The 144,179-nt window shown below is 43.0% G+C and overlaps 1 protein-coding gene and 1 long non-coding RNA gene across 3 annotated transcripts; both read left to right on the top strand.

The window, feature by feature from the left end:
* The first annotated feature begins 43,222 nt into the window (after nucleotides 1-43,222).
* LOC138068190 (uncharacterized) lies at nucleotides 43,223-143,635 on the top strand. Of its 2 annotated transcripts, none has more exons than XR_011142871.1 (4): nucleotides 43,223-43,326; nucleotides 70,833-70,966; nucleotides 80,973-81,059; nucleotides 143,503-143,635. It is a non-coding gene; the product is annotated as an uncharacterized lncRNA (long non-coding RNA). The 2 variants fall into 2 exon arrangements; XR_011142870.1 differs by lacking the exon at nucleotides 143,503-143,635 and adding an exon at nucleotides 84,110-84,230.
* On the top strand, nucleotides 125,189-127,319 carry FOXL2 (forkhead box L2). The gene has a single exon (XM_068954093.1). The coding sequence runs from the start codon at nucleotides 125,249-125,251 to the stop codon at nucleotides 126,164-126,166; it is 918 nt and encodes a 305-aa protein (XP_068810194.1). The 5' UTR covers nucleotides 125,189-125,248; the 3' UTR covers nucleotides 126,167-127,319.
* Nucleotides 143,636-144,179: the final 544 nt, after the last annotated feature.

Here is a 144,179-nt window from a genome sequence, read left to right as displayed (position 1 = left end):
ACCATAAATGGCTGTAGGTATAAACTAAAATTCATTATTCTGGTATAAAACTCATCTATATAATCATATAGATGAAAACCAAACATGCATATATACGTTCAAAATTTCTGATATTAATTTGACACTCCCCAATTTTATATCAGTTACATCCTATCCATATTCCTGGTACTTAGTTCAGCCACCCACAGTACTGTAGCCAAGCATAGCACATGGTAACTAGCAACCGTAAACCTCAGATAGGAATTTTCTTTTTGCAGTATTTTGGACTATATTCTGGAAGTGCCTTATAACTTGCTAAGACTTCATTATTTTGACTGTTTTTTATAGCCTGTCCTGTTGGCAACTGAAGAAATATTATGGGGCTTCTTTAGGCCAGTGATGACTTCTACTGTATATTCTTATTCCAAAATTTGCACTGAGTCTGAGGGCATCCCTTTTTCATGTTTGACAGCAATGCATGACAAAGAACCCCCAAGCAGTTGTATTTAGTTGTGTCATACATAACAAGCTCTGTGGTGTTGCTTTCTGGTACAGATACAGTTTGCAGCATATACTGCTTAGCTGGTAGGTATCCTTCTACCTCCCTCCGCAGGAAGCAGAAGCAGTTCGGACATTCCTCAAACACTGCTCATGTTAGAGGAACGCTCTTTCTGTGAGAACTCGAAATATCTGTCACCTGGACACCTGCTTAGTTCACGGTGGCTCTAAAATCACAAAATGTTTTGAATTGCAAAACATAGGAAAGTAATTGTTTAAAATAATATATTAAATGGGGCTATAGCTTTAAGATGAAACAGCCTACCCCGCCTCCAAACAAACAGAAAAGGAACTTAACAACTTTGCTCTTTGGAATAAAATCTAATGATCTCTTAGATTTTGCAGTAATCTGATATTATTCAAACTTTTTTTAATCTGACACACTCACCCAGAAACCTATTCTCTCAGTATAGCCTCCTGACACAGAGCTAATTTAGAGAAGATTTGGGAATATGATGCAATATCAGCTGCGTTTGCATAACTCATCACTGTTTTCATTTGAAATCTCTCGTTAAGACTCATATTACTATTTGGAAACTTACTCTGTTCTTTCGTTTTCAGTGACTGGGCTAATCCGGTAAATTTCTAAGCATATTAAAAATGCTGAGCGTAAAAAAGAAGCTTAAGATCATACTAGATATAAAATGATAACATTATTCATAACAAAATGAAGACTTCAGGCAAAGATATTAATTGAAAATTCCAGGTTTACAACTAAACAAACTAAACAGAAATGGTCTTTTATACACAAACAATTAAGAACTTAGAGTGTCCACGTTATTTCCTTGTGATGTAATTTGTTTCAAGGAATCAGTTTTCCTGAATCATTCCTCAACTTTGTTAGAAAATCTGAGCAATTAATTTAAATGTCTTTAAACACCACCTACAAAGGGTTTGGTTATCATTGCTGTATTTAAAAATGTGTATGTTTCACAATATTAGAGAAAACCTGAAAAACTTCATTGGCAAAAGGAAAATTTATTTTTAATTGATTTTAGTGAGTTGTTTATTTTAACAAGCTCCTATACCTGGCATTTCCAGGCTGTCTGCAACAACTTTTGTATTTGAATTTGCTCCCAAACACTATTATGTTAAATTTTATTCTAATTAAAGCATAAACCATCCAATTGTTTTCCATTAAAGCTATTGTAGAAGAAAAAATGTGATGTAAATTAAATTATCCTTTTATACATTTTCTCTTTATTCAAAAAGTCATTTTAAAATCGATGAAAACCTGGAATTCAACAGATATCTTTCAAAATGATATGCTTAAAGTACATTTTCTTAGTGACTACGGTAGTTGAAATGACTCAGTTGTTATACTTAAAATATTTTTAAAAGCTGCCACAGAATTCCATATGAGGTAGTATTCAGAGCTATCAACATTATATATTGATTTCATAAAATACCACTAACCAAAACTGAAAACACCAGGATTACACTTGTTCTCTTTATGTATTAAAAACTTTGTTAAATGACCATCTGTCACAGCGAAAAAAAGAGCTACAGCATATGCAGTTAAGAATTTATTTTAAATAGCAAAGTTGCTGACTGCTAAAGCTGAGTCAATAAGTCAATAAGTCAATAAAGCTGAGTTCCTATTAATTGAAATTTGGCAATGTCTAGGGCAAATGTTAAGTTGAAATAGACAGCATTTTAAATCTGTTTTGCCATTCAGATGCGTATAATCCACGGAGTTCTGACAAACCTGGGCCTTGTAGACCTTACAGACTCAGCCCAGGGTTCGACCAGTCAGGTTGAATTTCCTGACCCACTTCTGCTACGCTGATTGTGACCATTGCCCAGGAAAAAAGAAAAAGGAAAAAAAATACACAGGCCTCAAAGAACATCATCAGGGTAGTTATATTTCTTTAATGAAAATTTATATTCAACTCGTTAATAAAGAAAACCATTAACAAAGAAAACATGAACCATGTCTTCAAGTTTTGGGTTTTTTTTAAATAATAGATGAGAAGTGGTTTTCAGAATGAAAGCCAGCATACTTAAGTAACAGTATCGAATTTTATTTGCATTTAAATAGATTTAATAGTTTTCTTCTTTCCCTAAATACTTGTATTACTTATTCCTGTGAAAAAAGAAAGAAGCAGTGACACAACATGTAGTAAGTATTCAAAGCAGAGAAGTTGTAGAAGTGCAAGTAGAAAAGGGAAGTGAGTGAGAGCATGCACACGTCTGTCGTGAGCAACCTGCTGCGAGAGAGCTGGGTCACTGCAGCAGCTTTTCCGAGCGATTCTCTTTGGGGTACCTGCCGCAGGTTCTTTCCAAACCTCCCTCTGTTTCAACAGGGAAATTATGGTGTGATCTGGGTAACCTTACTTCTTTTAGATTCTGCAGGATAGTTATATCAGCCCAAACAGAAACAAAATCTACTTTCTTCTTTCCGGGGGGTGGGGTGGGGGGGAAACAAGTTAATCTCTATATGAAACTTCCATATTTCTTCACCTGCCTGTTTTAAATACATACAGTGTACATATGGGATACCTTTGTTTGGAACATCTGTTGTGAGATTAAAATAAGATCTTAATTTCTGGTATGCTATTGATGTTCAAAAAATGTAGGATAGAAAGCATTATTAGCTATCTGCTAGTTGACAAGAGGGCAGGATTAGGTTTCTTTAAGGGAATTACACTTCTGATGACCCCGCTACATATAAAACATGTTAGCTAATGGGGGTGCAGAGGGGGCAGATTTAAGTGTTTGATCAGGAAATCCTGCATGAGCATATTGGATGGAAATTTGATTAGTAACCTTAGTGACAAGGGGATCAGATCCACTCTCGACATACAATCAGATCTGGCAGTACATGCTTTTTTGTCTCTTTGAAGGAAGGGAACATTTGTACGGAATCAAGACAGCGTATTGGATAATTTAAAAAGCTGTTACATATTGAAACCTGGAAAATCACCTTTTTTATTTTATTTTGGAAATATGCTTGCAGTTATCTTGGTGTGTTTTCTTAAAAAAAAAAAAAAAGAAAAAAATCTAAGGCTTTAACATTTACAAGAAATTGTTTTCTAAGATAGAGTTTTTGTCTAAAGAATGTTAGAAAAGGAACGGGATGAGGAAAATAGTAAGTTTATCTATATTTACTTCATATTTGCACAACTGTGTCATTATGCTTTTAATATTGGTTGTAAGCATTATATCTGTTGAGGAAGCTGATTTAGTTTTGAAAGCCTGTTTATTTTTTTAGATCATTAAAGAATGCTATCATGCTTTTAAGTCAGGTGTTAAAAATAAATATTTCTCTATGAGGACAGCTAAGCCCTTTTATTTGTATTTGATTTTTAAGGGAAGCTGAAATTGGCTGTAGGAATGAAAAGGCCTCCCTTTTTTTTGGTGAGAAGTGTAAATTGAGGATGATAATGTGGCAACGCAGATTCGCACCAGCCAAGCATCTGGACCCAACTGTTTGTTTTATGAAGAAAGAGGGAAAAACAAACTACCTCCTACTCTTCAGCCACCTTGTGCATGAATGAGACCAACACTGCATGTAGTTGCGTAGTGACTTTTACGCATAGAAAAAAGTATCCTGGTCGTATTTTGCTTACACTGGTGCCTGAGTATGTTTAGAATAAATTGAATCCATTTGGACTCCTTACTTGTGAAGAGCTGAGCATCCTCAGCTTGTAGTGAAAAGGTAGTGAGACCTAACTACCCAACAGGGTGAGGAACTACCTGCTCTACTGCAACTAGAGCACGGGCATGGGAGGCAGGAAATCTTGCTGATAATGTGCTGCCATATGAAGTAGAAGAACCAGGTTCTAATGCTGGCTCTGCTACTGACCTTAAGTAAGTCATTTCCTATCTCTTTGCTCCCCCTTCCGCTGACCCACTCTGTTTTGATATCCAGTTATCGAGGGCTGGGATGAGGATGAGCATCTACCACATGTCAGTACAGCATCAGTGGCTCTCAGGCTGCGGCTGAGTGTCAGGATGCTACTGTAATATAAATAAAAATTAGTTATCACAGGAAACCCTGGCACCTGGCAAGGCAGGCTGTTCCTCTCGTTTAAACTGGGTGTACGCTTCAGCTCTTACTCACTTGAAACTTTCACATTTCTAGGAACAATACTATGGAAAGTCAGGACGTGAAATCAGCCTTTAAGTTTGAAAAGGAAAAGCACGTCAAATTTTCCAGTGTGTTGTGGAAAAAAATACTCAGAGTAACCATTTATATAAAAGTCCACTGCTAGAAGTAATTAAGTAATAACATCTGATGACACAGGGACTGTCATCTGTTTAAACTCAAAAAACTGGAAAGCTCAAGGAGTGTAGATATCAGATAACAGGAGTGCCTGCGTCGTGGAGCTCCTTAGTGACTCCATTCTTGGGGTGGCTGAGAATTAACAATTGAAAATGCTCATTTTTAAAAAGCCATGGATTGAGGAAAAACTAGACAAATGGCATGGAAATGATTCTCCACAGACCCAGATCTTTCATTAGCATTGCTCCTCTGAAGTCAGTGGAACATCTTTTTCTTTAAACATACATTAACTACAGGAGGATCAGGCCCTGTGTATATTATCTGAACCCAGATGTATATACAGTCTTGGGACATACTGAAGAGTTTGCAAGTTATTTGCTAAAAGTGGTTTAATGAGTGTTAGCCTTTCCAATGAGTCTGATAACATTATTTTGCTCTTTGTTTATACAATAGTCTCATGAGAACTGCCAATACTTTCATTGCAATTAATTTATCTAATACTTCAAAAATAGCACACCCAGCAGTTTAAGGCCTCCTACCCTTAGGACACAGTAAACGGTTTTTGGTTTTGTTTTTTTTTTTTCATTTTACTACTTAAAGTCAAAATATTTTAACTGTTTTCTCCTTATTAACTAGTTTTATTTTTTTTTCTCTTTTTTAATATTATGATCCTAATTGTGGAGAGTTATAAAGGAATGACAACATATAGTGGAAAAAAAAAGATTCTGATCAGATTATAAAGGCTAACAACTAACCAGCAAAGTGGAACTTTTTTTTAACACCATCCAATGATGTCACCAGTTTGAGGTTTCTCTGGGACTTTATTAAAATGTTTGTGACAGAGCCAATGTAAACCATCCTAAATCTAACACAGAGCTGAAAGGACTGATTTTAGGGAATGCAAAGATATGGATCATTGGGTCTGTCGAAGCGGCATCTTGAGCCAATTATTGGTGTCATCTTGAGCCAATTTAATCAATCCAAGGGGGACTCAAAGGGGGTGGGGGGGCAGGGTTGCAAGTGTTGGTCAAACATTCTGGCTAAAATGCATTTGTTGTAACAGCAACCAATATCTAGTCTGCTGACTTCGTTCCTATACGTCTTGATTTGTGTATACTGTAAATAACTATCACACGTTTGACCTGCTTTTAGGTTTTTAATTGTTGGATACTTTTTAGATAATACGACTGTATGTATATATGTGCGAGCTTAAATTTATTTAAGGCACTTCTAAGTGGAGGTAATTTAGCGTAAAAGAACCTGAAATACCATCCGCTGTTACTTCAAAATAGTAGAAGAATAAGAATATATTTCTAAAGAGTAACATCTACTGACGTTATCTGAGCCTAATCTTGTACACAAGTAAGCCTGTGAGTTGTAATTCATATAATATGAACTACTCATACAATGTAGAGGCGACTCAGTTGAATAAAGCTAACCTACAATATATGAATGATTATTAGCAAAACAGAAATTAAATGAGGACTGTAGCTCTGTAAGTTTAATAATATAATTTTATTTTATTCTGACAGATCCATAGCAACAATTTACATTTAGAAAATATATATGAAAAATCATCTAATTTGAATTCTACTCAAAGTTTCCTTTAAAAGGTTTTGTTTTGCTTTTGTTTTTAGGATAACATAACATTGCAGTGTGATTAAGATAATTTCATATGAGTTAAAACTCTTGCAAACTCTCCCTCATGGAATAACTTTTACAAAACCAGGGAATCCTCTTCATCATTGGAACTTTTCACGTGGATGAGCATTTGCAGGTCAGAGTGCTATGCATATTCTCTGGAATTATTTGTATACAGTTGTCATTTATAATATGTTGGTGCTTGGATATTATTGAAATCTTAAGGCACAGCTATTTCCTAATGGTTCTGTAATTTGCATTGCTTTAAGATTAGACATATTTAGCCTCTAAATAGTAAGAATTAAGAGAATAAAATGTAAGTTGATGTAGGTAACAGTAAGGACAGACAGACACAGAATACAAATCCGTGCATATTAGGATTAAAAATACATTTCTTATATGTGATACATTTAGTATGTATATTTTAAGCATGTTTCGTAAGGATTATCTATGAATATTCGAACTAAACTAGTCAGAAGAGGATATTTGTTTTGGATAAAATGTCTTGGAAAAGCAATTTACATGTTTTGGAACTGTTAACATTGCAGCAAGTTATGTCACACTGCAGCACAGAAACGACTGAATGCAACGAGATGGAATGCGAGATGAGCTGATAAAATAAAAGCTAAAATTTAAAGAAGTACACACTCAGCTTTACCATCACATGTTTGCTGTTAAAAAAATGGCTGTCTGCTTTAACATATCCCAGCAGATGAGGGAAAGAACACTTAGGTAAGTGTCCACATACAATCTTTTACATTACTGCATTCACACACTGGGCCTTTTTTTTTTCCCTTGAAGTCATCTTTCTTTCCTACTGCTAAATGAACATTGCAAAAATAACAGTGAATGCATTGGACAGGAAAGTTTGTAGTATGTTTACTTAGCTCTACAACTGCGCTATTTCTTTGCAGGCCCAGTACTGTCAGTGCATTTTTCTCTTCAGAATAACCTATGGAAATCTTCACATGGGTAGACAGACAAAGGGCCAGTTACTCTTCAGTGAGTTGAGTGTAGTTCAGGATAGGCACTCAGGTCTCTGCAGCAGCATCACCTCCATATTTGCAAGGAAAAGCTGTGACTGTGCAGCAGCAATGTTAATGTGGGAAGAAAAGTAAGATAAATCAGAAATGCAATACTGAAATTATTTCAGTTTGGATCTTTCAAATAAACATCTCCTTCTGTGAAAGTCCTGGGTGTTTTGACAGTGGATTAGTCCTGTATTTCAGCAACAGAAAGAAACTAATTTTAAATTTAAGATTTAAGGACTTAAATCTTTAAAGATTTCAGATGCAAGGCATGTCAGTTTACAAGCATTGCATATAAATTCCTGCTCTTCTATGCGTTCAGGGCTCAAAAAATACTATTAGTGTTTAAACTATCAGTAGAAAAATATTTTTGTTATATTTATAAACAATATTATACTTTTTATCACTGCTATTCAGTCTACATTTTCACTTAGACTTAGCAACGAATTTATGATGTTTCAACTTCAGCTATAATCTGCTGGCTCTAGGTCTGTAATTTATTATTTGCACTAAGAGATCAGGTCCAGAGTTTAAACGTCCCTAGCTGAAAGTTTATACCAGTCAGGACAGAAAATTATTCTATATGCCTAGGTTGAAGTACATTACTTCTTTATTGAATTAATTATGATAAGGATCATAACTTTAAACTAGGGGTGAGGTGCTGGCTTTCTACTAGGATTGCTTGAAGCAATTTTCATCTGAACATTTTTGTAGAGTTATTGAGTCTGGCAGGTCTGAACTTTATGAGAGAGTAACTTTCTCCACAACTTAAAAGAGGTTGGACATTGATCCAGGCAAAGGTTTACCATATCCCATGTCTGTAGCCAGAAAAATTTGCACTGCATACTGAACAAATAACTACAGAACCAAATTAAACACATCTTATGAGCTTTTAAAATAAAAGCAATGCTAGCCCTTTCCCTGAGGGATCGATCAGGGAACTGAATTAATGTGACAGCTTTACTTCTTCTTTGTTTGTTTGAAGTAGAAGTCTAAAAAGATTTTTGGTCAAGAAAGGATTAGCCTACTAAATATGTATATATGAATCTATTTAAACACAACCACAAATTTTATATCTATCAGATTGGAGAAATCTGGGCTTCAAATGCAGGTAAAGACATTAATCCAACAATGACTATTCCCTCTGATTGGAATAAGAGGGCTATGAAAAATGGAAGGAAATTATAGATCTTTGAAAAATTAAAAAGGCAATTATGAAAAAAGAAAAAGGTTCAGTTTGAAAAAAGTAGATTCCAATAGCTGTTGCCTTGAGTCAAACCCTGCTGCAAGACCATACACAAAAGGCCCTCTGGGAAAACTGTGGTATAAGTGACTTAACCAGCATCACATAAGAATTCTATAGCTCAGGGTGGATTAGGAATAATTTCTTTTCAGTGAAAGGTGATTGTTTATTTGTTCATCTAGTTTGTGTTGCATTACCTATATAACACCTATTTTTTTCAGAGTGAGGGAAGCAACAAGCTCTCATTTAGCAGCGCTAGTCGTAAAAGTGCTCAAAAAAAAAAGTAAAAAATAAGTTGGTATAACATTTTTAAATTTCAGAGCTGTTTTTGTTAAAAGAAAGTTGGAATTGAATTGAACTTTTGGGGGGTTATTTTGTAATTTAAAAACGGAATCTTGCAAATCTTCAGAATTTTCAGTATTTTGTTTCCCCCTCTGTGTTCTTTAAGCCACTGCGTCCAATAACATGAGTGATATCCAAGATATTATTTTCTTCCATTTTTGTTTTACTGCCTTTCCTAATTCTGCTCTGGAAAGTTTAGAGTAGCAAATGGAAAAATAATAATCTGCAACAGAATACGTCTACATTTTCAAAACTTTCTGGCTATGGAAAGGTTCATTTTTGCAGCCTTAATATCTTTATTTTAAAATAGATTTTTGTTTCAGTTCCATAATTCGCTAGTTTGAAAAATGAAAACACCTAATTCTTTTTATTATAAGCAAACAATGAACAATCGACACCCACTTTAACATAATATATTGTATAGGAGTAATTTTGAGAGCTGGGGCACTGAAGTAGCAAGAACCATTACGTTTTTAACTTAAAATACTATTAAAAGGTTTGTCTTGCAACAAGAACAGAGAGGAAGAAAGAGGATAAGATGATTTACTGTAGAGAGGTAGACGACATCTGTTATTACCCAATGGCCTGATACTTATGGGTGTGTGAGACCATCTACAAAATGTTCTTTCCTTACCGAAATGCTGAAATTAGTGGCAAAACTCCCCCTGTCTTCTAGGGGCTTTCTGAGTCTTACATTACATTATAAGTGGAAGACAATTTTATTTGATATGTGGATCTTTTACCTTGGATAAGTCAGATGCTAGTTACATGCATCTAAATATTTTAATGTTCTGCCCCATGTCCCATTATTCACTTCCTGTTATACTTCATGGAAATGTAAATGCAAAACCTGCATGCCATAGCTCGTTGTGTCCTGTAAGCTACGCAGGCGTGAAACAGATGATCTCTTGTCCCGTAACAAAGGAACCAAAAATCTCAGGTGTTTGCTGTGCACACTAGAGAAAAAAGAAAGATAAAAAGAACAGCTATTCATACCTATTTGGGAGTCTTTCTGGCCACTTCTTAACATTTTTAAATCTAACTGAATACTTTGGAAGCATCAGCTCAGTGCTCAGCTGTAATCAGAAAGACAATTGCAATATCAAGTAAGGAACTGATGACAAAACAGAGAACATTTTGCTATTGTGGTATGGTAACTTCTTAAATAGTGCATGCAGGTTTGGTCACCCCAGCTCAAAAATATTTAGTAGATCCAGAAAAGGTGTGGAATAGTGCGGCAATGATAATCACAGATATGAAACATATTCCATCTAGGGAGCTAATCAGAATAAGTTTATTTCTTGACAGAGAGATGATTGGTGGGGAGACACGGAATATGACAGAGATCTGTATAAAATATGAAGTAATATTTAATAAATACTATGAAGAAGGAGAGTTAGAAATGTTTATTCACTGTTGTTCCCAAAATAAAACCTATAGGCTCTCCAGCGAAATTGTCAAGCAGTAGATTCTAAACAAAAGCAACATAATTTTTTTTTCATGAAGTGAATAATTAGACGATGAACTTTGTAGCCATCAGGTGTTTTGGGGATGAATAAGAGTATCAGAAAGAAACTGCACAAGTTCAAAGACGGTAAGTTGTCAGTGGCTATTAAGATAATAAGGATGCAAACTTCACCTCTGGAAGCCTCTCACCCATTGTTTGCTAGAGGCTTTATACCAGAGGAAAGATTGGTCCCAACTTCTGTCATTCTTCAAGACTATACTAGAGGTTACTGTGGAAGAGTATATGTTAGGCAGCCCTTTTTATGCCCCATAGTGGAGGTTCATAGCTCCTGCCATTATTGGAGTAGGCTTTGGCACTATTTTTCCTCTTATCCCAGCTAAACTTTGTGAGGTCTGTTGTGTTTGGTGATTAGATGGTCTTGAATATATTTGCAAGAAATCTACTTTATTCTGTGTCTTCTTCCAGTTGACTGTGCAGCCTGCAAGGATTTTGTGCATGGAAAACCCAGCCTTTAATGTCACGATGTCCAGTACTACACTCAAGGTGTAATATACATGCTGATAATATACAACATAAAATTGAAAATACTTATAACTCCCTAAGAGTATTCATTTAGTCTTTGAGATGCCCTGAGCAATTCTTCAGACAAGAAGTTCTCATTTGAAACATTATCACTACAAGGCTGCAAGTCCTGTTGATCTGGTTGTTTCCTGCCCTCATGCCATGCCCTGTTAGCTCAGCCTGCTCAGTTTGCTTCCTGCCTGAAGCCAGCTAGGCAAAATGCCACCCTTGGTGCCCCTTTTAATCTTCTTTTCCAGGATATATATAGGACATCTTTTCCTCCACAGTATCTGGTCGTCAGGACTAATATATTGATGTGAGCAAACTCTAAGGTAAATGTTGCTGTTTGCAACCAGTTTTTCAGTGTGGGGAGGTAGAACAGCATGTGCAAAAGATGCTAGAAGATCCCAGAATCTCAAACCACGCTACTTTTTTTTTTTTACCACTATGTATGGATTGGTAGTTGTTAGTGAATATGGCATCATTTTCATACATGGTACCATTCTGGTTTTCACTTTTCTGCTAAACAAAGCATGAGCTGCCGACAAGCCATGCTTCAATGTTGTTTTTATAATTTGATAGGACCATATAATTTGATAAGACCATATGCCGTTCAGCATCGAGTATTTGCAGTGCCCTATTTTGGCAGCTAATTATTTTGGCTACCTTTTCCACCAACCCTAGACAAGACAAATGACTGGTCTCACATTTCTATTGCCCTCCTGCCCCGCTGGTTAAAGTGTCACCTATGTCTTAAGAACTTTTCAAATCATAGTATATTTTCAGTGCGTACTGCTGGTGCTGAACATGACCGAAATGACTTTAGGAGGATATGGTGTCTCCCAAAGAGAAGACTGAATGTGCACAAATGTGTGCATTGAGTTTTACTTATTTATCCTTACTTATACTATATAAAAATATATATATCACCTTCTTTATTTTTATATCCTTTATTTAAATTTATTTATACCTGCAGTGTTTCTGTTCTGATGAAGCTTGGCTATGAGCTCCCATATCCAGTTAAGCTGAGATATTGTTTTGCACGCCTTTGGGTTGAGGCCTCAGTCATTGTCTACTGTGATGTCGTCCTTTACTCCAAAACAGCAGTTTTGCTGTTCTCCTTTCTACCTGTGTAGTGCACCCTCTAGTGCTGCTGACAACCCTTTCCGAAGTGATGTAATCCAGTGAATTTCTTCCATCGTTTTCCCTACTGCCAGGCATTGCCTTAGTTTGAATTGGTTGTTACAATGTTGTTGACATGTTTGGGTTAGTTTTGGTGAACTCTGTATGTATTCTGCCTTTTTTCTTACAGTATTTTGAATTCTGTTACGGAGATACTGTATCAGAGCTGGCTGCCTCCATAAACTCCATTCTTGAACAGGGTGAATTTCTTTATCTGGCAAATATTCGTTTCTGAGATTTCTTATATCTCTTTCCAAGTGTTTTGCCCTGAATTCAATAATTATCAGATCTTTTGTCCAGGATTCATCTCTTCCCCATAATTGGCTTCTTAGCTTACAATTAGCAAAGTCTTTTATCACCACCTTTTTCCACTTTGCTTAAAATAATGTTAGTCTTTGGTTTTCTTTGTATCCTTGAGCTCAGGTTTTCTCATGCTTCTTTAATGCAATTAGTTAATAGCTAGCTTTCTCCTCCTGATTAACTCAAGCACCTTAAAACGCTTACTATCAGAGATACAGATCAGTTCTAACTGTTCTCCCTGTGGTTGTAGCCCAGGGTTTGCAGATTTGCAGCATGTCTGCGGGAATGTTTGCGGGCAGACTGCTCTGCCTCTGCTTGACGCTAGTCAGAAGCTGTGTCATGGTGGTAGCATGGAGCTGGACCTGAAGTAGCAGGTCCTGCTGAGACTGAAGCGTATCTTCAGTGCATGCTTCTGGGCCTTCCAAAAGCAATTCTTTTATTCTGTGTCTTGTTCCAGCTAGCTTTGTATAACAAGAGCCAGTTCTGCATCAGACCCTGTCCTAAATCTCCACTTGGGAAGCTCGGCTCCTAAAAACACAGTTCACAAAGAAATCAGGGAATTAGGCTTCCTCCCAGCCCTGCACTGTTCATCTCTAGCTGTCTCTAAATGTCACAGTCAATTGAGTCAATTTAGACTTCCATGGTTTTTACTAGCTTTGGAGAACTTTTGTTTTATGTGAGGGATTTAAAAATCAAAACAAAGACAGTTGTGCTCCATGATCACTTGTCAAGATTTTATTTTCTGTAAACTATTTAGATGAGTAAGGTGACTTTTTTTGGAACCTAAGGAAGCAATTCAATTTATAAAAACAGTGTGTTCAATAGTAATAGCGATAACGATGGGTCCTATGAGGTGTAGCTCTAGTAGCAAATATTTCCCATCAAAGGGCAGTCTGAATCTTCCATTTCCCTGTGCAGTGGTGCATCTGGCCAGATGGAGAAAGCTCAGCTCTCTGCATGCCACTGAACAGTTCTGAACATCTGGCCTGCATGTTTTGATGACAAAAATGGAGTCGGATTCTCTCAAATGTCCAGCCAGGCCTAGCTGCCAATTCGGAGCCTTACTGAAAGCCAAACCCCTTTAATTCCACTGACTAAACACATCCAGAGGTTTCTCCCACAGCTAATTCTCCTCAAGTCATTCTGCTGAGGATTTCCCTGCCTTTATGCCGGGGCAATTTGTCCAGTGTATATACATACACTGAAGGGAGAGAAGATTAAACTCCGGCACTGCCTCTAGCACTCCAGTAGTACTTCTGCTTCTTTAGGCCTTTGAAAAGGGGCAGGAAAATTTTTCTCTCTTGTGAATATTGCCTTAAGGCAATAAATGCGAGATGATAAATAAAGCAGTGAGGTGGAGGGAGCTCATTTCTGTTGTTTTTTTCCCTAGTATAGTAAGAGATTGATTCATCTTTAAGAGAATTTTAATTGCTATTGTTTTATCACAAATACTTTCCATGTACCAAAACATGGATCGTCTTCTAAGGTGGTTGCAATGCCTTTCTCATAGAGAGAAGAGGAGCTCAGTCCTCATGTGCAAGACACTTCGAAACACCAGAATTTTTGCAAGTAGCATTATTGCATCCTAATCTTCTCACATCAAATAAATGAAAGTAATTTTGAAAAGCTTCCTAGCACTTTACATGAAGAGTTTTGGCAGAAGTGCTGCATATGCATTTGCTCTGACAATCAATGTGTTTTTGTGTGAGGCAGTTAGCCTTTGTCTTTATCTTGAACAAGTATCCTTTCCCAATGGCCCATAGTTAACTTTGCCAAAAATATTTTACTCCTAGCACCATAGTATATTTTGTACAGAGTGCAGAAAGCCAGGTTCTTCTTTTAACACATTTGTTTACATACAGTCACTAATACTACATTATTGATATTTGTAAGACTGTTGTTCATGTCTGGAAGCTATCATTGCATTTGATTTTCATATTGCTTTGCTTTTTGCTCTCTATCGTAGATTAATGCAGTGTTTAAAAGAGATGGCAGCCTAGTTTAATGATATTCTCAACTCTCAGGCTAGATTAATTATAGCACAGTAACATTTTCGCCATAGTAACAGCTGAAGTAGATCTGTCAACAAGACTCACTTAGGCTCTAGCACCCATTTTTAGGACTGCATGTAAATAGATAATTGCAGTTACAGAGAACATGTGGACAGTGAGTGTGCATTACTGCGATTTCGGCAGTGGATGAAAAGCATTTGCCTTATTAAGCATCATTTTAGAGACAACCATCCAAGACATGCCATTTGAAATCAGCATTTTTGATTTCTTGCATCAGACAAGGTAGGCATAACCTTAGATTTCCCAAGAAACCATTCTGAGGTGTGATGCTAACAAGAGTGATTGTGAACCTTAGAGACTGGGTATTACGTTGTCTGTTTATAGTATATGCATAAGGTGACCTCTCTAAATTCATAATTTACCATGAGCAGATCAGAGTGCTAGGGCCAGCCATGTTTTTAAATTACTGCTGGAAGCGTGTGGTTTTGGAACTAACTAGGCCTTTAAGAAGGCACTCAGCCTATATGTGATAGCGAGCACTGGGCCTGCCATGAGAGTAATTCATAGAATTTGACCCTAACTATATGCAAGCTGTGGGCTCAAAAGAACCTATTTAGAAACAACAGAAGACTTGATAGAGAGTCTTCTAAAACAGAAGCACCTCTCCATAGGAGCTGAGTATATGAGGAGACAGCTGACGTGGATGCTTTAATTCAAAGAAGTAGACTCAAGTCAGGAATTTCCAACTTTTCTCAAAGGTGCTGTACGTATTTCCTGCAGACACCACCACTTATTGGTGGCTTCACTGTTGTCATGTGCATGCTGTGACTCAGATTTGTTTTTTTAACATGCTTTCCGGTTGTTTACCCAGTTTTTGCTGGCCAGTGCAGGTGAACAAATGAGCTCTGTCTATGCTCTGCCCAAAGCCCTGTACCTGCATTTGTGTGGCATTTATTTGGAAATAATAATCTTTGTCTCTTGGCAAGACTAAGGAAACTGAGGTTCAACGAACACCGTGATGACCTGATTTCTAGTCAGTGCAGAGCATGGTCAGAATGACCTTGCATCTGCTTGTGAAAGTGAATAGAGATGTATTCCACCTTTCACAGCACCTCTCAGTATCATCTGTCAGGTCTTCACTCCCAAGAGACAAAATAGTATTTATTTAGACAAATCCCCAGTGATCAATCTTTAGCCTATAAACAAAGTGATTTTTAGAAGTACTTAGAGGCCAATGAGAAGAATTGAAACACCTCTAACAATTTGTTTAGGTGTGTGTCTGTACCTAGGAATCTGAAAATTGAAAGCATCTTCAACTATTACAGCACTTTTAACCTGTTATGCTAAATGACTTTCTAAAGTATGGTGCTCCAGGCTTGAAGTGGAAGACAGCCTTCCCTTCTTGGTTCTTTGCTCCCGTTTTGATATTAATAATTTTGTAAATTTAAACTTACCACAGTCTAGTCAAACAAAATGCCAGTAAATCTTAACCTTTGAATATTTTTGTTTCTTGGTTTTCTCTAATGGGTAAAAGTAAGACTGAACGTCAGTGACCCTGAAATCCAATTTAAACCAGCTTTCAAAATCAATAATAGGTTTAGTTCAAAATGGCAAAGCATGGTGAGAAAATACTTGTGATTTACCAACGATGTAAATCCCTGACACCTTATCACCATTAACAGAAGATCCTGTTCGAGGACATTGCAAAATGAACCCACTTGTTTACATATCTTATTAAAAACAACTGATAGAATGAATTTGAAATTTATCTTGCATTCTAAGGACAAGCCTCAACAATGTCAGCATGTTCTCGCATTTAAATTCTTGCAAAAAATAGACAGAAAATGATATGAACTTTTAATAAATGAAGTATTTTGGTTTGCATATTCAGATAAAATTCTCTTTGATCCCAACGTAAATGCTTTGCTGGGGTCCAGGTACTCAGCCAGAAGCCTGCTCTGCTGTAGGACTCAGTAGGCAATGAACTTCTGCACCACATTAATTTTATTTTATCTTTTTTATAAAGCTATAGTCCCTTTAGCACTGGCCCAGTTCTCACACTTCACTCTGCAGGTCAGTGCTTCTACTGTGGCATTTCTGATGGCAAAGCATAATATTACTGAGGACGCGAAAATATCTTTAGCTGCTTCCAAGCACAGATTTATAATATTTTAATGGTGAATATTGTCAAGAAACAGAAGTACAAGTTGAAGGTCCTGGCTGAGGGTGTCTTATGAGAAGAGCTGATCCTATGAAATATTTTTACTAACATGGTTCTGAATCTCACGAGAACAGCACATAGTTACGTGCTAAGCTAACGAGGAAGTGCTTCTTCTAAAGATAAGTATACTCTGTTCAGGGCTAGATATTTCCAGATACCTGAAGAGAACAAGTTGTGTTTGTTGCTTGTGGTACCAATTGCAGGGAATGTGTCTGAGCCAGCTCTCTTTAAATCCAAGAATTTAGCAGAAGATAACAGTGACAAGTTCGAAGAGTACATAGATTTCAATGATGTCTAAACGTGCTTAGCTTCTGTGCCAGAGTCACCGACGGCCAAACTCTCTCTCTGAAGGTACAAGCTGGCAAAACTTCATTCAAGTCTCTCTAGCTCTAGTTTAAAATTTGCTTCGGCAGGAGTATTAGAACTGGACTTTTTTGCCAGAGTTGAGAGAACAAGGAAAGAGTTTGTGAATCAGAGAAAAATAGCACTTCTTGTTAAGGCCTCACTTTCTTTTAAATAGAAAAACCCTTTGGGGAGATACAGAAATAAAGGCAGAGCAACAGACCCTTCAGATTCAACGCCCAAAATCTTGCTCTGAGCCACAGGGAAGTTAAGCTGCCTTTGTGTTTGTATTTTCAGTACCAACGTGTGAAACGTTTCAGTGAGGCATATCCAGTGTAACTTACTGAGATACCTGAGAGAGACAGGCCTGAGTTTTCTGCTTGAATTTACGAGTGAGTGACAGGAACACGTGGCTGTAACCCTAAACAGGATTCTGAAGGCCTTCATCCAGAAGCCAAGTTTACAGATTTTGCAAAGACGTTAAACAAACACTGTAACTTTTTAACATAAACACAATTAACTAACATAAATATTTATGCAATTTTCTTTTTATTTCACTCAATACATATACCTCACATAATTCAGAGTTTATGCTTAAATAGTTGGCTTTAGGATATTTCTGTCATTCTTATCAATAATTATACTTTTCTGGAGTCATTAACTTCCTTGCTTAGCACAAAGACATGTCCTGATCCTTGTACCTGCTTCAGAGAATTCCAGGATTTGTTTCAGCTTGTTAGGCTGAGGAGCTGTTAGGTACAGATAGCTGCCTTCAGGATTCAGGTACACAGGATCTTTTTTACTTTTTTCCTGACCATATTGAGCATTCAAGTATTCCAACAGAGAACAGAAACCTTGCAGTGTGAAAGAAAATAAGGACGGAGCAATGGATGTAGAAATTTCTCTCTAAAGATCTTAATCCAGTATATGGTTACTATAATCCTTATTGTACTAGCAGAGGTCCTGCTGTGAGAAGCAATGTAGATATACAGGGTCAGTTAGAGGCATTGTAGAGATACAGAGCCCTTGCAGAGTGACAATAGCTGACTGAGTAGATGCTATTGTCTCAACAACATGGATTCATAAAACCAAATTCTGGCCCCTCTGAATTCAATGACAGCTTTCCAGTTGTGTATCATTCCTGCATGTGACTTACCAAGGTTGCAGAGCTAGGATTGAGCCTCATAAACTGAAGTTCCTGATTAGCATCTCCCTCAGACAATGATATTCCTTATCTGGTGAGCATTATTGAATTTAGTCCAACAAAAAGCACAATGTTTCCTTTACAGATGTGGAAACTAAGCTGTAGACTTTGTACAGCTCAATCAGTCCCATAAAACAACACCAGTTAATAACCACAGTGGCTTTTGTATATACCAGCATGACAAGAAATCTAAAATTCAAGCATATCTGGAATTCCCCTCTTCTGCCCACACCTATCATAAAATTCATTTCTTTGCCTTTTCTGTTTTCCTTAACCTGCCAGACAAAGTGTCTGTTTCATATAATTTTAATATAAAGAGAATCCTCTTTATTTTACACACTGGATGGACCATCTCTGGACACTATAGTATATTATTGCTTTACCTTCTTCAGAAGAAACCTCACTGCTGAGGAATGACAGAGAGAAAACTGTAGTCTTGGACAAAACAAAAGGCAAAGAAGCATCGAACCCAATGTGTCTGGAACCAAAAGCCAATTGTCCTTAAATAGCATTATATATGCAGAGTTTCAAGTGTTTTCCAGCCAGTAGTTAAATAACCCTCAAACTGATCCTGCAGAGATTGCAGGGTCACTCCGCAACAGGTAAATGTGATAATAGTCTTTTCATAGGAGAGTTAAATCAGATAGATAACTTAACTTGTAGGTTTTCTGAACTCAGATCGCTCCAGAAATCAGTGACAAAGCTGGAAATAAAAATTTTAAGTCACTGTTCCTTCATCCAACAGAAACAATATGTCCCTCAACAAAATCTCTAATATTTAGTAGAAAAATTCTCTATTAGTAGATAGTTGGTATCAAGTAGAGAGAAACTCTACTCTCCTTGTGGTAAACTACTAAGCAGATAAACTGCTTAGCTTGAGAATGGGTCATAGGAGGTGACTAACTGCCTTTTGATGACTAGCTTGAGAGGGCTGAAGTTCACTGTATAGTATACTATATATTATAGTAGTGAGGTACAGTCCACTATCCAAAAAATTACATTTTAAGATAAATTTAAAAAGATAGAAAGATTAACTTTTCATCACTATTAATTTGAGCTTGGCCAAACACCAAGAAATGAAAGGTTTAAATATTTAATTGCACAAGGGTCCAGGTTTTGCTGCTCACTCAGCTCAGCCTGTGTAGAAGCCATCAGTGCCCAAGGTGCCATGGGGAGTGGGTACACCTTCCCTGTGGGGCTGATAAGAGGACCGGGCATTCACCTCTTGCAGCTGTTCATAAGATGTCTTTCTTCAGTACATTCTCAACTACCTGCTCTCAAAGAATTGAATATATTTATTAAGCACAAAAAAGCAGAGTTAAAATAATTTTTTGTGTCAGTCTAGCGTTCAAGAGTTAGGAAATTTCAGGATAACTCTGGCACTGTGAGTTTAAATCAACCCTCTGTATATACATCCTTATACTGTTTTAAATTACCTGATTACATGCAGCCTGGACCTGTGTCAGATGACTCAGGCGGATGAATCAGTTGTCTCTAGGCTTCCCTTGTTGCAGCAGTTGGAGGATGTGTAGTGGATAATGCAGAGGTTTGCATGTAAAAGAAATGAGAAAGAAAATCTGGAACTGTTATTATATTTCATCATATTAGCAGCCACAAGGGTCATCAGCAGACTGAAAAATAAATTCAACGGGGCTAAAAATTACTTTTTAATGGAGATCAATATTTAAAGCTAATCTTTACCTCAAGCCATTTTTGTGGCTGCATAAACAACATTAAAACTACTTTCAAACTATGGAAAACTAGCAAATGTTCCAAGCCCTGTAAGCTTTAAAATGCTTGTATGACTCAACCTTATTCACACATGCACACAACAAAAGTCTTTTTGGCCCCAAATGAGGCATATAGTTTTTCACGCTGATAAGAGGATTTGGGGGAGTTTCTTGGAAGTTTGTAGGTTGGATATGCATAGACTTAAGAGTAAGAAACTCTCTCTGATCTTAGGTATGTCTATGGCCTAAATTACAATGATAATGAGTGTTGTACACATCCTTGCAACCCTGAAGAAGGGAACGTCACCCACATTTTACAAAGAACATCAAAAGTCTAAAGATTTTTCCAAGGAAGTGAATGGCAGTCTTCCAATTCATTGGCTGATACCCCAGCCAAGGGAATATCCAGCCTCATTAACTACCAATGTAGTTACAAAACTCCTAAGATATACTGTGGCTTCCTAACAAAGGCTATATTTTAAATGACTTAGAAATACTTTGTAGTATACTATACTATAATACCTCTACATCAATGAGAAAAGAAGTATTGGTGGATTTCAATAAAGATGGCAGGAGGTTAATCTGGTACTGTCATTATAACATTCATGTTCATATTAGTGAAGGTGACAACATTCAGATCACTTGACACATCAGATGATTGCTGAAATTGCATGTCTTTTTTACAGAACGTGCAGTAAGAGCGACCCAGCTAAGGAAAAAAAAACTTATTTATGGACTGCTGCAAAAAATCTGGAAAATTAATAAAGTGTTGCTGTTGTCTAAGGGCCAGGTATCAGAAACTCTTGAGCAGTTACCCTGACTCTGAAATGACAGGTTGACAAGAGCTTGCTTTGTCCAAATCATGTTGTCTGTGCTGTAGTTTCTCCACTCTTCTAAGCTGAATTGGCTTGTTTATTAGCATAAAATATAAGGTGGTCTCTTCCCCCATCTGTTGCTGAAGAGAGTAAAGAGTGGGTGTAGTGCTGAGAACACAGCATAGGCTGTTTACTCAGAACATCAGGGAGAACAAAGTTCACAGAGTTTTCTGCCCTCATTCATGGCTGAACTGCTAGAGGGGTGGGTACAACGGCGCTGTTTAACTCAAAGAAGCAGGGAGATAGCAGTGCCACAAGACCCATTTTTCCAGGATCTGCATTATGGAAAACCTGTGAAAAGCGTCCCCAGATATTTTAACTCGTGCTGGCTGCTTGTGCAGCCTCCCATATGAAACATGAGATAGATTAACTGTATTGAGTAAGACCAGAAGTCCATTTAGCCCAGTGTTTGGTCTTACGTAGACAAATCCTGGAGAAAAGGAAGAGAACACAGCAGGCATATATTGATATTTTGCAGTATTTCCCCAAGATACCTTTCCGGTCAAAGAAATGTGTATCAAGGGGAATGCAGCTGGTTCAACCTCTTCCTCTGATTTGAGCAGATTCTCATTCAGCTGGAGTATATGTCCCAGGTTCACCGATGGATTTAATCACTTGTACATAAAATATTCAGAGCTTATATAAATATTAGAAAAGCCCAAGCCCATCACTTAACTTGATGACATTGGCAGTAGGCAGTGTCAGTGCAGTACAGGCATTTAACATTCATGTACATATTTTATAGCAACGCTCTCCAGGAGTTAAGGCTCTATGAACTTACTCAGGAGGTATCTTATGTCTTACCAAAATTACCAAAATAAATTAAATACTTATTATACACTCAAGATGAAATCAGTAGTCTTATCTGGTTCTGTAATTCTTAATGTGGATGCAAGGACTGAGTAGGAAAAGCACCATCAATGTGGAAGGTATTTTGGAAAAAAAAAAAGAGAGAGAGTAAATGGAAACAACTTTTGCAACTGTACTGATTCTGTTGTTTTTCTGAGAAATGGCCAAATCAAATTTGAAGATATTTGGGGCTTAAAAATGAAAGCCATTAGGAGCTTGTAAAGTCCACCATTTCTTTAGTTACTAAGTGTAGGCCTTAACTTTCTCTTTTAATGTATCTAACTACTTATTCCTTACAGTGAACAATGTGGTAAAAGATTTGAAGAAAACAAGTGTGTTTCTTTTCTATTAATAATATCAAGCAGTGACCTAGTAAAAGCCCGCATACAAAGCTCATTTACATGGTGGAAGTTTTTCTGTTGGTTTCAAATTGTACTAGCTCAGACAAATACTGAAGAAATGAGGAATTATAACAGAACTCAAAATAAATCAGAATATGTGTATTCTACAACAGCTTGTGTACACTCCATGAAGGATGTTTGGAAAACATAGATACAACTAAATTAGCTTTATCCTTGCAACCTGTTACGTTTAAACAGCTTATTTTTGTTGCAGAAGAATATTTGAGTACTTTGTAGAGTACAACTGGAAAAGAAATTATTTAAGAAGCAGATCTGAAATGCTGGAAATCATACAAGATCCCTTGATCATGGTTGTTTTCTGGTGTCTTACTAGAACTTTAAAGATAGCAACTGACTGGATGCATTTTGGCTAGATGCAAATCAGGAAATTAAAGTTTCTGGCCTCGCTTTATGTTTGGGAGTCAAAACATAGATGTGAATTCGATCTACTGATGTGATTATAAACAACTATCTTCACACATTCTACAGTTTATTAATCCATGAAGTAGTGTGTAATACTTAGCTGGACTACAAACCTACCCAAAGAGCTGTATTTATAGTAATTATCATTTGAAGCCACCTTAAACTCCTTGGGTAAACTCTGCCAAGCAAATGTGGATTACTGAACTTCTGCATCCATTTTATGTAGGGCAAAATATCATCTATATTTTCATTCTAAAAATCTTCAGGTCTTATGAAAAATATATGTTTCAATTTCCTTCTGCTATAATTCTTCATTCTTTACATATAGGTCAGATTCAATGTATCCTATCTGTGAATGCTAGATTTCTTATTATTACAGACATATACTCACACTATCAAAAGGTTTTATAATCACCAGGCAGTATGTTTAGAATCAGAGGAGTGATTGAGAAACAATGTAGAGGATGAGGAGAAATATAAGGAATATAAGGAGTATCTATTTTCAATAGATATTTGTATCTAATTTGTATTGTATACAAATATTTGTATGCAATAAAAATGTATTTTGTATACTGTATATATTTGTATTTATATATATTTGTATTTGTATTTAGTATTTGTATCTAATTGCATTGTGTTTCAATCTTGTGCAGTACAGATTCCCTCCAAACATGAAAAGAAACAAGCTGGAGTATATTTAAATGTGGTCATCTGGTGTGAATGTTTTAGGCAACTTACTTCCACCATTATGATTACTTTCCATTCTTACATGCCATTTAATTTTGCAGGAAATAAAATAGTTCTGTGTGGTTGTAGTCTATCCAATATCAATGTGTACTGGGAAGTTGAAAACTCATCTAAGCCAGAAATGTAAATCTGCCAGACCTCCCAAGAATTTTTCTCTCTGTTCTTTAAAGGATGGAAGAGATAATATCATGTCTTTTCTGTCTGGGAGATCAGTCCTTCTGCTTATTCCTAAAATGCTGTCCCTCTTTCAGTGCCATCTTCAACGGAGGACTGCTTTTCTGGACCCTCTTGGTTCCTTGTGGTTTATCCTTTCATAGTGAAATAAAAAATTAAGGTGTGCAGACATAGAAATTATGTAGGGTCGCAGCATTTTATCTGCAGTGTTTTCAAAAACTTTTTGAGGTAGTGACCTTTTAAATTAAGCTTATTACTGAGGAAATGAAAATATCTGAAGATTTTTTTTCTGATTTTAGTAAATATCATATGCACCTCAAGTTACCTGGATGGTGGTATCCTGTTTGGCTTCATAGAGTTAAAATAAGAAAGACTAGGAAGGGGAAACCAGAGAATGGCAATGAAAAGGTCATGTCATAATGTATGCTCAGATGGTTGGGCAGCCTGTGTGTATAAGCTGGCAAGGCTTATAACTCTCAGCCTGGAATCTCTGATCAAAGCAAATGCAAAACTTTAAAGATACTGTTCTGGGAAAGAAAAGGATTGACGAAGTCAGGTAGAGTTTCTCACAGGAACACCAGGGTGATGCTACAGTAATATAGTTTGCATCTTCATAGAAGTTTTAGCATGTGCACTATTGCTTATCAAAGCCTGCAAAGAAAGTTTAAGGTCTAGCTAAGTTTTTTAAAGTTTTTTCTCAGTCATTTTAATAGGCCTCCAATCACAGAGTCCCTTTAGTGCTTACGGCTCTGTGTGTGAAGTGCGTAGAGGCTCCATTCCAGAATAAATGAGCCATTTAGTAATGGCCACAAAAGCCACCTCAGAGGATGCACTTGAGGGAGACTGCAGGAGATCTGAAGTTTACTGTGGTGGCTGTGCTAGGGTTGTCTCTGTAAGGGCCAGCAAAGATTTTCTAAGAAAAATGGTACAACTTCCCAATGATAGATAGTATTTCTTTTTAGCTCTTTAAAGAAAATTTAAACTTGCATAAGGGCAACCACAGTATTAAAGTGTCTGAGTCAAGTACGCGTAGAGAGTTCTTAAGATATTAGGAATAAACAGACCAACTTGCTACCAAGAACCTATGGTATTTTTTTAAATATAATCGGAAGCAAGGCATAAACTGGCTCTGAACATGCAGTGATTCACCACTGCTTCCATTTGGAAGAGCAGACCACACGGGCTTGTGGCTTCCCAGTATAATTGCTGTGTTTAATGCTGTGGTTCTTTTGTGAGCCAGTGGGGCAAATTAATATCTTATGTGATAATTCCATTAAAGACTTATTATTTTGATAAATCACAAGAGGCAAAGGTCATGATCCCTTGGGAACTTTGATTTTGAATCATTTTGCTTTGAACTTCTATATTTAGCTTTGCTCTTGGGTTACTACAGACCTTCTTCATTGCCTCTCTCACAAGTTCAGTTTTTCTGTTACCAATGATTCTTGAAGACATATCTTGAGAACTTATTTAGAAGTATTTCACCTAGTGATTTAATTTCTCTAAGATTTTTTCACTTGAGTAGTATATATTAGGGAGGAAATATGAACTGGAGTAAAAATTGTTTGAGGTCTTCCCATATGTTTTCTGGACTAGGAATATTTAATGTAAAGACTCTACTTTGAGCTGAAGAGTAAGCTCAGTAAATGCCATGGGTAAAAACTTGGAAATTGTGTTTAATTAAATAACTATCTGAGAAATCTGTGTTGGAGGAACATTACCTAAAATTTGGCATTTTAATAATTTGTTCATTGTTCACGAAATACAAGCAACTAATTTTCTTTTACAATGGTGATTTCTGGTCTTCAGAATGCAGGCACTAGCTATTTGTTGAGCGTTTAACTAATTCAGAGATTATTCTTGGAAGTTACCTTTACTTCCAGAAGTTGATCCTTTCCCAAACACCCATTCCATTATGACTGTACAAAGCCTGAGTCTGGCTAGAGGGCACGTGGTTTAAGGTGACATCTCATTATACCATGGTACATATTTGGTGGCTAATCCAACAGGAGAAAACAGGCTTGATGGCAAAGTGATAAGACCCTATTTTGAGGAGAACTTGTTCTGGGTGCATTAAGCTGGGAAAACATCACACCTCTGCTCCACAAAGCAGTGCGTACAACAAGAAGAAAACCTGTTTGTTGGTACTGGTTATTTCATCCACAGCACTGGAAAATTTGTAATAGCAAACAGTTTTTGTAATGGTACTTTTGAACTCCAGGTGTTTTGTGTGGGCCTGGCAGGATGGCAGTGGGGCAGGGCAAGGAGGTGGAAGAACCTTTTCTTTTCCTCTTACCTGAGGAACAAGGGCTTGTGGGTCCCAATCTGAGCAGGATAAGCAGAAGCCCCTCTCGGGGTGGGAGCCGCAGGCAGCACAGCTTTTAGGAGGATGAGAGAGAAACGCAGCAGGGACAGGTTTGGCAATCTGAGACCTGCTTGTAGGAACCGACTGTCATTTTAGCAGGTTAAAACTACATCAGACTACATCCAGCACAGCCTTGTCCCTTGTCCCTGGGGACTGGCCAAAACAGTTTTAGCCCTTTTAAGAATAAAGAAAGCACAGACCTCGCCGCAAGAGCTCGATGCTCCTTCACAGACTTTCTAGCACAGGCATGACTTTTTATTTATTTATTTTATGTCTTCAGCTAAGCTTTGAAGAGAGGTGCCTTAACTCTTCTGTAAAGGCTCTGTTTCCTGTCTGAGATAATATTTAAGATGAGGATTGACTCATTCTCCAGTTTTATTCCTACAGACCGAAAAGACCTTTTCAAAGCGTACAGCCTTGAATCTGGAGGCAAATATAAGTCTAGTTCCTAGCCCCTGTGACTTCTGCAATGACTAGCACTGGCTGCTGCTTGCAGGCAACAGTTTTTTATCTCATTTAAACATTTATACACCCTTCCTTCACTTGTATCATGCCACAGATGAATTAGACCATTTTTATCCTGTGCTTCTGCTTGCATATAATCATGGCATTGTGGATAAGTAAACAGACATTTAAATCAATAAATTAGTATTATTTCTGCAATGCCTTTTTATGCAACTTGGCAACAATCTTACAGCTTGTTCAATTTTAAATGAAAGGGTGTTTCAATACCTGCCTTAGCACATACAGGATCAAATTCTGTACAAATATGTTTTTATTTATTTACAGTTTTATTATTATTTTATTTTTAATACTATTACTACTACTGATAATGATAATGATGTTATTATTTATGTAATGGGAATTTCAAGGTATATGTCAGTAGAGAATTTTTCCACTAAAAAGTCAATCCAACCAGTGGAAAAAATAATAGGCTTCGGAAGACGCTAGGCTTAGCCTTTTGGGGCGTATTCTTTGTATTAACCAACTGTAAAAAACATCTCTAGCATGATTTCTTTGCGAGAGGCTTTATAGTCTGGTGAATAATCATTATCTTCTTGTTTATTGGCCAAATATTGGGATGACAGTACATAATTAAATAAAGACAGAGAGAAAAAAATAGTTTAATGCAGACTAATCTCTCTCCCCCATCTGCATGCTGTTGTTCATTGGGCCATTGATTAGAAAAAACTTTTTTCCTCCCCCATCTGGCTTATAATGTTTCTTTTCCAGTGATTTCTTTGTTTGTCTTAATGTGAAAGCTGAAAGTTTATGAGTTAGTCTCAATGCAAATTATACTTGTCAACTTTGAAATTACTTGGTACATTATTTATATGTTTTAAAAATTGTGCTCCTTCACCTGTAAACTTAAGAAAATTCTCAGATGTTTTGCGTAAGTATATTTTACTGTCTCTTCTGCCCTCTTATGGAACTGCTTATACACATTAAGGACTTAATCCAATTCCGGTTCCATTCAGCAGGACATTTGCTGCTGATTTCAGTAGTGTTTGGATCAGGCTTTTCATTTGTAGGAAATAGATCACAAATGCCTATAGAGAGATGTTCTGAACAAGTGAATAAGGTAGAAACAAATGAATAGAGGAATAGGAGCAGCCAGCTGTCATACTTACATCTGCCTAAGAAGAACAAATCAGTACAATTTACATGTGCATCATCACAGGGATATGCATTAGATTGTTCCAGGGCTGGGGATATTTCTACGTATTCCCAAATATTTTTGACAAGTTGCTGTGTGTCGGTCTGACTGTCTTCATGCATGGAAATAGATTTTCCTTTGTGTCAATTTTATGAGAATTTGGTCATGGAGTTCAGGTCCCACATACCTACCAGGTCTGCAACTGCTAAATGCATCATCAACAGTGTTGTTTCTCTTTGCTTATAGTTTTGTTTCTCTTTGCTTATAGTTGTATGAAATATGCTTCTCTTCCAACCTAAGTCCCAATTTACAGACTGAAAACTGAGCAGCTCTGCTGTTGTTTGAGCAACTGCTTCTGTTCATATTCACCTGCTTGTTAGAAAACGGAGAGTCCCAAATTTATCATTGCTTTCTTCCCAGCCATTTTCTTCTCCATTTTGGAGCTTATCTGGAATAATACAAATATTGTTAATACAAAGCATATGCCCAATAAAGGCTCAGCCCAGCCTCCTCTGAAGTCTGTAATAATTATCCACCTGGCAAATTCATCAGGGTATGCTTTAAGCAGGTAGGGCAAAATTATCTGAGAAACTGCAGTGGAAAATAATGCAGTGCAACTAATAAGCAACATAATTCATGGGGAGTTTATGAAGAATGCTTTTTGTTGGCCTTTTCCTTCATTAATCATACGTATATAAAAATGTTCTCGTGAAATAGGTATTGTGCAGTTAAATCTCTATTTTGAAAATGTTTATTTTATTGGTTTCCCTTAAAGAACTATTCAATTAGAGAGATCCATTTTTTAAAAAAAGTTGTAATGTAATTTTGAGAAAAAAAGTGTCTATCCTTTTTTTGTTTACATTTGTTTGAAAGCTCATTGAACCTTAATGTGTGGGTTGTGTCACTGAAAAACAAAAGAGTAAAATCGTGGCCTGTCCACGCGGGAATAAAATGAATATGTAATGGAAGTGTAGATCAGCATCCCTGCAAAATCCCACAGAAATCAGAGGAGCTACAAATGAAGGCAGGAGACTTGCCCATCTGATTTGAGACTAGGGCTTTAATCAGCCATTAGATATTGTACTCTGAGGCTGATCTACTACAGGTATGGCTCTCAGTCTCCTCCGTGAGAGAATAAAGCTATATGCCTTAGCAAAATGGAGGAAGGAAAGTTTAGTGTTGCTCAGGGGAGGAGGAAATGCTGTAGAATGTAGTAGAGATGAAGCTATAAAAATTGATAGGTACCAATAGAATTTATGCTAAATATTTATGAAATGTAATAGGGAGTTGATACTTTTCCAAAGCGTGCTTCCTTTTAAGTGTCACTTAGAATTCCATTGCAGGATTGGGATAAATTCTTGATGCTATAGAATGGCTTAAAGTAGAATGTTTTCTTCTTAAATTTCACAAGACTAATAGAGAATTGACTGTTGTTAGACATTCATGTTGTACTGTCTGGGACAGAGTGTAGCAGATCATCTTTTTTGGACAGAAATTACAGCCTTACCAATCGTTAGGCAAATGCCTAACAGTAGGTGTGCAACTAGTTTATTGAGTTCAGCAAGACTTTTTACAGTAAGTGCTAAATGAGGCATGTGCATAAGTTTTTGCAAGATCAGCACCTAAGATGTTAAGACTGCCATGCAGAGCCAGATAATCTTACAAAAGGTCAGTAAAAATTAGGTGCATGAATACAGCCATAAATCTGTGGTGGTTTCCTGTATATCATATCACATGATAGTCTTGATTAACCACAAATCCCTGCAATAATATTTCTGTTCTCCCAAATCCTTGTCCCACCCAAACACATACAATCCATTATACCAGGAAAATTTCTGAACTGTGTGCTATTCCTTCTGATCTCTATCTATCTCCCTGGTTTGATGCAACTAGGCCATAGAGCTTATTGGAGTTACAGACATAAAGATTTCTTGAAAAGTAAGGTGTGTTCATTTCTTATACATTCAGAGAGGAGAGATTTTTTTTTTTTTTAATAAATAACATCATTACATCAAGAAGGCAGCTGACCTCTATCACTGATTTCTCGTGCTGATTGTAACAGAGTCATGAAGCCTCAAATACTGGCTATCAATGCAAACTCAAGGGGCACTGGTGTAAATAGGAGCAAGAGGAGTGAATTGTTTCTCTAGTGCAATAAACTGCTGATACTTCTAGACATTTTCATTTGTTTCCTCTGTGCGTGTGATGTAGAAAATGGGAGCATGAAATGAAAATATTCTATTTGGAAATGTTGAGGATTCTATTTGATAAACAGAACTAAAGCATTCATAAGAGTTGAACATTTCCTTTTTGGGTCAACTCCTTGTCGTTTTCTTCCTTGGGCTACAATCTTAATATGTTCTCTGGCATTCAAATCATTGCCTGAACTCACATAGGAAGAATGAGAGGATGAGTTGGGTAGCGTGGCCATTGTTCCTCTATCTACCTGTCTTGTTACGCAGTTGTGTCCTTCACTTCTATACACTTGTCCTTGTAGCAAAAGACTGATACATGAAGTACTTTGCTCACTTTCCTTCTACAGGAGATTGAGGCTAGTCTGTCAAAAACCGCTAAGGTTCAGATTCCAGCCCTAATTCCCATATTTGAAGATGTAGTGGAAGCAAAGAGAGTCAAACATAGATTGTCCTCATCTCTCCTTCCATCCCACTGCCCTCCCTCCTCTTCATACTCCTTCAAAACTTATGGCGGTGGCCCAAATCCACATTTGGAGATCCAGAGAAGAAAGATGGAAAACATTGTCAGTTGTTGCAGGCATTTTATCCCCTGTGGATTTTTGGCTGCAGAATAGCCTGTGAAAAAGAGCCAGGGCTTCAAGTCCAAAGAGGAGGTCAGAGCAGGGCACAGTGTTGTCTCTCCCCTGCTCTGTGCTTCACATGGCACAATGCTGGGGGCTCTTGCCCCCTTTTGTGATGAGGTTAAGCCTCCCACCCTTACAGAATTATCTGCTGAAGAAAGGCCCAGAACTCTAGCAGCAAGTTTATTTCAGATCAGGACTTAGTGCAGTAGCTGAACCTAATACCTATTAGTCTATTGTTTTCATGAGAACCTAATTTACAAGCACTTCATGGAACACACCATTTGGAGGATATTATTTCTGTTGCACATAGGATGGTCAATAGGCCACTCAGACAGTCCAGTTTGGGACCTATCAAACTTGATGGGAAGAACAGTTTGAGCTCTTACTTTGGTTTCTACCACTTCCCTTTGCACTGTTTAGTAAATTACACTGACAACAGTCCTATTGTCTTTTTGGGGGCAATTAATAGAACATGGTCTTGTTCGGCATGACTAGAAAAGAGGCTCAATATTTGACCTTTAGATAATTGGAAGGAAATGGGGTAGAGAGAGAAAGGGGAGAAGTGCACAGGGTATCTATTAATGGATTTGAAAGAAAGATCTCCTCCTCTGAAGTCATTCTGCAGTGTAAAAATAGCAGTGAGAGCCTAAATTGCTGAATACTAGTGACAGGTCTTTAGAAACCCATGGAGCTATCGTCACAGCTAGGCTGACCTGCATGATCTGAATATATAGCTGTGGTATGATTCCAAGGTTTGCAGTAAGCAGATTTCAGCAGTATGGCTTTAATATAGACATTTTATCTAGAGGAAACTAAATTGGTACTTACTGAATATAAACAAGTGCATAACATGAACAGCTTGTAATTTATCCGATTAAAGATTCGTAGTTAGAAACTTAGGTTGATGCACTAACTGTAGTGAAATTGAACTGAATAGTCTCCTAAAATGTACTGAGACACACAAATTTGTTGTCTTTTATAAATATGAAATGATACACATAATGGAATATATTTATATTCATCTCTCCGTGAGGGCTTTCTTTTATTTGCTGCCCCTAGTTAGAAACTTTTTTTACGGTTATATTATGCAGCAGATTAAGCATTCATCCTTACTGCCTGCTTTCAAAGCAGTCTGTCAGTTGCGATCAGACATGCTGTATGCTGCAAAACACAAAACTCGACCTGATGCCTTCTAACCGGGAAAGCAGTCGACAGGAAGTTCCAGCTGAGGTTCACGGTTCCAAAGTCCGCAACCTTCTAATATTTTCAAGGTTTCATGTGTTTTACACAGGTCAACACATGGTCTGCTTCTCTTAAAAGTTCACCAACAGTTTAGTAACATCATGAGCTGCAGGGTTAGGAGAGAGAAAAAAGTACCTTTATGTAAAATATTGTTGTTATAATTTTTATAGCCTAGACATTTAAGTAAAATCCCACGAGGGATCAGATGCTCAGCTGCAAGAAATACACAGAGTTCCATTCAGGTCAGTGAAAGAGTTAATTTACATCAGGTGAGGATCTGACCTAAATTTGTTTTAACTCTGATTCACTAGTGCATATGCTGCATTACTCTCACATATGGAATCCTATCACTGCTATATCAAAGATGTAATTAAAAACCTGCCATAACAAATGTGCACTATGCCCTACCAAGTTCTTGCTCTGACAAACTGCCAGAGGGGAAGAGTTTGATCTTTTACTCAGTGTGGCTTGCCTCTGGTCCTAAAGGTTTTATCAAAGAACTTGAGAGAAGCAAGCCATGATGGAGTAAAGGGGAGAGAAAGCTTCAAGTAATCGGTTGCCAGGCTATCTGGCCTTCCTGAGTACAACTTGCACACTGTTGTAGCACCAAGCAAAAGATAGGCAGAGCAAAACACTGAGCACAGTTTGTTTTATGGTGATAGCAGTCCCTTTCTATTAAGAATGTGAGTAGCAGAGTTCTGCACCAGCTGGTACTTCTGGGTGGTCTTCAAGGCTAACTTCAAATACAGCCCAGTGCAGTAAAACAGCACAGAAGTGTCAAAGACATAAGTAACGCTGGTAAGGTCCTTACCAGCAGACAGGCCTCCATTTTTTGACCAGCTACACACTGAGAAGGCACACAAGAAGCCACCATTTCTGCCTAAAAATCCTGGGGCGAGTGTCACGGGTGTTTCTTTGAATAAATGAGTTCTCAGACGGAGCCCCAAAATGTAATGATCAAATCCTAATAAGTATCTTCCTCTACTTCCCAAATTCATTAATCTTTCATGAAAACATAGCTGATAAAAACATGCTCGATTTGAGTGGTGGCAGGCAGGAGGATGGTCAAAGAAATTGTTTACATATAGGAAACATCTAATTCATTTCTTCAGTTCTTTTTTGTTTGTATTCATGTAAAAGTTTTCAGTCTATCTCTTAATGCCACCACTCAAAATAAATTCCTACGTAACCATTATTCACATTATTTAATAAACAAAACTGAAACCAAACCTAATCAGAGTAAGTATAAAAGAACCCTTGATGTTAACATGCAGAGCAACTTGATTCCCAAATGGCTACTTTAACAAAATTGTAAGAAACAATTTTGCCTAAGGATTCTATCCAGCACCCCCAGAAATCAATGGGAATATTTTTATGATTCAGTAGGACTTACATCAGACCCTAAATGAACAGCATATTTTACAAACCATATCAGTTATTTACAGCAGGCAGAAATCTTTCTTTGCATGGAATTAATATATTGTTTCAAAAGCACGTGGAAGATGGCTGTCTCTTTGTCTAGAAAATGTTTAAAGCTTTAAAGATGTTGTACCTAGTCCCTCATGAATAAAATCTGTAGAAAGCTTCACCACTGATTTAAATAGTCACAAGATCCAAGATCATATTATTGATACATATCTGAAGTGATAACAAAGATAAAATGCTTCCATTCAAAGATAGTACATAAAATCTCAAAGTTTTGTCATTTATTTTGCTGCCACTGCTTCAGAATCATTCAATTTAAAAATAAATGTTGTTTTAAATAATATTGCATTCATCTAATTAAAAGTATTTTATGTTTCTTAACTGCAGAACTTAAAAGGTATAGGGAGGTGTTACCTAGGCCCAGCTATTTATGAGATTTTGTAAGTGAAAAAAAGATATATCTTATTTGAAGACGCTCAAAGTTCAGACCTTCAGTGTAAGAAGCCTAAGTTTTCCATGAGGAAAATAATGTGAGGTCTGTTTATCCACAAGCTCTGGAAGTCCACATTTCTTTCTGCACTAAAGGCTAATACAAAAAAAAAAAAAAAATCACCTGCAAATGTGAAAATTCAAAGACCTAAATGTATCTATGACATATTCCAGCTGTATACAAAATGCACTTAATCCTGTACTGAGAACTTGGCATTCAAACCAACAGCCCTAATAAACAGAGCTACATGTTTTCGTTTGCTATTAGTGCCCTTCGCTTTTGTCTGCGGAGGGAAAGGTTAGTTTCAAGACAAAGCTTTCACTGGGTGGAACAGCAGAGCACACTCTGTCAGTGTTATCAGTGTCTTTAAACGTGGAACATATTTAACTTGACATAGAAGTAAAAAGAAAATAGAAATAGGACTTGTGAACTGAAGTGAAAGTATTGAGATATATTATGTCTCTCGGGAACAGGGAAGTAGAAGAGAGGCAGTAGCACTTTCAGCGTCCCACAACATGGAGGAAAATACTATACTTCTGTTAAAATACACTGGGGAAAGCCTAGATTTTCAAAGGAGCCCGAAAGAGCTGGGTGTCTAGAACCTTTATGCGACTGAAGGTGGCATAACCTAATAAAAATCTTTAGCAGTACCAATGGCTGGCAAGAGAGCAAATCCTGTACTTGACAGCTAGACTCTGATTTTCTTCTGAGACCTATAGTGTATTCTAGCTCCTCAGCAGCAGTTTTACTTGGGCACCATAGCGGTCTCCCAGATTTCCTTGATATTTATAGAGCTTTCCGCATCCAAACCTGCTCACTAGAGACAATGTCTCTTTCTGTTTGCATGCCAGTAGGAAAAACCGCTCCTTACATCTCAGAAACAAAGATGCCTGCAGTTTGCTAGAGAAGCCAGGAGCAGCAGAAGGGGGGCTGCTCCGTAGGGGAGGACACTGGGAGCCGTGGGTAACCATAGCAGAGGCAGTACCTGCCCTGGCCAGGTTGCAGTGTCCTGCTGATAGCAGGATCCTCAGACAGGCCCAGGCAAGGCGAACTGCTGAACCAGGTCCAAGGGGCCAGTCAGGAACAACAGGGGACGGTACCAAAGAAAGGACTGGAAACAGACTACTGTTTAGGTCCAAAGTCCATCCAGTAGACAAGGCCAGAGGCAAGGCTACAACATAAGTCCAGGGTCTGCCTAGGAGCGAGGGATAGAGACAGGACTACAAAGAGGCTCATCTGCAGCGCAGCTCAGAGCAAGTCTGAGGGCCCAGGCCTGAACTTCAGTGGAGCACCTGGACCAGTGGGCTTGGGTGGGGGAGGCCCCAGGTGAGGCTGGTAAGGGTAATTAAGGCCTCTTATGCAGGCAGGGCCCTGACAGAGACTGAAATATGTGTGTCCTGCCTCAGTCTGGTTGGCTGGAAAGCCAGAGGTCCTTAATTAATGGTTGCTGTTTAGCTTAAGATGAATTTAGTAGAAGCTCAGGGAAAGATTCTAATTCTTTCAGTTGATTGTGTTTATGTATCAGAATATCATCCTTTGTTAAACTCAAGAAACTTGAATGTATACAGCAATAGTTTCCCTCCCCCCATCTAATAAGGAAGAAAAAGATATTCTGGACTTCTTTCCAGGTATGAAAAGTTATTTTATTATTGTGTCCATCTGTATGCCTTTCAGTGTTACTAAGATTTTATCTGGTCCTCAGAACAGTACAAAATATTTAATAGTCTGCTTTCTTTCAGTTTACTTGATTATTTTTCAGATGGCCTGGGAGATTTGCATATTTTTTTACAGGCATAACATAGCATGAAGTCCCAAAGACTGGAGCTACTGAAACAAAGCAGGCTGTTACCTTTCTCATCATATCTATCCAGAGAGGGCAGTCGCTAAGAGGATTTTGAAAAATGAACTTCAGATACATTTAGTGTTTAAAGAAGTGTGGGAACTGGATTGTAACATTTTACAAATGGTTATCATAGTCTCTGTAGTAAAGAAGCCATTATTTCAAATTCATACCAGCACCCCTACTCCTGCTACTACACAAAATTGAAAGGGAAAATTAATGCAACTCTTCCAGACAGTGATGGGAATAAGAGTCTTGAATTCTAGCAGTGCAGCTTAAAATAGTTACCATTCACTTCAGCTTTTCCTCTGTTGTATCTTAGGCACAGAAAGGGAACTGTTGATCGAGGAAGGAGAGGCAGAAAGAATCCGAGAATCCTTTTGAAATGTCAAAATGAGTGACTGTGAATCTCGTATGCCATAAAATGCATTAACTTAACTTGCAAGGTATCCAGAGAAGTAGTTTTATGAAATAAGCATCTGTTTGTATATATTCTTTTTATCCATTTTTAAGGTAAGAGGGCATTTGAACAAAGCCCTTAGGCTATAGTATTATCAACCCAAAGTTCTGTCCTCTGCTTCTAGGAACTGTGTGGGCTCACAAAACTAAGCCTCTTCCCCAACCCGTTGTCTCTGTGCAGTGGGAATCTGCCCTACCGCTGCTTTTACAGCGCTGCATTCCTGATGCTAACGGTGCTGCATAGAGACATAAAGAGCAACACACAAGCCAAAATGAGGTCTGAGAGTTGCTGAATCATTTGTGATTTCCCTGAGTAGCAGAAACAGCTTCACCAAATAGTGTCTCAAGCTTATGGATGGCTACCTCTATTTTCCGAAGTAGGAGTGATTAGAATAAGGGATGAAAAGCTGGTTAGCTTGTACTCCTCCACCAGCGGGATCCAAGCGTCTTGTCTTTTGCCCTTCTCTGTAACAGCATAGCAAGGGTCACAAACTGCTGAATTCATTACCAGTCTGTGATACTAGTTTTTACCTTGGAAGCTAATCTCCTAGGACTATGTTAGCATAACTTCAATAAAAGAATCTTAGTATTAGTAAAAGTAAAATAAGAGTAATTTCCTAGCTTTCACAGTCAAAATGGGAAGCTTTAAATTGAGAAAAACTCCATCTTCAGGAACAAGAAAACTCAGTCCCTCATAATATATATATTTTTTTTAACTTTAAGGAAATGCCAGCTGATGAATTCAAGCAAACCTAAAATTTTTAGGCATGAAGTTCATCAAGGCTAGATTTGTTTCTTGAGTTTTAGGGATTAACCATGTGTAAATAACATTTCAGAAGCTTGTGTTTCTGAAACCGCATGGTCCATTTTATCTCTTTAAGTAGGTGTGGTCTGGGGATTATAAAATTCATGCCCAAACAAAAATAATATTTAGATAGTTTGTTTTATTATAGAGAAAATGTCTTTTTGGTCTGAAATTATATGCAGAATAAAGATTTCATGCCTGATTAGTGAATAGCACATCTTTTTAAAACAGCTGCATTCTGTTCCTGCTTTGATTACTAAAAGCACAAATAGCCTATTATTATGATTTAATTATTTATATACTCTGCAAATATGTATTTATGACTGCTATTTCAAACTTGCGCATATACTAATATTTATCAAATTGAAAAAAAAAAAAGCAGGGGAAAAACTTAAGTTGTTAAGCATTACATTATTTTTAAGTGCAAAATAATCTTCCTGAAGGCATGCTTTGATTTAATTAATTAAAATTTAAGAACAGGAGTACTGCTGGATTGGAACCTAAATTTCCTTAACTTAGCTAAAATAAACTATCACCTGCTCATATTTAAAATTCCTGAAATAAAGAACCTCATTTCATGCTTCTCTGGGAGAAGGCAGTCCATCGCACAGACAATAGAGCCTGCTAAAGCTTTAAACCTGCATCGGGCCGTTGCACTTGATGAGGCTACCGGTGAGCCTCAGGTTACTCGGGCACATGACTACTCCTAAGGGCTATGGCCAGGGTTCTGCTATCGTTTCTGACGTCCCACTGTGTTCCTGTCCTCGTCCCAGCATCTCCTGATGGACTTGTAATGTGCTCTTCAGCGTGGTTATAGAAACCTTCCTTTTAGACATTTCAAAAATTGCACTGCAAAACACGTTTCAACAACAAAAAAATGCTTGTTCGCATGTTATGTTTGCAAGTAGCATTTAAATATATTTTATTGTATAAGCAGGAGGCTGTTAATAGCATTTTGGGTAAAAAGGAAGTTTTTGAAACTTGAGAGATAAGCAAATAAAAAGTGGCAAAAATTAAAGTGAGACATTTTTAGTATTTCTGAATCTGTTTCATATTGGCGACTTGGCAGTTGTCATGGACTAGATGTTAAAAACCCTTTGTTTTTACTTGGGCGTCAAATAAATGCATTTGTCATTTGCATGTTTGTGGAGGTTCTCGCGAACAGTGTGGTTCACGCGCTACTGAAAGGCCGAGTGAGCAGCAAACTGCGTTTTACCCCAGGTGCTTGCTTACAGGGTTTGGTGTGTTACATGAAGCTGAAGAAATCCACAGACTGTGTTTTACTGTGGTGATGTCTGTAAGTGACATAAGTATAGAGTAACAATTAGCAGTGGAGAGAGAAGTGTTGACACAATTCCTAGAGGAGATGATTTGCTCTTCATGCTGACCTGTCAGTAAACAATGATAAACTTTGCCAAGAAAAAACAAGTTTTTAACGTTTAAGTGCTTTTGTTCATGAATGCTGCTGAATTTTACTTTCCATCTGGCCCAGGTCCTGGGGGCTTTATGGTTGTGCCTACTGATAAAGGCCAGGTGGTCAAGTTTTGGGAGCTGTCTGTCACTTGTTCAGAAATGGGATGTGGCTGTAGTTGAGAGAAAATAGAGAAACAAAAGGCAGTGGCAGCTGGGGTGGGGAGCGGAGCAGAATTCCTGTCGTTCCCGGCCCCTTCTCCTGCTAAAGCTCAGCAACACCTGGATGTTCCTTTGGTAATGGCTACTCTAGGGATTCACTCAAGGCTGCTCGGAAAAGCAGTGGTCTCTTGTATCAAGCAGTGTCCTGAGAGCGTTTGAATACATTACGCTATTTCCATTGCTCTGTGAGATCTTCTGGCAATTGAGCTATTTTGCCAAGAAAAGGATCTGCTGTTTTCTGTCTTGTAAGCTCCCACTTTTGGAGAACCTTACTCTAATAAAATGATGCATTCTCCCTCTCAGGAAAGGATGTTACTGGCCACATGGTCTTGTTAGTCTCATGTCTGCAGTAACTTCAAGACGTGCATATCACAGCTAGCTTAATGCATTAGCTCACTTTCGTAGAATGCGTGTCCCCATCTTTTTACTTCTACTTAACCGAGAGGAATTGTATAGGACAGAAGGCACCATGTGCTCTTTGTCATACAGCATGCCTATAAAACTTAGAGGAACTGGAATGAATATACAGAGCACAGACCTCTAGTCTTGTACTAACTTTCTCCTGTCCTTATGGCCTTCGCATCAGTGAAATCAATGTCCTCTTGAACAAAGAAAGAACGAAAACATTCTTAAATGTAGTAGTGACATGTATGCAGGCAGTTAACAGAACACAGCTTCAGTATAAACGTTATCAAAACATACATGGTCAGTGCAACCGTGGTACTAGCAAGGTAAATTTTGCGAAGCCAGTCAGGTTAAACCTATTTTACAGGTCTGAAGACAATGTTAATGTAATTGAAGAACGTTAGTCGATACTTAACTTTTTCAGTGTCACTCCAATGAACAGGTGGCTAGTTACAATAGTTTGCTAGAGAGGTACTTAGGATAATATTTACTAAGAGAGCAGTGGAAAGGGAAAGCAATGGATGATGTTTTGGTTACTCTGGAATTCATCCCCTTGTCAGCACGTGAGGGTAATGGCTCTGGAGAGAGCAATGAGACTGCAATTCATTTTCTTCCATCACAGACTTTCCTTCTTCAGCTCCTCCCAGAGAATAAATGCGATCTTTTACTCTGAGTCTAGTGAGTAGATCCTTTGCTAATTAGCTGCGGAGGAAAGCAAAAGATCGTATCTACCTGATAAGATGAAGCATTACTGTGACTTCACTGAGGGCTGAATTGAGCTTAGTTACGTACGGTTTATATATTACAGTGATTCTCTGAGAGGTTGTTGCTAGCAATTTTTCTTTTTTATATCGACTTTTAACCAAAAGAGAAGTATTTTTCAGGTATTGCAGAGGTGTTGGAAGCAAAGCTGTTATCTGTGTGTGCTTATCAATGCTTTATGAAAAGTGCCTTAAGGATCTGAACTGTTGAAAACTTAAGGGATTCTGCTGCAATTTCAATGCCTAAGTGATCCAAGAGAGAACTCCTTCCCCCGCTCCCTGCACTTGTGAAAAGCATTTTGAGACAGTGGTTCGTATTCCTCCACTGGCAGGAGAAGTGATTCATGGACTTATCTCTTGCTGTGGTATCAAATAGTGACTCACCCTAATTTTATCTAGCCTTGAAATCCCATCTATATAGTACTTCTAAGTTAATGTTTCCATTATTTTTCTTCCTGGATAAGTGAAAAACACAACTTTATATTTAATAATTTTTCTGTTTAAATTTTGAATGTTCTAAGAATATACACTTTATTTTATATGTTTTATTAACACTTCATTGTTCCATACATTCCTAGAAACTTAAATGTTTCCTTATAACATGTGGTAAAAGTGGTGCAAAGTTTGACTTTCAGTGTGCACAATTTTGGAGCCTTGTATAGCACCATCAAATTCATAAGAAACTTCCATTGCTTTCTTTCGGGAATTGAATCAGGTCCCTAGTTTGCATCTTTGCTTCCTCTGAACTTAAAGGATTTTCAAATCTTGTTTGGCTAGGGGACTGAACTGAGTAGGAAAATGCTAATTGGGTGTTATTTGGGCAACAAAACCACTGCCTGGAAAAGCCTAAGAGGTGTCAAGATAAAGGAGCTTTGTATCAAGCGCTTCTGAAAAAAAATTGATCTCAATCCTGACCTCTTTGAAATTTGGCCATTTGAGTATTCATTTATTTCTTACACTTTCACAGTGGTTTTTAAGCAACTAGATTTGTTTGCAGAAGGTGTGAAAACAGTCAAAGCATGCAGTCTTGGTAGTGGTATCTGAATAGAGATTTCCCAGCAGCATGTTCAGCAAGCCTAGGAGGGGAAAAAAAAAAAAAAAATACACAACTGTTTTCATTACTGTTTTTGTAAAGCAGGGAGAGTAATTTAGAATGAAGAGCAGAGTCTGGCATTCTCATAAATTTTTTCCTTCACTTTTCTAGCTATGGCTGTCCCATATATTGTACTAGGAATACATAGAACAAAACTGGCACAGCTGCTTCCTTATGAGCTTGATTATTTGAAAGTTTGAATTATTTTACATGATTGTAGCACTTACAATTAACTCTATTCTCTTGGTAAGAAATATGAAAACTTTTGATGGTTATGGGCTGGATATACCAGTTCAAATGTTACATATTGCTTCTACAATATATATTTGTGGCTAATTAAAAAGGAAGATAAATTGATTAAAACCTATGGTTTGAGCATACTTTATAGGCACAGAATGGACTTCTAGAATCAATAGAAATGTTGGATGACACAGGAGCAGCTTAGGAATTGTTTGCCCTCAATTAGTTCATATAATTGGCTAATATCAGAGAAATATTGCAAAACAGTCATAACATGACACCTATGAAACAATAGATCTACCTTCAATCTTAGACACTAATCAAAGCCAAATAAAGCTCATTTTTGAGCAAAAAATAGTGTGAATAAAATTTTATAGTGCAGGTTATGCCTTTTATTTTAATAATTATCTGAACATACCTCTTACTGGCTAGATTCTTGTTTTCCTGGAAAAATAGAATAAGGATAGCGTCTTTTTAAAAATAAACTATTTGGTAATTTTTTTTTTGAGAAGTCTGAAAAGTCTATCTTGCAAAATCTATATGAATGCTGTTAGTTGCACAGTTATTCTTGGCATGAGCTTGATTTCAGTTTTCTGTTTATAGAAAACAAAAAGCAAAGCACAGTGTAGTATGAAGATGTGCAGAATGAGTATGGAATGACTACATGTTGTCCAATGTACTTATTGAGCAATATGATTGTGTCTTTGAGAAGATGCCTAAGTAATCTAGCATAGCAGGTAATACCAGCATTCTGCAGTTAATTCAAGACTTTTCAGTACTCAGTAGAAAATGAGCAGATTTGTGCATAAAGGTAGCTATAAAATAAACATGGAAAACGACTAGTGTACATAATCTCAGTTTGATGAGGAACAAAGGAGTTTAATCAAAAGTAAACAAAAAGAGTTTATTATTGTTTTATATAGTAGCAATTTCTTTAATTTCATATTCCTGAGAGAATGATGATAATATAGATCTCTACAATGCTTACTAGAGGAGCAGAACGTATCTGAAGATTTCAAGACACTGTTCCTCCCGTTGAAGTTTAGGCAAACCTACACTTGACATTGAGAGAGCAAAGCCGGTTTGGAAGCAGAATCCTTACAAGGCTGGGATAAAAACAAGAGACTATTACCAAACGTGAACATGTTGTTGGATTTTGAACTTTTTAAAGAAATGTATTTTGAGATAAATGTGCAATAAAGCCTGGGTTTAATCTAGGAAGAGGAGCAGTATTCTACTGGTAAAAAGCAGAAGGAAAATAAATTGCATCATCTATAACCTTTGCAGTCATAGGCTCAGTGAACAGAACATCAAAACCAAATGTAAGGAAAACAAGCCTCTGTATTCAATTTACCTAGTGATATCTGGCCTTACAAGAAGCTTTAAGTGCATTCATTCTTTTAGCTGCAGTGTGAAAAAACCAGTTCTGAGTTCAGGCTTCAGTGGTTGAATATAGCCAGAAAGAAAAATCATTCAGAGCTTGATCCAAGGTCCATCCAAGTCACTGGAAACAGTCCCACAGACTACAAGGGCTGTGGATCAGGCTCTTCTTCAAAAACACATGTAAACCAAAGTTTGATTGCTTTGGGTGAGCAATATTCCTGTTAATCATCCAACAGAATATATCTGATTATTTGGAACAGCAAATAGTATTTGGTTTCTGACAGAATACAATGTGTGTTTAAGCATATCAAATGTGTTTGGAGTTAGTGAAGGAAGAATCTCAAGATGTTTGGGTTTGGTTTGGATACACATCCAAAATGTGCATGCTTAGCTAAAACTCTTCAATCTGCAGCAAGGTTTTCTTGAAAAATGGGTGCTCTTGCTAGACTTTTTAGTGCTAGTGAGCCAAAAGTGCCAGAGCAGCCAGGCTGTTGCTAACAGCAATGAGAAGTTGGTGGGCAGGGATAGAAATTTTTGAATATTTAGATGCCTTTAAAAGCAGTTCTGCTTTCCAAAGCGTTTGTGTAAAGATAAGTTTGGCACACGTTTTGCAGCTTTCGTGTAGGAGGCTGGCTGAGGAGGTCAGTGTTGTTCTCCGTTTTCCCCTAATGGACATGGCTCTCATGTGCCCTAAGGTTCCTATGGGTCTTTGGACTTTGGCAACAGTGAAGTTTCTTTTTTGGAGTCAGGTATGAAAATCTTATACAGGTATCTTTATCCACAGCTTCCCTTCCTCAGATGTGTGTATGTGCATAGAGGACATGGAAGGTGGAGTGGTGGGAGATGAAATCTGGCATTTTCTTTGCCTTTCAGTCCTGTCTAAATTAGGGTATGCTCTAGTGGTGGCTGAAGTGTGGTTGATCCACCCAAGTAAATAGTACATAGTACAGTACAGAAAAATCTATGGCCTCTCGCTGTACTTCCTCCTTTGAGAAAAAAGGAAGTCAAGTACTGGCACCTCATAACTCAGTTTACTGTCCCTGTTGGGTGCTCGGTTGAGGGGTGGAACAGAAGATGTGTCAGAACTTGAGAGTCTTTGGTGGCCTTCTCCTTTCTTTACAACCTGCACAGGAACTCCCATTACTCATCCAGGACAATCTCAGTATGCTTGGGATGCTGGGTATGGTGAGCCCTAAGTAAGAGGTATGAACAACTGATACAGCTGCAAAAATTTCCATGTTGCGCCTGCTTTTTTTCTTTTTGGGGGGGGGGGGGGGGGGAGGGGAAATTGTGTGTTCTGCTGCTCCTGACTGCTTTTTTCAAGGAAGATTATGAAAAAAGAGAGTATGTGCTTGTGTATATAGCACTGGAATAGTTCAAGTTATGCTTTGTTTTGCTGCCATTTTTCACCACATAGACTGAGGTTTGTGTTCATGTAAAATAATCATATTTTCCTGACCAGGAGATGGCATGTCTCACAGGAGATCATGGCGATCGTACCTGACGTAAGTTGTGTTGAGGAAATGTCTGAACCATTTTCACTAGGACAAAACTGACCAAATGGAAAAATTGAAGTACATTAACTCATGGACTGTGGTTGAAATCCAGTGTTCAAGTGTGTGTTATTACTAAATTTGTCATTTAAAGAGTTGAAATGATGAATCTGACATTTTGGGGAGTGTTCATGGAGTTCGATCATTGTAGCTCATACCTGATTTATAGAATTGTTGCTGTTCAGAGTGTTCCTTTCTTAAACAGAAGCCCCCAAATTCATTCTATGTAATAGCTAAACAGGATTAGAACATAAGCAGGTAAATATGCATGTAACTCATTGGACCACGGATCAACCTGAGTAAATCAAATGACAAATTAGATGCTTGTTTCCTTTTGAAAAGGACCATAAAAAGTATCATTCTGAAGACAGCTGTCATCTTTTAATGGCCTCTGTGTGTGTGTTTTTGTTTGTTGTTTTTTTTAAGGGGAGGAGTAGAAGTCGTCTTTGGCAAGGTTTCCTTTTCTAAGACTCTCCGGTTATGAATGTTGTGCTTTAGCTATTCTTTGTCTCCGGTTCTGTGCCAGGATTTATCAGAATGGAGGATGTTCTCGGTGGTGGTGCACTTTTTGCCATTAGCAATGGTTTTTCCTAATAGGGCAACTTTAAAAGACTCATTACCAAGAAGGGAATAATGAGAAAGGAAGTTTCAATGCGATTTTTGTTTCCCTTTTTTAAAAAAGGAGACGGAGGCAAAGGATGGAGTTAATATAAAATCCTGCTTTTCCAGTTAGCTAAAAGATGACCTGCAGTTTTTGGAATTACGGTATGTTCGAAGATATGTCACTGAAATAATGTAATGCCACAGACATTAGGCCATAATGACCTAAAAAAGTATGTGTTTAGTAGTTTGCAGCTGGAGTCAAGGAAGGAGCAAAACCGCTTGAAGTGAGCCAGACCCACACATTCTGAAAACCATTATTACATTTAGAACACTGGCTAGGAAAAATATTCATAGCTAACAGTTTGCCTTTGGTTTAGATTAAGTGTCACATGATTAGCAGCCTGCAGCAGTGGGGGAAGAGCTTCTAGAGAGGATATCTGAATTTTTATGTAGCTATCAACTGTGATCTGAAAGATCAGAACTGTGGTCCTAATCAATGGCCTGGAATTTTAGGGGACATTCTTTTTGTACCACAGAGATAAGACTTATGGAAAATGATATGGACCACCCAGAACAGGTAAAGGATCTTCTGGGTGACTTGACATCCTTTCTGATGCTCGGAAGCTCCGAATAAGCGAGGTATCTAGGTATGTGCTCAATAGTTTACTGAATTAGGGGCTAACATTTTAAAAGCTTAACTTCCAAGAGTCTAGTAAGGACTTACTAAACTTTGATTTAATCTTGACTGTGCATCTACTAGCCTGGATTCTTCATGGTGCAGGTAGCAACATGAAGGCAGAGGTCAAATGACTGTACATACTGACATAACGAGTTGTCACTGGGCTAAGGCAGAGTTCAGAAGTCTTATTTGCCAGGCTTATGCCTGTCCTGAGAGGACACACTTTCTTTCAGTGTCTAATTCACAAGTGCATGATGGATATATCCAGGATTTAAGCAATAAATTGACAAGGAAGCTCTTAGGTTATCTATTTAGTTACTCTTCCTCAAAATAAATTTAATCGTGTACCTAACTGCTGAAAGACTTATTTTGAGCTGCAGTACTCAATTTTCAAAATCACTGCTCAGTAAAAACAACACCCAGCCACAAATAATGACTGTAAACCTTATCTGAATCTAGAGAACCATGTTCTAGCCATTATCAGATTTGCACATAAGTATGTGTTAGGTTGTTTTTCCATCTCCTAAATGACAAAGGATGATAGTTATTAACTTATCTTTATAAAGCATGCCATAGAACAGTATCAGAGTATCACTTCAAAAACTAAGCAATGATTTTATCAGCATGGGAGAAGTAGTTAATTCTACAACTGTTTTTAAAAAGGAATTTAAAAAGCCCTAACACATCAGACAAACACATTCTGTAGGTAGAATGTCCAGCTTCCCATGTATGCATTTTTACAAGTGAGCAAAATATCATACATACTTGATATTTATGATAAATATTCATTGGAATGTAGAAATAAAACTGCATCAACTGTGCCAACTCTTTCCTATTTGTTTTTCACAAACATCCAAATAAAATTTTTTCAAACAAGCACATATAAGAAACTAATCCTACCAGCATGTGCTGTTAGCTTGGCCTATGCTGGATTTATTTCTATACTGGATGTTACCTAATGCAACCTGGGTTGTCTTTCGACTCCCTTGGCAGAGTCTTAACCTAAGGTACCTAGACAGGATAGGCAGTGATCTGATTTCACTCTTACAGCAAAGACTACTTCCTTCCCTTGCAAGTAAATGTTATGATGCAGAAAGGATTGTGTTTTCTGAATTTGTTTAAGGTTCCTATTGTGGTTCTTGTCATCTTTGCCCCAGAGATTAATGACTTCATGATACGGTTTGGAAAATGTTCATACCAAATAGTTTAGTAAAGATCAATACTTTTAATAAGGCTTTAACTTATAAATTTTACCAAATTTGTTTTAGGAAATGGAATTTTTTAAAATCTCAGTTCTTGAAGTACTCTTATGTAGTAAATGGACAAAGCGTCTGTTGATTCATTGTCTTCTCTGTGTGTGGTGTCTTCCTTTACTTGCTTGACAGTGAAACCAAGTAATCCAATGGCCTTCCCTTTCTCAATGTGAATTATTAACCTTATGACAAATACTGGGTGTTTTGAAGCCCCTATTGCCCCTCATTGCCCTGTTCTGCAAGAGAGTACAGATTTCTGTTTTAAGTTTTTTCCTGAAGAGGGGCCTGTGTTTTAGGAAGCCTAACAGTTTTTTTCATTGACATTGACTGAGCTAATAAGAGATTATCTGTTCCTACAGATCTTGCCCTTTTTTACTATATAAAATCAGGCTTGTTAGCAGTTATCTCAAAAGTGAAAGAGCTATTGAGAATTGGGTGAAAAAGTGGTTCCAATGTGGCAAATGTCACTAGAAAGTGTCCACTTACATCTTTTTTTCTGTACTGTTGATGCTGTGGTGCTTGGATGTTCTCTTGAGCAGAAAGTACATTTTCTTCTTTCAGTAGTCTGGTCTCCTTATGTTAAGCAATTCAAAGGATAGTGTGCTCCAGAACTTATTTAATTAATAAGAAACTGGAAGATAAGCCTTGTGATAATTGATAAGTCATTAGCAGGATTCCAGTTCATTAGATAAGGCATTTAATGGTTTCACGTTTCCTAAAAAGTATGGCAATGTTGGGCTGAGTCACTACAAGATGCAGCGTGAGGAATTCTTCTGTGACACAGAAAGAATTTGAATGCAGTATAGATCTACATTTAAATGTTTCTTTGTATTTTTTTTCTATAATATGTCCTTTAGTTTTGAAATGGATTTTATTCACTTCGAAACTGCAGTTGGGGACTGAGTGCTCATCTGATGTGAAAATCTGGTACTTCATTTACTCTGTTAGTATCCCATTGTACACTTGGAATTTGCATACACTGGGAGCTGTTGTCTCTTCTCCCCTTTGTCTTACCTGTGCTAGTTAAGTGGGATTTATCATTGGGAATGAATTTGACCTTTTTTGCTGTATAATATTAGAATATTGATTATGACTTCAGCATCATGGAGTCAACCTGTTTGATAACTAGATGACAAAGGAGGAAAAACGGTTTCAAAATTAATTCTAAGGTTTTAAGAATTTCTTTCAAATTTTGAAATTTGACAATCCTTTGTCATTTCCCATCTGATACAGTGTAAAAGTTCAAGAGAGAGTAAAGTAAGTAATATTTCATGTCCTGTAGAATTCTTAATGTTAGTACAGAGAAATTTTTTTTCCTGCTTCAGACACTGGGCTTAGTGTTGAAGATGTGTTAATCTTTGAGGTAGCTTTTGTTAGAAGCACTAGTTCTTTGTCTTTCATTTCAAATCAAGGGTCTATCAAACTGTGATTACAACTGTAAAAAGACAGGCTTGATGGAAAGTTTCCATAGCTTGCAATAGTGTGTATATATAGAAAAAGTCGCTTTTAATGAAGCAATGAAATAAGTCAGGAATGATGTCTTAATTCACTCAGGTCAGTAAGCTTGTTACTGTTGACTTCATGTAGAGTCAAGATGTCATCACGGATGCTTTGAACTTGTATTACTTAGAGGAAGCCCAACAGTACTGACTTTAGTTGACTTGAACTATGGTGAACTGCAGCCTTAGTTCTCCACTTCTGACCCAAGCGATCAGCAGCAAGACTATAGGTGACTTTGGGAATCTTTTTCTGCTCTCTGTTTCAATGCTCTTCTGGGTTACAATCAGTATTTTAAAACATTATTGGTGGCTGGGCTTGAACCTGAATCTCCCAGAGGACCAATGAGAAGCACTGGTCTGTAGCCACTCCCTGTCATCTTGGGAGAAAAATGCTCTTTGCTGTTCTCTCTCTCTCTGTCTGGAAGTTCCAGCCTCTCTAGAAAATGTTTCTCGATGAATGTTTCATGGTGGTTTTGATGAATTGGCTTTTTTATATTTAAAAAAAAAATCATGAATTGTAAAAATTTCCTACTGATTCTTGGTTTAACATTTGATTTTAGAGAACATAACGCAACTGGTAAGAAAAACCAAATTCCTTATTGCGGAGCAAAGGATGACACAGAGACGATAACATCCCAGCTGAATGGAAAGAAATGAATTCTGATGGTATTGCTGTTGAAAAGCAGGCACATTTAACCTGTTTTTCTCCCCATCCATAAAAGGAAGAGCTTGCTTGCTGTAGCAGGCATGCCGGTGGTCTCGTGATATGTGGCACTGAAAGTTTAACCTATACCTCAGTATCCCAATTAAAAACTTTCGCTTAGGAATTCTGCAGATCAGTGGACAACCACTGTTTTTGTTCAAATATCAAATAAACCTTGCCTGAAAATATTACTATGTGTCTCCCTTGCTCTGAAGGGACCCGCTGGCTATGAAATAATGTACCCTGCTCAATTACTGTAGCCACTTTAAAAGTGTATCTCTTTGAAAGTAAAAATTCCATCTGTTATGTTGCGTATGAATGCTGAGGACTAAGCACATGAAACTTGTTACATGCATTGGAAAATTCAGCAATAACTGTGTAAGCTGCTTCCCTACCAGTGTAAGGAGGAAGCTGTAGACAATGTCCAGAGAGCAGGCAAGGACTGTGCCCATATTAGCATACGACTAATTGCAGCACTGAAGTGAGCTGATACCATCTCAAACTACAGTCTTGAAAGTGTGTCAAAGGAAGAATAGGATTAAGATGACTGTATAATTTAAAGAGATGGGAACGCATCCTTTACTGGTGTAAGCCAACATCATTGGAGTTGCCAGAGTTCAACTTGCTGTGCAAGGTGATTTCAGAAGCTACTTAGAAGAACTAATTAAAGCCTGTCATGGCAGGCTATGACAGCTCCTAATATATGTCCAGACATAGGGCAAAGCTTCCTCATGATTTGGTCTTGAAGGTAAGCTATTGCACAAATAATGACTTATTTATTCTCATAAATACATTAATCCTGATAGAATCCTTTTAAATTACTTGGGACATCCTAGAGAAATATACTATTTAGTGTAGGCCAGAATTTGCCACCTTATATGAAGCCTGAAATGCAGGTCAAAAGGTAAAAACTCAATTTTAATATCACTTTATCTGTAATATGTGTTTGTGTGGAATGTAATATAATAGTTTCATTCATCTTAAATGATGCATACAAAGTCATCTGTGCTATGTTGAGGGCCCTAAGTTTCCTAGTGCAGCGGGTGGAAGGGAAGACAGGATGGAGTGCAGGCAGGACTGAGATGTTGACATTAATAAATATGTCTAAAGATCCGTCAGGTCCAGACAGGTCGCTGGAAAATCTGGAGACGATGCTTTTTAGTTAGTGATTAGGGTTAAATTAGCTGACGGATAGAAGTGTAAACACTGGCTCTCAACTCTTCATGGCGTTAAAATGTATTTACTGTACCCTCTGGCAACTTAATTGGAGAGAGAATAGAAAGCAAAATACTTCCCTCTTTAAAGTATTAATTTGTAACAGCCGCTCTTGGACAATCCCAGTTTAATGTCCTTGTAACAAAATTTGGTGTTTTCATTGTCCTGTTGCATCAGTATACAGTGACTTGTAGTAAATGGCTGCTTCAGCTTACTTTCCCTGGGAATGAGGAAGGCATTACATCTGAGTCACAGCTCTTTCCCAAGGCTCTTTCTGGGGCAGTGCAGCTGTGTACTACCTCTTACACAAGGCTCAGCCAAAAATGTTTAGTCGCACCCTACGGCAAACGAGCTATAGCTTTGAACCTGTATGAACTTCATTAAGGTAACTCCTCCCTTTTTAATCAACTGCTCTACAAGAATTTTGTTTAGCCTGTGAATATGTAAAAATTGAAGGGGGGAAAAAATCTCTGAGGCACACACATTTCTGATTAACAATGGAATAGTCTCCTCCATACTCTTTTTTTTTTTTTTTTCCTCCCCTTCACAAGCAGAGGATTCCTGAAATTTCATCTTTATTACTCAGTGCTTTAGGCAATGATTATTCACAGTAACTTTGCTGCTTTTTTCCCCGTCTCCCTGACCAGCTGATGCAGATCATTTGTAGGAGTACTGTTGTCACCCTTTAATCCACAGTACATAGTTGCAGAAAGGTAGCAGAAAAGTGCACAAGTCAGCTTCAAATGATTGTCACTTGAAGACAAAATCAGTGGTCTTTGTAGTAGTTAGTTACAATAGAGGCATGCACCTGTGGTGAGGAACGTTGACTTGAAGAAGCTGATCTAAAAACCTTAAAGCACTGTGGATTCCTAGTCTTAGATTTGAAGAAATGACAGAGTTGACCTGTTCACCTCTGAACCAGTGACCTACAGGTGGGAAGAAGTATTGTTAAGAGGCATGTAAGCAGAATGTAAGGCTGTGGTGTTTTGATGTTTAAGGTATCCATTTCATCTTGGTGCAAAGAATAACAAAGAAGCGGTCTGGTTGATGAAAGGTAAAACTGCACTTGAGTTAACTCAGCTAGGAAGTTAGCTTCTGCAAATATTTTTACAATCTATGCAGCCGCAGACACGTTAATTCATTTGTAGTTAAAAAACCGAAGTCAAGGATTTTCAGACTTCTACTGTCCTTAGCTAGACATACATTCTCTAGTGTCTCCAAGCCTCTTTAACCTTGTTAAATAATGCAGTTTTGTTTTAAAAAATTAATGATGCAAAGCTCTTTGCTGTTGATTTCAATGGCAGGAGCTTCAAGACCTAATGTTGTTCAAGAATCTTGATTCTTGAGATCCCCTGTTCCTTCAACAGCAGAGGAGGCAGTAACTTGTGGATTGTGGTAGCAGAGGACAGAGTGAGATGGTGCCAAGGAAGGCCTCTGGCAACGAAGCACATCACAAGATAGTTCATTTAGGAGCTGTGTTGCTCATTAGGCAGTTAGTGACAGCCAAAGCCAGTGCAGAGTCATAAGCTATCTTCTGAGTTTGGAGCAGATTGATCTCTTATGTCTTTAGATTGTCTGTTTGTGAAGGAATAAGAGGAGAAATTGTAGCAGAGCGTGTAAAGTCACTAGCTGAGCATGTAGGGCTCAATTGTTGAAGTTCTTTGGATGGGAAAGAATCCCAGCATTCAATTCTTTGCTTATTTACCCTTTGAAAGGCCTGTGTATGGCTGATACATTTAAGGTGCTTTTCTTTGTTCTGCTCTGCGCACTCCTTAGCTCTTCAGCATCTGCAGGAGCCTGCCAGGCTAAACAAAATAGGAGCTGGGAGCAGTCAGCTGCCACAATACAGTGGGTTGATGTTGGGTGTGACTATTACCAGTAATCCGGAAGGCACAAAAGGAGAGATACAGTAGTGCTCCAAATAAAAGGTGCGTTTCTATGAAGCATCTTTTCCAATAGAAGTAGAGCAACAAGTACACTTACCAAATAAGGCTCCATTAAAGCAAAATTCTTCATGATGTGTTTCTATACCATGCTTAACCAGTGTTAAGCATGTGATTAACACTGGTCACATTACTTAATGCAGTACTAGAAGGTGGTCATGTAAGGATGATCAATATCCATATAAGAACTGCATAAAGTAGCAATTAGCTGAAGTAGATTTGAAAAGTTTAACCAAATAACCAATCACTGCTTCATCCATGCTCTTATATAACACTTCTCAGATTTTTCAGGTAAAATGTTATAAGCATGACAAAAGAATATCTCTAATAATAAAGAACAAAAAGGTTGTCTTGCATATGCTTTCAGTATCCAGTATCTTTCAGAACTAAAGCCCTTGCAGAAAATATTGAATGTTTTCTAGCATGGAACCCCATCTGTTGTAGGTAACAGTTCATTGGAAGAGGTAGAAGGCACACAAGTGAATGTGAGTATTAGGAAAAAATCAATCTAATATAAGCATTAGCTTATAGTCACTGCTTGGAAATCAAATCCCAAACTGAATTAAAAAGGCAAAAATCTACACCACCTGTCTTTTCAAAGACCCACCAAGTTTTATAGGATATATAAAAAAGTCGCATGAAACTAGAGTAGCTCATTTCAAAATCATTTTAATAATGACTGATCCATTTGAATTTAAGCAGATGAAGGATAAGCTGAGGTAGGGATAAACTGAAAAGGCCATGTGCTGAGTCCCTTCATTATCTACGTGACTAGAAACTACTGTACTTTATCATCTGCTGTCTCTTTTTGCTATCTCCCTCTTTAATTTTCCTAAATGGCTGGTGTACTGCTGTTGAGATAAGGTATTTAATAAGGGAAAGGATTTAGATGTTCCTACAAGACCAGTCTAGGCTCCTTTTTTTTAAATGTCATCTTGATTTGTGCTTTTTTCTTCTCCCTAAGTAATAGACACAGGGATTATGAAATGAATCTGGAAGCTAAATTCCACTAACAAAATCATTGTATCCACTGGTAACATAAATAGCAATTGGTTCATAGTACAGTAATCCCGGATGGTAACCATTATGAGAAGACATTAAACCGAACCTCATTTTAGGAGGATTACTTTAAAATAAAAAAGGTCAGAAACATTGGAACTACATATATTTCATTTGGAATAAACTTGTCTGATTTAACTTGTTTATGAGACTTTTAAAAAAGCAAAGGAAAACATTTTCTTTAATGTCAGAAATCACCTGTAACAGATGAACACCTGCTACTTCCATGTCTTGCAATCCATCCTGTATCCAACTCATTGACTTACTCCATCAAGTACTGTGATGCCATTCAGTCTGGAAGTGTATTTTAAGGAAGTTGTCTTAATAATAATCCAGATTCTGCCATCTTTACAGGCATTATGTAGCACCTTCCTGCAGATGCGTTCTCCACATGGCGAGGGGAAAGCTGTAGAGGGAGGTGGGCTGCAGTGCATGGAAGGGTGTGTCCTATTTGCCTTTTAGCGTGGATGAGGCATGCACTCTTGAAGTGAATCTCCTGATCCTCTCTGTTTACCGTGCATTGATTTGCAACCCAGACCTGTCTTGGAGCTTACAAGCTAAGAAGAAAACGTGCTTCAGAAGCACAATTAAAGCAGTCAAGCTGTTATTGGGTGTTCAGGCTTGGGGACTAGATTAGAACTAGTCTGAAGCAACTCTCCCCCCCCCCCCCCCCCCCCGCCAAAATGGATATAGTGTTGATATGAGGTCCTTAGCACCAGCTTCTTTACTCTGCAAATCTGCTACTTTGGTACTGCACAACTTGCAAAGGTGGGTGTAGGTTCAGGGCGATGTGAGGATGCCAAGGCAGCGCAGCAGAGAGTTCACATTCTAAACTGCTCGTGTAGCTTTAACTCAGCCCCTGTGTGTGTGTGTGTGTGTGTGTGTATTGGGTTAGTCTTCAATTTTGTGATCGCATATTGAGTTGGTCTGCATGATCCCTTGCCTCATTCAGTGTATTATTTTGACTTTTTCATTGAGAAGGAGAGAGTAATTCATTATTTCATTATCCATTTCAGCATTGAAAGCTTGCTCAGATGACCAGACGCAATGAGTGAATGTTCTGTTGTGTATAGGGTGAAGGTGTTTAATTAGTTACATGTACACTTGAAACCCTAGAGGTTGAATCTTGTAATACATACTTAAACTTTTTTGGCTTAATATATAAGCTGGAAGTGCCCCTAAGAGGAATTATTTGTTGCATGTACAGAGTATATGGTACTCGACTGGGAAGATCTGATTCTTGAATAAAGTCTGGAAGGCTGGAGGAACTGGTGTTGGTATAGAGAGAATTACTTTTCAAGGCACTAGTGTGAGCTTGCTTCCATAATACAACAATGGCAAGGTGATTATTCGGTTTTCCTGAATTTTAGGCCAAGGGCTGGGGACGCTACCTCGCAAAAGGTTTTATTTCATACCTGGCATCTTTGTCAACAGCTGTTTCAAAAATTTAGGTTAGCACAGAACTGAATCTACTATATTGCTTTAGAAGCAGCTATTCTAGCATGTAAAAAGCGTAAGTTTGCAGTGGCCTGTTCTGGAAATTTTCTGCTACCTTTCTTTGGCTAGAGGGAGGAATTAGTGGATGCAGCTGCTAATTCTAGAATATCACAGGAGAAAATTTATTTAAACCTGTTGGGAAAATTGTCTAAGTTGTTAAGGAAGTATGAACAGGGAGCTAATTTCAGAGACTTGAATCAGTTTCTACTGGAGAGGCAAAACAGGAAAAAAGTCCAGGCACTGGAAATGTACAGGCTGACTGTTACAAGCAGGACTACCAATGATGCTCATCTCAGGATAGTCACATTTTAAAATAAAATGTTGTTCATGCTAAGTTCTCAAGAACTTTTGCTGCAAGGTCCTGAGTCGTGACAGCTGTGCATGATCAGTCCCTGAGCTGGCCATGCAGAGTACACCTCTGCTGCTAAGTGAGCACAGTTCCTATTTTGAACTTAAAATGATACTTTGGACGGCCAGCTGCTATTCTTCTTTCTATAAAATTACACTGACTTTTGTTTTTGTAAGGTAAGGCTCATCAACTTGAATGCTCATTATCAAGGTGGCTTTTGCATTTAGTGTGTGGAGACCCCAGTTTGGTTTCACCACAGAAGCTGATACACAATATAATCCCTTAGAAGGAGTCATCTTTGCCCTTTCAAGTAGCTAAATGGTTGAAGAGTGAGAGGAAATGAAGTGTTGTTTCCATTTTTTTTGAATGGAAAACTGAGATATAGAAGTGGAAGTGACTTGCACAAGACCTCATAGTACTGGACTAAATTGAAATCAGATCTTCTGAGATTTGGGTGTATCTGCATTTTTCTGGATTTAGGCTTATCTACACCAATTCACGGTAGTGCCATTCAGTGCTATTCAGAAGTATCTGAGCTAACTCAGAAATGAAAGTAGTACAGGTGCATAATTGCAGTTCTTGGCCTGTGCCAGTTGGACACTTTCTCAGCAGGGCTGTACCACACTGCAGTCCGAGCTGGTGTTATCCACACAGCACTCCTCTGCCAAAGGAACGCACCGTCAGCACCTTAACCACAAGGCTGGCCCTTCCTTTCAAACCATGCTGATCTTAACTTCTGCAGCCCAGAGCTGCTATTCACCCTTAGCATGAATATTAGACAGGAAGCTTGTTTATGCCCAGAAGAGAAGAGACAGTATTATGTAGTCACCCAAATGAACTTTTTTTTCCCCTAGACAGAGAAGCAGTTCTGAAGCTGACAAGCGCGTAACCTTGCACATACAGCAAATGGTGCATAACTATTCTGAAGACCGTAGGGATACATTAAAGTACTTAAATGCAGAATGTCAAAGGGGAAGAGTTCATTCCAAATAGTTACAAACAACATCGTTCTGTTCTGTGCTAGAATTCCTGGTGTAAGAAGGCCTTCTGCTACTGTGAAACTGTACCAAGGTTGCAAATTGGGGTGCTAAACTTTAGGGAAGGAGGGGTGGAAGGTGTTCCTCTACAGCAGACTCTGCTATAATCTTTTTTGTGTTAAATGGCAAGCTTTATTTCAACAGCATGTAGGCTTAGATTTTATGAATATGGCTGCCAATATCCTACTTGACTGAATGAAAGAAAAATGCAAAAAATAGGCCCGGATATAAAGACCTCTTCTGGGCTAAAACGCTTTCCGTTCCCTTTTAAGGGTGCATTGGCACTGCAAGCCAAACCAGCTAGTTTAGGTTCTGATGAAGATGACGTGCAAGATGAAGTCAAGATGAAGTGCAAGATAAAGTGCAATATGAAGTCAGGTTGACATCTGTAACTCTTACATATCCTGTATGTTAGAGTGAGCTAAACATGAACGCTGAAGAAAAGTTCATCTACAAAGCAGTACTGGGGACGGTTTATCTACTTGCTCATGTGGTCAACAAGTCTATAGTGAAGGATCTGCTTCTAAAATGCTGCATGTCATTCCTACAGAAGAACTCAGTGCCTGTAAAATTGTACAGAATGCTTCATAAGCTTTTCCTAATTCCAGGAGGTCAGTGTTGTTATTTCTATATATTACAGTAGAGTAACTGTACTACTTAACTTGTCTTAACTCCTTAACAAAATTGGAGTGCCATTAGAACTACCTGTATTTACATTTACCATTGTAACCTCTGTCCAGGAAGGAAGAGGCGTATAGTCTGAGTGCAGGCAAAGCTGAGAGGGGAGTCACAGGCACAAAGAGGTGAAGGGATCCCACAGCAGGTCAAGGACAGCACTGGGAGTGCAATCCAGGTCCTTTCCGTGTTTGCTGGAGCATGCTGCCCCTTGCACTCCTATATTGATTTCAGCTTTGTGCAAAGCAAAAAGATTTAATATTAGCTCTTCACCTGAGGAATTAGTGGGTTTGTGATGCAGTTTGGGCTATGTGAATGGAAATAATTTAAACACCTGAATTTTACAGGGTGTAGGCCTCCATCTGAGGCTGATTGCAATGATGAGATGAAATGCTAGGAACTACAATGTCTTTGAAAAGTTTATAAAAATCAGAACTTAATGTTTTGAATATTACAGATATTTAAAGGCAGTTCAGCTGACTGGTGTTTCTACAAGTGGAGCAGATATAAAAAAAAAGTGTTTTTAAAGGTATAATCTACTAGTCACAAAAAGACTCTTTTGAAATATAGACAGGAGAGATGGAGTTATTGACTGGAATTGCTACTTACTGTTTTCACTTGCGGGAGGTTATTACCACAGGCAATCAGCCATCTCCTTAGCTTTAGGATGAGGGTGTTTTGAGGCAAATATCAAAAGACAAATTAGAGACAAGCACTGACGTAGATCTCATTTATACTTGCCTTGGAGCAGGAAGATGCATGTGCTTTAAGGAAAGAAGACAAAGGAAAGCAGAAGAGTAGAAGGTAAACATGAGGTTGTTGGGGAAAATTAAAGAGATGTAGAAGATCACCCAACCAAATCTTGTGGTTCTGGTATAATACAGCAAATAAGAAGCTCTGAGCGTTCTGAAGCCTCCTTCATTGTAATTCTACACCATGTGCTGAATTTTCATTTCTGTGGTTGAGAGCCCTTGGAGTCAGCACCCCTTGATCTATTTTGCTTCTTTATCCTCAGTATGTTATGTAGTTTTTTGTTTTGTGTCTTTTTGGTTTTTATCCTTCTGTGATGGTGGAGATAACATGCCTCATTTGTTGGCAGAATACATATAAGTTGAAACAAGGTGTGCTCTCAGTCTCTATGGAAATTCCAGTTATTTTTTGCTTTTACTGCAAACTAGTGGTGGAGTCATTCAAAAACCAACACACAGGGCTGAATGTCTTTAAAACAGCTTCACCTTCTGTTGACTTGATAAATAAAGAAAAAGTGAGTATGCTTTCAATTTTTCTCCTTGCTGCCATTTCTAGGACAATGCTATATTGCATTTGAGTATGTGGAATAAATTTTCAGCAAAAGGATTTTCCTTTGGAATTTTGTAACATTGCTTAAAATAAGAAAAAACAGTATTATGTCAGGATTCTAAGAAGAGATTTGGGTTAGATACTCTGAGGATGTGTGTTGCCTTAATGCTATTGAAATCAGTGAAGCTAGGACAATTTATAATAGACAAGCCTCAGCTTTTTTGAAGTTTTAAATATTCCCCTGTAATTACTAAGAAAGGTGAAGCATTGAAGAAAAATAAATGAATTGAAGATGCATCTCAAAAATAAAAAAGGAGCTAATTTTTGTGATGGGATAGCATCATATCTTTCAAAGTGAATACTGTATTTTGATAGTGTTAGTGAGTTGTAATGCAAAAGAATGGGACGCTGTGACCTTTCCTAGCTATAGTAATTAGTCAGTATAAAGACAAGCAGGAAATAAAAAGGGGGCGTGAGCAGTCTTTACTCGATTAACCAAAATGGTTTTAAAAGTGTGTGTTGGGGGAGGGGGTAAATACCAGGGTAATTAAAACTGGTGGGGAGGCCTGGCCTATGATGATTAGTTTAAAGCATATGCTATGGAGAGTCTTCTCATAAAAGAACATGATGTGCTAAATACCTGGTAATTTACTCTTAAATCAATACAGAGCAATGGTTCCCTTTTCTGAAGTAACTCACGGCACTAATAGAGAGCAGAGAGTGAGGACTGAGGTGGAGTTGTTGCGATGCTCTGAATGAATCCTAGCTATATTAACTTTTGTTTCACGGGTTGAATATCAGCCTTTAAATGAATTTCCAAAGGGCATGGATTACATCCATCCTTCAACACAAACAACTCGGGCAATGGGGGCTGAAGAAGAAAAAGACAAGCTGTTCTCTATGGGTAATACAGGTTCAGCTGTGTCTGTGTGTTGACAGGGATAATGAGGGTGTAGATACTCAATCATATTCCATGTCACTTGTGATTGTTGGGAATCTTGTATTTACCTTCCTGGAAGAAAGTCTTAACACTATCATTGTTTTATAAAAGATAGATTATGAGGTATAGCCCATCATAGCATATACTTTTTTATATTTGTGAGGTAAGCATTCTTGAAAAGCAGATTATTAATCTTTGTCTAAATTATTTGTTTGTAAATTCATCAAGGGGGGCTTCTGAGGGTAAACTAATATTTGTAAACTAATGGCTCCCAATATTACCAATGTCACTAATGAGGTCATTTTTCAGAAAGCTGTTTCCAGGAGGATTTGGCTACAGAATGCCACTAGTATTGAGAGCTTTGTTTGGTCTTTACATTTTACCTAGTGTTGTAGCATGAGAGTTTTCAGAGTGCGGCACTAAGTCAGACAAGGGTAACTGTTCTTTAGCTGGTGCTATTATCTTACCTAGGATTTCCCAGTATAAAATGCCTTTAAATAAATGTCTGTCAAAGAGTCAGATTAATGCTTCATTAGATCTGTCAGGTTTCATCTTCTAATATGTTTTGTGCCAGATCTGGATTTGAGAATGACTAGTTATAGTATCAAAAGTTAATATATGATACAATTGAAAGCTCTGTTGTGCAATTACATTTTTTTATTTTGAGTTTGTTACCCTAACAAGTACAGTAGGGCACAAAAGAGAGGTTCTAATATCAGAAGGTTTACTGCATGATGTCATGCACTGCATCACTCCCAGAAGAATTCATGATAATTGTCACACAGTCTTGCCAAAATCATGAGCAGTATGCAGTAATGAAATCCTAATAGCAGACAGCTGGTTTTAAAGGCACATGTTCTGCGGCTTTAAACTTTTATAAAGAAGGTATGTTCCTGCTGCAAGGGTGTACTTGTGCCTGACCCACACAAACAACACAAGAGGACTGCCCAGCAGTTCTGCAGAGCACCTCTGTACCCTCATGCATTCTGCATGTGGCAGAAAAGGGGCAGTGTTATCAGTCTCCCAGTTTCTCTCAACTGCTTGGCTGAGCCAGAGCCAAACGTCTGCCTCTATGTTGACTTGAACTGCGTCATGGATTTCTAATTATCCCTTACCTTCAGCGCCCTCACAGATTTTCTATTTTCCCAGGCTCCAGCCCTGGGAACACCATTCTCTGGTGTGTATTTATTTTTTTTGTTTATAATTGGGTCATTGCCATGTGGCTTTGACCTCTCCAGTTGGCTTCAAAACCCATGTCATGTGTGGAAGAGTCAATCTTCTACCTCACAACAGACGTATTCACTCCCTCTGTTTCTTAGGATGGGGAGCATATCCCGAGCAAGTATTTCATTTCTTAAGAGATTAACTGCTGGATCACACTGAAATTAGTATGCTTCCTACTAGTTGTTCAGCTTCATAGCTTGGAAGAAGAAGAGGGAAGCTATGACCATTATTTTGGGATTAACCCTCAAAAAAAAAAAAAGGGGGAAGAGGACAACTTCTGAGGTATCTCCATGCTGAAGCGAAGAGTTTAATGTTGGAATATAAGCAGTTCCAAAAGATGGCTCTCAGGTTGTCATCCTGGCTTTGCTTTTCATGGTCCAGAAAGTTGTAACATCTCACGCCATTTGCTGGTGGAGAGGTAAAATGCAAACCGGATGCATTCAGTGGTCAGAGGGTCAGTTTATAGATCAAGTTAATTCCTCACTACCTGTTTATTGATGGAGGCTATTGAGGTGACAGTCTTCATTAATATCTGCAGGTGATGGTCCTGAATATGTGTTTGGAAGGCCCATGTCTATTTTCTGCTGCCTAAATTTCTTACCTATTGATGTGTTGATTGCGCCCTGTGGGAGACCTTGTGCTCTAAAGCACTGATATGAGCTGTCCACTGAAGAATAGTGACAGCTGTCACTGAATGACGATGATGATTGGAAAGGCATCTCAATGCACTTATTGTCACAAGCAGAGGGAGTTCCTTATCTCCTCTAAGACAGTTACTGAACTATGTTACACTTGGGTGGGTGATGGGTGAGTGTACAGTGTGAAGCAATGCCTCTGTGATGCACTATGCATCATGTGTGTGATCTTTGCCTTGGGTCTCCTGTAAATGCATTTAGCAGTATCTCCAGATTAACCACTTGCGGAGCATGATGGCAGTTGAGTTGCATCTGGAGCTCCAGGTTCATCTGGAGTTAACGCTGTGGAGGCAACTTATAGTAAACAGGGGTCTCGGGGCTGTGCGTATGAATGTCGGACGCTGAAACAGGATTTCTACCTGGACTGTAATAGTAGTCAGAGACAACAGTGAATCTGAATCCTATTGATATTTCAATTGTAGAAGAGGCAGTTAGTTAGATAACATAAAATCATGACTGCCTTCTCCTGGAACAGGTTTTAACTCGCACCATGCTGTTTTTAAAGATCCTTGGTAATATGGAGAGATCAAATGACAAGGTTCTCTACTGGAATTGGTTCTGATCCATGTTGCTGTTTCTCATGTGAAAACCTGATCAAGAATAGGAGATGCATTTTCAGGACGGAATGACCAATACTGAATTTAAACAAATAAAAGCATTATTTTCTTAGGGCAAAGAAGGATCTCCAACCTCCATTCTTTTCTGTTATCTAGTAGGATGTGTGTTTTATTCTGATGCAAAATCTTGTGAGTAGGATCTCTTAAAGGGGGTAGCGAAAGAGGGATTTAGGTATTATAAAGACAAAAATTAGGCAGTCTAACCTCATACTAGTATGCTGAGAATGCTTTCTGTTTGAAGACTGAATTGCCAGGTGACAGTTTCAAAGCATGTTGCTAAAGGTATATTGATTTAGCAAGGAGGAAGATGAAAATAGGAGGAGGGAACAGTTTGTACCTGTTGGGTATACCCTTACAAAGACTGGTTGAGCACCGAAGGCCATGGTTTTGAAGAGGTCTACCCCAGTGTGCAGTGACAGTGAAAATATTGTTTTCTTCTCAAAGCTGCTTGTTGTTTAAAGAGGGAACAAGATGCTGAGCACATTGGTGAAAATAGGAGATAATGGCTGGATAGTAGCAGTCATGCTGATTAGAAATGAACTCTAAAATGGTAATTTTAAGCTAGATGTCTGTATGGTTACCCTCAGGATAATAGCTCTTAGTAAATCTGAGTTTCTAGTGGGAAATTCTGAAGAATAAACACGCTCTGCTTTGTCTAGTTTCAGAATGAAAGTTCTGAAATTTCCTGTGGAAGGTCAAATCAAAACATAATAAAATTCCACAGTAATAAATGCCAAGTGATTCACAAGGCTTCTAGATTGTAGTTTCTCATTACAAGCTCTAAAACCCACCAGAGATTTCAGGTACACAGCTCCATGGGAGGGAGCCTGGAATCATTGCATCTCCACTTTTAGTCAGGATCACCTGGACTTTCTGCTTTCAGATCTGCAACAGGAAGTGCTTAGAGTCACCAAAAGGAGGAAGTTGTCATTTTATGTGGATAGGGGAACTGAAACATCATATTTTGTCAGAAGGTCATTACAGCTAATACATTTATTCAAAAAAACCCTTTTATTTTGGAGAATAAGCATTTCCCATAACAGATAGACTTTCCAAAAGGCCACGGACCAACTCTTGTAGCCGTGGCTACATGGCTGTAGAGTAATAGCCACAGCTATGCATTGCGACTGGATCAGGTCTTGGGCTGAAGGTGGGATGCCCTGAGGAGCCACAGCAGCATTAGAAAATGCATTGAGAATGGCTGTGCCCTTTACCGTAAATACGGAGAGATCCCGTGAGCCCCCAAAAGTAAAAATTGTCACAAGATAACCAAATAGTCTTTACCTTTAAGCAATAAGTAAGGCCTAGTGCCAATCAACCCTGTGCCATGATGTGGTTTTGAGGATACGGGCAGAATATGTTCTGGAAATATGGGCAAAGCAATAAATAGATCTCCCTCCAGAGCAAGAAAAACAACTATTTATTGCTCCAGAAACGGAGCAAGCAGCCCTGGGTGAGTGGACTGGGAAGCTGAATAAGTCCTCCTTAATTATAGGAGGACAAATAAGTCTTTTGTCTAACCACTCATAAACAAAGTGCACAAAGGGAACCTATAAGTATGGTAGTGAGAATCCAAGGGAGGGCTGCAGTTTCTGTGCTCTGCCTTGGGAAGAAGCATGCTACAGAAGTCGGTGGGCGGGTGATGTCGGATAGAGGAGGCTCTCTAGGAACGAATGGATTTCTCCAAGTCCCTTAAAATATTCAGAGTGATGCAGATATGCGCTTAGGAGTACCCAAGGATCTTTTTTCAAATTTCTGAAAAGTAGCTGAGTATACTGCACTATTTACTTTGTGCAAAGAGATCCCTTCCTACAACCACACATCTTAGGGAAATTTCAGTTTATCTAAGCTTTGTGCATTTATATCTAATACCTATAGTATGTCTTTTACATACCCTAAGGCTGCAAGAGGAGAAGCTGAGAAGTATGTTAGCTAACAAGAAGACTGGCCATCGCAGTTTTATGTTGTATTTGTGAAGGCAGTGCACACTTGAGGTGGTGCAATATGAAATTGGTCAGATTTTTTTGTTACTCCTCCTTTCTCTGTATCTTAATGGTGTAATATTTCTGTCATTTTCAGAGTTAAATAGTTCCTTGGTGGGGAATAAAAATAGTAGGGTAAACTTGTCCATTGGGCAAGTGTCTTAGCTATGAATACTCTCCTGTTCAGCAGCGTTCTGCTTCTGTCATATTGTTAAGTGCTTAAGTGAAACAATATTAAAGTAAGCAATGATTTTTTTTTTTTTTAAGGGAGATCACAAAATGAAAAAAATGAAGTAGCTCTACATTACCAGGAGCTTTAGCTGCATTAAACAGAAGTTAATACTGAATCCATCTCTAAGTTCTGTAGGGGAGAGAGTGGAGAGATCATGCTGACTGTTTTTTACACAGGACCAATGTAATAATTAAGAGCACTATCCTGAAAGAATAATAGACACATGAATAAGAGATTTATTTTCAGGGAGTGCATGATGAAAGGCAGAAGTGAAATGAAGAATGAAATCTGTTTGGCAATGAAGCTTGGCTGCCAGCAACTGGATAGAGGGAGTAGAAGGGTGGCTGCTTAGTAGAGTTATTCTCTCCTTCATATTATTTTTAATCCATATAAATAGATGTGGTAAGTATGGAACATATTTTCTGCAACAGCTCAAAACAAGTGTGGAAGTTGAACATGGGGAGAGATCAACTCCTTGTACTCTTACAGAACTTTCATAATAGGGTACTTCCAATGCCACTTCCCTGCTCTAATTGGGCTTTGATGCATTGATATGCGCTACCTGGGTATGCGGCTGCTATTTTAAGGTTTGCACTGAAAGTGCTGGCAATATGCTTTTTTGGGCCAACAGGTCTATGTTTACTTGCTGAGGCACTAGGTGCCTGCTAGACATATTAGCAATAATTCTGCTGTTTTCCAATAGCAGAGAAGAGACCACAGCATCCGGTTAATAATAGTTGCTGAAAGGGGAGATGGCTTGAACTCCCCAAGTTTCATTTTTGGAATGATACAGCAGCACCTTTCCCTCTACTGAATGTGAAGAATGTCTTTTGCTTCCATAGCTGCCCTTTAGTATATTGTGCCAGAATAATTAATGATGTTTTGGTAAATGGGACATGGGTGTGTATCGTTCCAATGTACTGTGATCTTCATCTGATTTCTGTGGATGTCCTCACAAACTGGGAAAATAAGAGAAGTATGACTTGGAGATGAGAAGAATAGTGAAGAGTCTTAGCTTTTCACCAGACCTTGCAGCGAGATATCCAGCTAGGTCTAACCACCTTGACAACTTAGATGATGGCGTATGCAGGAACCCTAATTCTTTGTGGTGGTGTCCTAACAGCACTGGGCCTATGCGGCCAGTCAGTTCTAAAGTTCATCTGATTTTCAAGGCTTTCAGAAGAACTGGATGTGGGCAAGCTCAAAACCGCTGCCTTTCTGTACAGTTTCCACCTAGGTGACCATGTTTTCAGTCACAACATGTGTTTATGCAGATTAATTCCATAATTTTTCCTGTGATCGTGCAGAAAGGTTGTTCTCATTGAAATGTTTAATGCTATGGGGCGACCATGCCACAGGAGCTCAGGCATTGGTCTGAATCTCTTCAGCGTGGGCTGGAGTACATCTGTTTTCCTTAAAAAGCCAAACGCCACTGTCTCAATTTGAAGGAGTTTGTTTCTAATCTTTCCACTGTTAAGAACCAGTATAATGAGAGAGAACAGAAACCATCTCTGGAGTTCTAATGCAGCCTGATGAGCCTTCATGAAGCATTCAAATACCATGAGTTCCACACAAATGACTATAAATAATTGCCTAGGTTGGCCTGACCTTGGGTTGTCTAAGAAGATGATCTGATAATGGCACGAGTGACTCTGATTCTGTTCTGAAGCAGAGATCCCATTTAGGATTATACTTATTTGAACTCTCTGTAATTTAAGAAGAAAGCTTTCTGCATGCGCCAGTACTGGAAGCACAGTCTGAACTCAAGGGTCACTAATGTGGCAGTTGAAATCATTGTGAAATAAGTCATTTGGGACATGAGTTCAAGCAAAATTGAAAACTTACCTCCTGTTTGACAGTGCAGCTTTTTTCCCTGGTCTCTCAGTCCTGGTCATCATAGCCCTGTTTAATATTAACTCTGTTTTGCAGACTAGCTCAGGCAGATACCTCTTTGTAGGACCTTTGACATGGAGCTTGGCACATTTTGGAGTACACATCAATCTGAGAGCAGCTTGCAGAAGGCCGAGTTGGGTACCACCTCTTTGCCTGGAAGGATCCTTGCCTGCTTGCCCTTTCAGTGGCAAGTGATGGGCGTTAGTTTCTAAGAATTATTATCTCATTTCTTGAAAAGTGGTCCAAGAAAGAGATCGCTATTAACCAGAGCAGCCTTTATTACAAGCCTACTTTGTCACTACTTTCATTCTTTCATGACAAAATGTAAAGAACAAAGCTAAACATTTTTTCTTAAGCTACGGTTTTACAGAATGCTTAGTACTAGCGATAGTCCCATTGCTTCCTGTCAGCACAACTGAAAATGCTCAGAACTCGTAGCATTTCTACAGACGTGATCTTGATGACATGTAACAATAAAAACAAAACAAAAATTTTATTTGGTTTTTGACCTATCACAATACCATAGCCCCAACCAGAAAGATGTGAAGCTTATCTTTAGTAATAAAGTTGTCAAAATTTCATAGTCAGTGTATCCCCAAAAATGCAGTCTTCAACAGAAACAGAAAAGTGTTTAAAAAAGAGAAAAGAAATAAAGAAAAAATTAGAATTGGCAGCACTTTCTCAAAACAGCTGTCTGTGACTTGATATATGTGATATTGCCTCAAATGCCTTGGGATTTACAGCAAATCATGATTTTTAGATCGCTGTAGAATGCTACAGCTTGGAAATTGTGATGAACGTACTACCAGGAGGGACACAAACCACTTCAAAATTGCATACAGCCTGGCGAAGAAAACTGGGAGCTGATGCTGCCAGTGAAGGTATTTGCTGTTGCTCGGGGTTGTGTATGTGGCAAAAAAGAGCTTGGGAAGTCTCTATCTTAGAATAAATAACTCCCTCAGGATAGATAATCTATAAAGATTAACTGCACTCTCATTAGGCCAGACTGTTACTGTATAGTTTTTGTTAGTGGTCCCATTTGAAAATCTTTAAACCTTATACAAGACTAGAAGAAATCTCCAGAGAGGTCTACATGTTTTATTTCTTCCCAAATGGTTATAAAAACAATATAATATTACTCTTTGGAGGAATCTCTGAAGAAGCATGAAAACTTTAATACTTCAACACCAGTGCCTTTTCTGAAAAACAGTTTGGTATCTGTAAATCATAACTCTGGTTATCCTTTCTCTCCTCCTTAGCCAAGAGCAATCCATTCAGGGACATAATTATGTATTTAGGGAAGCTTCAGGGCCTGCATGATTTAAGTTGGCTGTAGTGATCATACGAATCTTAAGTAAATTGGTCTGCACTATCATAAATTGAGCTATACGGGGGGAATGGAGATTTATTTAGGAAGACTACTCGGGAATGACAGAGGTTTATAGGTGTGAGAAAGGTGATGGATAGGGCATTCCACAGGCCAGATTTCAGCTTTTCATATGGTATGTTGTTTGCGATGCATTGTAACCTGTTAGTTGAGATTTTCAAAATACCTCTAAGACTTGGTCATGTCTTCCATTGAAGTGTAGTGGGTGATAAGTTTAAATACCATGGATTTAGAAAAAAAAATTACTAAAATAATTTGGATCATTACCGAAACATACGGTAATACATTTGTGTGAGGATAAAGAAAAGACAGGTGAGATCTACTGTGTGGGTAGGCAAGCTTCCAAGAGTGTTAACATTGTATTTTAAGAGATGAATAAAAGCTTCAAAATTGCTCTAGACTTGGCAGGTAAGGATTGTTATGCTTCGTCTTGCCTCTTGGCCAGAAGGCTCAGTAAGTGGGAGCTTGCCAGATACAGCAGTCTTCCCCACTACCTGAATTTAATTTAAACCATTCTGTGCAGCCCTGATTTTAATCCTTTCATTTCGGTTTTGAGTTACCGCATATATGGCACAATGGAAATATTTTTTTAAACTCAAATTAGAAACATATTTCAGGACACAAAAAGAAGTGCCTGTCTTCAATGCAGAATGAAACATCTTTAGCTTCGAGATGAAATGTAAGCATGATAACATTTTACTTGAAATGTTTGATTATCAATAGAGAAATGTGAGGGGTTTGTGATGTGCTTTTTACTTCTCCTCCCCCTTTCAGTTTGTATAAATTGAACAACATTTTCCTTCAGAATGGCTAAACTTTGTAATATCGTAAAGAAAATGTGTTTTTAAAATAACTGAGGATGGAAATATGATGTGTCAAAGGTAAATATCTTTTTTTGGGGGATGGGTAATTACAAGTGTCAGAATGCTACTCCTCTGCCCAAATTGTCAAAGAGTAAACATAATGCAAACACCCACATTTTACATTCTACATCTAAAATACTGGATTTTTTTAATTTTGAGAGTTGTTTTTATATCCTATAAATAGTGGCAACGGTGTTGTCCCCTCTCAGAGTATGTTTCCAGGATGTACCATTAACTTCTGCTCTAAAAACAGAGCAGAGCAGAAGTAGTATAAATTCTCCAAACATCTGAACCCAAGTAAAAATTGTGGGAAGACTATAAGAGTGACACCTTTGTTTTGTTGCCCAGGCCAGCCTTGTTTCTGCCACAAAGCAAAGTAATGTCCTGGGGACAGAGAAGAAAATATTATTTTGTAATACTACCATGGTGTTCTCATAAGCAGGCTGGAAAACGAGGTTCTTTATGGAACTACTACAGGATATTATCAATAAGACACATGAAATACTCATTTTATTCTAGTAGTATTGGAAAACTACGTCAGGCATAGTGTCTCCTGTTCTGAAAAGCGTAGTGGAAACCTGTATTCAATGAGTAGTTATTGGTGATTCACTGTCAAAAAATTGAAAGCTATACTGGGTGGGATTTCACAGAGACCCTGGGTATGGTGCTATTCAACATGCTCATCAAAAATGTGGATGAAAATATAGAATTCAGATTAAATTTGCAGATGACACCAAACTGAGAGACTGCAAGTACGTTATGGGACAGAGTTTGGATTCAAATTTCTCTCTCAGATATGAACTGAAAAAACACCAGGACTCGTCTGTGAGGACCATGGGGAGGGACTGGCTATAGACAGGAATAATCTACTACGTGAACACAGGCAGGAGTGACTAAAGGGGTGTCAGTGACTGCAACTCCTTCAGCCTCGTGTCACACTGAACATGGCTTCCTGCTGTTGAGAAGAAAGACGCATGCTGCCCTGGAGTCCAGGGTATTATCGCTACAATCCATGAAATGTTTATTTTATTCTAGTAGCATTGGAAGGTTTCATAGCGCGTCCTGCTCTTGACACTCTGTTTCAGAAAGGAGGAGCCCTGATGGGAGACAGTTCAATATAGGGAACTAAGAATATTTTGAGGTCTACGGATATCATTCACACTCTAATTCACTGAGATAGTGCTCATTGCCTTGTTGCAAATGATTCCTGGGATTTGATAAAAGCAAGATTTTTTGAAAATGGCCTTTACGTGGCATTTCAAACATGCAGAAGCAGATTCGCTAGTAAATCAGGCCTGTATCAGTATAATTTGTGCATAGTATTTTTTTTGTGTGTGCATGTTGGCAGCAGGATGTGAAAATAGGGAGGAGTAGTTGCTATGCAGCTGCAGTTTAAGAGAAGGATCAGTTAGAGCCTATGTCTGAAAAAAATGCACCGATATGTGATGTCTGTATGGACATAGCGAAATAATACATTGTGACTGGGACTACTGAAACAATCTATAGTACCAGTCAGTTGGTTGTCTAGACACTGAACTGCTTGCTTATGTGATCCTCTTACCAGGCTACTGTCTGAATATACTTTTCTTTTAGGAACAATATAAACAATAACATTTGATATAGCTTTAGAAAATCACTTTGGGAAGTGTGACTTTCAAGGAATTATGACTATAAATACTGTCAGTGAAACCTGAAACAACTTACTGGCTGAGTCAACAAATTAAATATTCGCTTATTAGGGGATCTTCCTAGGGCTGATGTGGGGAAGCAGGGGTGTTTAATGATGCAAATGAAGCCACTAGAAAAATGGCTTATTTCTGTTGTGCATGGGAAATGGTGGAGGTGCAAGTGACGGCGCTTAAACGTAGCTTCCCTGAGCGTTTCATTTGTCCGCGGGAAAGGCCGTTACCTTGTACTTGGGCGGTGGTCAGGAATCGCATCTGACACGATCACTTTTAAAGATAAAGCAGAATGAAAGAGAGGAAGGGACAGACGGGGTATCACTAGTGAGGAAAGCTTATCTATGGCCTGCTGGTTACCCTGGCAAAGTGTAAAAAGGCCAATTAGCTCTCTGCTTATCCTTCCCTTCCTGTTGTTCCCTGCCCAGACGTGAGCCACTCGCAGCCTTTTCTTCAGCCTTTGGGCAAGGAGTTGCTTTTTCTTAGGACTGGCAGGAAATCATTTAATAAGCTGGGGGGAGGGAGAAGTTTCCTGTTCTAGTTACTCTCTATGTAATTCTTAAGCTAAAAAGAAAAGACAATTCAGTGGGCAAGACCACCAGCCCCAGTGTCCTGGTGCTTGTTCCTCTGAAGGTGCAGGTCTAGCCAAGCAGACCACATCCCCATGGATTTGGACTTAATCCCAGTAGCACCCCCTAAAAGCTTTAAACGCATTTTAAAAACAAGTGAGTTGACTGTTAAGCAGCAGGTTAATATAATGGCAATGCTTTCAAGACAGCCACTGGGCAGGTGGGCTGGATTGGGACCTCAGGGCCTTTGTTTTTATATTGGAACCCTATGATTTTTTTAATGATGAGTCAGTTTAAGCGAAGCCTATTTTGCAGTACATACAGAAAAGCGTAACTGGGATTTGTTATGTATTTGTCTCATCTTACACCATACGTTGTTAACACTTAACTTTACTACTTCACTCTACCAGTAAATGGGGTTTATTACTTCTAATCCCAAAGAGACCGAGACCAACACAAAGAAATTCATTGTGTGTGTGAGTACCAGCGACAGAGCAGCGCTGGCCAGAGAGAAGCCTCCGGCAGGCAGGACCTGCATGACCTCTCCTTGGCCACTGCGCCGCAGCTGGGCAGCGGCTCCCCAGTTACCAGCTCAGGCCTTTGTTTGTTTCTGTGCTTGAGGACTATAGCTAAGTGTCTGCAGCCAGACCCACTGGGTAACACGGAACAAATGCATATTCTAGAGTCTGCCGTAAAGATCTAACGATATCAGATGGCTAAAATGGATGAGGCAGTTACGTAAGTCCTACTAACACTTTTGATGGGTTCATCTGAAGTTTTCTCATCCGTCTTATTCTTGATCTCAGTAAATTTGAATCCTGTTGGTAGTATTACACACATATTCATTAAATAATGGGTGTACTTATTTTAAGGTTTTATAAAAACATTATTGTATCCATCTGAGTGCATGCATGGTGGACATAAGTTCTTTCTCAAAAGCTCATGGCAAATTTACACACTTAGTACTTTTACAATACTACGTAGAGAGTTGCTCTTACGTGTAGTGTATTTTAAAAAAATGTAAATTTGATAACAGTTCTCTAGCTTGTCTGGTAAATTCCATATGGTTCAGTGAGGAATACTTTTTGGATAGTTTCCTTATTGAAAGTGGTAACAACTAAATCTGTGCAATTAAGGAAGAAAACATAAACTTGGCTATCCTTCCAGGTATATAAACTGGATTGTTAAACACATGAAGACAAATTACTTAGTGAAGATATAGAACATCTTTTCTGAAAGAAGTGGGTATTTGTTTCTCGAGCAGATATCCTCAGCATGGTTGAGAACCTTCTCAAAGCACAACAGTTCTGGAGGGTCTCGAGGAAGGATGTGACAGTGCTCTGCAAGACGTGCAATCTGCTGGACTGGCTGCCTCCAGGGACCCTGAGACCCTGTCAGGTATGGCGATGAGTTCACTTTTATTGCAATTTGTAACAAATTTCAGGTGAATTGATCAGAATCTGGAACTGGCTGATTTGTGCCTATTGGGATTTAACTTTTCTGTGATGTATTGGGTGGCACAGACAATTCTAGTTTAATGTTGCTAATTGTCATTTGACAAAGCTAATGGATTACAGAAGGAGCTGTTTTCTTCAAAATCTGAAAAAGAAATTTAGTAGTTCAGGGCGAGGCAGTGAATATCCCTAAACTATGTTCTTTCTGCTTTCCAGAACAGTTGTCATCAACCCAGTTTTGTCTTCCTTTTAGCTTTAGCTTTAAAATGGGTGCATTTATTGTCATAGTGGTACATATCTGAATTTCTATTCTGCAGTTGGCCACAAGTTAAAAAAGCAGAACATGTCCCCAAAATCATGACATGCACCTAAAATGTGTTTCAATGTAACATATTTGTACTGTGTTTTTATTTAACTTTTATCTGCAGCCACAAGAGCTAAAAACTCTCACCTTTTAAGTAAATAGTTGAGGGTTTACAACATAGAAGTTGCAACCTTTTGTGACTGCAGAATGGGAAACTTTCTCAAAAGTACTAGAAATTGCCAAAAACAGAAAAAATGAGTTTAATAAAGTTTAGACTGGTATTCTTTAGTAAGACTGAAACTGTGAGGCAATCCTTGGAGCGTTAAGCTGGCAGTAGGACTCTACAGTTGGAAAAGAGGGTATAGAGTACAAACACGTGCCACCGAGGACAGGCATGCTAATTGGTCATCAGTGCGTCAAAAGCCGATTCCAGGTTCCCTGTTCGGTCCCTGACTGTGTCCTCAGGAGAACTCAGGAGAGACGAGTGAGGAGTATCTTTTTAAAAACAAATATCTGCAACCTGACATTGAGAAGACAGCTGGTTACAAATGCTGGGCAGTTTTGTTTGGTACTCTGTTTTGCTTGTGACTGTTTTGAAAGTGAGTTGAAAGGAAACGTTATCCTTTTGTTTCTGGTATTTTTATCGCTGATAGTAATTATTGCTTGGGTTCAGCTTCTTCTCTTTGTAACCACCATAGGCCATAGTTACCTCTCTGTCTGAGAGAGTGAAATCAAACTGAATTATAACCTGCAAATTGAGGGAGAAAAACAGCTCAAAAATCAACACTTATCAATTAAAATATAATCCTGCTGAGCTTATTTCTATTGCTGCGCTTTTATAATCTGCTGTGAATATTCTGTTCAGAAGTTATAGATTTGTCCTTTATGATTTGTCCCAAATCACTCCAGTAGCTTTTCTCCCTCGTTCTTTGTTGTGGCTGAAGCTACGCAGGCATTGGGGGGGGGGGGGGGGCTTGTTTGCTTGGTTTTATTTTGTTTGGTTCTTTAGATGCTCTGCCTGGAATTTCAAAGCAAAGGAAAGGTTACATAAAAAAGAGGGACTTGAATTTTGGATTGCAAGGGTTTGAGCTGATATTTTAAGTCACTGTGACTTTTACTCTTCCAGCAAGGACATAATTAATAATTAGAAAGATGTATCAATCTGCCAATAACTTGGCTGGAGCACATGTATGTGTGCATGTGTACCGAAATGTCTGTGCTGAATTTTTGTATCTGGAAATAGGTTGTTGATTGTCCCTTGTGACACTGTCAAAATACTTCAATTAAGAGTATGTATAGTCTGTGTTTTTTTGCCACACTTTCCTTATTTTTTCCTGAACTATATTCTTGTAAGTTGTTCTACTCTCAATATAAACCCGCTTGGTCCGTCTTCCCCCTTAGCCTCCAAGGACTTAGTCTGTGAGAGGGAAGTGTTTAAAAATAATTCCAGTTATGCCAGAACAGCCTGTATCCTTTCTATAGAGTAACTGACATCAGACTTTGGAGTTCACAAAATGGTCAACAAAAGATCAGTAAAAACATCTAAGGATTCTGAAGGACAAGCTTATTTTTTTTCCTCTTTCCTTTAAAGGGAAAATGACTTTTCAAGCAGGAGTAAACTTTCAGACTTTGTAGAAGCAGAAATGACACACAGCCCTTACTAAAATTAGGAGGGTTGTGCTTTCTGAAGACCTGTCCACCTTAAAAGCTTCCCCTCTGAAAACATGCATAGCTCTTCTGTAACACCAAACTGAAACACAGATGAAACATGAAAGACTCCTGCACCTGAGTGGGACTGAAGGGAGAATGGGGAACCTCGTTTCCCACCCCCCCCTTTTTTTCCTCTCCCTGGGTGTGAGAGACTGCCCCTGTGCTGGCTCCTGTGATAGGGCTGAGGGCTGCGTCCTCCTCACTAGGTCATGTTCAAGGCCGGAGCGGGGGACACGACGCGAGGTTGCGGGTGGAAAGCTGCGTTAGGCCAGGGAAGCCCCAGGGGCTGGCTGGGGCTGGCATGTGACCTTCAGCGCGGGAGAGCTTAAAGCAGGGGCCAAATTAGGAGTAATAGGACCAAAACTGAAGAGGGGATGGGGATGTAGGCAGGAATTGGCTAAAACACCGGAGGCTGCGCAGCAGCTCTGTGGCTGGTTCCCATCCCTGTACCAGCAGCGTGAGGCGTTATTGCCGCCCCGCAGAGACAGCAGAGCGCTGGCCTGCTCAGCTGTACCTTGCACAGATCTCTCGCTGAAGCAGAAGGGGTTCAGGAGCAAACACCTGAAGCACGTGGACAAGGGGAGGGTGGGTGATAGAGAAGGAAATTTCCTTAGCCCCTGGTTTGGCAGACTCTGAAATTTCAGGGCAGAAATACTTCATGGAGCTTGGGAAGACCGTGGGCAAGAAGTATATGTTCCGCGTTTCATGGCCAGGTCATGCTATTCGGTAGTACCTGAGGGAGGCATAACAACAAATGCTTGCAAACACGTGCGTTTGGAAACACGTTTGCTATGGTGGTCCCTACCGAGAGCTGGAGGTGCTACAGTACTGCAGATTTTCTTCAGCTTAATGTTTCCCCTGCTATTTTTAAGAAATACTGAGAGAGGCTTTGAAGAATTTGTAAGCCCTCATTTGAAATCACCACTGCATTGTTTATAAAAGTAGTGGTATTTTTAATACATGCACATGCAATTGGAAAGCCATTAGTTATGTTTTCTCACTCCTTTCCTCCATCTAACAAAGCCAGAGCTGCTTATAAATTGTTATCTGCTAGGAACAATATTTTACACTTTCCAAATTTCTTGGCTGGCTTTTGAAAGACTAAATCTTGAAATAATCACTTCCTTTTAAATAGAATGCGTTTCTTTTCCCTGGCTTTTAAGATTGAAGGGGGAAAATAACACACTTTCCCTCAGCATTGGCTACGTTCTGATGGAGCTAAGCAAAACCTCTCTCAGCAGTATGAGTATATTATTTCCTCCTTGTTGAACGCTAGTAGATGTTTCTGGCTATATAGCTCCTTTTCCTATTTGAAACAGAAACTATCTGCGTTGAGTTTGGGATTTTCTTAATGTGTTTACTTTGTTTATAGAACATGTGTAAGTTCTTTGGAAGGACCAGAAAAAGGAAAGGCTCTTACAGAAATGCCTCACTAGGCACCTCTTCCCTGTCCCTCAGATGCATCTATCTCCAGGCTCTTCTCAGGCCCTCTTCCATTCTCACTGTTTCACTGATGCCCCCTTCTGCCCTTCTTGCCTCATCTCAGGGAAAATCTTATTTCAGGACTGCCCAGAAACTGTATGGCCTAGGAAGTTGAGTCAGGATTTGATTACTTCTTGGTACTTTATGGGACACGTCCATCCCTATTGTTTTTGTACTGGTGTTTCCTTCATGTTTAAACCATTAACACTTTCTGCCAGTAGGAACCCTATGAGCGCACTAGAAATGCACTCAAGGAAGAATGTGTAATTCCTCTATTCCTTGTATGTAAAGTACCTGAGCAAACCGGCTCTAACAAGCACGTTTTGCTGCACTCACTGCTTTTAATTGTGTGCTCACTGGTGAATTTTTATTCAAAGTATCATATCTGAAATAAACTTTTCCTTGCCTCCCTCCCCCCGCCCCCCAAAAAAGATAGCTTTGAAAAGTTTAGACCAATCTTTATGGTTTTTCTTGCTCACGTGATCCTTCCCTTTCCAACAAACCCTCCAGTACAGTGCAAGAGTGCATATACCCTTTTCACTCTGAGAGCTTCTGTTTCCTGGCCTGTGCTGGTGCCATGCTTTTCCTACGGCGGGCAGCAGCAGGAGAGGTTTCCCAGATGCACTTCTCTATCTTGCCAGAGAGCTCAAGCTGGAGAGATGAGAAAACTGCTCGGATCCGTGCCTTCTGCCAGTGCTGCCCTTGAGTAGTCAGGTCTTGTTGGCTGCATTTTTGCAGCCCACACTCTACTAGGAAATGAGGGAAACCATCAGTTTGTGTCTCATAAATCACCAATTTTTAATTGCTTTTGGGATGTGACCATGGCACTAAATGACTTCAGATCTGAAGGTGCGTGCCCGCCCTTAGAGAATCCCGTTCAGGAATGGCTATTCTGCTAGGAATCCCTCTGTGAACGCTCTTATTGTATGTAGCGCACCAGGGGCTACTCTAGCGTGGGTCAGGAATAGCTGTCCTGGGACACGTCCACGTGCAGATAAGTCCTTGCTCTCTGAGGTCTGTCATCCCCTGGGGAATTCCTGAAAGCCTCTTTTCCATGTGGAAAACTAAGAGTTCACTCCAAGTGTGGCGGCTACTTTAACCAGGACCGCAAGTCAAAAGAGTACAGGTGCTTGGGTGATCACAAATCAGAATTTCTACTTGCAGGAGATTTTGCCAATTCAAAATAGGGGTGAGAGGGTGAAAGCTGCTTTGATTCAGAATGAAAAGGAAAAAAAAAATCAATTTCTTCAAAATTTTGAAGGAAAAGATAGTTGCAGATATGTTTATGGATTTTCAAATTTAATGCAAAGACTGTTACACTGTTTCCTGATATTGGTTGCCATGGTACAGTATTACTATGGAAGAATGTTTTAGTCACTACACTGTCTTTCTGTGTTTAAATTATTAGGTATATTCACCTCTAAGCATGGAATAATCTCTTCTAGGTCAAAGTCTTCTGCTTGTGCTGTAGTGACAATTGGACATAAAATGACTTAATGACTGAAACCAAAAATGGTACAATATTTCAATCCTTATCCTGTGGGGTTGCTCATAATATTGATATGAAAAATGAGCAATTTAGAAATGAAAAAAACTAACAATTTTTATTTAAAAGCCATTAAAATAATCCTTCCTCTCAGGGATCTGTTCACACATTTCAAATGAAACTTCATCTTCAACAAAACATGCATTTACTTTTTAACAAAGACAGACAATGGGAAAATTTTCCAACCGAATTTCAATAGAACTTTTCTATCTTAAGTAAGTTTTCTCGTAGCATAGCTGTCCCTCAGAAGAAAACTCCTACTCCTCACTGTAAACAGCAAACATAAAATGAACTGAAAGAGAGCAGCTTCCCACTGCCTTCTGCTCAAGAGATGTTGACATATAGGAGTGGCAAAGAGGAAGGTGCAAACAGATGAAAATCCCAGCTGAATGAGTGAGTTTTTAATCTTCTTGCACCTGTTTCCAGGATGGAAGTGTGAGAGTGATCGGGTGCAGAAAGGAATGTTACAACCTGGGCAGCAGGATGTGGGTGAAGGCAGAAATCCCAAGGGGAGAGGAGGGGGGAGCAGGAGCTGGCATCATATTTCAGACCTTGAATTTGAAAGACCCATAGTATTGAAAACATATGTCAAATAATTAAAGAGCAGTTCTTAGAGGGGGAGTTTACCAGGAGAAACAAGGGATTTACCTGCACCAGCCCCTACTATGAATGCATCAGCTTTTGAAATGATTTAATTTCCCAGAGGTGTTGCTCTGAGACTGTAGTAATGACTCTGCTAGGTGGGTTTCATGCATAATACAAGGTGATCTTGCCTCCAAAAACCTGTGTACGAAGCTGACTTCCAAGCGAGTAAATGTAGTTGACCAAAAATAAGTCTTATCCTAGGAAGGATTTGCTGTTAGGTCAGAAGTGGGTAGTGCAGCCTCTGCAGAGCAGGGGGCCATGGAGAAGCTGATCCCCTGTTAGAGACAGGAGAGCGGGAATGGGAGGAGTTGCTGGTAGCTTTTCGACACCATTTTATTCATCTCCATTTGTACATCACTAATGTCCTCAGGGTTAGTGAGCCAGAGCCCACACTTCGGAAGAGACTCTGGTTGGAGTCTGGGAAGACAACCTGGATTTCCAGCTGTTTTCATTCCTCAACCTCCTCTTTCCTTACAATGATATGCTTGTGAAAACTGGCTAAAATTGTCTGCTTTGCAATGCTTCGGGAAACTTGCAAGTCTGCCCTTTTCTATTTGCTTGTAGCTGAATCCAAAGTCAGGTACTTCATTACTAGTGATGGAGACTTTAAGGCAGCCCAGGTACTGCATAGTTCTAGTCTGGCTGCGTTCACAGCCCTTTGAAATGACGCAGAGCAGAAATGAACTTCCCGTGGTGTTTAAGACCTCATGTTATTGCTATAAATCCTTGGGGGGGTTTTGTGCTCACTCACTTTTGGGTGGACTCCTAACAAGTTTGACAGGAGGACTGAACATATTTGATATATGGCATCAGGTCCATTAGTTCAGAAATCCCACACAGAAGCTTGTTTTTAGAAAGAGAGAAAATAAGATTAAACAGGACAGGGAATGCTGTTATGAAGGAATGAAAATATTTTCATTACTAGAGTATTTGTATGTCAACAGCTGATAGGGAATGATGTTAGACATTCCCAGAAGGACTCCCAAAGACTTTTCCTTGTGCAATAGACCAATTAGCAGAGCCCAGATTAAATGAGCAATGTCACTATGCTTCTTGCAATGTTAAAAAATAAAAAAGTGTGATATTTATTAGATAAAGGGAATGAATATTTGCTTGTTTTTATCCTTGTGACTTTTGTTAAACTACATGCAGGAGCTCTACATTTCCAAGTAATATAGGAGAAAATGTTCGCTTGTCCAACACAACTGAAAAGGAGGGGGAGATTATATAAAATGTGCTAACACAGGACTGTAAGACTTTTAAGCTGACTTCGCGAGTTCGTAAAGGAGGAAGTGAGTAAATTCAGCTTCAGACTCTGCCACCCAGCTCTCTTGAAGCAGCCCTTGAACTGGCCCAAAAGAAATTGACTTTGTTATTTCCCTATCTTAAAGTGGCTTAGAGATATTTTAATATTTTCCTAGAGAAAACAACTGAATGGTTAGATTAAAGGTAGCAAAAAAAAAAAAAAAAAAGCACAATTAAAAAAACAAATTGATTTATGTTCCTCTTCTTTCTTAGTAGCTTCTGGATGCCACTGCAAAAGTGATTGTGCTTTTGACACAGGTGACAGGACTCTTTCCAAGCTTACCTGCCTCAGATTTTATGAGTTCATGTTTGTTTGTTTGAAATGGCTAGAAGAAATGTTGTTATAGAGTTAAAGAGCATTAGCATTTCACGGAGTTTAGTTCTGGGATATCTTTTCATTTCCATATATTTGAAGATTTGCATGACTTAATAGCTAATGGCACTGGTCTATCTCAGATACCCTAATGCAATAATTCCTGTTATAATTCAGAATCAGATGGCTCATTAGGAAGTGTTGGTGCTTGTATGGCTCATGAGTTATGTGCATCCATTTTAAAAAAGGCAGAAATAGTGGTATCTGTTTCGATTTCATGTTAGCACTTAAAGGACTTGCATTCCACAAAGCCATCTCATCCATGTCGTTTGGTTTCTACATGTTCATCCACTGGATGTTTTCACCTTATCTTTGCCTTCTCCCTCAAAGCTGTTTTTTTCACTAATTGCCATTTCTAAATGTGAGGCACCAGACTTCTGTTTCTCAGGTCAGAGAATATTAGTAATATTGCAGTAAGCCCCAAGATAGGGTCAGGATTCTACTGTCCAAGGCAAAATCTTTTTTTATTACTATTAATTTGGTTAAGAATGTATTGTTTGATAGGGTCATCCATCAGCACATCTATTTCATATTTTCTCTTCATTTGGCTTGTATTTTCTATTTTCACGATAAACTCCAGGGAATCTTGTTTTAGAGATATTGAAGGGTTGCAGAAAGAGTGAATGTAAAGAATAAACGTTTCCCAGTGCTTTTTCACATTTTGTTCTGACATTCATGGATTTCTTCTTTTCCCTGTCCTTTTGTTCTGCAAGTTCCAAGTTTTGGTAGAGTGATTTTCAATGTGCCTGTGTGGTTTTTTTGTTCCCTACTTGTTATGTAGGCCAGCATATAAATATGTTCAGTAGAAAGTATTTTTCTTCTACTATTCATTCTTAAGTTGGTTTTAATCTACTAATATGAAGAGTGCTTGCCCCTCTCTCTGCCCCAGTTGAATTAACACAAATGTGAAAGTGTTATTCGCTCCCCCTCCCCTTCCCACTCTGAAGACCCTAGAACACCAGGCTGCTTTCCTGGGAATGAGTAAAACTCCCTGAATACTGCTTCCTGCATGGGAAGAGGAGCAGGCCTATTGCAGTTTTCAAATGAGTGGACTGTTGCTTTCCGTAAGGAGAATGAGTGTAAAAACACAGAAAATATAGAAAAAATCAGAATACAGATAGATCAGTGTCTACTGCTGACTGTCTAGTAATCAAGTTTGAAGTGGACTGTTCTCACCTCGAAGTATTGCTGGGGTCACTTGGAAGAAGAGTGACTATGGGGATTATGCTCAGGGTGGGGATACACTAACAAGAATGCAATGAATAACTTGACAAAATTGTACGGTGCTCTACCCAATGCAAGGAAGCCTTCACCCCTTGCTGCAGTTTTTTGGCATCAAAAACACTTTATCTTCAAGTAACATGTAGAGTGTAAGGTGAATTGCAAAAGAGGAATGCAGACAGCTTCTCGTATCAGCACATTGTTTTGGTTATGACTCTACTGGATTTTTGTAAAATGTATTTGGGGGCGGGGAGGGGGGAGAAGAAAAAATCAGCATGTCCTTTGTTTTTTCTTGGTTAATCAAACGAGCTTATTAGGAAACTAACACTTCTGAGGTTAGAACATAATTTTCATGCTGTTTTAGTTTTCATATGACCTCAAAAATTGTAGCAGACTGCCTAAACAAAGGTATCCAAATGAAAAAAAGCTCTTGCGCCTCTGACTGTAAACAGAAAGGTGAGGGGACAGGATCCAGCATTGTCAGCAGCTGTATAGCAGGTTTATTTTGAGAAAGGAATATTTTTAGTTCTGACTTGTGAGGGGTAGCTTTGGCTCTCACAGAATTCTCCATATTGGCAAGACCAAAATTCTCAGCAAAACACGTTTTCTATGAATTTGTTTCTGCTTTGTTTCTGGGTTATCTGACAACTTCTGCAAAAGTTAACTGCTCTTTCATGACTTGTACTAGAAGATCATTTTAAGAATTGCCTACTTGTAGGGCTGGGTATCTTAATACTTCTCTGTCCTGAGCAGATCAGTGTTACTCTTAAAATAAGATCACCGATGTGAAGAGCCTCCTGGAAAATTCATGTTTTTTGATGTTCTATTAAAATGTGCTCATGCATGTTTCTTACTCATGTTTGCAGAGAATGAACAAAAAAGTATGAATGTGCTTGAAGTTTTTAAAATGAACTCTTTTTGCAGTTCCAGCACCACAAACGGCTATAAGCTTTGTGTGGGCTTTATCCTTTGCCTTGCAGAAACTGTACTGCACTGATTGCTGTCCTCTCAGCATGATTCTTTCCTCTTAATCTTTCTTTGGCCAGACTTGCCACTGTACTATCTTCTTTGATTCTTTCTCTTCCTTCAATCCTGTCTTTTTCCTCTCTCCCGTGGTCTTTTTGAACCACCTTTTGGCCCATGGGCGGCTCAGTCGTTGCTGAGTTTCCTGAAATGTTCTTGCGCGTTCAGTGGCCTCCCCGTTCTGTGGGTTTGCAGTTTATACCCCCAGAGGTAAGACCATACTGTACTTCTGAAGTCACTGTTCTAGAGTATGAAAACCAAAGACTATTTTCAAAATAACTTAAAGATCAATTACAATACAAGGTATCATCTCAGTGATAAATTCCATCCATGCTTCACAGGCGTCAGGGTCCCCTACAAGCAGTCGGAGAGCTCGCAGGACTCTGGGCGCACACCAGCTCCCCGAGGAAGGGGCTGCCTTCGGGGAGGTACGTTCCATCTCACTTGTCCTAAAGAACTGAAAATGTTAAATAAGCAAAATAGCAAGCATCCACATTGCTGGGGAGGGGGGAGGTAGATGTTTGCACTAGCTCTGTGGTGTAGAAACTAATAACACTCTCGTGAACGCTTGAAAAATGGACTGTGATCGAATATACTTTTTCCTCATCAGAAGCCTCCCAGCTGAGCCCTGCCCTTTATCCACAGAGATCATCCCAGGTCCCTTGTCTTGCTCTTTTTCCTCTCAGCTAGGATGTAACTAACTACCAATCCTTACTGAAGCAGGGTCAAAATGGAGTGAGTGACCATGCCTTGTGGTCCAGTGCCTGTAATGAAACTGTGTGAGCGAGTAAGGGGCAGCGCGTGTGGTGTGAGTCACCCTGGGGCCGCGCGCTCTGCAGCCCAGCCTTCGGGAGGGGGCGGCGGGGGCGGCCGCCAGGACACTGGGGAGAAGGTTACTGCAGGGAAACTCATGTTATTTGATCACTGGTGAAAAGACGGGGAGGGAAATTCAGAGCTCCACACACTGGCAGTTCCTAAGCTGCATTTGGGCAGGTACATAGATGATTGTATCTGAGTAATACCAAGGAGCATTACGTTCGTTAACAAGACAAGATTTGCAAATTCCTTGTCGGCAAATGCCTTTAGGAAGTGTAAAGCAGGAAATAAAGAAAGGAGTCCCTGTCTCCTAATCTGCAGCCATTTCTGTGTTGCCTGAAGACCTTTCTTTTACCCTGTGCGACTGAGAGAGATTTCCTGAGGCAAGTGCTGCTTTTGGACTAGTGCACTTAATGTCACTGTGTGATAGCAGGAAAAGAGACCTTGCGGTGGCTGGTTGTAGGACTGTGTTTGATATGCAGATTGTATTTATAACAGTGATGTTTTGAGGAGTTGCTAAGGCTAAAAATGGCTGGCAAATGTTTCATATATGTTTTATTCCTATCTTAACTGTGGATAAGACAAAACTGGAATGATCAGCAATGAACTGATTTTAATGTCCGTCCGTATATACAAATGCAAACTCCCTCCTTCCACATCACTTTTTTTCTTTGAAATATATTGTGTGCTAGATGAACCTCTGTTTTATTTATTGTAGGCATGAGAAACTATACAGTTTAACAAAAAAATTAAAAAGCAAATGTAGAATAGAAGGATCTTTAGGCTGAACAAAGTTGGGTTATTTTCCAGAAAGGATTAGATCTTTCAGATGTGCTTATTTAGAATAACTCCTGTGCAATCCCACATGGATAAATGCATCTCTCTGGAAGCTGGTGATGTTGGATCTTCTCACACGGAGCTTGAAGTTGGCTCCTTTTTTTAATTAATTTGTTTTATGGTAAGAAGTAACATAAAAATTGCACTGTACAGCTCTGCACATTCAGAGAGAGTCGACAAGTTTTCCCTTCCCTTTAACTTGAGCTGTTAGCCAAAAAAACTTATTTGGTAGGTGAAATGTCCTAAAATACTGAAGATCTGGGAATGCTACTCTTATCTGATAAATTCAGCATCCCTCTTGCAAATCTCTTTTCCTCCTCATCCTCTGAATAACCTGGTTATAACAGCTGGATGTGGAACAACTCTGTCTTACAGATGCTGCAGTTCAGATTATATTTTATTAAGCTGAAATGAGAGACACAGCAAACTCTCCCAGGGAGTTCAGAAGTTTCCACGCTTCTAGTAATTGCATACTGTACAGGAAATGGAGGTTTAAAAATTGCAAAAAGTCGTTCAGGGTATCTTCTAATAGAGTCACTGCCTTGAAATAAGTTCTCATGTTCTTAGGAGTCCTCTGAAGTGAAATAATCAAGGAATCCTTTTGGCAGTTCTTGGCATTCATCAGTAAATAATGCGACGGAGGAAGGTAGCAGCTTCTCTCTCCAGTTCTGCCTGCTAGCCTCCTAGCCCTGCCGAGGTGCCCGGGTCGCAAGCCTCTCCCGGCTAGGCTCGCTAGGCCTCGGCTTGTTCTCGTTCCTGCACAGATGTATTGCTTTCTCTTCTTATCACAACTGTTTTCCCCCATAGACACCATCTTTTCAAAACTGCAATATTGACTATTCTTACAAAGTAGAACTGAAAGTATTTCGTACTGTTAATCCTACATACAAACAGACAAGAGCATTATAAATGTACTGCTTTCATCTCACCAGAGTGATGTAAGATAAAAACTCAGCACTCGCCTGAAACCAGAGATTCGGGTCGCTCTTGAACATACCCAATCTTTCTCGCTCTGGGAGTACAGCTGTGCTAGACGCTGCAGTCCAGCCACCTGGCGTCACACTAGATCTCAAAGGGAGAACGACCTTTTTCTTCTTCTTCTCCCCGCTGCCCAAACAGCTATTTAAAAAATAAAATAAAAAAAAAAAACTCTTGACAGTAAGTGAATACTGTTGGCTCCTGGGAATAAGGTTGTTTTGGCAATTGTAGATCACGACAGTCACTATGAAAGAGATACTCTGTATTCAGTTTATGCTTTGTGTGGTTATTCTCCCAAACCTTAGAGTAATGGTAGTGTTTCATCCTTATTGGTGCCAGAATGCTCAGTTTCCTCCTTGGAGTGGAGGAAGACAAGGTTGTCTGATAAACTGGACACTCCAGTTATTTGTTTTCTTCAGTGTCAGTGAGTCATTAACAGGTGTAAGGCCGAGGATCAGGAGGTCCTGTACCACGTTCTCATTTCCTCTAATTGCTTATTTTCCACCTCAAACTGACTGCTATTAGCTTTATGCATGTTAAACAACTTGTCACTTAACTTCTCAAAGGGAAGGAAATACTGCTTACTGTTTATAGATGAGGTACATTAAACACAAGTTTCACTTAACCTGTCCAAATTCATAAAGCTAAGGCTCCTCAAGTTCTGATATTCTGTTTTTGCCAATTTGATTTATTGAAATTGCTTCGTGCTTCTGTGAAGTTGCACTCTTAATGTAACAGTGATACTTAGACTTCCTTATTTATGTTTGTCAAGTACTTCATGATTTGTCAGTGGAAAAATACATTAGCACTGTGGATGATAATGTATTTTATTTTGCCTATTTTACAGGTCTGAAAACATAGAGAAGGCTGGAGATAGTCCGTTAAAATGACCATATTCAGGTTTAAGTAATTAAAACCACGAACATCTTGAAGTTGTAAATTGTGATGTCAACTTGATTGTATTTCTTTTTGAGGCTCCATTAGTACAGTAAATTAGTTGCACTGCAAATCACACTGCAATGTGAAGTGTTTTGTGAAGCTTTATCTTGTAGTATAGCAGACAAAAGTAGTCCATGATCGTCCCTGTTATGATAACTGAACAATATGTAATACATAAAGTAAGCAACGTAGAGTACTAGTGGGATAGTGTTTTTATAAAGTACAGCTATGTTAACTCTTGCAGGATTGGCAACGAGTAAGATGTTCAGCAAAACTTAGTTCATGCAGGACTTTTATTTATATATATATAAATATATATATAAAATTTTATATGTTAACTATATAATTTATAAAGTGCGTTTTAAAGTGCAGTCCAGACTAACGTTCTGAAATGGCCTCAAGTAGAAGAGAATCTGTGATTTAGCAATTTGTCAGTAATATTAATATGCATCAATAACTTTAGTATAAAAACACTTGTTCTACAGCATTCCTCCTGAAGAATGTAGGCATAATTAACAGTATTGCCATTGACTTAATATGGAGGTGAATTTGACCCTGTATATGTGATGTTGCGAGTAGTCAGCAAATCTGCATTCATTAAGTTAAATTTTAGTTGAAAATGACATTTGAAGGTTGGTTGCATGACGAAACATGTCAAATCAGGAAATGCAACTGATGCAGTTATGTGTATTGGAGATGGTTATTTTAATTATATAAATGAGCAGTACAAAAATAAATGAGGTCAGTGCTGATAAATGCAAAGCCAGGCACACTGGAAGTGCAATGGGAGCGTTTGAAAGGCAGTTGATTAACTTTCTTGGTTCACATTGTGGAATTTGAGGAGAATGTGAAAGGGTATAAAATGATAAAGGGGATAAAAACCCAGTCACATTTGAAATTTCGTGCTTCAAGAGAACTACTGTGCATCTCTCTTTCCTCAGTTTTGAAGAAAGATGCCTAAGAAAAACGTGAAAAATCCTGTGCAAGTGTGTATGACTGCACATTATATTTTAGTCTTTATTTTTAATAAACTCAATTTTAAATTGTACATAAATACAAGAAAAAACACAACTGGTAATTTTAGTCAATTTCTCAAATTCATTCTTTTCTTGCAGCTATTGTAGGTGTAAATATTCAACAAATTCAAGGAGCATTAAAATTTTATCATGACTTCAGTGAGGGTTTTCTGTCGGTAAGTATAAACTGACTCATTTCAGTACTTGAAGTTCCTATGCTCCTTTGACATGCAGCCAATAACTAAATTCCACAAAGCTTCACCCTGGCCTTTCTTTAAGTGCTACAAATGGCTAATATAATATTAAGCTGAAATCAGCTCATAGGATACTACCAGGGCAGACTATGCAGTCACGTATCTGACAAATTCAACAAGGATGACAGCTTTTTGCATTTATATAATGAATCACACCTGACAAAGAAACAAGCTTGAATGGATTAAGTTAATTTGTTGCACTGCTATCTTTGGTGTACTTAAAAGCATATAACAAAAGTAAAAACACAAAACACTGTGGGCTGGAACTTTTTGATTCTTGTGTCTACCAGATGTTTGCTGGCCCTGTCTATTTAGACAGAACATATCAGTTTGGCATGTGTGGAGGAGAGGAAATGGTTGACATCAGTGAAGATGTTGCCTATAGTGGTCTGCTCACTATCATTTTCATCTGATGTTGCTTACCCTTTTAGAAAAGCAAATGTGAGCCTATGGTTTGCTCTGAGAGATGGATCTGGAAAAATCCCAAACTGTGAGTTGTCCTTTTCTGCCTCCTGAGCCAGCGGAAGATTACAGACTCTGTAGACCATGACCCTTAGATCATGGCCCTTAAATATTCCCTTGTTCCTCACATTCATACAGGAAGCTCTTGCTGACGGATGACTTAAAAGACGAGCGCGTTACAAGCAGTGGAAGAGTGGTGACCAAGTTTGCCGCCTCACAGGAAGTCCACAATCTTACAGAGAACTTTAGGGCGACAGCATAAACTTTTCCTGTCATACCAAGGCAAGCGAAGGTGTGACTGGAGCTGGCTTTGGCGTGTTTCAGACTTGGGTAGATGTCACCAGATTTGAGAGTGCATCTCCACTCAGCAAAGTTTCAGTCAGTTTCTGAGAGAAGACTGATTACACAGTACACGCATTCTCTAGAGATGCAGGAATATCATTACATCCAATCCACTGGGCCATTTGCACCATTAGAGATGCTCCTTGCATTGTAAGAACTTCAAGAACAGAGGAGAAGGGTCCTTTCTGATAGCTGGGTAGCACACAAAAGAAATTGGCTGGAGTTAAATTCAGAAGGGTGGTGATCTGTGCTTGACAGCAAGGCATAGCTTAGCGCATATTCCCGGGGAAGTGTAGAAGGAGTGCAACCAGCCAAATGGCAAATGTTTGGTAGGACAAGATGAGAAAGAGTGAGGCGGCTCAGGGCAGGGAGAGTTACGCTACCACCAGTAACTTGTACAGAGAGTTTAAGTCAGAAAAGGGAATAAAAAGGGAAAAACCTGAACTTCAGAAGTTCCTGGGCAAGAAGATCAGGGTGCAAAGAAATAAAGGTGGCAGACTAAAGTCTGTTGTTATGAGAAACTAAGTGTAGAACCAGGTGTAGCTGGACAAACAAACTGACAAAAAGTTGAGGAAGAAAGACATTAGCCAGGGATCTAGAGAGTTGAGAGAGCAATATTTAAAGAGTCTGGGGAGAGAACCTGGGACCCTGATCTAGTGTAGAGGAAAAATGGAAGCCACTGATAGCTGGGGAAAGAAGGGAGGGGAAGAAACACGGAGCCATACAGATTTAAACAAACAAAAGGAAAACTGAAAAAAGGTTGGAGAAGAAGACTGGATTTGAAGTGAACTGTCTGAGTAGCAGTGAAGGAGGCTGGAAATTCAGAGAAACTGGATCTGTATAAACGATCCTATTAGGGGCATGTTTTCCACTTTAGATTGCTCACTTCTACAACTGGCCTAGCATGTGTATTAAAGTGTAAACGTAGCTGCAGCCATGGTGGGTCAGACTGGAAAGTCCATCCAGACAAGTGTCTTGGCTCCAGCAATCCTCAGTAGCCAGTACCTAGGAAACAGTGCAAGAATAGGGCAAGCCCATAGTAACACTTCCCCTGAAATCTCCAATTCTCTTCTAGCAGCCTTGAGCAGAGAGTTCCTAGATGTTGCTTCTTTGTGTTTAATAGTCCTTGATAGATTTCCATGGATTTGTCTAACTGCTTTTTTTAAACCATGTAAGCTTGGCTATCCATAACACCTGTATCAATGAGCCCCTTAGCTTAACTGCAAGTGTAATGCCTCCCTTACTCGTTTTTAACCTGCCATTTCCGCTGATGCTCTTGTGTTTTGAGAGACTGAATAATCATTTGTCATCTTCATGCTGCTCAGTTTTGTGTGTTCCCTATTGTGTCCTGCTCAATGGTCTCTTTTTTTCCTTTCTGGAAAGTCCTGTTCTGTTCTGTGATTTCTTGTGTGAAAGATGTTCCATACCTGTGATCATTCCTTTTGCCATTTTTTGTGCCTTCTCTAGTCTCTTAAATCCTTTCTGAGATGGGGCTAAGCAACATGGTATATTCAAGATATGGATGAAGCAAGGACTTACATAGTGATAGCAATGTCTTCTGTTATGTTCTTCACTTTTTTCTTAACAATTCTTATATTCTACTTGTTATTTTGACCATTGCTGGTCCATGAGCTTGTATTTTCATACAAGCATCTATAATAATGTAAAGATACCTCTACTGAGCAGTAATAGCTGGGGCTCATCACAACATATGTAAAATTAGGACTCATGGGCATCACTTTGTACTTATAAAACTTGAATTTAATTTGACATCACAAATTACAACATTTTCCTGCAAAATATAATTTGTGCTGGAGCATGGAGACATGGCTGGCTCTAGCTTTTACTGCATGGAAGATGAGAATTGTTTATGAACATATCGTACGCTACAAGCTCTAGTGCAGATTCCTGTGGAATGCTGTAGGAGCCTGTGGAATAGGACTCCCCCCCTATTCTTAGGAATATTAGGGAAAATATTCTTAGGGAGAATTATTTAGGAATAACTTAAAGCCTGGGGGGAGGGAACTTGTCAAAAGCCCTTTGGAGATTCAAGCAGGCTGTATTAATCAGATGGCTCACATAATGAGCTCACTGACTCTTGCACATAGATTTTGGAGGTGTGACTGCCTTCTCGGAGGGAAAATCTTTCCTTGTATATCTCATTGTCCCCATGTCTCACAATTCCTTTCTTTAGTATTATTTCTAACAATTTTCCAGTATGGATGTCAGGTTTACAGGTCTGTAGTTTGGATTTTCATTCACTCCCCAGAATACTTTAAAAATGGGTATAATTTTTGCCAACTTCCAGTCCTTGAATCCTGGAGCAGTTTTGAGAAAGGTTCACCACCACTCTTTATTTTCCTCATTTGGGTACAACTTCATTATTTTGTGGAAAGTCTGTATTTCTAATATGCTACTTTATCCAATTAATTAATCATTACAATCTTTTGGTCTCTCTAAAGTCTTTTTTTCGTAGATGGGCGTTTTCTCTGTCCTGTTGACATGGTGCCTCTAAACATCCTTGTAATCCCCCATATCTTTTCCTTTTACCTGTCGATCTTAATTTTCTTTTAGCAAGCTTCTTCTTGCTCTGTAATTCCCCCTTTTTAATTTAAGAACTATTGTAATGGATGTTTTGCTCCTAAAAGGATTTTGAATCTCTGTGTTTTCAGGTTGCTAATGCTCTTTGATAGGAACATTTTGAATGAGGTGCTGTGTGTGGCTCAGGAACAAGTAAAGAGTTGCTTCTGTTTTTAGGCATTTTTTAACCAACCACTCCATGAAATGGCTGTTTTTGGTGTTTAAGATTAGTCTTAGCATGATATTCCCATAGGGCATGTACGCAATCTATATGAGGGCCTTATTCGTGTAGTAATAATATATGTATCAGTGAAAGGGCTTAGAAAACCACTCTAGAGCTTTTAGTTTCTTTACATTATAATACTAGTTATAGGAACACTTGGAAATGTTGTAACTAGAAGTACAAGGTGAGGCTCAATGAGGGTCCTGAGAAAGTGGGTGAGGAAATCACCTTGCTTTAACCGGATTTCTTTTAATTGGGAAAAAAAATTTTGGAGAAGATTTCACAAAAGCTAGACCAAGTAATTTCTTCTGAAATAAAATGCTTAGTTTTCATTTAAAGCATTTTTTCTTCAAAGATAAAAATGAAGGTAATTTTGAGATGAAAAGACAATTTGAATCCAAACTTTTCAGTTAAAAATTTTGAAATGAAAAATTGAGTATTTAGCATCATCTTAATTTTTTGACATAAACAAGTGAAATCTCTACAAATTCATGAATATTCTTGTTGTCACTGAACTTGTAGTTTTGCCCTTTTGCTTTCTTTTCTCCTCACCCATACGTAATCCATATCTAACTGAAGTTACTTTCTTCAAGCCTTTCTTAATTTCTGACAGAGATTAAAAAAATTCAGATGTCACTGTTAGTTGCACTCCTTTGAAATACCAGGTGGCTCCCGCACTGCTGACAAGCAGCAGGTTGCCATGCTCAGGTGCGGGCAGAAGGCGGCTGTGTCTGCTGTTGGCAAGCACAGTCCCACGGGAGCCTTGTCCACACCAAGCCTTGTCTCATTGGGCAGGCCTCTGCGACTGTCTCTGTGGCAATGTGAGATGTTGCCACCCAGCGACCAAATGGGAGGTGAACCACCTCATCCTCCCTAATTAGCTGGGGAACTGGTGGACCAGCCATTGATTATAGTGTGCATGTGTGTGTGAGTAGCTACTGGATTAGTGCTATTAATGTGCCGCTTCAGTGCATCCCACTTGTGGTTACTTGCTTTCCAAAGCTTGTTCCCCTTCTTTCAGTTCATTAAGCCATTTGAGTATTATCTGTGCTTCCTTTATTGGAATAATGGTGCTGCTTTTTCTAACTGAAGCAAAGATGAGATAGCGAAGAGAAGATAATTAGTGTAGAACACTTACTTTTAGACTTCACGTTTTTTAATTCATAAGGCAATCTAGTCACATTCTGGTTCCTAATTGAGTTGGTGCTCTATTTGTTTAAAGTCATGCAGCTGCGCTTTTTTACAGTGTTTGAAGAAGAGTGGTTGATTAGCTCTTTTTCTTCTCCCATCCCTTGAATACAACCTTACATAAATGTGGTTGAAGTAGTGTAGTACCCTCTCTGCAAGGTGCCTCTTACACTGTGTGGAGGAGGAGGAGTTTCTCAGGAACGACAGAGCTCAGTGACTGCTGTCATGATGCTGCACGTCCCCAGCACAGCAGTACATCTGGATGCTACAGGACTAGGAGCAAATAACTCCCCTTGTGCATGCAGTACTGATTGAATGGTCAGTATGGACTACTCTGAAGGGTCTACCTGTGAGGCAAAATGAAGCTGAAACTCTACTTGGCAACTCTAGAAGAGCCTTTGATGGATGGTAAGGTTAAGTGCAATGCTTTGGTCAGCTGAGTGATTTTGATCATCCTTTGATTCAGTTTGATGAATCAGGAAATGTGATGCCAACTCTCTCTTGAGGCATGACTTTAGTTCGGCTGTACACCTAGCTGGGCCAAGTGGCCTCACTGCAGCATCTGACTAACCAGTGAATCAATTATCTGATGTCTGTGATCAATAGGTTTAAAATACATGAATTAGCCTACAAACTTCAATCCTGACAAAAGCAACATTGCAGTGTCCTTTGGAAGAGCAGAACTTTCTCTTCTGCTCTGGTAGTTCCACTTTACAGGACCTTAAAGAAAGACCAGAAAGCCATTCAGTAAACCACTACTGAAATAAAGGATCCATCCACCAAACTCGTTTCCAGAAATATTTGTAACGTCATCTTCTCAAGCCATTGGGCAGTGCTGGTCCTAGGTGTTGCATGCTAAGTGCATGTTCAGTTGAGTCTTTCCTCACAAGCACATCCAGAGTAACAGAATTGCAAAGTGTATCAGGGAAGAATGCTTTTCAGATAACTAATACAAAGTGTTTAAAGAAAAAAATGCCCTGTTCTTCATAAGTGTCATCCCATCCCCCTCCCAAAGGCATTGCTCTGACATCTGCTACTGCTGCTGCTCTGCCTGTTATTATTTGTCTTAGCGCCTCTGCCCATTCTTTTGCTTCTACAGCTGCTCCTGGTGTTTCCTCTTGGTGTTTCCTGCCTGCCTGGCCTAAATTCCATCTGACACCCTCTTGCCCCTCTGGCTGGCTGCCCGACTGGTTAAGAGCTGGCACTTAGTTGACTGCAGTGCTTGTTTCTGCAGTAGGAACACAAAATAATATTTGGGTTTAATTTTATTTTTGAGGAGCTACTCAAGATCCTTTCCAGAGGCTAATATACTATTTTTTCATGCTGACCCTTCAGTTTTATCTTGGATCTGCAGAGAATCTTGTACCTGCATGAGGATTGTCAATGACTGTAAGGACTGCAAAGAAAATTGTGACGAATTTCCTGTTTCAAAAGACATGGTGAGTTGGGTTGGTTGCAGGAAGCCTTGGAAGAGACAGTTTTTTCCTCTATCTCTTCAACAATATCACAGTCATGATGACAGCCAGTTGCTCTGGCAGCATCGCTAGTACCTCTGCTTTCTGTAGCTGCTGTGCCAGGAGGGTGGAAAAGACTTGAAGAAAGAATCCGAGCTATGCCCGCTTTCTTGTTCTTTCACCTTGATCTATCTCTGAACGACTCCAGAGAGGAAGTGGTCTATGCTGACTTCCTCTTTGGCAGGGCCATTGGGGTTGTTTACTTCAGAAAAGGACAGTCTCTGGGAGCTAATGGCCATCTGAGCCTTTCCATCAAACAAAGATGATGGCTATGGATTGGATATAAAGAAAAGGCAAGCGACTGCAAGTACAGTGTCTTCCCTTTCATCACCCTGAATTTGTCTAATTTAAGGCATTTCAAAATATAGTACTGAGTTTCTGTAATATGGATCATGTGGTCAAGACCTTTTTTTCTGGAACATGAGAGGCATTCAAGAAAGGTCAGAGATTATGGCAATAGCTTACCTCAGTACTGCTGATCATTAAAAAGTGTTTTTAACGTTATTAGATCATCCCAGAGAACGTTGCTGTCTTCTGTGAGTGTCCATCTTTAGTGTTGCTGTCTCCTGCCAACACCCTGAAGGTGGGAGCGAACTGACCTAGATTGCTTGGGACAGTTATGCGCCAACTTTTTGCTGTCCTGAAGCTATTCACTTGTATTCCGTTCATGGGGAAAAAAAATAGGCTTCTGATTGTAGTATGATTTTTTCATCTGTGAAATAGCACTTTTTAAATTTGGAACCAAAATGAATCCCAGAAGAACAACTTAAATTAAGTATGTAGCAAGGAACATGGTGTTGACTTGCCCACAGCAAACAGTGGCTTTGCAGAAAGTCTAGAGTGAGGTACTACACCTACAATTTTATGCTCCCTGCTTGTCTGTCATCTAGATGCGAGCATCTCTCTTTTTGCTGGATAATTGTAAGATGTTATCTGAGGAGAGAGGTGAAGCCATGCTGTCTTGTTACTTTTATATATATATACATTATATACACACACACACACACACACACACACACACACACATATATATATATATACACACACAAAGAAAAGTATTTCCTGAACAATGCACAAGGCCACTGGGGAAAGAATGAGTCTGAATCTGAACAGTGATATTCTGGCTGATCTATGGAGTCATAGAGTTGCACTCCACACATTTGTGGACAAGGACATGTCTCCCTACCTGAAAACTGAAGACTCTGAAGCAACTGGGAAATGCCAGAGAATGGAAAAGAGCAGCACTAAGGCTCCATCTTTCTGCTGGACTGCCAGAGCTGGTTAGCCACGCTGGAGGAGTTGAATGCAAGAAGGGGCACAGAAGAAGGGGCTATGCAAATACCACGCTCTACAGAGCAGCTATTTCCAGGTGGAAGGATCAATCTGTTCAGAGGCACAAGGTTTGTTTCATGCCTCTGGCCTTGAACGATTATTTTTCAATGCTTTGCTGATATCCCGCCCACACTGCAGTTAAGCAGCACTGAAAATATTCTCAGGATTAAGAAGTCAGTGAACATTAAAAATAAACTTGAATTTAAGGGGCAAGCATTTGTTGTAGCTTGCAAAGCAATATTTTCAGGCTTTCCACTTTTTATGTCATTTCAATTTTAATTAAGTCAATACAATGTACTGAGGAAGAAGAAGAACTTTCTGCCAGAACAGCTGAGCATGGAGAAGACCAATGCTGTTAATACTGTCTTCTCATACAGCACACATTTCTTAAATCCACATCTGCCAGGAGATTTTTTTATCAATACATTGAACAAATATTGCAAACAGAGTATCTTAGCTTTTAGGAATGTTGAGTAAAAACCTGAAAATTCAGCATTTAATAGTAGTGCAGTGCAGTTCTAACGGTGTCCTTCTGGTGAGTTTCCACCAAAGCATTTTTGTGGGACGTTTGTACTCCTCTGTTTAATATGTTCTTAAGCAGTGTCATGGGCCTCACAGAGATAGGCACTACACAGGAAACTATATTCCCTGTCCTGAAAAGAAAGGGCGGGTACAAGAGGGGTTAATCTGAATTTCTTGGCCCATTCTTAGATGGTATCTTGGGAGCATGCTTGAAATCTTAACTTGACACCTGTATATATATTTATTTTTATTGGAACATAGAATTACTTTGGATTTTAAGTGAATTTTAAGTGATTCTGTTTGGTTTGTAAAATGATATTTTGTTTACATTGGTTCTTCTGGTTTGTTTTCAAAATGTTGTTACAGTGAGTTCTTAAATATTTTAATTAGCAGCACATTAAAAAATACTGTTTTCTGGCAATTAAGCCATTTAGAACTAGTTAATGCCCTTCTGTATCACTTTAACCTGAATCTAGGTTGCTAATCCTGTTGAATAACAAAAACACTGAATTTCCCTCCCTGGCTGTACCCTCAAAGATGCTTGCGAGCAAAGTGAATGTCAGTCAAGGGAGGAAAATCTAACTTTTTGATCAATCTCTGAAATGCAAATTAACTCTGCTAAAGTGTCAGTCACATAGGCTAGTAGAATATCTGAAATTCTTTCAGTATCTATTTCTGGTTTATAAGATGTTTGCTATGATGTCCAACAAGAAACTCTCCAAATGTGCCTGGAATAGTACTCAAGCTGAAGAATGCTTACATTTTTCCTCATTTACAAAATTTTGCGTTCCTTAATAATGTTATAAGGAATTTAACATCAGCTTCTTGGGGAGGAGGAATCTCCAAAGCCCTCGGTTCTTTTCTCATTGATGTTTTTAATGTCAGATTTTTGATACCACAGAAATGCATTTGTATATGTTCATGTACATTTACATATTTACAGCAGTATCTGCAGCTGTGGCTATTCAGAAATCTAACACTTTCAGAAGGGAAGTAAGCTCACTTTGTTTGTAGAGCTAGGTTTGTGGCTACATCACAGACACTGCCTTCTGGATGGGAATCCTGTTCCTTTTGTTCACTGTTCAGTGTGGTTTTTCCTCCATTGTCGTTCTCTTTGATCCCAGTCCAGGTTGTGATCCTCCATCCAAATCTGTTGCGAGTGGTACCCGTGCCCATACAATTGTCAGGTTCCCTCCTCTTTTGGTTCCACAGCCAGATGCCAGAGTCCCTTTTTTGGGTTAGTCTTTCTGTGCTTTTGTTCTTCTTTTCATTAGATCTCTAAGTTGATACAGAGCTGTGAGATACTGACTGAAATCCCTTCTTCCCACCTTCTGTGCCAGTCTTGGCAAAGTGAGCCTCTAGCATCAGCAGAGGGGTTTAATAGAAATATCTGAAAGGAGGAATGATTTTTCTGAACAAGTGAGAGCATCTTCTTTGCCCTTACTTCTGGGGATTCTCTGGCCTCTTCTCATCCACTCTCTTTTCAGAGTGGTCCTACCACCTACCTGCCTGCATGGAGTTGAGACTTGGTTTCTGTTTGACTATGAATTTGCTTCTTCAGGCTGTGCTGACAGAGGAGGTGACTGGTATTCAACATTGGATGCCTAAGTGGTGTTGGTCCCTCACATTGCTCAAATTTGCAGTTTTGCTGATGGCTTAGCAAGGCCTGACTTTCAGCCCCTTGCTGCTCCCTCCTCTAGTGTGCCAGGGCACGTGTGTTTTCCCACCCAGTGCCTCCTCGATGAGGAAGCAGACACAGAGCTCCCAGCTTCAGGTTGTTCTGCCATCCCCTGTTGCAGTTCAGAACTGCCCTCCCTGTTTGCAAGCTCCCGGGGATTTCGTGGGCCGACTCCGTCTGCAGCTGAGCCAACGGTTGTCCCTGTTGGCTCTCCTCTGTTCAGCTGGCAGTGACCTTCTCTCTGACCCTGTTGCTTCTGCCACCTGGAGCAGCCTTCCTGTGTCTCGCTGCCTTTCTGACTCACCACCTACTTTTCAAATGCCATGTGAAAGCCTATAGTTTCAACCTTGCCTTGTCACAATCTGGAGCAGCTTAAGGAAAACAACCTCTGGCTGTTACCCAAAGAGAGTTCAGTAATTATATCTCTAACCCACCTAAAGTAAAAAGGTTGGCAATTAAAAACAAACAGGAGGAGGAGCCCACACACGTTATTACATACTGGCTATTTTTGATCCTAGAGGTAACAAGAATAAAATCAAACCTTAACAAATTACCTCTGTCTGGCAAATACCATAGGACCAAAAAAAATGCAGAGTGTCCATGCAAATAAAACACTGTTGATTTGTATATTGATTTATTTTCCTTATGTCCCCATAAACTCCAGGTTCTTGATAAGCAAGTTGAGAACAGGCGTGTGTTAGGCGAGGACAAAAGAATGACTCTTCAAGTGGAAACAAAGTTAAAAATCCACCAGTGACAGAAGGGTTGGTAGGACTGCCTTTGTGCTAGCTCACAGTTCTGCGCTGCTGAGGTGTACCTCAAGCATTGCTTTAAGTCCCCTGCCCCACGCTTAGGAAGTTCTCTGGTAGTGCATCCCGGCAGCACGTGGACAAGCTTTGCAATTTATGCTTACATAAAGTGTTTTCCCTGCGTTGCTCTCTGACAGGGGCTGTAGCAGGACCAGAGACAAGGTAACACTGGACAGACATTCAGGCTTTAGCACAGTTATGAGTAATTTTACTCAAGGGAATGTGGCAGCCAAAGAGCAGGTGAGAACCATCTTCTAGCGAGGTCTGTGCAAATCTCCTTGGTGGGAGGGAGAGACAACTGTGTTTCTGTCCCTCTGAAACGTACCATGGAGAACACAAGGGCCTTCCAGGTGCTTGCATCCAGCACTGTTTTTACTGACTGTTTACTGTTTTTCCCTTGTTTCCTAAAGGCCCATTTTTCCCTTTAACTTCATGTATTTTTCCAACTGCTGCTTGTGCCTTTGCTTGTGATGGCTCACCCTGCCCAGCCTGGAGCACCTTCTCTCTGTGTGCTTGGGGAAGACAGCTTCCTGCTTCTAATTAGCAATGCAAGTTGGCTGCAGAAGCCTCTTTCTAACTAGAAACACCTCTGATGCGTATTATTTGTATTTGGTTCCCACTGTCCCCAGTGAAGCTCCAGAGACTGCTGTGCTCAGAGCTAGATTGGCAGGTCTTGTCCTCATTAGGAGAAAGATGGTTCAGATGTCTCACTGAACTGCTCCAAAGACTTAAGCTTAACGTAAATCAGTTGCTGTTTTTCTAAATGGGTTTATTTACTTTGAATAGACAGTTTAAAACAGCTGCTATCTCTGGTAGGAGTGTGGCAATGGTTAAAATCAGGAAACAATCGTTGTGTGGCTCAGCCAGCAACTGCCTGACGGCGACTCTGTAAGGCCGGTCGTGTCGGTTCTTGTCTCTGTCAGGAAGGCCAGTTCAGATTTACTTTCCGTCCACACGTAACTGCTTTATGTGAGCAAACTGAGGTAAACTTGCCTGCGCCGTGAAGTGTTGCATAAGGAAGAACAGATCGGTAAAATGGGACTTGCAATTTTGAGCAAGTTCCTTATTTTTCTAAAGCCTAATTCTTTGCTGCTATTCACCCTGTGCGAGCGCACAATGGATAGGAAATTCTTTCATGAGTGTTGACATAGCCACAACTTTCCCCTTAGGCCAGTTGGCACCGCTGCTGCAGACGTACGTGCCTACTCGCCGGCGCCCCTTTCTGCCCCTGCGCCCCGGCGCGCGGCCCCGGTACCCGGCCCCGGGGCGGTGCTTAGCAGCCGAGCCCCGTCCTTCTGGAAGGGGATCAGAAACGTGGGCTGGAGCTCAGGCCTACAGTACAAAATTTCATTTCATCTCTGATGTTTGTTACTTAACAGCATGTATTATTTTATTACCAAATTCCTTATGTAGCAGGAATGTTGTCCCATTTTCAAATGGAAACTTTGTCTTACTAAAGTCTAAGTGAGAAGGGGAAATTGTTCAACTGCAGAGGGAGAGCGTTCTTGAGTAAGTCTGAGTGTTAAAATAAGGTCTTCTTTTGCCCATGGTAATCAAATTCTTTCTCAGAAACAGGCTAGTCAGCTTTATCTGGATAGCTTATTTAATTGTAGTTACTCTCCTGCAAAACAGGGCACCTCTCCTGTTATCCCTTGGTTACTGCCGGCGCACAACCTTTGATGCGAACAGTTGTTCCTCTGCCATTATATCATTTATGTTGTTAGTCATAATGTATGCTAATCTGACTTCCTGATTAACCTTAACATAGATACAAGTCCTTAACATGTCTTAAGTGTTTTCTTCTGATACTTCTATTACTTATTCTCTGCGTTAGAATTGGCTTACATACACTGCCATTATATGTAAATGCTTCAGATGCACCTCTGTGGGTAGGTGCTAGTTTGGTTACAGTTACCGCATTGCATGCCTGAGGCTACAGTGAGGTTATTGCTTAAATAATATATTAAATGAAGGAGACCATTTGGCTTGTTTTGTTAAGTATCCTGGAGTGATGACTTATATAAAACCACTGAAAGCTCATACAAATGACGCCTGAATAAGCTCCAGGGAGAAGGTTCCCCTCGCAGGCCGTGCTTGAGAGTCGTTAGAGGAGGAGGAAAATCACAGAAAGTGACTTCCCTTCTGAGCGTCTCGTTGCTGAAGCAGCTCAAAACTATCACTCATCACTGCTCCAAAATCCAAGTGGTGTGGTGGTGGTGAGGAGATGCTTGGAAACTCGCATTAGTTGTTTGCATGCTTTAAGGGTTATATTTAACCTTCATTAAATGTTCAAGTAAGTGAATATTTTAGTTTATTTAGTGGGGTTCAGGTTGCAGTACGGATCACCGCTCATTTCTGCTTTAATCTTTGCATTGTGGAAAATGTTTATTAAGTGTAGGCACTATTTAATTTCTTTCTTTAGAGACTGTTAGCTTAAAAACAACAACAACAGACGTAAACTGTGAAACAAAGTTCTGTTTACGTCTAATATAAAACAAAATTGTGTCAATATTAGCATCTCAGAAAACTGAGGAACTCGTGCAGTCCCGGTTTGACAAATACATGGGACGTGATCTGTACGGGCTGGGAAAATTCCCAGAGCGTTCCTGGCTTCGAGGCACGGCCGACGGGCAGGCAGCCGCTACCTGCAGCGCCGAGCAGGGCAGCGGCCGGCGGCGCTGGCGCTGCCCCGCGCCCTCCTCGGAGCGTCCGAGCTGAGCCCTGCCCGCCTCGGTCAGCCTCTCTGTGAGGTACTCGGCACGGAGGTTTGGTTCCTGCAGGTCCTCGTGTCCCCCCTGCCTGCTGGAGCAGGACCTGGGGGTGTGAGCCTGCGAACTAGGAGACGTGAAAGGAGTACCGGTGCTCTTTCAAGCTAGCTAGACCCGTTTCCGAAGAGCTTGGTTTTGTACTGCCGGAGGCTGAGGGCTGTGGAGCTGTGTATCTTATAAGGAAATAGCAGAGCCGTGATTGTTGCCCCAAAGCCGTCGCGATCCAAGGCTCCAGGCCTGTGAGCAGGCCTCCGCGGCCCTGCGCCGGCGCTGTGCTCGGAGCACGCGCTCTCGTTTTTGAGCCTGGGACCTCAGACTGTCAGAGGCAGATTTCTCAAGGTATTTGGTGCTAAACTGCCACAGGCTGAGACGAATAAATGCCTCTAGACCCAAGCTGCAGTTTCTGAAAATAAACCCTGAACTCTGCATGCAAAAGTAACATAATACCCTCTGCAAAGTTTCCTTGTAGCCGGCTAGAGCTCGGCTCTGCCCTCTCACGCACGCACGGTGGCTGGAGCGGCTTCAGCAGGAGCCAGCGCGCTCTGGCAGAGCCCCGGGCTGGCTGGGAACGGCGTTCTCCTCCTCCTGCTCAACAGTCGCGTTAGCGGTATTTTCCAAGGTGAAGACGGTTGGTACTGATAGAAAGAGAAAATATCGGGTGAAGTTATTTTGGCCTGTGTTATTTAGGAAGTCGGACTTCATGTTACGTGATCATCTTACAATCTACGAAAATTAAGTAAAGCGCTAGGGCTAGTGGGAGCTTATTCGGGGTCATATATATATGTAAGGACTATGAAAGTGTATGTTTAATAAGCCTGAATGCATATATGCCTTGTTTGTTTGTTTTGTTTAGAGAACTGTTATCCTCACTGGTACTCGAGTCTCCCGTTTTGCCTTGCCTCTGATTAGGCTCTGGTCTTTCTGGTGTTCCCGCGCTCCATGACGATTGTGTGCACAGAGTCGGGCGAACTTCCCTGCAAGTGCTGGGGGGGGGGTCACGTTCAGCTTTTGCATAGGTGTTGGCAGGCGCCAGGAGGAACCCGCTCTGGAGCCCTTAGGAGCACTCGGACGTGTGGGTGTGAGGCATGTTGTAGGGAGGAGACACAGTGATCCCGTGTAGTGAATCGTGAGTAAGGGGAACCACCGTAAATGAGCCCCGTGTTGCCAGTGCTGAGGTCCACTGAGGCCAGCAAGACAAGGACTTTGCCATTATTTTCAGAGCCTGAGTTGCCCCTGCAGCTGGTTAAGAGCTTTTTTCCTAAGGATGACCATCTTCTCTAATATACCAGTTCGTTCCCCAGACAGACGCAAGATTCTGCCTCACTCGCTCCATCATCAGTCCTCCCTTTTCTGTAGTTTTAGCAGCGAGAAGAGAGGTTTGTAGCCCCTTCCTGGGGAATGGGCAGTATTACACCTAGAACTGGGTGCTGCTTTTCCACTTCCTATTATTATTTGCTGAAAATGCAGGTTCCAAAATCCCTGGACCAAATTCGAAGTTCCTATATTAGTAAGAGGGTGGATTTTCAGAAGTCATGGCTTTAAATATTTAAAGTATAAAACTTTTTGGAGAAACAATTTTAAAATTGAGAATTTAAATTTATACAATTTTATAAAGTGGCAAAAGCTACAAACTATGATGAAAACTTCACTTTGGATCAGACAAAATGATTTCTTTAATCCTGGAGAAAATTCTGAGAAACGGAAATTCACTTCTCTGAGAGCTGAAAAATGTGTTTTGGATTGACTCAAACAGACAATTTTTGCAAAACTGATGGCTTGGTCAGCAAACGGCAATAGCAACAAAATTTCTGTTGTTACAGTCATTGCTCTTTGGAGTTAGTAAGGTGACAAATCTTCACCCAGTTTCTGTTCAAATAATTAAGGCACACTTTGTGTGTGTGTTATATTTCCTAGTAATACGATAGCTCCGTTTTTACATAATGTTGTTTCAGGTTTTATAAGCCTGGAGGCAATTAATTCTAATATAATTATTAGTTAGCAGCTGGTGACCATCAGTAACCACACAGAGTAACAGGTAAAGATCTTTAATAAAAACAAGGACAGAACGAATACACCAAAAGGATTTTTGTCAATTGCTTTCATTAATAGATATTAATAGAATAGAGATTTGAACAGAAACTAGAAACCAAAACGAGCTCTGTTCGGAGAGGAATTGGCACTGACCGTAATGAAGATGTGCTGATTGCCACCACATGACAAGCTTCTGAGATCTTCAGAGATCTCTCTGCCGCGACCAAAGGGAGATAAGCCGCTCGCTGGTATGAATTCCAAGCAAATTAATTGTAGGCACGAGTAAAGCATAACAACCTGGCCATGATGTAAAGCCCTCAGCCCTACCCATAGCCTTATTAATGCTGGTGCGATCAGTGATCTGCTTATTACTTGTTAGCAACTATTATGTCCCTTCTTACATTAAGCCTATATTTAGCACGAATTGCTGAGCTCACAAAAGCCTCAAATATCTCTAGTGATCAGGTACTGATTATACACTGCATATGAATTCAAAAGTCCTGTTCTGTAACCTTTGTTTGACTTTGAAATGTGCATACGATTTCAGGCGGCTTTTCAGTTTAATGCAATCTGTTTCCACTGAAGTCAAGCAATACTGGAAATATGATTACAATAATTGTATTATGAACATGGTATTGTCACGATCAAGTGAAGGGCTCCAAAATGTAACTGATAAAATTGTAACTTTGACCTTCGTCTTTAGTGTAAAAACTTGATACAGTTCAAATATCACTCTGTATTAGCCTTGTTAGTGCAAAAATGGGCCTAATAGTCCAATCCCCACTCCCATGAGTCACTTCAGAGGCAATACTCATGTAAACAAGAGCTTGTGGGAGGGGAGAAACAGGATCCATCTTTTGATGTTGGTTTAGAGCGTAAAAGAGTGTATCATATGCTGTCACAGTTCCCTTGATTGCCCCGAGTCAGAGCAGTGGAGAATTTGATTCAAAATTCCTATGTAAACATGCTGGGACACATTCTCAGTTGATGTAAATTGTTGCAACTTCTTTGACTTTGAGTCACTGAAACCAATGGCTGTGTGATAGTTTACACCATATGAGGATCTGTCCCCTTCATAAATATTTATGCAATAAGTGATAAATGTTACAGTAATTTAAAAAATATTTTAATATAATGTTCCGTATCTTACAAACATAGACTCCTTCTCCTTTGTTTTCTTATCCTCTGACTGCGTTTGGGTCCTAATTTGAAGTTCTCTCCTAAATATGGAAAGAAATGTGTAAATTGTACCAGCCCGGCCATTAGCTTCACTTTGCAGAAGTGCCATGGATATATATATTCCTGCCTTTATTTTTATTTTGGGTGGAAAGTGTCTATTTAAATTGTGAGATCAATCGTCAAATTAGATGTGTGACTGCACACATCGTTCCAGTGTTTATTTTCCTTTCTGGCACACTTGTGGCTCTTTGGGTTTGAAGAATGTAACTCAATTGGAATGAGCCTCAGTGATAAAATGGTCATCACATAAGATGTCTTTGTGTTGTTTTGAAATGTACTATTACAAGGCATTTTAATAAACTTTGTTTTTATTTTCCTTGATTAATAACACATTTGCTTGTGAATTTTCTGGGATGTTTGATTCATGGTCTTTCCTTTCTTTTCCTTAGAACTCCTTGGTGGCAGCAGCCTACAGGAGGCCTTATGGGACTATCCCATGGCGATCTGACCTGGTTCTGGCTTTGTCCAAGTAATTTTAGTCGCACTAACACTTTTGACCCCTGGTGTCATTGATAAGCTCCAGAGCACCAAGTGCTGGGTCAAAAAAGTTCTGAAAGATTTACAGAAAACTAAATGCTTCAAGCTATGTGATTGGTATTTATTTATTTTAATTATAAATATAGCAAATACTCTTGTCATTTTCTCTTCTGTCTTGTGCATCGTCTTTTAGGCAGATAGAAAAAAGGTATTATATTTATAGAAGATTAATTATACCTATTAAAAACTGGCCGCAGATAAAGGAGAACAGTTCTACTGTTTCAATCTTCTCTGCTCAAAAGCTGACAGGGTTTTTTACTGTTTTCTTGGGTGCATGATTTAGTAGGAAAGACACGGAGCCTTGTTTAAGGTACCAAGTGCAGGTAGTGTTGATCGCTTGTATTAATATGGTTTCGCTATAAAATACTGTCATCTTTTGATTGGTGTTTTCCTTTCATAGGATTGTTTGGCTGATGTAGTGCTTAATAGTTTCATTTTCTCTCTCTCTCTCTTTTTTAAGTTGAAGCTGGCTTTTATCTTTGAACTGTTTTGGTAAAGCAGAAAACTAGATTACTTTGAACTTTTCCTCTGATGTCATAATAACTGGGAGCTGATACAAATTGCGTTGTGCAAATACTGACATTTTAAGCTAGGTACCAGCATGTACTAAAATACAGTAACGTATGTTTTGTTCAGGAATATTTTTAACACACTATTATTAGTGGCAGCCTCTTTGGTTTGAACGGCTTTGATAAGTGAAATTAGCACACTGTTTTCCCACTCTATGTATGGTAAATTCTTTTCCCTTTTGGGGTCAGAAAATATAAATATTAAAGGAAACCCCAAGTGCTGCTATTTGCAAGGTTACAATGTTTGTTATTAGAACCGTGGAGTATGTTCAATCTTTTAGGCAAGATAGAGGGATCCGTGAAGGGGCAGGAAACCTCTATATTTGCTGGCAGTGTGCCTATATTAAACATATTGCTCACAGTGCCATTCTGATGGCACTGTGGGGAAGGACAGTTCAGCTATGCAGTAAGAAAACATGCCATCATATCTGTATTTCATAACATAGCGTGAATAAGTCCTGAGCGTAAGTTAATTAGACGAGGTCCTTTGCAGGAAGCTGTGGACGGTTGCGGGGGGGGGGGGGGGGGGGGGAGGTTCAGTGGAATTAGGTCCCTAATCTTAATCCCCTCCCGGGAGAAGCAGCAAAATGCAGGAAGCACTTTGCACAAGGCTTCCTCTGGGTCCCCCAGAGATGTCCCACCGAGAAGCCTGGTTTTAATGCTGCATTCCTTAGCCCAAATAAAGCACAGCTTTACATCGTTACTTGTGCAAGACCTTGAGAAGAGGCTCTCATTTTCCCTTACAGCATAGGCACAGGGAGTCAGTAGGGCCAGGCGTTTCCCCTTGTGCTTTTTTTTTTTTTTTTTTTTAATGTAACATGACTGTGCCATAAGTGAAGACAAACTGGACTTTTGAGCTTAAGTAAAGTATGAAAATGACTGGTCACATACTCCTGTGGCTACTGAAAAGGAGGTTCAGTTTGGCCCCATTTCTTTCCGCTCACATAGTACACTGCCCGTCCTCTAACCGTTGCCTGCAGAAACGGTTTCGATTCCATCAGGCGAGTCCATCGATGGTGTTGATGGGGATTATGCTTCCCCTGAGTATAGAGGGGGCTTGGAGAGGCTTTTAATCTCCCTGTTTGACTTATCCAGTAAGAAGAAAAGCTCCAACCAAACAAAAAGCCCCGGGCTTTTTATTTTTGGAGCCTAGGCCGTAGCTCCTGGAGCTAACTAAAACAAGAGAAAAAGAAACCCAGGGCGTTAGTAAATAACTCCAGTTAAGAACAGCCGGTCTGGCCGGCCGAGGGCGCCTGGGCTGCGCGTGGGAGCCCTTCGCCGGGCTCTGTCCGCTCTCGTCCGACGCAGCCCCGCGTGGGCCGCGCGGGCCTTCCCCGGCTTCCCGGCCGGGCAGGCAGGAGGGCGCGCACGCGCCGCTCTTCGGGGCGGCCTTCAGAGCCGCAGCGGGCTGGGAGCCACCGGGGCCGCCGCTCGCTCCCCCTTGGAGCCCTGGCTGCCAGCCGGGGCTGCCACCGCGCTCTTCGCCTCGTGCCGGGGAGGGCAGCCTGGACCGGGACTCCCTCCTGCAAACCCCAGAGAGAAGGCGATCGCGACCACCTGAGCTCGGCGGAGGAGGCGGGAGGCAGCTGGAGAGGCCTGGGCCGCAGGCTGCGTCCGCCTGCGGCACCGGGGCCTGCCGGGGCGCTGCCGCGCTTTGCCCCTTGGTAGGACGGCGGCGCTGCGCCCCCCGCGTACCCCCAAGGGGCTTCGGGGGAAGTTCTGCTGGTAAACAGTGCAAGTGTGTAGCCAGGAAGTGACACAGCGGGCATACTCATGTTTGCTGATTCGCAATAATCATTTAAACAGTAATTGCACAACTTCTATCAGTCATCTTTACCACTTGCTTCTAGCCAAAAAGCGATTATCTTTGATAAAGACTTCTGCTCTTTGGAAACAGGCCTAGATGTAAAACCACAAGATAAAGTGGTTATACTGCAAAGAAGCCGCCGCCGCTGGGAGAGGCGGCCCGCCGTGCGGGAGGAGGCCCTCGCGCCGCGGCCTGCTCGTGCTGCGCCCCTCTGCCGCTGTTCGCGCTTGCCGAGCGCTCCCCCTTCTCTCCTGCGCTCGCAGCGGCAGCAGCAGCGCTTGCTGGCACGCGTTTGCCGCCTCTCCGTCTCCGGCCGGCTCCACGGGCCGCTTCGTCCGACTCCTGGCCGCTCTCCTTGCCCGCCGCAGGCCGCCCCAAAGAAAGCGCTGAGAAAGTTTGTGGGTTTTTTTTTTTTCAAATCAAAGAATAGCGTTTTGTTAGAAACAGACTTTATTTTACCTCAATTTTCTAAACTGTGCGAAAGACATCAGAAACCTCCTTTCTCTCCCAAAGCGAAAAAAAAAGTTCCTAGGAAACAAGCAAAGCCAGGCCGATCTCCCTTTGCTTTGAGAAAAGGAAAGGCAAAAACAAAACCTGTATACGGTTTTGCAGAAACGGAGACTGCTTGGAGGGAGCAGAGTTGTTGGGTTAAAGAAAGGGAAGTGATGAGAAATACTAGGGGCGAAGAAAGACGAGGGAGGAAACGGGGAAAAGGAAGGTTGTCAGCGGGTGAGAGACTGTGGCGGCGTGGCAGAGGTGGAGGAACTGCGCTGTGAGGGCCGCCCGGGGCACAAAGCAGGGACTGGGCCCTGACGCTCTTTCTCCTTCTACCTCCCTGAGTTCCCTACAAAACCTACTCCAATGAGAGAGAAGTTTTTCATCTTCCCCACAACACTCCTAAAACGAAATGTTAAGGAAAAAAGAATGCGTGAAGGCGAGAGAGTAAAGGAAGAGCTCGGTACGACCCAAGGGCTGGCTGATTACAGACAACAGAGGAAGGCAGGAGGGGGAGAGAAAGAGGCACAGTCGCGCAGGAGAGGAGGGATACGCGTCTGTGCTGGTCCTGCGGCTCGGGGGAAGACGTTTGCGCAGAGGCAGTTGGGTGCTACGGTGGCAGCGCGTGCGACACGGAGAGGGGAGAGAAGAGGAGGAGGGCGAAGCCTACACAGAGTAGTGATCGAAGCCCAGTGGGAAGAAACAACTCATGGGAAAGAGGGAAAAATTAGAAGGCTCTGAAGAGCCCTGCAAATTTGAAAGTTTAAAAAGAAAGAAAGGAAGAAAATAAAGAAGTGGAGAAGTATTGCAGTAGAAGCCTGTAGCTCCACTACCCTTTCTTTCTTTGTCACTCTTCTCTTGTGAGTGAGAGAGAGGACGTGAGGTGTGTATGCGAGCTGAATTTGCGTTTAGCTCTGTTCGGGGAGTATTCATTTTAAAGCTGGGGGAAAAAAATAGTATGTAAACTGCTGCTAAAATAATCAAATCCATTTTGCGCTCCTGTGCCATCTCAGAGACCGTTCTAGCAGAAAACCCATTTTCTCACTTCGTCCAGTGAATCTGGTGTGCTATTTTCAGCATTCGCCCATGGCACAGCCCACGCAGGAGCCTCCGGGCAGCCGCGATTCCCTGCAAACCCTCCCTGGGATGTCCTGCGTCGCGAAGGAGGGCTTCAGACCTCGCTTGTCAGAAACACCATGCTGTCGGTCTGCTGCGTCTTTCTAACACTCAGATGTTTTAAGGTTGTGAGGAAGTTTCTTGAAAGCCCTCCACCCCCAAAAAAGCTCTGCGGTTGGCAGAAAGGTTGCCATTGGCCTTACTGTGTTGGGCTTGGGTCACGTTCGTTTCAGCTCCCGTTCATGGCAAGATCAGACCTTAACATGTAATTCCTCAAGTATTAATCACTACTACTATACTCAAATGATTTTATTAAAATTATCCTACCTTTGTTGAGCACTACTGTTTACGGAGGGGGTTTGCAAAGGAGCCCTGGAAGTAGGAGGAAAGCCCGAGAGCTGGAGCGCAAGGCTCTTGCAAGGTGTAAGCGATGAATTCCTGGCAGGACTCCTGGCCTCTGTGCGGGGTGGATGTGTCCCAGTCACACATTGGTTGCATGTAGTGGGGACAGCTGTGGAAGAAAAATCATCCAAGGCAAATAAAGAGCACTGCTCTGACAAGGCTGCTTCCCAACAGGGAAGAGTGGGACGCTGTGTCTGGGCTTGTGAATAGGCAGTCTCTGGGGACTGGAAGTTTTTTCTTTACGATTTTGAAAAACTGCATTGTATAAAGTTGTTTGATACTTTTCAATTGGTTTTTAAAGCGGGTAATCATCACCGAGCTTTAAATACACAGATGTTGTTGTTGGAGCTACAGGTTTTCTCTGCTAATAGTAACACTAAATATTTATTCTGGATAAGTATAATCAAGTAATATGGGGAAACACCTGTGACTGAAGTGCTGTGATAAGGATCTACACTATACACTATACTTGCTGCCAATATTTTCCCAAACCTCAGTGTATTCAGTGGTAAATAGTTTTAATTTCTTTTCTGCTCCTTTTGTCTCGCAAATTCGAATGTATTTGGTGCATGAATCAGTGCAATAGATTGTAAACCCTGGGTTCATGTCTTGGAGGACCTGTACTGAGTTGTTTAGAGAGTTCTGTCTGACAGAAGCTCTTTTTCTCCTCCGGCACTAATTAGGTGATGATAATTGGGCCTCTCTAGGAAACGCCAGAGCAGGAGAAGGCAGCTGGAGACGGTGTGTGAGGAAATCCAAAACCACGCACAGATTTATAATTTTAAAAAGCTACAGGAATACTTTCTCACCTCAGTGAGTGCTACCAACAGGCAATTCTTCCCAGTTTATTTTGACAGCCTCTTTTCTATGGCTTTTTAAAAATTACATAGATGACAAACTTTTTATTTGAAAAGTCGAGAATGAAGTGATGTCTCTCTCTGCTCCTGAAAATTGTATACTCAGAGAAGCAGACACTGAATACATTTGTTACATGTATATAAATACTAATTTTTTCATTATCTAGCTATATATGTTGCATTTTTCAATAGGAAAAATCTGATAACTGTGTTTTTAAATGCCGTACTGATGTAGATGCACAAATTCCATTAACTTCAAATAGTGTTTGTGCTCCAAAAGTATTTATGTTCTTAAAAAAAAAAAAAACTCTTAGAAGGAACAACATTTTTGTGACGTTGGTTTTTTTTTTTTTTTTAAAAAGATGCAGCCTTTTCACAGCACTTGTCATACATTCTTGTAAGCATCTGATTAGGCTCCTAACTGCATAAACTACTGCTCTTCCGTGAATTATTCTTAGCTTTGTAGAAGTAGTAATCTCTTGTAATTTTAGGTGCTCTTAAGACCCTTCTTAACCTTGAGATATGTTGTTGACCCTGTAAAGTCAGTGGTAAAATTCCATTTGCTGTAGTGAAGCTGAGGTTTCCCTCTCCCCGTGGTTTCAGTCCCGTGCAAAAGCCAGAGGTGGCGGAAGATGTGTCAGAGGAGTTTAACGCATTCACACGCAGGTAACTGTTAAAGCAGGAGCGAGTGAAGCGCGGTGCCTCCGCGGCGCGGCTCTGCGGTCCCGATGCCCATCCCCGCGCTGCCTGGGAACGCCGGCCGGCTCGGCTCGGCTCCGCTGCGGGCGCCGGCGCGGGTCGGGGCCGGGAACCTGCACGTAAGGAAAAAAGTCTCCTCTTCCTTCAGTTTTTTTTGTCCCTATCTGAAAATCCATGTGATCAGGAACTACACACACACATACTAAATTATTTTAATCCTTAAAAGGCGATTCCAGGATACACATGTAAGCGGTGGGATTTCCAAAGCAGCCAGGGCTGCCCGACTCTGGTCCCAGCGCGGCGCGCGCGTGGGTCTAGGCAAGAACTATGCGCTTGTGAAAAGCTGACGTTGCGGGGTGGATTTTGCAGCAGAGCACGTTTGATCTCAAACTTGGATCACAGCGAGGGCTTTGAAGTTACAAGTGCGTCCCCAGCCTTCTCCTCTGCGCTGTTTTGTGCTCCCGCGTGTGGCTCTAACGTAAATAGGAGCATTTACTTGCTTGTGCTCGAGCCACTGCAAATAGCTGGGAGATGGAGTCCCTGCTCGGAACAGGGGCACATTTTTGACCACAAAGAAACTCGGTGCTTCTGTATTCCATCCTCTGACAGCTCTGCTGTGGTCCCATGAGGTACACAAAGCACTCAGAGGCAACAAATAATATTTTCATTATAATATAAGTAACAAACAGCATTTCCATAATAATTTGTTGTAATGTAAACGGCTATTTGATCAAGCTCAATTTATTTCAGATGAAAGAAATGTTATATTGCTTCTTACTACAAAGGCTTTTGTTTTAGTTTGTCTTAATGCTGCTTTAAAAATACTGCTTCCCCCGCACCCCATGAAACCTTTCTGTAGACTGGGGCACACCTGTGAAACGTGGTTTGCCTTCTCTGCTGACTGCCCACTCTAGTTAGGCTGTTTGGGAAAAAAAAGTTGTGAATTATTCTTAGCTTTTAGCTAAGCTAAAAAGCTTGAGAATTATTTTTTACCTTTTTAGCTAGAAAGCTTGTGAATTAGCTTTTAGCTAAAAAATACAGCTGAAGAGTGGCTTTCGCTGAACCAAGCGCTTCCTTGGTGTGCTGAACTGAACTGTGCTGTCACTTGTTAGTCTCCTGACTGGCAAGAGCGGGCTCCAGGACAAACACTTCCCATGGTGATTATTTATTCCAGAGTTGTGTCTGTATGTAGCCCTGTTCTCAAATGAGGGATAGGCAGATGAAATGTAAGATACAGCGCTAGCACGGAGGTCCTTTTTCGCTTCCCTGAAGTACGCTGTGAGTGGGCTTTACGCCGTTAAGCTGTGCAGTGCAGTCAGTGGACTGCAAAGGCAACGGAGCGTCAAGTCAGTAATAGATGTGCTTCATTTTTCTAGGATCATTTCTAAAGGATTTGTAAGTCTGGATGATTTTCCAGCTATTAGAAGGCAATAAACAATTAAGTGAGAATCTCACAGACCCAAAAGGTGTGTTTTGTTTCGGAACCGCTTTTCCGTGCGACAAGAGGGCTCCGGTGAAGTTACGGGCAGGTCCGCTGGAGTAAGGGCAGTAAGACCGTATCCACAGTACTTAGGACAGCAGTAATATGAAATAAAAGACACCAATCTTTATTCTTAAAGTGTAAAACTGGAAATAGGCTGGTTTAGAGAGCAACGTCTAGCTTGTGGTGTTCTCTAGATGTAATTAATTCATTATGCTCCAGCTACTGATAACAGTTCCACATAAAGGAAGGTAAAGTTAGTCAGCTGCTTTTGAGGTCTGATATGTGTTTACCTTAATTGCATTTTAGTCTAAAGAAAACTGCAGGACTATGCAGCATCGTTATGATCAGGCTTAAGAGAAATTGCTCTTCGCACTGCGTTCTGTAGGTTTTCAGAGTCTGCAGAGCAGCTCAGCTACCTATTGCACCGATTGTTTGCTTTTGCATTTTAATGTTCTTAAGACAAGCAATTATGACAAATACTGAAATCTAAATAAATAGCTTATCCCCCATATACCTTACTTCTGCTTTTACTTTTGCAGTGTTGCACAATGAGGGTTGACACTTGGCATGTTACCTTTAGGTTTTACAAGCTACCTAAACTTGAAGCTAGCGGATATATAGTGGATCTTAACATAAGCCATTTATTTTTAGGCAACAACTGAGAAGAGAGAAGCAACGAGAGACATATTTTTATAGTCAAGAAAAATTCCCACCAAGAAAAAAAAAAGCTGATAGCAGTCAATTTAGTACCTCTTAGTAACTCTTGAAGGATCCAGGCTGGTGGGCCTGTTTTTCCCCAGAACCGGTTCTGTGTAGGCAGGCGGCAGATGCCCGTATCACGGACGTCCCTGGGTGGAAACCCACCGGTTTGCCCCTGCTTTTGTGTGAGAACCAGAACGCCACATTGCGGAAGTGGTAGCAGGGACCCGCTGGCTGGGGCAGCCGGGCCGGGGGCGGCCGGTCCTGCCCGCGGTCCAACGCCTGCCTCTCCGCCGGGTTTGTGCGCGCCGAGGACCAGGCCCGTGGCCCGCTGCAATCCACGGGAGCTTTCCCACTCGCTCCTGTGTGCTTTGGTCCGGCTCCGTGGGCGAGGGAGACTGGTTCGGTGGCCCTGAGTCCCTTTCTGGCCCTGCACGGGGCTGAAAGACTCTTGAAGTCAAGCCGGTTCTCTTATTTTTTGGGCGATGACGTTGTTCTACGTGAACTGCCGAGCAGCCTCGAGTGCAGCGTTTTAGAAGCAAATGTTTAGGTGACTTGCATAGGTTACGTTGGCTGCAAAGTGCGTGAGGGGAGGTGGTCTGATTTGACAACCGTTTCTTGCTGCCGTACTGGCATTTGCTTAAAAAAATCAGGATAATTTCAAAGCTCGCATGTGAATGTAGAAACCTCACAAGATAATGTGGTAATATCTGATGATATTACACGTTTTATTTTTTCCTTTAAACATGAGAAGTTTACTTATCCAAACTTCTTTCTTTATGTTGCCTTAGCATCTATTTACACAGGAAAACTTAAAAAAAAATCTAAATTAAGTGAAGATGCGAATTTCAAAATAATTAAGTACATTAAATTCCTGCGTAGAAGTTATATTTTGGACTTTGAGAGCTCTAAATTGGCTTTAGCTGAGTTAACTTGAAAGCCTCTCAACTGTGAATAAGGTGGGGACTGCAGCCAGTTAACTAATCCACTTTAAACGTTAATTCCGATTAATTTCCTGAGTGTGTCTGCGTAGGCAATCCTGAGTGCTACAGGCTGCCGAAGCAGAAACTAGTGTGGCTCGTACTTTCTCTCCAAGAGCGGTGGTTCCCGCCAGGCCCCACAATAAGCAGATGCACTTGAAAAGAGCTCAGCATTTTGGATGTGACTCTTATGAAGATCCGTGTCGCAGAGTCCCAGTGATACCAGCCGAGCACTCCTTAAAATATATAGTTCTTCCTATCTGCCTGCGATCTGTGCTTTACAGTCTAGTCCTGAGCTCTTCAAAGTTTCGGCAGTTACGGCTCTGTTGAGCGGCTAGGTTTGTTACCATCTTTCTAGATGGTCGCTGTATCCTCTTCATCAGACTTTCATTAATCATTTCACTGAGAAAATTACAGTTCGTTGAAGATGTTGTTCGTGGCAGCCTTCTCAACTCTTTCTATGAGTCTGTCTTTTTTTTTTTTTTTTTGGATGCAGCGCAGTGGAGTTTAGAGAAATACTGAGAGCTTTGTGCTAAATCTTCAAGGGAAAATTCTGCTGGCAGAGTGTGAGGCACATACTGGTCATCAATGCTAGATGCATCTTTGGTGTAATCTGTCCTGACCTTAATAATATAGGGAACGTGGCTTAACAGCTATCTGTGGGTTCATAAAAGCTGTGCAAGCTGTGCATTGCGGTGCGATAGTTCATATGCACAGTTTCTTCTCAAGTAACCACTTAGAGCCTTTTAAACTCTAATTTATCCTTTTCCTGTCTAGAATGTAATAGTGTCGCTGGTTTTTTTTTTTGAACACTCTTGAATTTATACCAAGTGTTTAATGGCAATATTGCAATTTTTTAATTCCACTTAGCAATTTGGCAGTGGAAGGGCCCTACTGTGTTCTCTCTTTGAAGTCTGAACAAAAATCTGGCCTCAGTTTGTTACTTGGGGACAAGAGATTTGCCTTGTGCAGCAGTTCTTCCCCTAATGCCATGGGACACTTAGGGTGCATTGTTTTCCCGGTACAAACGTTTGGCTCGTCTTTTGTTTTTACACCAACAGATACTCAGATGAGGCTTGTAGCATTTGGAAAGAAAAAGACAGCGCCTTCTAATCAGGGATTGTCTTGTCATTAGACCTACTGATTTTCCAAAAGATTTTGCTTTATGCAATGCATTATAATTATATGACAGGAGAACAGTGGAGAATATGGCATACCATTTCCCATAGGTTTCCTTTCTGAGATAAGAAAGATAAACATTCGCCTTTGCTTCTCCAAGAAGGGGGGAAAAAAAAAAAGACAGGACTGGCCCGCGGTTTCCTGCGAGGCAGTTGGATGCTGGAGGATTTCTGCGGCGGGGGCTTTTCACTTCCCGACAACGCTGTGCGGGGTGCACAAAGTGAGGAAGCCCCCTGGCCTGAGGTGTGTGTCCTTGGCTTCCTGAGAACGGGGCTTATCTGGGCCGCGTCGCGATACACTCCCGCTGCTCTATCTGCGCGGCTCCCGGGGCGGGAGAGGAGCTGTTTATTTTTCCAGGGCGCTCTCTGTTCTGGGGGAAACAAGGGATGCCTTTAATTGGATCTCTCTTTTGTTCCGGGATTGCCGCTACTTCAACTAAACCAGGAGGAGCAGGAGCAGGGCTGAGGTCTGGTTTAGGGTATGCGTGGCTTGACTCTAGGTGACCCACCTCTGCTTCAGCCGTGACACCCGGGCCAGGGAAATATTTTGCTTAGACTGGCTTTCCTAAAGTAGGGAGCGGATCTCTGGTTACAGAACAAAGCAGGCAGCCGCAGCACTTCTCGGTTCGTGCCACGCACTAATGCACTTTTACATATTGAATTGTGCCAAAGGGGGGAAAGTCCCCACTCGGCACTGTCCCGCACCAGCTGGGAAGCGCGTGCTGCAGATCCCCAGAAGCCTGGGTGGGTGAGAAGTTGTTTAAAACCTTCAGAAGGGTTTAATGGGAGAAGCTGTAAAAACTGCAGTAACGTTCCCAGTGTTGGTAGTTAGCAAGACAGCGTCAGACACAGTGGGATGAGCTTAGACAGCTTCGGAGCTTTGCAGTTCCCTGCGTTTTTTGCTTTCTTGTTTAACTTTCTCATTTATATTTTATTATTCTCAAACCAAGATTTGTAATGCACTGACATCTGCTGTGTGTTTGACTCATGCAACCATTAAAGTACTGAAATAAGCCCTTCTGCCTATGCATAACGGGACTCTCCATATAAAGTTTTAAGAAAAGGGGGAAGGCGAGTGGGAGAACACAGTAGGTTGTTATTTATACAAGGAGTTCAGGAGCAGCCACCCTGCCCTTGAGGATCTTGCAATATAATTGTTTGGCTGGACAAAATGACACAGAGGTAAGCTGATTTCTGTCATCTGAGCAGCAGTCTTACTGATCGACTACAGTTATTGCGGGGTAGGAAGAGCTACATCTGCCCCGTTTTTCTTTGTTCGCTCCAGTCAGGTAGGTGGTGATGCCCTGGGCCCTGATGGGACGGGCGAGCGATCCTGGCAAACAGCTGCTCTGCCCTTCTGCAGAAACGCTGAAAGATCACAGTGCAGAGGGAAGGAAGCAGCGTGGCTGAAACACGGTGCGCCATGGGTGATGTCTAGCCGTGGGCTGAGGCGGCGGAGCGCGCCGCCGCAGAGCGGGGCAGCAACACGGCCGCCGTCCGGGGGCGAGGGGTGAAGCCTGTCCCGGCGCGGGGCCGCGGGCGGCCTGTGCATCGCCCAGAGCCTACGCGTCCCGTCTCGTGCTTTAGCCCCAGATACATTTCACCTGGGCGTTTCAGAGGCCCAGGGCAGCGCTAATCAGAAATCTTTTCTCAAAACACTTTTAAAAGAGAAATTAACCTTTGTCCACAGGAATAGTTTAAGTCAGTTTTGCTTTTTGTCAAAAATCAATAGTATTTCTAACAAAAAACTGAAGCCAAGCTGAGTTTTTTGGCTACGTTTTTCAGCTGAAAACACGTTTTCAAAAACACACCTTGTATTTGAGAACCAACATGTTTTACTAGCTTCGGGGAAGAAGCCCCTCTACAGCAAAGACTCAAAATCAGATAGTTACTCTGGAAAGGAGAGCGCTTCCTAGCAAGTCATTTCTCAAAACACAAACTTACGCCAGCTCCATTAATTACAAGTAAATGAGACGCGATTGTTCCTCGTCTTTGTCTTTACATAGGTAATGTCAGGGTGGAAGGCTTGTGACTCGGACACGGTCCTGCGCGCAGGCACTTGTGCAAGAACGATAAGCACCCTCTCATTCTTCTCACTCCAAAACTGGCTGTAAACACTTGTTTTGTAAATGTACAGTCTTCTGGAAAAGCTAGACTGCAAACGTTGCTTAAGGGGCAGTTTCTCCTTTTGTTAACGCCCAGCAAATCTGCAGGATTGCCACAAGGCCCAGATGTGAACGTGCCCTGCCGTGGTCCGTAGTCAGGTGTGACAGTACTGGATTGAACGTCTCACCCAGCAGAAAGGACTGAAACAAAAAAGTGCACCTTTTCATTATGAAGAGCCTTAAACAGCAGAGGCAATCCAGCTCTCATTGAGATCAGCAGGGTAATTCCTTGTTAGCTTCAAAAGAACCACAATGTAACGTTATGTTATTCTGAAAGCCTGTTAAAAAGCCCTGGTGTTTCTGTTCCTCTGCAGTTTTCCCACAAGCAGGGAGAAGCTCTCTCTTGTATCAGCTGTACAGGTCAGTGAAAGGAAGGCCCTCAGAAACATTTCTTTAAAGGCACATAGCATTAAATAATTCCTCTGTTTCTCTCTCTCTCTCTTTTTTTTTTGTTTTTTTTGTTTCAGTGGGAGTGATGTCGTCTCTCAAGGCCTGGGCCAAAACGCCCTTAACTCATGATTTTCAGTGCTCTAAATCCAGGCTTTCAAGCTCTAAATATCACACTGACATATCTGAAATTAGTAATCATGATCAGTATTTAGACATGTGATTTCACGGGTACCTTTAAAGATACTGTGTATTGCCTAATTCGAAGGAACCACATTTAGAAAAATCAGACACTGAAGGATTGCTGGAGGATCTGATAGCAAGTAAAACTTGGCCACCTGCCTTCCAGAGATGATTCTGTTTGTCAGTACTTGAAGTCCCCAAAATGTGACATGCGGTTTACATGCCAGGAATATTATTCCAGCTTGTTTAGCATCAGCTAGTAGAGACTCGGGCTTTAAGCAGACTTGTAATTGTTAATGAATTAAGTTATCAGGTCAAACTGAGCCTATTTTTCTTCATTACAGTTTAAGCCATATACAGGGCTGCATTCGTTTCGCACTGCATATTCTCAGAGCGGCTCTCTGCGTAGATGCTGCGATACACAAAGCACTAAAAGCTAGCAAATCACTCAAGGCAAAAAGCTTTAAAAAAAAAACAAAAAAGCCAAACCCCTTCATTTCCTCTCCTACCTATTTGAGTCAGATAGCATCAAGGTTAAAAAAAAGCCAGCCTTTCACCCTGCCCATTAAGAACGAACCACAAGAGAAGAACAAATTTTCATTTTTTTGAACTTGAAAATTATGCCAAACATCTGCTGAAGAAGTGAGCGTATGTTCAGTGCAAGTCACGCTCCCGTCCTTAGTGGGCATCACAACGCTGCCCCAGACATCAAGCCGTTGCATGGAACTGGCTCAATATTCAGTCATGTGGCATACGTCAAATAACTATGTTAGGTTATATATTATTGATCCCAGTTGTTGCTTAATAAAAGAGGGGAGTTGTAGTGAATTTACAGATGCCTCCTTGTTTGTGCCCTCTGCCTTGTTTGCATCAGTTAGGCCCATGGACTGTTTTCAACCACTTTTGATGCTTCATCAAGATATTACCAAAATTAGTAAGATTTTGAAAATAAAAACAATTTGCTGTTGAGTAGCATAAGTGACATTTATATTGTGAACCTACTGTGGGCATTGCAGTGATTCTTGCAAGCGCTGAGGGCATTTATGCCCCTTGAGAGCTGTGCCTTGGGCCAGGGTTTTGCTGTCCTGGCGAAGGGTTCCAGGAGACGGGCTGAGTCGCTGAAGCTCATGGCAGTCCTGGCCCTTCCCCTTCCCCACCAGCGCCTTTCGCAGGCTGCGCCAGCCAACTCTGAATCGCACCGTAGGAAAGAAATGATTTTAACGTGTCCTGACCTCCGAGTGGATTTGTTGCTGTCTGACCAGGTTTTGCTGGCTGGCTTTGACAGAGCCTTTTGACGTGAACCCTTGGGTCACGGAATGGAATTATTTGTGTTGAACGTAGGGTTGATTTGCCTCTGGAGCAGAACTTCTCCTAGCAGCTATTCTTACAATGGGTATATTTCCTTTATTTGTTGTGCGGGATAGCTACAGAATGGATGAAGAAAGGAAAACAAGTTAAAATGGAATTAAATATAAGTAAATGAATTGTAATAAAATGAATAGGCTGAACTTGCATCTACAGTTCAAACTGGATTTGAACCAAGCCCCTTCTGAAATTCCAAGAAAGTTTGTTTAATTATTTTTTTATGTTTGGTCTGCATTTCCTTGCTCTCGCTGGGACCAAGAGGAGAAATGCTGTGAGCAAGTCTGATATGCTGATGTTTCTGGCCAGGTCAAAATCAGGACAGGCTGGAAATGTCATGCAAGCTCCTGTGTTTGGTAGATTTCCAGCTCAGGTTTACATACTCGGAAGGTTGGAACAAGATTGAGATAAACAAAAAGACCTCAGGGTGACTATACAGACAAAACTGAACTTCCACAACTGAGGTGGCTGAACTTGAACTGAAATATTCAGGTTTTTCAACGTTTGTATTCTTGCTATGAAGGGAATTTGAATGTTTTGGAATCACATTGTGCTCCTAAGCCAGCCGGTTCTTTGGGGCAGTGCAGGGACTTAGGAGACGTCCAAGGCTCTGATCCATCTTCCGCTGACATCAGGATCTATGTTTCCAAAGACTGCATACTTTAAAGTTACACATTTAAGATTGAGGAGAACTGTATGTAATCTAAAGTTGACTTTGGCCAAAGCTTAGCTTTTTTTTCCTCCAGAAGGAAGAAAACTTCCACCACATCACTTCCAACCTGATTCTCTAAAGATTGTGTGTGGTTTGATCCAACAAAGCAGAGATTTGTACTCAGATCAAAACTAGTTTTATATAATTTGAAATCTTACAATCTTTTTTGGGAACACAGTAGTTGCATTTAAAAGGAAACAAACTTGTGCTTCTAACTGTTTTAAGGTGCAGCATATACTTAGTAAAGGCATTGCTAGAGCTTAGGGGTGGTTAGACTGTCAAGCTGCACCAGTTCCAACTGGGGGCACAGAGAACAGAAATGGCTTTACTGGTCCAGTCCTCGGTTCCTGCAGGTTGCACGTACGTTGGTGTAGCGCTGCCACATGCTCCTCCTGAACGTGAAACGTATTCAACGCTTCAAGTTTTTAAGAGGAGGTGAATGCAGTTTGAAGGTGCACGGTAGTCCTCGCTCTCTTTAACTCTGCTCTCTGAATCTAGCAAGATATTCTCCGAGGGTTTCAGCCAGGGCTGCTGTTTATAAGCAGCGGGGGGCAGAAGCTTGTCTGCCTGTGGAGTTATTCAGAAATTGTTCAGATAGGTAATGCACCTAAACTCCGTATGTGGACAGTCTTATTTCAAAACAAAAGCACCCTGTTCCTGGCTAACCTGACCCATTCTACTAGTTCTGGAAGAGCTTGGGACATCACTAGTTAGCCTTAACCAAGTCCAAGTGCTTCTAGTTGTTCGGTATTGGGAAAAGAGCATGACTTACACGGTCATAATGCAGACAGTAATCTGAGTATGCATGTGGATTTTACCGTACGCTGAAAGGTCTGTATAGCTTTGCTCCCGAGGTAGCTTTTCCCCGAGCAGCCTGCAGAGTGTGGACAGAGAGCGTCTAGCGTGCCCACAACAAATTCTCAAGAAGCTGCTAAAGCCAAAACTTGAATTCACAGTACAGGTACAGTGCCCAGATTCAGTGGCCTGTGTAAGTCACCGTGAGCTACTCACTTATTCTAAAATCAGCATAGCTGCCAAGCCGTGCATACACGTCCCCATCTGGCCAGGTCTCTCGCAGGAGTGGGAACCCCGGCATGAGATTCAGAAAGGGCATCTGCATGCACTGGAACAGCAAAGCACTCCTAGCATGGACAGAGTTAACGCTCAACTGCCGTAAGTTATTTCAGCCTCGAGTCTGTTTTACAGGCTCTCTAGATTAAGACACAGCTTTGCCGGTGTGACTGTGTCTCGAGAGGGGCTTTTGTCAGCAAAGTTTTATCAGGTCACCTTCTCCCAGTCACTAACATCACAGTTAAGCTGTTATATTAGGTTGGCAGACTCCTGTCTCCTACACTTAGGAGCTTCAACTTGTAACACGAATAACCTTTTCAAATACTGTTTCCTCAAAGCAATAATGTCCTAGACCCTGGATGAAAACAGATTTTCATAGGTTACATGAGTTCAGAGAGAATCACAGCTATAGTTTGGGACCCATGTGCTCAAAGAAATGATAGAAGGCATAAACTCTCTTTGATGTCCTTAAACTGGATGGGAGACTTTTTTTTTAAGCTTCCCATTTCAAATACTCTTATATCTGTACCATTTTTTCTAGTTGCGTCTTTATCAAACCCTGCAATTTTTGAAACAGTCTAAGCAAGGGTATAGATTTTTGATTACCTAAGACAGTGGTCTGTTAAATAATATATTTCTGTAGTAAAAAGGAGAGAAGTACTTCCTGACTTAGCTCTAATTTTGCTGCACAAAAAGCTATTCTTTTGCAACTTCAAGGTGGTTTAGATGTGAGTGGACTTGTATGGTTCCTTTTTCTACTCCCGTGCTCTGAAGAAAAATAAGCATCAATTTCTAAGTGTTAAAAAGAGCAGCTCGCCTTGGAAGTTGTCAGACTCTGGTACAAACGATGCTCAGAGCTTCCTAAGGAGACATAATTTCTACTTTGTCTGAAAAGAGGAGGCTAGCTTGTTTGTTTTTATTTGCAGCATTCGGCAGCATTGCTGTAGGCCACTAACTGCAGGATGGCAGTAACACAGGATTATCCTGCAGAGCCGTAACTAGTGAATCCAAAACAGCCAACCTGAACTCTGCTGCGGGCTGCCATTTAATACCACAAGAAACTGTTTGCATTTCATCATGTAACCGGTTGTGTGCATTCAAGAACCTTCCGTGGATCAGGCTGTGTTTTCAGATGAAAGAAAGAAACTACGAAATGGTAGACTGAAATATAGAGTTTGTTTTCCTGTAGGCCTGTCCTCTAAGCATAAACAAATATACTGCAGTGAAGATTCCCGCTCAGGCTACGGCACAGGAAACTGAGCAGAGAAGAGATGGAAAATAGGAATATAAGGACAGAAAGATTGAAGCTGCCTTTCTTTGATATCGAGAGAGTAGGAACAGGCTCAAAATGAAATGGGACAGTGAAAATTATCTTCACAGGGTCAGCTGAAAAGTGAAATCTGCTCTCCTGATCCTAAAACCCTTGCCTCTAAAATTCCCATTAGAATCAGTTTAGAATTGAGCCCGTTTGTGATTTTTCCCTCAGGCTCTGTTAAATCGGCTTTTATTTAATACGGTTTCAGTCTAGATCATAATAAAGTTACTCTGTTCCTCATGAAGCTCACATTATGGATGTACAGCCATCATAGTCTATGGACTGCTTAGTTTTTCCTGTAAAAACAGAAATCTTTGTGCGGCTGGGAGCTTGTAAAAACAAGCCTGAAGCTACCAGAATTTTTAGCTTTACAGTATAAACGAGAAACTAAATTCTCCACTGCAGAACATACGTGGACCTACATACGCTCAAGTTTTTGACAATGAGACTTATTCATGCGAAGAAGACACTTTCCAGGTGAATATTTCCTTGCTCTAGCGTCGCACCCCAAGTAATGTAATTAAAGAGCGTTTGTTAAATGTTAGGAAATGTGCTGCTGGGAGCGCTGAGGGACTTCTGAATAGACGGGAAAGTAGGATTGTGTTTGTTTGCGATGTCCCCGCATGAGCGAGGTGATCTGCAGGGCAAGTGAGGAGGTGACGCTCTGAAAAGCTCTTTCAAAGCGGAGTTTACGGTCTAAAGGCGTGCACTCGCATGTAATTTTTCTCATGCAATGGTTCCGTCGAAGTGGCGGAGATTATTGTTCCTGGTAGCCAGTGCTGTGCCGGCTCATGAGCCCTTCCAGGCTCGAGCCCCGATTTCAGGTGGCACTTAGCAAGGGGGCGAAAGGGGCGCCGGAGGCGGCGGCGCGCTGGGTGCCGCGGGCGCCGCCGCGCTGCTCGGGGGCTCCCTGCGCGCAGGTGACACGGGAAAACGCCTTCTGCTTCCAGTCTTTTAACAAACCAGATCGGGTGAGCTTTCATTCAATACTAAAATATTTTTATTTCCCACAGTAATATTTTCTTAATTCTCATAAACGCGGGGGCGAAGGGACAGGCTATAAACGGTCATGTTTTCATGTTACCTTATTTTCCTATATTCGTTATGGGAATAAATAATCCACCATCTTAAAGATTAATAGTATCTGGGGAGAGAGGAGGGGGAAAAAAAAAGGGGGAAAGGAAAGAAATTGGAAATACTTAGGAGGGTGACTCCCGTTTCCCGGATGCTTGGGGCCGCGGGCGCCCGGGGCCCCGCGCGGGGCGGGCGGCCCCCGCGACGGGCCTCGAAACGAGCGGCGCCTGGCTCCGCTTGTAGACCCGGATCCGTGCCGTCCCTCCGAAAGGCTAATTAATGAGAATTAAGCTAGTTACCGTCTCGATGCGCTGTGAGGTAGAGCCGTCCCGAAAGCTGCTTAGCGACGGCGGCGCTCCCGGCCCAGCCGTCCGTCCGTCCGCCCGCCCGCCCGCATGGGCTGAGGCACGGCAGCCGCAGCGCAGTAGGAGCTGGAGCACAGGCGACCGGGCTGTGTCGCCTGTCCCCGTCCGGGCCCCCTGCGGGGGGAGGGAGCCCTGCCCGGTGCCTGCAGGCGGCCGCTGGGCTGCTGCGGCCGAAGGGGAGCGGGGTGCCCGGAGCCGGGCGCGTCCCGTCGCTCCCCGCCTCAGACACGTTTCTTTCCGAGAGCAAAACCAAGGCTGCGGAGAGCAAGCCTGCCACAGTTTCGCACAAAGCCGCCGCCCCAAGCCCCAAGGCAGGTAGGAATCGGCTCCGCTGCGCGCCCGGGGTGAGTAGACAACAGCAACCCGGGCTGGGCGAGCCTCCCGCGGGCTGCAGCTCGGGGCGCGGTGCGGGCGGGGGCGCCGCCCCCGGGGCCGCCCGTGCCGCGGGAGCCCGGGACGGGGCGCGGGGCTCCCGGCGCAGCGCGCCGGAGCGGGGGGTGCCGCGCTCTGCTCGGGAAGGGGACGCCGGCCCCGGCTCGGAGCCGGAGGAGGAGGACGAAGCGGCAGTTGGCGGCCCCTGTCCGGTCGCTTCTCCGCCGCTCTGCCCGCCTCCTTCGCGGCTCTCCCGGACCGGGAGCGGTCTGTTCCCGGGGCCGGGGCTGCTCTGCCCCCGTGCGAAGGGAGCGAGAGCCCTCTACCCGCTCCGCCCCGCGGCCCCGCGGTGGGATCTGCCCCTCGCGGGAGCGGAGCGGGGTCGGGGCGCCGCCGCTAGCTGGCCGTGCTCCCCTGCTGCTTCCCTTCGCCGCGGGGGCGCCTGCCGCCGGGGCCCCGCGACCGGCGCCGGGGGCTCGTTCCGCGCGGAGGGCGGCCGAGCTGGCTACGGTGCCCGCGGGCCGCGGAGCGCCGCCGGGGCCGCGGGCTGGGCCGGGCGGCCCGGCACGGGCAGCGCCAGCTGCGGCCGGGGCAGGGCGGGAGCCGCTGCTCCGCCGAGCAGGGCCCGTGGCGCCCCTCTGCTCCGTGCCTGCCCCTGCTGCTTGCAGTCCTCCCGCAGCTACGCTGCCGGCAAGATCTCCCATCCCCGCTTAACTGCACTTACAGCGTCCAGGGCCAGGGTTTAGTCGCGTGTCCCTACGTTTTCAGGTGGATGGTTAGTGTCCCAAGAAGGGCTTAGTTAGTACTGGGGAGATCTAAAAGGAGAAAGCCCCCAGATGCCTGCCTTGCGCCTCGCCTTGTGCCTGCGTTTGTGTCAGACGGTGAAGTCGCCGCATACGGGGCTGTGCGCTCACCTTTGCTGCTGCTCGCCCCCGATCGCCGCTGCCAGCGCTGGGCTAAGCCCCAGCCCTTGAGTCGGTCCGAAATCCCCCTTGGTGGGGCTGTACAGCCCCCCTCCAAACCCCAGAGCCCTAGGATGTCAAACGTCCTGTGTGAGCGAGCGAGCCCTAGAAAGCAGCGATGCGCCCAGTTCAGGAGCCGAGAAGGGAGGAATCTGCCATTTGGAGGAGGTGATGACACACAGAGCACTGCTGTTACACCTGCACCAGCTCCCGCCGCCGAAACGCCTGCGAGGGAGAGCGCCGAGGCCGCCGTGGGTGGCCGGCAGGGGTGGAGGGCGGCGGCGTCCCCGCCGCGTCCCCGCCGCGGCGCCGGCCCAGCTGGGCCCGGCTGCGCCGCCGCTCGGCGCGGGGCTCGCTGCCGGCCGGCCGCGGAGGGCCCGGAGAAAGCCTGCCCTGCGGCGCCGAGGCGTCCGCAGCGTAGCTTGCTTGTGTGCGTGTTGGGACGGGGGCGTTAGGAGCGTTGTACGCAATTCCCGTGTCTGCGAGCGGTGCCTCGTTCCTGTGACCAAACGTACGCAGCTCAGGCTTTTCTCTGCCGATGCGAGATGACTTACGCTGTACATGGCTGTAGTCAAAGATACAGAAACGTGTTGTAACCGAGAAACAAAACAGCGCCCTGGAGGGCTGTTTTATTTCTCGGTTCAAATACATGTATGCATCTTTGACTGTCTTCACCTACAAATAGCGTCCCTCGGACGGGCGAGCAGGGACCCATGTGCGCCCCGCCGGGCAGAGGAACTAGAGACCCGTACGTGCGATACCGAAATAACTGGGCACCCCGATGGGAGATGCTGGCTGCACCGTGCATGCTGTTGCAGACTTGCCACCCCCCGGGCTTGGGTTTGGCTACGAAAAATGATGTAGCACGTAAAATCCGCGGGGCGGGGAATAGCGCTTTGCAGTGATTCACGTTCAAGGAAGGCAAAAGCGGTGAGCGTGTGAGGAGCGGGACCTGCCGGACTGCGGAGCCCCGAGGCTGTCTGTGTAGCTCCTCCAAGGTGCACTTCTAGGCAGCCCCTGGCCGAGGGGGGAAGCACAGAGAGCTGTGCCTGAGCGGGGACGGCGGGGCCGGGGCCGCGCAGGCGGATGCGCGGAGCGCGGCCGGGGCTGCCGGCGGCCGCGCTGGCTGGCGGGGCTCGGGTGACACACACGGCTAATCGCCTCGCTCCTGGGGCCCGCGCTGAGGCTCCTTTAGAAATCATCGCACAGCCTCCTCTTACATCTGTCCCCGAGCCCGCTTCGGGAAGGGCGGAGAGAGCAGCCCAGTGGGAATGGTTTATTATCATCGGGCACCTTTGGTGCTCGGGCCAGCTCAGACTTCCTTTCTGCTGCTCGGGGAGGCTTTACCTGGAGGCAAAAAAGGGGAAGGGAAAGGGGGATGTCACTGCCACATGTACTGCTCTAGGAAGCGTGTGAAATAAGTCGGAGCCTTCCAGGGAGACGAGCAGGAGCATTGCCCTGTGTGTCCTCCCCCGCCTCGCCCCGGCCCCTGCCCTCGGGGTGTCCGTCAGCTCTGCAGACGCGCTGGGTGCCTGCCTGTGCTGTGCGGGGAGGGAGAAGGAGCGATCCGACACCACTGGCCCTTCGCGTCCTGCAAATAAGGGCTTGCCAGAACCCACTCGCAGGGAGCGGTAGCAGCCTCCTTTCGCTCCCCGAGCGCGCTCGGCTGGCGGAGCCGCGGGCCAAGGCCGATACAGGCGTCCGGGCGTGCCGACAGCGCCGGGCAGCGGCGAGCGCCGCGTCCCCGCTCGCTCCCGCTCGCACCTACCGCCTCCAGGGCGCGGCCCGTCGGGGCAGGGGCAGCGCGGGGCTCCCCGCGGCCGGTGCCGGCGCTGCCCGGGCGGCGGCGGGCGCAGCGCCCCCCGCCCCCGGCGGCGCCGCCGGGCCGGGCCGGGCCGGGCCGGGCCGGGGCGGTCCCGCGCGGCGCGGCCGCGTGTGCGCAGGGCTGAGCGCCGCGCCGTGACTGCGGAGTGAACTCGGCCGTGCCCAGCGGCTCGGCGGCGATAGGGGAGCGGGCTCCTGACGAAAGCGGAACTCGGCCGGGCCCATACAAATCAGAAAAGAGCCCGGCCGCCGCGGCAGAGGGGAGCGGAGCCCGCGGGGGCAGGGACGCCGCCGCCGCCGCGCTGCACGGACCAGCGGCGCCGCGAGAGGCGCCTCCCGACTCCGCTCCCGGCCGCGGCCGCGGCCCCGGCGCCGGCCCCGGCGAGCGCGAGGCGGCGCGGGGCGGGGCGGCCGCCAGCACCGCGCACCGCGCACCGCTCCGCACCGCACGCCCGGGCGGCGGACGCGGGGCACCATGATGAGCGGCTACGCGGACGCCGAGGAGGACACGGTGGCGCTGCTGGCTCATGACACCGGCGGCACCAAGGAGCCGGAGCGGGGCAAGGAGGAGCTGAGCGCCGACAAGGGCCCCGAGAAGCCGGACCCCTCGCAGAAGCCCCCCTACTCCTACGTGGCCCTCATCGCCATGGCCATCCGGGAGAGCGCCGAGAAGAGGCTCACCCTGTCCGGGATCTACCAGTACATCATCAGCAAGTTCCCTTTCTACGAGAAGAACAAGAAGGGCTGGCAGAACAGCATCCGCCACAACCTCAGCCTCAACGAGTGCTTCATCAAGGTGCCCCGCGAGGGCGGCGGCGAGCGCAAGGGCAACTACTGGACGCTGGACCCCGCCTGCGAGGACATGTTCGAGAAGGGCAACTACCGCCGGCGGCGGAGGATGAAGCGGCCCTTCCGGCCGCCCCCGACCCACTTCCAGCCCGGCAAGACCCTCTTCAGCCCCGACAGCTACGGCTACCTCTCCCCGCCCAAGTACTTGCAGTCCACCTTCATGAACAACTCGTGGCCGCTGGCGCAGCCCCCCGCGCCCATGCCCTACACCTCCTGCCAGATGTCTGGCGGGAACGTCAGCCCCGTCAATGTGAAAGGACTCTCGGGCCCGGCCTCCTACGGCCCCTACTCGCGGGTGCAGAGCATGGCGCTGCCCAGCATGGTGAACTCCTACAACGGCATGGGCCACCACCACCACCCGCACGCCCACCACCCCCAGCAGCTCAGCCCGGCCAGCCCCGCGCCGCCCGCCGCCCCCGCCGCGAACGGAGCCGGCCTCCAGTTCGCCTGCGCCCGCCAGCCCGCCGAGCTGTCCATGATGCACTGTTCCTACTGGGAGCACGACAGCAAACACAGCGCCCTGCACTCCCGCATAGACATCTAGCCGGGCTCCGACCGGCCGCCCCGGCCCCGGCCCCGGCCCCGGCCCCGGCCCCGCTCCCGAGGTGTCCCCGCACGGTGCGCTTCTGGTGCTCCTCCTCCTCCTCCTCCTCCTGCCCTCTCTGTCTGCGGATTTTTCTCTCTCTGTGCCCAAATTGTCGCCGTGCTCCGCGGGGGCTTGAAGGCGGTGTGGGCGCGGGAGCTTCGCCGGCCGGGGCTGCCGGCGGCTGCCGTGCCCGTCTGTCTGGGTGGCCTGCGACGGACTCACCGTTGGTTTGTCTGTTTGTCTGTCTGCGGGGTTTTCCGAGCGGGGGGAGGCGGGAGAGCATGCAATTAAAAATAGGCGGTTTAGCCCTCGACATTTTGCTCCTTTATAATTCGGCCTGAAACTGTGGGGCTGCGCCGTGGGGAGAGAAAAGCGGAGCTTGTGCATAGCGGAGGCCTTTCCACGCGTGGCGGCCGCGCTGCCGGCGGGCCTAGGCACTCACTGCCCGCTGGCCGCGGCGCCTGCTGTCCTCCTCCTCTTCGTTTGCCTTTTCTTCTTCCTCGGTCTGCAAGGCACTGCACTTCTTCACAGCTGCGGCTTTTTGTCAAACTAGTACTTCTGTGGGGACTGTTCTAAAAGCAAGAGGTGTGCGATGTTGCTGGTTATTAGAAACCGACAAGCAAAACCCGCCAGGGTCACTCGTGAAACGTTTCGGCAGCAGCAGATAACGTTTTTTAAAGTAGATAATGTCCTCTGAGGTCTTAACAGTAATTTTATACAAGTTAAAAAAAAATATTTTGATGTTATAAAAAAAGGCAATTTCCTATAAAATTGGAATGTTTTTCCATGCGCGTATTATTATTAATAATGAAAGTTTAAACTATCTTCGTATTTTTGACCCCAAACCTGGCCCAAAATGGATTTTCTGGTAGGTTCTGCTTTTGAATGCTTGCCCTTTTTCTTTTAAAACATTTTGATCCTCCAATTTTAAATACGTAAATGTGAAAAAAAAAAAAAGATAGCGTTTATAATACAGGGGCCAGTTCATAGCGGTTTTATAAATGTTTATGTAAGCTGATAGATGCTGTGGCATAGTACCATTTTGGGACCAACTTTTCTAGAGTGAACTAGCACTTTTACTGTACTTTCTAGCATTGTAAAGTCTCCAATAAAATGCCTTTCTTTCTTTTAATATCGTTTCATTTCACTTCGCAGCGGCGCGCAGGGGCCCGGGCGGCGGCGGCGGCAGAGCGGGGCAGCCGCCGCGCGTCGGGGCCGCTCCGCGCCGCCCGGCGCAGCGCCGCGGGGCCCCACGGCCCCCGCGGAGGGCTCGCAGCGCCCCGCGGGCCCCCCCGGCCGCGCCCGAGGGGCGCTAAGCGCCGCGGCCGTCCGGCCGTCCGGGGGCAGGCGAGCCGGTCGGGGCCGACCCCGGCCGAGCTGGTCGGGGCCCGAGTCTGTTTCTGCGGCTGCCGGAAAGGTGCCTGGCCGCTTTCGGCGGCTCCTCGGCAGCCGGGTCGGGGCCGGGCGGGCGCGGCGCGGCACCCCGCGCAGCTCGCCACGGCTGCGGGCGGGGCCGGCGGCGGGGCCGGCGGGGACAGCGGCGGAGCCGGCGGGGCTGCGCCGCCTCGGGCCCGGCCCGCGCCGCGGGAGCCGCCGGCGGCCGTCTCCGCGCTCGCCGTGTCGGGGCTCCGGGCGCAGCGCTGCCTAGGCCTAGGCCTCGCTCCAGAGCCTGCCTGCCCTTGCCGCCGGCGGCCCCTGCGCGGGTTGCGCGGGCGCGGAGGCAAGGAGGAGGGGCAGGGGCTGCGGGGAGGCAGCGTGGCCGCGGGGGAGGCGGCCTGCAGCCCCTGCGCTTGTTCGCGCTGCGCCTCTGCAGCACGGAGGGGTGCCCAAGGCCGAAACCCAGGGCCGGGGCGGCATGGGGGAGCGACCCTCTCTCCCCCCAGCCCCAGCTCCCGAGGGCCGGTGCCTGCGGCCCGCGGACGGGGCGCAGCGCGGCGGCCGCCCGGGGGCAGGACCCGCGCCACGGGCCCCCACGGGTGCTGCCTGCACGCAGAGGTTTTCCCGGCTCCCGGACGCTTTTCGCCCAAGGAGTTTTGCAGACTTCCTGCCCGGCGGAAACCTGCGGCTGCCAGCCCAGGCGCAGCAGTCACCCCTGCGCCGGCTGCCCGCTCCCTGCTGCCTGGTAGCACCGTGGGCCCTCTGCACCCACGGGCGCGACTGAGAGCAGGGGCCCGCGGGGCGCAGGCCCCGGCGGAGCGCCCACGGGCCTGCCGAGCCGGCGGGCCGCAGCAAACGGGGGGCCGAGCTCCTTCGTGGGCTGCAGTGAGGGAAAGAGCGAGACAAGGCCTTGCACGCATACCGCTGCAGTGGGGCATGTTAGAGGCGCCCGGCAGGCCGGGGGCTGCCAGCACGCATGAGACACGGCCCCGACTCCTGCCCTTCCGTCGGCGGGCGGTGCAGGGCCGCGGCTCGGGCGCTCCCCGGGGCAGCGGGGCCGTCGGAGCCGTCCCGCGGGGCGCAGGCCCCTCCGTGACCCTGGGAAGCGACGTGGCCCAGGCTCTCCCGGCCACTGCCTGGAGTGGGAAGCTCTCAGCAGGTTTCTGTCCTGCCCGGGACCCTCGTGCGATGCTAGCGGGTGCAGATGGCAGCGGGGCAGAGGCTGAGCTTGCTCAAGCGCCGCGGGGATCGCGGGCGCAGTGCGCCGCCGGCCCCGGGCTGCCTGGCCCGTGGCCGTGGCTTGCGGCCTTGCACCGTTTGTTGCTTATCCGGTAGGTGACGGCTCGTTGCCGTTGGTTTCCTGTGAAATACGTCGGGGCCGTGGCGAGCTCGCAAACGAAAACGTCCTGCCGGGCCTCCGCGCCGGGTTCAGCCGTGGGGCACCTCTCCCCGGGAGCCCCCGGGGCTGTGCCATGGCTCGGCCACCGTGCAGCGCGCCTGGCCGTGCCCGTGGTCCGCTCCCCGGCCACGCGGGGTGGGATCCCGGCCCGGCTTTCGCGGGGCTTGGGCCCGCTTCCCCGCGGTCCCGGGCGGGGGGGTGCTGCGGCGCTGAGCCGAGCCTTGCAGGCAGGGCCGGGCGGGCTCGGCCCCCCCCCCCCCGGTGTCCGCGAAGCCGCCGGGTGGGCGCGGGGCCCCGGCGTTGCCGGCAGCGCCGTGGGAGCCGCGGGGGCCGGCGGCGGCTGCGGGCGCTGGCACCGCACGGGGGGCCCGCGCACGGGCGCGCACAGCGCCGGCTGCCGGATCCCGGGCAGCGCCTGCGGCTGGCGTGCGGTGCTTTGCAAGAGCTGCCCGTGGGCGAGGGCCTCCTTTCCCAGGGGCTCGGCTGCCCGCCGGGCCGCAGCAGGAGGAGGGCAGGGCGGCGGCGGGGGCAGGCGGGGTGGCCCCCAAGGCTCCGCAGCCTGCCGCTGAACCCGGCGGGGCGCTCTGCGCTGCGCCTCCCCGGGACCTGGCGCCCGCCCGGCGGGGCCGCGGCCGCGGAGCCCCTCGCTCGGCCGTGCAGGCAGCCCCGGGCCGAGGCCTGTCCGTCTGCGCTGTCCCGGACCCGCCGCGCTCGGTGCGCTCGGCCGCGGTTTCTGCGCGCCCCGGCCCGGGCGAGCCCCGGCTCCGCTCCCGGCAGGAGCCGGCTGCAGGTCAGCCGGTGCCGCCGTCGCGGCAGTAGGATGTTTTCGCGATCGTTTTCTCTATTTTATAAACAGAGGCCGCACTGAATGTAAACTCGTATGGTTTATTAAACAGCCACCGTGTGCTGGGCACGGCTACAACGCCCCCTCCCTCCATCCCTCGCTCCCTCCCTCCGCGCCGCCCGGGCAGCCCCTGCTGCGGACCGCTCCCCCCGCCCGGGCCCGTCGGGCCGCGTCCCGGGCAGCGCCGCCTCGCCCCGGCCCAGGCCCTCGGCGCAGGGGCCGGGCAGCGGCAGCCAGAGCCCCCGGGCCGCGCTCGCCGTGCGCCGTCGGGCGGCGGGGTGTGCGCAGGGCAGGGCTCGCCCCGGCGGCGGCGGCGGTCACCTCCCGGCTCGCTGCCGGCAGCCTGGACGGAGCATCTCCCTTAGGCAGACTTAACCCGCCGCCGCCGGCTGACGGACTGCCTTGCCGCTGCGCAGGATCGGGCCCGCACCCCGGCGCCGCGGCCCTCCGCACCAGAGAGGCTCGGCGGCGGGAAGGGAGGCTGCATCCGCGCCCCCGAGCAGAGCACCCCGGGGAGACGCCGCCGTGCCCGCTGCCGGGGCCTGGCGCACGCCGGGGGATGCGCACGGCGTTTCGTCGCCGGGGCCGCCGCGCCGCCCGCCTCCTCCCCGCGGCTCCCACCTGCCCCGGCCCCGCCGGCCCTTGCCGAGGGACGGGCTCTTGGCAGGAGCCGGGTTCGCGCGTGGTGTGCAAGGCCTTTCCCCGTTATATAAATGACAGCGGCGAGGAAGGCACCGGCGGCGCGGGGCCTCCTCGGCCGCCGGGCCCCCCCGCCCGGCCGGGGTGCTGCGGGGCCGGAGCCGCGGCGGCCGCCGGCCCGGGGGGCTCGGGGGGCTCGGGGCCGAGGCCCGGCGGAGCGGCCGCCGCGGCCCCAGGTTTATGTAACGCTGGCGGGAGATGAAAGCGGACGAGCAGGGATTTTTTTTTTCTCCCTGCACGCAGCGGGCGTGGAAGGAGTCCCCCCTCGCCATGGCCAGAGAGGGAGCCGCTGCGCGGTGCCCCGCGGGAGGAAGGGACGGGTTTGCTTCCCTGGGGCTGAGCGGGCTCCGACCCGGCCGCCCCCGGCCGCTGCAGCCCCCCGGGCAGCCCCGGCCTCGGAGGTGTTTCGCGGCTCGCTGGTTTTTCTTCCTCTCTGGTCCTTTGGGCCGCCCTCGAGCTGGGCTCGGAGGGTGGCAGAGCCCTCAGCGCCGGGAGCGCTCCTCGACGGCCGCCCTCTGCCTGCGGCCCGGCCGGAGCGCGGGTGCGGACGCGGGGTGCCCGGGGCCGCGGGCCGCGCAGAGCCGCGTTGCGGCAGGAGTCGCACACGCAGGTCTCACCTTGCCCCCCGCCTCCCCCGCCCCGTCGGTGTGGCTGTTTAGTGCCGCCGGATTCCTGGTATTCTTGTCCGTGTTTTAAGTGGTGAAAAAGTCATTTCCAGTCCCATGGTCCGCGTTTCACCCTGAACTCATTGAAAAGAGAGTGCGGGGTCAGGACTGTTTATTATACAACCAATTAAAACAGGAAAATATGCAAAGGCTTCATTCAGCGAGATCCGGCTATTGTTAAGCCGAAAACGATATTTTTGTTTCTAAAATAAATAATAAAAAAAAAGTACATTTGTTACTTAAAAAAAAATCTCCGGGCCTCGGCGTGTGTGACGGGCACGGGGACGCTCGGCCCCGCAGCGCGGCCTGCCCGTGCCCTGCCCTCGCGGGAGCGCGCCGAGCCGCGGCGCCTCGGGCTGCCGGCCCGACGGGCGGCCGCGCTCCCGGCTGCGCCCCGCCGCGCCTCGGCCCGCCCGGCCTCTCCGGCTCCCCCCGTGCCTCGGCCGTCCGCTCGGAGTGTGCCTTCCCGTGCCTCTAGGGCATCTGCGCTGCCTGCCGGGATCCGCTGGCCCCGTGCGGTATTTGCCCTAGACCGAGGGCTCGGGCACGGGAAGGAGGGGGCGCTGCCGGGGCGGCCCGGCCCGGGCGCCGTCGGAGGGAGCCCTCGGGGATGTGTTGCAGTAACGATCCGGGGAAGCTCCCACCGAAACAACCGCTCAGGCTGCCCTAATCCAATGAGTTTATTTTAGTCCTTGAGCTGTATTGAAAACATTAGCTCTGCTTCTTGTGGTTGTTTACAGTCTGTTGGTCTCAACATCACAGCCGCCCTTCTGGAAGAGTCTTGCGGAATTCAGTCAAAGGAAAACCAACACAGAAGTGACTCGAAAAGCATGATGGCAAATGATTAATCAAATCAGAGACAGGAAGGCGGAGGTAATCAATGAGTTTTCACTTATAGTTTACTTGGATGAACATCTTTTTTCTTTTTCTTTCTTAAAGTTTAGAAACCATATGGGGGTTTATCAGCCAAACAAGCAGCTGCAGGATTTGGTGGGCTGGTGGCAATCCGCTCCAACTCAGCGGCGGGTTGCCTGAAGTGGGATGCGGCTTTCGGGAAGGCCCGCGGCGGTGCCGAGGGCGCTGGGATGGGGCGCGGCGGCGCGGTGCGGCGCGGAGCGGTGCGGAGCGGTGCGGAGCGGTGCGGAGCGCAGCGCAGGGCGCCTGCAGGGCGCAGCGCGGGAGAGCCCTGCTGCCCTCCCAGGTGCGCAGCCTCAGGCAAACGCCAGACCCCCGTTAGGGAGTCTCGTTTGTAGCATCTTAAAGGGGGATCCTTAAAAGGAGCTCCCCGCTGCGCTTGTGGGAGCGAAAGCCCGCTCCGACCTACCGGGCAGCCCCGGGATTTGTCTCCCCGGGGGAGGCCCGCGGCCGGCCGGGGGCACGCAGCCTGCTCCAGAGCCTGCCCGAGTGAGGAGCCTCCTACTGACAGCGGTAGCCTTTGGATCAGATCGGTCTCAATGCTACCGTTTTGCTGACAAATTAAGTTGTCATCTACCTTCGTTTAATTTAATTGTGCGCCTGTATGTATTTTGATTTTTTTCCCACACGCAGAATGTGAATAATACATTCAGGGCAATTACAAAGCAATGCAATGGGATATTGCATTGTCCTCTGCAGTATTTTCGATTACATCGGGGAGTACGGTGTTAATGCCGCAATGCAAGTGAAGGAGCAGGAACTACACCAGCTTCTGTTCTGGCCCTTTGGAGAGCATTTCACTAACAAATGATGCTAAATCTTCGGCACGTGTCGGGGGTGCCTGTGAAAAAAAACTTGAAGCAACTGTAAATTGTGCCTGGAAGACCCTGGCGTAGCGGTCCGTAATTTCTAAGCTGGCAGGAAATTGTTCAGTTTGCTGGGAAAGCGACGCTTTCAAAGATACTCGCTGTGAAATCACCCTGCCACCTCTGCCAATTAGGAAAATTAGTGAAATGTTGTTTAAGATACGACGCCTGTTTCCCCGTTTTTCCCAACGATAACCGCGATGTTCAGCCCCGTTTTCGTATTATCGTTGTGCTCTGTGAAAACCCAAACAATCAGGAAAGGACAGCGGGAAGCGGAACACAACATGTGGCCCAATGTCCTAAATTATCAAATGGGGAGGAAAAAAAAAAAACAAAAAGGCGTAACTTGGTAGCTGTCTTTTTCAGGTGTTGCTCTTAACAAGAGGCCAGGAAAAAATCTCGGGCGCATTTCGTTGATGATGTGCTGAGTGTCCTGACTCCGGGCTGTGTGAGGCGGTTGTGCTCGTTGCTCATCCGCTGCCGTGCCAGCGGCGTCTGCTTCGTGGCTTGTAAACGCTCCGTGCGCTCAGGTACAAATAACTGTTCATCTGAAAACGCTTCCTGGCAGAGCAGCTCTCACGCCAGCCAGGGTAACCGTTTCTGTTAAAGTCTTTCAGCCTGTACAGAAAATAAAAAGTGAGCGAGAGAAGCGCTCACGCCGTCCAAGCGAGGCAGAGCTTGTGAAACACCCTCCCATCAGCTCTGCCTGCCTCCTGAACGGAAGAAACCCGCTACCGGGGGTGACTCAGTCCGGAGCGGGCTTCTGCGCCGCAGAGCCTGCCCTTAGCCCCCTTTCCCTCCGAAATCAGCCCCAGACGGTGACGGGAACCGGCGGCGGGCATCCCCGTTAATGTCAGGAGGAGATGCGTGCCCGGGGCATCGCCGGCGTCCCCGGCGACAAGCCGCGAACCGCGGCAGCGGCCCGACCGGTGCCCTCCCTGCCCTGGCGGGCAATCGCCCTCCTGTCTCCTATTCTGCCTCTAAGATGCGGCAATATTAAAGAGAGAGAGCGAGCGAGCGAGAGAGATTTTTTAACTTAGAAGAATCTGCAAAATATTTTTAAATACACATCATTGATTATATATACTTTATAGCAGTATCCTTTTCCCTTTTTGCCATAGTTTGCAGTCCCGCAGATTTTCTTTTTCTTTCTTTTATTTTTTAAACTATTTTACCAAGTCTATAATCTCGGTTTGGAAGTCTTTCGATTTGCTTTTTTTATAAACTACCGTTCAGTTCAGCGCAGAGGAGCGAAGTGCTGTCTGGGACAGTCACCAGTTACCCTGGAATAGAAATGGGAACCACTTGTTCAAACATCCTAAGGTCCCAAAATCTCTACGAGCCATCACAGAGGGTTTTTTTTTCCCCCCCTCCTTCCCGGAGCGGGAAGGGAGTAAGGGGATTATAGGGAGGAATGTCTGCTCAGGCTGCTACAAGCACCATAAGATTTCGTTTTATTTTTTTTTCATCAGTTTTTCCATTCCTTGAGGAAAAATTTTCAGTATCTGAATCAAAGTGCATTATTCCAACTTTTTTTGTTTTGTTTTATCTTAGCCTTCTTCATGTTTTCGTTTAAAAAGTGACAGATTTGGTAGAGCTCTCAACTGTTTCCCATTAGAGGCAGAGAGTTCACCAATGTGTCTTTCTGATGTTCCACATTACACGTCCGGGGAGTTTAAAGCAGAAGTACGGACTAAGTAGTTACAGTCGGCCCGATGTGTAAAGTCCTTATTTCTCTATCTTTCCGAGCAATCCCGAACCGGTCGCTGGCGGAGGGAGGAGGAGGAGGCGGCGGGGAAGGAGACGCCGAGGAGCGCTGCCGGCTGCGCCTCTGCCTCCCCGGGCGCCGCCTGCCCTCGCCCACCTGCGCCGCCCCCGCAGCCCCGCAGCCCCGCGCCGGGGCCGCTCCGCTCCGCGCTCCGCTCCGCGCCGCGCCGGGCGGCCGGGCGGGCGCCGCCGGCACCGCGCTGCCCCCTGGCGGAGGCGCCGCGCCGGGCTCCGCGCCGGGCGGCTCCGGCGGGGCCGCGGGGGCTGCGCGCCCGCCGTGGCGTCGGGCCCGTGCCTCTTTGCTGCGCCTCTTACTGCTGTCCTCGCTCCACGTGCCGTATGTGATATTTGGAGCCGGCTGTGCCGCAGCTGCACGGCAAGCGCCTGCCATTGCTGCGTGGCTCCCTGTCTGGGAGCACCACGCTCTCTTCTGAGACAAACGCCGTGAACGTAGCACATCCTTCCGAGCCCCGGCGCGTGGGCGTGGGGCGCTGCGCAGAGAGGAGCAAAGCGGTGTGCAGGGCAGCACGTGCTATGAGGGTTACAAGGTGTCAAGTAATCTCCATAGACAAATTGTCTTGCAAATACATGCAGGATACAAAACGTGTTTTCTAAAAATCCTGCTTTGGTAACTGAGTCATAATAACCACAGCAGGTCCTGCTCAGATTTTGTGAAATAGCTTTGTACCCGCATGATGAAGCTTTTAGTAACTAACCTTCCTTTTACATACATCTTGGATCCAAAAAATCTGTGTGTGGCCCACAGATCTTGAGCAAATGAACATTTGGGATTGCAAAATGTCACATGAGATGAGAAAGAAAAAAACCCGGTATGGATTAAGAATGTATCCATTTCCATACAATACTCACGTTCATTAATGTACAGACACAAAATAGCTGCTAGTTTATAGCAGGAGTTCGTAATCCATGCAACAAAGTCACGAGATGCTGTAGTCCTAGAAGGTGCTCGCAGTTTGTCAGGTCCTGCATGAATTCTAATAGTGCTCATGTATGATTAGCTATTGCCTTTTCTTTAAAAAAGAACTGCATATTTGTTAAATATTTGAAGAAGCAGAGTTTGCTAAAGAAAGCCAAGGGCAGTGGATTCTGGGGAAACTCAAGGCACAAGAAACCATTCCTACTGAAGGAAGAAGGAGTCCTGTTTTATTTGCGCTGACAGCGGTTCCCTTGCTGAGGCCTGGGATGGGCCATTCCTGTTCCGGTTCTGCGCTGGGACGGGACAGAGGCTCTTTGTCACTCGCTGGCAGTGTGACTCCAGGGACTCCCCTGTTCGCCTGGGCCGGCCTAGCGGAGAGTCGCAGCGGGAACGGGAGCGAGCCGTCTGGGGAATAGCTACAGGACCCGTTTCTTTGTAGACGTGGTGTCTTTGCGCTCACATGGCAGAGAAGGATTGCAAATAGCACTCCAGTCTTTGCGCTTCAGCCTCAGTCCTGGCGTGAGGATGAGCCGTGCTATCGCTGCTTCCACCTTCAACATGGAAACGTGGACTGCAACGGCACCGAATGCGCCCGAGTCTTCAGGTGCTCAGATTCGGTGCTGGTCAAGCCGCCATCCACTTCAGTGTTGCAAGGTGGACTTCGCAGCTCCGATTATAAGATGTTATTTTTCAAAGAAAAGGATTTAGCTGGGGAGCTCTCTACACTGGTCAGATGTGTATGCCTAGGTGTCTCAGTCGTTTTTTTCTTTAGATCTTTCGAGTGGCAAATATGAGTAAAGCAGAGGCAAACTGCAGACTCACTGAGCACCCACAGCTTGAACCAGCGGCAGCAGGAAGACCGGATGCTTGATACCGCTGACGGGAAGGCTGTTGGGTCTGGTTGGTAATTCCAAAATGAGTGGGATTTTTTTTTGGTTTATCTTTATAGCTGTGGTTATTTATTTACCGTGTGAGCGCGATTTGGGCTTTGCTGCATAAAGGCAGAATAGTGCTGTAACGTTTTCAGACCATTGCCCACGTTAAAGGAAAGGGAGCCTTGCTCATGAAGAACTTGCTAGGACCACAGCTTCACTGGTGTAAATCCGCACGGTCGTAACAAAGTTAGTGCAGCTTTGATATATTAGGTCTGGGTTTCTGTATCTATTGGAATATTTGCTTAGTAGTACTTCTTTTCTCTTTCTACCATGCTTCACGTCACTGCAGTACAGAATGGAACAACTGTCATGATTTAACTTTTGTGCTTTTCCCAGACAGTTGAATGAAATGGATCATTTTCTGGTAGTCACTTGCTATTTTCTGGCTAGCAATCGAAAAGCAGGCCAATCTACTTGAAACCCGGGTGGGGGAGGAGGAGAGCAGGAAAGATGTGAAGCCTTAAGCATGGCTGTATCCTCAGACTGCTTGGAGGGGAGCGTGTGTGGACTCTGCACCAGTGGACTGGACACAATGTGAGAAGTGTTTTTCTGTATCCCTTATTTTATAGTCAAAATGTGAAATGAGCTCCATGTGGCTGCAGCCAAAGGAAAGAAAAAGGGAAAGAAAAAAAAAGAAGCACTCTCCAAAAGTTTCAGTTATCCCTTGAAGCTATATTACAACATCTACTACCCTAATTGAATCAGTGTGAGAACTTTTCCCCTCCATTTAAATCTCTGCTAGTCTCTGTCCACTTTTCCCTGGAGAGGCACTCATTTAATACAGAGATGTGCAGGGGACACCCACATCTTGGGTAGGTTTTTAACATTTGGCTTAATGTTTTAACTGCGGAAAAGGAAATGACAGTTCTTACCCTCCTTTTCCAGAGTCCGTTACGATTTCTCCCTCTTCTTTCCCCTTCTTTATAGATTAGCAGCAGGGTATGATGCAGGAAAGTTTTGTCTGAGGAACGACAACTAGGTCTGCACTGAGAAGACAAACAGAATAATTGATAATTTCTAGTGAATTTGTTGGGATGAACAACTGAACTTCAGAAATACTGGAGGTGTCTGTGAAGAGCCTTTAAGAAGGCTGAGAAGAGGGTTGAGAAGGAATGTGGTCCCAACCTCTGACACCTTGTTAATCTTGGTAGGGAGTTGACCTGTGAGGACTTTGTCTTCGCCTGTGAAAGGAAGTCGGGGGATGCTCACTGTCCACTTTGGGCCTTAATTAAACCTTACAGAGCATTTTTAGAAGCACGGAGAAAGGATGAAGAAAGTCTCTGTGCATTTCAAAGTATCAGTGCAATTACATAACACAGAATTAATTGACAGCTCAGAAAGCAAAAGCCACTGATACCCAAACATGTCTGTTCTGTAAGTATTCACATGTGCAAAATAATATGTGATCCACAAAAACATATGGCTCTTGTATCAAATACATGGAATCAAGTTGAATTATGAAGATTTTGAAAAGGTCCTCGGTTTAAATGCACACGTCTCTCTGAAATGTCCAGCTAAGTTTAGTGGAACAATGAAAAACAGATAGATTGTCAGGGTGCATAGACCAAGGTTAGAGTTAATTCGGTATGAAAGAAGTGAGTGGGAATGAGAGAGAAGAGCACAAACAGCAGGAAAGAACCAAGAATTAGTGGAGAGAAGAAATGCTAATAAAAGAGGTTAGGAAGAGCCAGAAACAGAGCAGGGAGAAGGAAAGGAGTGAAAAAGGAGAGAGAAAGAAATGAAGAAAGGATGAGAGGCAGGAAAGAGAAGGAGGAAAAATTGTGACATTTTGTTGTGTGATCTGGCAGCTTTCATCTTAGGAGCACCAAGGGCTAGACCAGACCAAGAGGCTACTTCTTATGCGTTAGAGGTATGTGGGAAGGTCTTCCTTTAATGGTTGTATATTTACATACACAGGATTCTATAAATAAAACTCCATATTAATTGCAGTCTGTCTCTGAGGATCTTGCGCTGTCCCCTGGACTTGCCGTTCTCCCACCGCTGCGGCGTGTCAGGCAGCAGCAGTTCCCCTCCGACTTGTGGTAGCGTGGCCCAGGGCTTTCCAGCTCAGTTTGCTGGTCGCGTCTGCCCTGCTTTCTCAGACTGGGCGGCTGTACCGTTGCTTCCCTGTTCTGTGGTGGCTTTGAGATGACAACGTGAGACAGCCTCAGGGCTGTCTGCTGTGATATCACTGCTGCTTTTAATTACTGGCTCCCTATGTTGATATTCATATGTTTTCTTGTGGAATTAGTTGTTATTTTTATTGTTTTTGCCTTGTCCTGCTGGTAACACTGGCATTAATTTTCAACTTTTTGTTGACTAAAAAGTCACTGAGTGATAATTTAATCTAAGGTAACGCTGTTTGATCTAAGGTAATGCTTTGATAGTGTAATAGTGCTAAATATGCATCAGAATCTGACTCTGCCTCCTTTCAAACAGACCCTTTGTTATTTTAACTTTGTCTCCCACCTTTGTATTGGAGACTACTGTGACCGTCAGTTACGTATCTTTGACTAAGAGACTATCTATATTCATGCCCAGAAAACTGTGGCTTGTTATTGTGCCGGAAATAACACACTTGGCTAGCAAAAATGGATGTGACATGATCATCCACTTGGCTTTAGAAGGCTGCCTCAGGGAAATGGGAGCAGTAGATCAGGTTTCTGGCTTGGGAAGATTGCTGTGGCACACATTTCTCTGGAGACCTGGGCGTCCCAGGGATTTCTGTTCACAGCTGGAGTAGGCCTGCTGCCAAACCTTCCTGCATCTGCCTGTCCATCATGCTGGGCTGACTCTTCTGTTAAATATGAATGTACCTTTGCTGCATCTTCTTAGCTGTATCCCAAGGTTCATTTCAAAGTTGCCCAAGGTCCTTGACTGTGTTCTTCTCTTGCTGCAGGTCAAGCTGCTATGCCCATTGACCTCAGTGTCATCACAATTTGGTTGTATTTTTATGAAATACCTCCACTGCAACCGCAGTCTGAGGAAACAGTATCTCCCAGATGTGTACCCAGACAGGAGCCGTGTTTGTCTAAGGCTGTTTGCCAGAATGCTGCTGACACAAGCACAGAAAAATATTGGGCGTCAGTCACCTCTCCACAACCAGTATGTTGTGGATAGTGGAAAATTACCTCATCTTACGTATTGGTTTATTTGTTGCTGGGTGCCTTCATGGCTGAATGTACCCATGCAGCTGGTTCCTGAGCTTGCACTGTTTCCCAGTTTTCTGAGGGCCATTCCAGCTCCCTTTTTTGTCCTTGCCTTAGAGGCTTTCCCCAGGGTGTGATCAGACTGCTTCAGTTTTCTTTCATACACTGTGGAGAGCTTTCCTCTTCTCCAAAAGGCATCCTCAGATCCTCCTGTGATTGCCCAGGTCCCTTGTCCCTCTGGGGAGGGCACCTTTTTGAAGACACTGATGGACTGGTCTGTTTGTAGTTCAGAGAAGAATACTTAATTTGCTGGTACTGTCAGAAATGGCATCCCAGCACTCACGTGAGTGAGGTGTACGTTTAGTTCATTTGCTCTGCACAGTTGCCATTGTTCCAATCACTTTTACTGAGGCACAAGATTTTCTGTTTTCAGCGTGATTCACAGGTCCATATACCTTTGTTAAGTGATTCATGGTAATTTTGTGTTTTTCTGAAAAAAATGGCTCCCAGTGTTGTCTAGGCCATTTCTGAATGTCTTTTCTGCTGCTTTGGATAAAAATCTGAGTGAAATTTTGCCGTTTCCCCTCAACCTTTGATTCATTTCTCATAATTTTTGCCTAGTTCTGTTTTGCTGTAAGACAAGAAACAGAAACCTGGATGTTTAACATTTAACAATGTCTTATTGTCTCGTTGCTCTTGGAAAAGGGAATGGAAGAGGAAAAGCCTCCCATACAGCTATAAACAAAGTAGAAGGAAGTGAGTTCACTATCCGCGGGAAAGCACAGCACTCCCATGGAGGAGATTTTTATTTCAGTTGGAGGGAAATGCACCACTGCTCTACTTCTGAGCCGTTCTTTTCGCCAGGCTGCAATGCTAAAAGCCATGTCAGGAAACCGCATATCTGCCCTTAGCATCCTCTGTGCACCTTTGGAGTGTTTCTGATGAAGATGGTGATGAAGATGGCCCATAGTCTGCAAAGAGGGAAGTCAGTGGCAAAGTTTGTATTGAGTTCAGTGCACACTTGGACGTGCTAGGGAGAAAGCAAGACCATATCCTTCCTTTTCCAGAGACGTCACTGTTAGTGTCAGTGCCAGAACCCTACCTCTTCTAGTCCATGGTTCCTCACAGCCTGTTGCTTCCAACCTTTGGCCTCCTCAGAGTCCCCTTCCCTCCCTCATCCATATCTTGGGTACCCCTTTACCTTGTCCTCATTGCTGTCCTGCCTCAAGGGCTAGGCACCCTCAAGTCACTGGAGCTGTGATCACTAAATAGGCAAAAAAAAAAAAAATTAAAACTTCTGAGGAGGTTAAAGGGATGATGTAAAAAAAAATTACCAATGTTTTAATAAAAGAAGAGGCAGACCCAAACAAACCAACCAGATAAAATCTGCTTCTAGAGTCTGAGGCTGAACCGAAACATTATTGGAGAATGGGAGATGAAATGGTTAAAAAAACCTGAAAAAAACCTACAAAGTTAGTGACCTTTGTGAGAATAGCAAATAAATGGCAAGCAGCTAAATAAAGTACAAAATTATGGTCACTGCTGCCTAATGCAGAAAGGGAATCGCTATGCTCAGTTTTTGAGCCTCAAGTGAATAACAGAGGTGTGTGTAGTCTCGCCGCGGCATGGGCTTTCGTGGGGATATTTGTCATATCTATCTCTTTGCATGAACAGAGAAAAGGGCTGTAGCAGATGTAGTGCCCTGGGTTTGATGAAGCACAAGCAGAACTGAGAATCCTACGTTTATTCCCTTCCTCCAGAAGATGGCAAAAGTTAGCCGGACTTCACGTGGAGGGAGGGAGAGACGTGCTTCCGAACTGTTCGTGCTGTACTCCGTTTCCAGGTCACCGCTTGCCTAGCGCTACAGATGCAAGTATTGACCCCAAACCCGCTGAAATAGTTGGTTGTTTGGAGCAATCCGTTGAAGCTTGTCAACAAGCCGTTTGCGTTGCAGCGTGCAGGGGGAACGGGGTGCTGCGGGCGGCGGAGGGGGCCGCTCCGCGGCAGCGCGGCTGTGCTGTGGGGGCAACGCAATGCAGTCCCGGCTGAGGCTGCGCGTTTCCCTTGGCAGGGGGAGAAGGTGTTAGTGACATCTCCATGGAGATCAGGAGCAGACATGCAGGTGTGTGAGGTTTATATTTGGTCCTTAAAATAGGAGAGACCTGAACTGCAGTGTTTGTTAGCGTTCATAGTATTACAAGGCTTATACTGAACAGAAGAAAAATCTTGAGCGGCTCTCCTTGGGCAGCCATCAAAGAGGTCAGCTACCGTGATTGTAAGATGTATTTTGGCTAGGACAGAGCAGAGAACTTGGGTTTACAGAGGAACCCTGACTAAAAATGGCAAGAATATATAACAAATACGTATAGCAAAGCATCAGATTAAGGACAGATTTGGCAATAAGAAAATGTTTTCCAGCTCAACAAAGAACACTAGAAAAAGGAAAGAAGTGCTACTAATAAAATCAGAAGAAATACAAAATAGGCTTTTCTTTCTCATATACTTAGTTTATTTTGTTCCTATATTTAGCTGCTCTGGCAGTTTATAATTTCAACATTAGGAAAAAGTGAGAGCATTTGAGTAAAGTGATACGCTGAAGTCCAGGGGCTCTCTGCCAGCAGGGGAGAACTGAGGACTGCTTGTTCCGAGGGCGCTGCCGAGGTGGCTTGGCCTAGGCTTAGTCTGGTGCCCACCCCACAGTCAAGTTCTACTTTGATTCCAAACACGTTTGTCCCCCGCAGTGTTTTCAGCCTATGGTTTTTAACAGCTGGAGTAGCTACGGCTGCTAACCAATGATCAGTGTGAGCTTGTGGCCATGCCCTTGGAAGGCGAGGGAGCAATGGGCCAGTCTGGAGGACATCACAGACACCCTTGCAAAAGCCCTTGACAACATGACAACAACCCATGATAACAACCCAACAACCCAGGACAGCTATTCCCCTTCTTAAATCTCCTCTAAGGGGAGGCAGGTTGTGTCCCTCACTGGGGGAAAGGTCCAACTGGCTTCTTAGATATCTTGCCAGCAGTGCAAAACTAGCGGTAGTGTGAGGACACGTGAAACGCTTTTACACTGAGTTTTGATTTTGGGCAAGATGCTGCCATTTGTACACACATTTTCTCCTTTGGACAGCGTTCAACATATCAGCCGCGTTGCCTAAGGCCTGCAGTAAGATAATGATTGTATATCTTCTGTTATGAGAAAATGTTCATGTCACAGCTGACTTCTTTGAGGCCATATCCTTATTATTCAAGCTCACTGGGAAATTTTAACAAAGTGATTCCCCGGCCTTTCACTCCCTGAGGAAATGCAAATTTATAAGAAGAACTTCATTTTTTTTTCATTTTGAAGACTTACAGTATGTCAAAATATTGTGTTTCCCATCCGGGAGGAGAAAAAAATCTTGGTATCTCAACGTTTCTGGCTGTGTTGAGTTTTGTGGGTAATACAAAAGTGTAGAAGGAGTATTGCCAACTGGCCATTTTGAGCAACACAAGAAACAATACCAGACATAGGGAATGAGCCTGCATCTCTTTAATTTGAATGACTCAGCAATACAAATGGTCAAGAACCAATTCTGAGCATGTTGCAGGATCAGATCTTGCAACTGTTGCTGAGTTAGTTCAATCACACCAGCTGCGTCATCCATGGTTTCCCTAGTTATGAAGCAAAGGAAGCAGTGAGACAATAGCTACAGTGGTAGGAAGCTTTCTAGCCTCACCCCTGCTTCCTCTCTGCTCTAGGGGCATTACCTGCTTGTTTGCCTGCCTCCTCGAGGTTCACCTTCCTATAATCCTGGGCTATGGCAGCTCTGCTTTGGAGAGAGGGAGTCACATTCAAAATCCTGCAGAAAGGGGATTGCTTTCAAGGTACGTTCTTGCCAGTGCGCCACTGCAGGCTCTGTAGGAACTGATGCAGCATCGCAGCAGCTTTACTGCTGCCACGTGAAAGAAGGGGAGTACTCAAATCTAATAAATCGGCAGAAGCTGAAGTGGTCCCTGTCTTCTCTGTTACAGTGCACATCAACAGATACTTGGTGAAACGTTTTTTGCTTACTGCTTAGCAGCTGACGTTTCGGCACAGCTTGTAACAGTGCATTAGGAAACTGGAACATTGCTAAATCTGTACTTGCAGATTTGAAATGAGGATAAAACCTGGAGAGATGCAACATGCACATTGAATGTTTTCCAGAGGGGCTGGGGCTGAGGAAATCCAACACAATGAAGCTGGAGCTGTCTTGAAACTTCAGGCTGCTGATGGAAGGAGAAAGAGCACATATAAGCTTTGAAATGGAAGTGAAAACTGTAGAAATTTGTAACTGCTTCTCCAAACCCAGCTTAGATGTGGGATTACAGATACCACAGCCAGACACTGAAACAATGTTTTTGACTTTTTTTGCAGCTACTCTCCAAATATATTA

This window comes from Struthio camelus, chromosome 9, assembly GCF_040807025.1.
Source record: "Struthio camelus isolate bStrCam1 chromosome 9, bStrCam1.hap1, whole genome shotgun sequence".
NCBI lineage: Eukaryota > Metazoa > Chordata > Aves > Struthioniformes > Struthionidae > Struthio > Struthio camelus.
This window is presented reverse-complemented; position numbering and strand designations above follow the sequence as displayed.

Bases quoted from the DNA above. Each gene is read 5' to 3' on its own strand.
- FOXL2 (XM_068954093.1), top strand. From the start codon at position 125,249: ATGATGAGCGGCTACGCGGACGCCGAGGAGGACACGGTGGCGCTGCTG.